We start from the raw sequence: 132697 nt of genomic DNA, 5'->3' as shown, positions 1-132697 counted from the left end.
TTGCAGCCACACCAATGTCAAACTAGAAGAACAATTAGAACTAATTGGGACAATCACACAACTATGTGAAGCCCCAACACAACCACGAATGAGGTGAATGACTTACTAACTGAGATAGCACTGCCACAACCTCACACTCTTAACTTGCAAACACTGCCACTACTCCAAGAAACTCATAAAGAAGCCTTTATAAGCATTGAATAAAAACTAACGGATGATCACAAGTGCATGGTTGAAAAAATTGGATCATTGGAAAAAAGCATGTCTAATAGCTTGATAATATTGTTTAGAGAGGGAATCGTAGCATGGAAGAGGGGAAAAAAAAAGAGAAAAAAAAGGTGGGAAAAAACTCTCTCATGCACTAGCAAGTGGGATCAGCACTACTAGAAGTTTGTCGACACATGGGGCTGTTTTTGGCGATGGGTTTTGTGGGGTTAGGCTTCGAAGGGTTCTATTTTTGTCTATATGGTTGGTTTTGTGAACTAATGAAGGGTAGAGGTGGATATGAGAAGGGCAACGACGAGAATGTGTTTTTTCGGCGATGGATAAGTATAATAGGGATTTAGGTTGGATGCTTTTATACCATGTTGGGATTTTGATTAAAATGAATGGCCTAACTTGAAGATAGGTATACACCTCTATTTGTAATACAAATCAAATACATTCTAATGACAATAATATGCTTACTAATCTCGCTAACTAACGTACTAATACACTTAATAATAATACTAAAAGACATAAATAACCTCTAACAAAGAGTATTTATGTTAATGATTTCATTGTGTTAAATAATATTCCCTGTTCATTTACCATTATTATCATGATTATTTTTCAACATTTGGGAGGGTATATGTGTGATTTTTGGTGTAAGCCCAAGAAGGGGGAGGAGGTGAATCAGAGATTTTAAAAATTCTAGGTCAACTGTTTAACAATAGTATTTCACAACCTAGGGACTGTCTTGACAAGTATTAATTTAGCAGATATATGAACAATTAAATAATTTGCACAAGTACTACAGTTCAAGTATTTCCTAATCAAACACAAATTATTACTCAAATATTCAAGCAGTAATATCAACAGGTAAAGTAAGGAAGCAAATGCAGGAAAGTAAAAAGTATAAGGAAAGAGTGACACAGGGTTTTTATCGAGTTTCAGCGAACAGTGCCTACGTCCCCGCCTCAAACTCACCAACAAGAGGATTCACTAAATGCTCACTTAACGGGCAGAGCGACACCGTTTACACTACTCTTTACATGGCGGAGTCTCCTCGGTTCACTTACCGGGCAGAACCAAACCTACACCTTACATGACGGTGCTTCCTAGCTCACCTAACCGGGCTAGAGCCAAACTGGTGCACCTTATAGGTTAGTGCCATCCTCTTCCGACCACACGTCGGGAATACAAAGATGAAAGTTTTTGTGAACAAATCAAGTGTTTCTACAACAAGAAAATGATGTACAACAACAAGCACTATACACTCTAGTATGATGGGAGATTAAGCTCAATAGAGATTTTGTAGTTTGTATGACAACTCTAAAAAATGTATATATATATATATATATATATATATGTGTGTGTGTGTGTGTGTGTGTGTGTGTGTGAGTATGATTTTGATTCAAGATATAATGTTCACTAAAAGTATTATCAAAAGATCTTTAAAAACCCAAGAAATATCTCAAAAAATATCATTCAAATATGAGGTGAAAAAGATATTAGGGTTTAGTTTGCCAAAATATTTTTCCAACAAAAGCACAATGGAAGGCTTTGAATCTTGGAATGAGTATGCAAAGATTCACAAGCTAAAGAGAGTCTTCCCAAGAAATATTTATGAATTAAATATTAAGGAAGAACTCAAACTTACTCTCTAAAAATCGATTTTCAATAAAGCAAGAATGAGTGAGAGTTTAAGCTTTGAAATGAATGTGTAATGCTCACAAAAATGTGTACTCAATCTAGCTTCAAGTTTGTTGACCTTATAGGTCACACCACGTGTTGATAATGATAAATACTCTGGTATTTGATGGCTATCAAGTGTATATGCAGGTTTTTATTAGCAGATCAAGAAATGACACTTGAAGCAAAGCATGAAGACCCTGAAGACTATTTTCATGTTGTAATTCATTTTAATTCAATGAGGGTCTATAATAGTAATTAGGAGAAAATGTTTGTAATAACTATCTGCATATCATGCATATAGGATATATGGTAAGCTCAGTAAGACCTTAGTGAGACCTTTGGTCCCAACACTTATGCACAAACAAGTCCCCATTATCATTCACAATCAAGGGATCAAAATTGATATAAACTGGACTTAATTGAAAATTTTGTGAGAGGTCGGGAGACTGAATCTGTGGTGTTCAATTCACCTCGGGTGCCCAAACCGCTGGGAAGTTAGTGGGTTGACTTGGTTTTGGATGACCGAACCAAAAATGAGCGTATCATCTCCGGGCGAATGAACTCTTAAAAGGGAACTTTTCACTAACTCGGGCAATCGAAGATTTTAGTTCAAAATAAGCCCCGAGCGACCAAACACTTGAGTTTGGTTAGCCAAACCCAAACCATAGACAGAAAGTTTCTGACTTTTGTTCAGCCAACCGAGCTTGAACTCGGGCACCCAAATCTTAAAAGATGACTTTTTTAGTTGAGTCTATTCTAGCGACCGAACCATAGTTTAGCCACTCGAAACCTCTCGAGTTACTTAATATTTTACCGTGGTTAAAAGGGTTAAACATGGTTAATTCGCTAAATTGATTTAAAACAAATCTAATAATGTCCTACATGTCCTAAACGGTCATAATTTGGCCTTGATCTATATATATGAGCTCATTTGTGAGGATTAGTAACAGATTATAAAAAATCATTAGCGCAAATCCTCTTTATTTTTAAAATCCTATTTGGCACAAATATTCTCATTTCTTCATTCCCTTGAAACATTTTAGCATTGTGAGAGTTCCTTTTGATTGTGCTAGTGCTTATTAGAAATTGCTAATACTCTCATTGCTTTGGTTGATTGTTGATATTGATTTTAAGGGAGTTTAGTTAAGTTTATCCCATAGATTTGAATATAATAAATCTTGTGTTGGGATAAACTCATAAGCTTAAGGATTCTTGCATTGTTATTGTAATATTCCTAGAGTTATATTTTGTTGTGCAAATATTTTTCACAAGCTATAATTTTTTCAAACTACTCTTGTGCTTATTTCATTGAAGTAAAATATTTTGAGTTAGTTTGAATATTTAATTAGCATCTTTGAAACCTTGATTCGTTATTGAGATTTGATATAACTTGCTTCAAAGACACAGTTTGATTAAAGCACTCTTGAACATTCTTGTGATTATATCTTGTTGAGTGTTGCTTGCATAAAAATACACATCACTAAGCTTACATAAACTATACTACTAATGTGCATGTGATTGATTACATTTGGTACATATCTGTTTTACTGAGAAACATAATCATTGTATCGGTTATACTGTGAAAAATATTGTTGTGTTCTAGGCGTGGCTTAAGGGGACAGTAATCCAGTCCAGTAAGGATTGTTTGTAATGGTTGAGGTCAGCTCTGTGCTAATTGAACTGGTTGTTTAGGTGCCAATCCACCCATTAAGTGAGCCTTATAGTGGCAATCCTTGTGCTTGTTAGCAAAGGCGGGGACGTAGGCAGTTTTCCAAACCTCGATAATATTTCTGGGTGTCATCTTTATTTACAGCTTTCTTGTGCATGCTTGGTTAATTTAATTGTGTAATTTAATTTCTGTTGTATATTTGAATTGAATTAATTTATCTGCACTAGATTGACCTTAGGGTTGTGTAATACTGCTGTTAGGGGATTGACCTAGGGCATCAATTTTGAAAATACCAATTCACCCCCTCTCTTGGAATTACGGTAAAGCTAACAATTGGTATTAGAGCCACGTTGCATAGACTTAATAGTTAATTTGTAAAAGATCTAGGATGACTCATAGCACCGTGACCCCTTTCCCTGAGGGACCCTCTTCCACACGACCTTTGGTTTTCAATGGTGTTAATTACACTTTCTAGAAACAGAGGATGCGCATCTACTTTCAAAATATAGATTGGAAGGTGTGGAGGATTGTATTTAAGGGAAATTATGTTCCTATGAAAATAGAGGGTGAGACTAGAGTTCCTGAAACTGAGGAAGAATATAATGATGATAATATGAAAATTGTTAATATAAGTGCCACAGCTATGAATAATTTGTATTGTGATCTTGATGTGAATGTAATGACATGTACTACTGAAAAAAAATCTGGGATAAGTTAGAAGTCACATATGAAGGCACTAGGGATGTAAAATATAGTAGGATAGATATGCTAACCAGTGAATATGAGGCTTTTAGGATGAATGTAGGTGAGTCCATTTAGAGTATGTACACTAGATTCACACACATTATAAACTCACTGCATACGTTAGGTAAGACCTATCCTATCCTACATATGAGATGATTAGGAAGATCCTTAGAGGCTTGCCTCCTGTTTGGGAAGCTAAGGCTATGACCATTTCTAAGGGTAGAGACCTTAAGACCATGACATTAGATGAATTGATAGGTTCACTGATCACCTATGAACTAGCTATAAATGACATACTTAATGAACATAATAGGGTGAAGAAGATGACTGCATTGAAAACTTCCATTAATACATCTAGTGAATGCAACGAACTTGATTTTGAGGATGACATGACCATGCTAACTAGAAAATTCTTCAGGAAGAATAGAAATCCATACAAAAGATATAGGGAGTCTGCATCTGATAAGGGAGAGTCAGGTAAAAGAAAAGAAAAGTCAAATGCTCCTACATGCTATAACTGCAACAAAGTTGGGCATATCAAACCAGATTGTCCATTACTGAAAAAGGATACTAAGAAAAAGAGGAAAGCCATGAAAGTAGGCACTTCATGGGATAAACTAAGTAGCAATGACTTAGACTCGAACCGAAGCAACTCAGAGGTTGCTAATCTGTGCTTGATGGCACATGATGATGAGGTATTGTCTTCTTGCTCTTTATCTTCATATTATTCTTCTGATGATTGTGAATCTGATAGCATGCCTACTTTTAGAGAATTGTAATTTGAATATATTTGCGTGTCTAAACTGTTGAATAAAATGATCAAAGAAAATTATGATTTGAAAAAGAAATGCGAAAATTGGTCAAAATTGTTTAGAATTGCAAAAGCCTCTCATATTTTGATTTTGAAAGAAAAAGATTTGACTATTGCTGAGCTTGAGAGAAAATTGGAGGATAGCTCCAAAATTATTTTTAAATTCACCGAGGGCCAACGCAATTTTGAAAAACTACTTGGAGCCCAAAGAAATTCTCTTAGTAAAGAGGGTCTTAGATTTAATGACATTGAGAATGTTAGACGACCTAATATTTACTTGGGACATTTCACACGTGAATCAAAATCTCAAATCTCACCTAAAGACCCTAAGTGTAGAATGAAATGTTTTAAATGCAAACAAATCAGTCACATTCAATTTGATTGCCCACTTAGAAATAGACATGTAAAAATTAGAAAGGTGTGGGTAGTTAAGGGTTATCTAGTCATTAACCCCCGTGGACCCAATAGAATTTGGGGACTAGAATCAGTTACTTAGTCTATCTTGCAGGTATGTTTGAGATCATCCTCCTCCAAGGACAGGTGGTACCAGGATAGCGGGTGCTCACATCACATGACTGGTGACAAGGCAAAATTTGCTTCAATCACTCCCAAAGATGGTGGGTATGTGATGTTTGGCATCATTGGCGTAGGTAAGGTCGGTAAGGATCATTCTCTAGTTATTGATGATGTTCTATTAGTTGATGGCTTGAAGCATAATTTGTTGAGCATTAGTCAATTGTGTGATAACGGATATAAGGTTTCATTTGAAAATGATAAATGTATAGTTGAGAATAAATCAAATCATAAAACTCTTTTCACTAGCTGATTGACATGAAAATGTATATACTACTACTTTTGAAAATTTAGCTTCACAACAAGTAACTTGTTTTTCTGCATTAAATGAAGCTAGTTGGTTATGACATAGGCACTTAGGACACCCTAGCTGGACTTATTGTCAAAACTAGTAAGAAAAGATTTAGTAAAAGGCTTGCCTAAAACACTATTTGTGAAAGATAAAATTTGTGATGCATGTCAAATGGGTAAGCAAACAAAATCTAGCTTTAAGAAAAAGAAATTTATATCTACCACTAGACCACTTGAAATGCTTCACTTGGATTTGTTTGGTCCTAATTCTGTGCAAAGTCTTGGTGGAAAATCATATGCTTTTGTCATTGTTGATGACTATTTTAGGTTCACTTGGGTGTTATTTCTCTCACATAAAAATGAATCATGTGAACAGTTTATTAAGGTTTGTAGAAAAATTCAAAACGAAAAAGGCTATAAGATAACTCTCATAAGAAGTGATAGAGACACTGAATTTAAAAATGAAGGCATAGAAGATTATTGTGACCTAGAGGGTATATCACACAACTTTTCTGCACCTAGGACCCCTCAACAAAATGGTGCGATAGAAAGAAAGAATAGGTCATTGCAAGAAATGGGTAAGGCTATGTTGAATGAGCATAAACTAACTAAATATTTTTTGGTCGAGGCCATAAATACTGCATATTATGTCATGAATAGGGTGTTGATTAGACCTTCACTAAATAAAACCCCTTATGAATTGTGGAACAACCATAATTCTAATATTTCCTATTTTCATGTTTTTGGTTGTAAATGCTCTGTGCTTAGGGATAATGAGCATCTAGGTAAATTTGACTCTAAATCTAATGAAGGCATTTTCCTAGGTTATTCTCTTAATAGTAAAGCTTATAGAGTTTTCAATAAAAGAACATTAACCGTCATTGAATCTATTCGTGTTGTATTTGATGAATCAAATCCGTTTTCTAAGAAAAATGATGAAGATGACATTGACATTAGAAAATGCTTAGACAAGCTATCTATTGAAAACAATGCAAGTGAGAATTCAGAAATTAATGATAAATCATCTTAAGATAATAGCAATGGGAATGAAGTTCAGGAGTTGCCTAGAGATTGGAAATTTATTAGGAACCATCCTCTAGATCAAATTATAAGTGAACCTTCTCGTGGTGTAGCCACAGATCCTCTTTAAAAAACCTAGTGAGTCATTATGCCTTCTTGTCCCTAGAAGAACCTAAAAATATTAAAGAAGCACCAGAAGATGAGTCTTGGGGGATGTCCATGCAAGAAGAACTAAATCAATTTGAAAGAAGCAAAGTTTGGACCCTAGTTCCTAGGCCTAATGATCATATAATTATTGGAACTAAATGGGTATATAGAAATAAGAAAGATGAGAATGAGGTAACAACTAGAAATAAGGCTAGACTAGTTGCCTAAGGTTGTAATTAGGAGGAGGGAATAGATTTTGATGAAACATATGCTCCTATTGCTAGGATAGAAGGCATTCGTATGCTACTTGCTTATGTCGCTTTTAAAAATTTTAAATTGTTTCAAATGGATGTTAAAAGTGTTTTTCTTAATTGCTATATTAATGAAGAAGTGTATCTAAAACAACCACCTGATTTTGAAAATCATAAATGTACAAATCATGTATATCGGTTGTCTAAAGCATTGTATGGATTGAACAAGCCCCTAGAGCTTGGTATGAGAGGCTTAGTGGGTTTCTACTAGAAAATGGGTTTGCCCGTGACAAGATTGGCACTACACTTTTCATCAAATCCAAAAAATCATTCAAATTTATGTTGATGATATCTTTTTGGGAGCCACTAATAATGAGTTGTGTAATGAATTTTCCAAATGCATGTAAAGTGAATTTGAAATGAGCATGATGGGTGAGCTTAGTTTCTTTTTAGGGCTGCAAATTAAACAAGCTAAATATGGAACTTTTATATGCCAATGTAAATATGTTAGGAATCTGTTAAAGAAATTTAATATGGGAGATAGTAAAATTCTTGGTACTCCTATGAGTTCTTCCATCAAACTTGATAAAGATGAGCAATGAATCCCTGTTGATGTGAAATTTTATTGTGGCATGATTGGGAGTTTTCTATATCTAACAGCTAGTAGGCTTGATATTATGTTTAGTGTGTTCATGTGTGTTAGGTTTCAGGCCGCTCCTAAGGAATCTCATCTATTGGCAGTAAAACGAATCCTTAGGTATCTAGTTGGAACCATAGAGATAGGATTATGGTATCCTAAGCATACAACCTTTGAGATTGTTAGTTATACTGATGCTGACTTTGCTAGTAGTAAGGTTGATAGGAAGAGTGCTAGCGACACTTGTCACTATTTAGGACAATCTCTCGTTTCTTAATTTTCTAAGAAACAAAACTCAGTTGCCTTATCCACAGCCGAAGCAGAATATAACGCAACTGGAAGTTGTTGTGCTCAAACTCTTTATATGAAATAACAACTTATGGATTTTGGGTTGCACTAGGATACAATACCGATTAAATGTGATAATACTAATGCAATCAACATTTCAAGGAATCCTATCTCATATTCATGAGCTAAACACATTGAGATTAGACATCATTTCCTTCGTGATCATGTGCAGAAAAGGGATGTAGCACTTGAGTTTGTGTGCACAAATGAACAATGGGCTGACATTTTCATTAAACCACTTTTAGAAGATAGGTTGATACAAATTAGACGTGAATTAGGTCTCATGCATAGTAGAGATGCTTCCTAGACATTTGATAGAGTGCATCAACTTAGGGCAAGCTTTACAACAAATCTCAAGTCTAACAATTGATATAACTATTGGTATCTTTCATTATTTTAGACTTTATGAATTTATTTGTGTTTTGTAACGCATAATTCTCATATCTACTACATGATGATGATTGTGTTTACGTTTTACGTCTTGATCATACTGGAACTGTTTGGGTTAAGTAGTTGTGGATAAACTGTTAGATCTTAAAACTCAAAACATGTCATTTTTATACAAGAATTTTTGGGAAATGTCTTATTTTCAAACGACATGCTGCCGATTTTATTTTTTTAAAAAAAAATTCCCAAATTTCTTTTGTGTGCTAATGGTTTATATCTATGCCTAAGGCTATTAACTTCATAGCCCATTTTGCTGCTGCCAAAAGGGGGAGATGCATAAGAGGGCAAAAATTGGGTTGTACTTAAACTTAAACGATAGATTATCTGCATTAAATTGGGTTGCACTCAAACTTAAACAATAAATTATCTGCATTGATAAATTTTTACATTATGCATAGTGATAGGGGGAGCCTTCTAAGGCTATACCCACTTTTTACATAGTGTATTTGTCATCGTCAAAAAGGGAGAGAATGTTGACCTTATAGGTCACACCCGGTTTTGATAATGATAAATACTTTGGCATTTGATGACTATCAAATGTATATATAGGTTTTTATTAGCAGATCAAGAAATGACATTTGAAGCAAGCATGAAGACCCTGAAGACTACTTTCATGTTGTAATTCATATTAATTCAATGAGGGTCTGTAATAGTAATTAGGAGAAAATTTCTGTAATAATTATCTGCATATGATGCAAATATGATATATGGTAAGCTCAGTGAGACCTTAGTGAGACCTTAGGTCCCAACACTTATGCACAAACAAGTCCCCATTATCATTCACAATCAGGGGATCAAAATTGAAATAAACTGGACTTAATTGAAAATTTTGTGAGAGGTCGGGCGACCGGACCTGTGGTGTTCAATACACCTCGGGCGTTCGTACCATTGGGAAGTCAGCGGGCTGACCTGGATTCGGGTGACTGAACCAGAAATGAGTGTATCGTCTCTAGGCAACCGAACCCTTAAAAGGGAACTTTTCACCAACTCGGGCCACCAAAGATTTTAGTTCAAAATAGGCTCTGAGTGGCCGAACACTTGAGTTTGGTTAATTGAACTTAGCTTCGAGCACCTAAACTGCGGACAAAATGTTTCTAACTTTTGTTCAGCCTGCCGAGCTTAAACTCGGGCACCCGAATCTTAAAAGATGGCTTTTTTAGCTGAGTCTATTCAGACGACCGAACCATAGTTCAACCACCTGAAACCTCTCGGGTTACTTAATATTTTACCATGGTTAAATAAAAGGGTTAAATAGGGTTAATTTCTCTAAATTGATTTAAAACAAATCTAATAATGCCCTACATGTCCTAAACGGTCATAATTTGGCCTTGGTCTATATATATGAGCTCATTTGTGAGGATTAGCAATAAATTAGTAAAAATCATTAGCAAAAATCCTCTCTATTTTCAAAATCCTATTTTGCACAAATACTCTCATTTCTTCACTCCCTTGATATATTTTAGCATTGTGAAAGTTCCTTTGATTGTGCCAGTGCTTATTAGAAATTTCTAATACTCTCATTGCTTTGGTTATTTATAGATATTGATTTTAAGGGAGTTTAGTTTAGTTTATCCCACAGATTTGAATGTAATAAATCTTTTGTTAGGATAAACTCATAAGCTCAAGGATTCTTGCATTGTTATTGCAATATTCCTAGAGCTATATTTTGTTGTGCAAATGTTTTTCACAAGCTATAATTTTTTCAAACTACTTTTATGCTTATTTCATTGAAAGAAAATATTTCGAGTTAGTTTGAATATTTGATTAGCATCTTTGAAACCTTGATTCGTTATTGAGATTTGATATAACTTGCTTCAAAGATATAGCTTGATTAGAACACTCTTGAACATTCTTGTGATCATATCTTGTTGAGTGTTACTTGCACAAAAATACACATCACTGAGCTACATAAACTATATTGCTAATGTGCATGTGATTGATTACATTCGGTACATACCTGCTTTACTGAGAAACATAATCACTGTACCGGTTATATTGTGGAAAATACTATTATATTCTAGGCGTGGCCTGAGGGGGCAGTAATCCAGCCCGTAAGGATTGTTTATAAAGGTTGAAGTCAACCTTGTGCTAATTGACCTAGTTGTTTAGGTGCCACTCCACTCGTTAAGTGAGCCTTACAGTGGTAATCCTTGTTGCTTGTTAGCCGAGGCGGGGACGTAGACAGTTTGCCGAATCTTGATAACATTTCTGGGTGTCATCTTTATTTACAGCTTTCTTGTGCGTGCTTGGTTAATTTAATTGTGCAATTTCATTTCCATTGTATATTTGAATTGAGTTAAGTTATCTGCACTAGATTGACCTTAGGATTGTGTAATACTACTGTTAGGGGATTGACCTAGGACATTGATTTTGAAAATACCAATTCACTCCCCTTCTTGGAATTACGGTAAAGCTAACAAAGTTGCAATCAATATGTAAATGAAGAAATTGAGTATAGTACTCTCTTTCTAAAAGAATATGCAAACAAATATGTGAAAGAGAGTGGGATAAATGCTTGTGTGTGAGTGTATAGCAACAATAGCACAAAAAAAAGTCTGAGAGAATTTATTTGCTAATCAAAGTGCTAATCCAGCTTTGGAATGGAGTATATATAGACTCCACAAAAATTATAACCATAAGGGACATAGTGGGAATTTTATAAATGTTTAATGACAAAAATAATCGTGTTTAGTGTTAGAAAAATTTGGCAACCCAAGAGGATCGGTTGACTAACGAAGGCGTCGGTCGTCTGACCACACGAAAATTTAAGCTATTCAAAGAAGGTCGGTCGACTAACCAAAGCGTCGGTCGGTTGACCCATGTTAATTTCAAATTTTCAGTGAGGCTCGGTCGGCTGGGCAAGGTGTGGGTCGGCTAAGCTAAAGGCGATTTCCAAGACTTCGTGAGTTCAGTCAACTGGGGCTTAATTCAGTATATGTTGGTCAGTCAACTGGGCATTAAAAGATTACTAATAGTATATGGCCGTCGACTAGGCATTTCAAGAATAAATCGAGTCGGTTGACTGAGACAAGATAAAATTATAATTTTGCCCTTAAGGCAAGGTCGGTCGACTAAGCTGATTTGAACTTGGAACGTTTAGTCGATTGAGCCAAGTGAAAACCTATGATATTTCCTCAAAAATTTGCCCCTATATGTATGAATATTTTATTTTAGTTGGGGAGTTTTTTATGAAAGGTTTTGGTGCCTAAGGTCAGTCTATGGTCTTTTTTGAGCTGTCATTCCCATCATGCATGAATGCATTAGTACAAACCCAAAATTAAATGCAATTACAATGCTACATAGAAAATGTCTTTATTATCTTTTTGATCTCCTAATTGGCATGCCTTATGCTAGTTTGAAGTGAACTTTTAGCTCCTCATGACTTTGATCACACCTTGACTCTACGGGCCTTCTAATAGGAAATCTGTTCATGCACTAAATGCATAAGTGAGATATTTTGGATTTGTCATAATCAAAATGGGATATGACTCATAAAGTCAACAATCTCCCCTTTTTGATGATGACAAATATAAGAGCAAAAGTGGATACAACCTTAAATGGCTCCTACTAAGAAAATGCATAAATTAAAATTCTGGAATAGTTCAAGCATATTCATGATAAAAGAAATTTTAAAAACAGTTGCATTTGAGTTTGGCATTGAAGCTTATTGAGGTCCAGATACCAATTTTTCTATAATAGTTCTCCCCTTTTTGGCATCAGAAAAAGGGCTAAGGTAAAACATATATGCATTTAGATCAACCTTAAGTGGAGAGACAATCATGCAATACCTTAGATATTTATCAGCATGCATTTAATAATTCTGAAACAACCTTGCAGATGGCACTCCATGCAAGCAAGCAAGCAAGCAATTCAGTATAGTCCAAGGCAGTCCATGCAATAAGTACAATATATCCAATATCCATAACAGAGTATAAAGATGTAGTTCATTATGGATGGCAATTTTGTTCCTCACAAGACATAAAATATATGAATATAAATGAATGTGAGGAAGCTAAATTTTTAGAATCGTAGTATTCTAATGGTGAAGTTGCTCCCCCTCAGTTTATGCATTCTATCATATCTCTAGGCAACTTCTCTACTGTGCATTAGGCCTAATTCATGTATGATTTGGATATACCTATCCTCCTGAAGTGGTTTTGTGAAAATATCGGCCCATTGTTCATTAGTGCACACGAATTCAAGTGCCACATCCCCTTTTTGCACATGGTCACGAATAGAATGATGTTTAATTTCTATGTGCTTAGTTTGTGAATGTGATATGAGGTTCTTTGAGATATTTATTGCACTAGTGTTATTGAATTTCAGAGGAACTATGTCATAGTGCAATCCATAGTCCATGAGTTGTTGCTTCATATAAAGCGTTTGAGCACAACAACTCCTAGCCGCTATGTATTCAACCTCGGCTGTGGAAAGTGCAACTGAGTTCTATTTCTTGGAGAACTAAAAAACCGGAGATTGTCCTAAATAATGACAAGTGCCGCTTGTACTCTTTCGATCTACTTTACTACCAGCAAAGTCAGCATCTAAATAATTGAAAATCTCAAAAGAGGCATTCTTAGGATACCATAACCCTAGTTCAATAGTCCCAATAAGGTATCTAAGTATCCTCTTAACTACTAATAAGTGAGACTCTTTAGGTGCAACCTGAAATCTCGCACGTGCATACGCTAAACATAATATCAATCCTACTCATAGTAAGGTATAACAAGCTACCAATCATGCCACGGTACAACTTAACATCTACCGGTATACCTTGCTTATCTTTGTCTAATTTTGTGGAAGAGCTCATAGGTGTTCCTAGAATTTTACCATCTTTCATATAAAATTTCTTGAGCAAGTCTCTAACATATTTTGATTGGCATATAAAAGTTCTATGTTTGGCCTATTTTATCTGCAATCCTAGGAAGAAGTTAAGTTCACCCATCATACTCATTTTGAATTCATTTTGCATGCATTTGGCAAACTCATTGCATAACTCAGCATTTGCCGCTCCAAAAATGATGTCATCTACTTATATATGTACTAGGAGCATATCATCATTTTTAGCCTTTATAAATAGTGTTATGTCAATCTTCCCTCTAGAAAACCCATTGTCCAATAGAAAATCACTAAGCCTCTCATACCAAGTCCTAAGAGCTTGCTTTAATCCATACAAGGCTTTAGACAAACGATAGACATGATTGGGGAATTTATGGTTTTCGAATACTGTAGGTTGTTCCATATAAACCTCCTCATTGATGGTGTCATTTAAAAATGCACTTTTAATATCCATTTGATGTTCTTAAAAGCCACATACACTAATAACATACGAATGACTTCCATCCTAGCCACGGGAGCATATGTTTCTTCAAAGTCTATACCTTCCTTCTGGTTATACTATTGGGCTACTAGTCTACCTTTGTTTCTAATTACTATTCCATTTTCATCCTTTTTATTCTTGTAGACCCATTTGATTCCAATAATAGTGTGATCATAAGGTCTAGGAACCAATATCCAGACTTTATTACTCTCAAATTGATTAAGCTCTTCCTGCATGGACATCACACATGACTCATCCTCAATTACCTCATTCACATTCTTGGGCTCCTTCTAAGACAAGAATGCAAAGTGACTACACAAGTTTCGAAGGGATGATTGGGTAGCTACACCTCGTGAAGGTTCACCTATGATTTGATCTTGGTGGTTTTTCACAAATTTTCACTCTCTAGGTAGTTCATGCATCTCACCCTCTACTTGGTTATCCTTAGAAGGAGGTCCTTTAATTTCTATGCTCTCATATTTATTATGTTCAATTGATGATTTTTCTAATCCCTTTATTTTTTTAATATCATCCTCATCAGAATTTTTAGAGAAGGGATTGGACTCATCAAACACTACATGGATGGATTCTATCACAATCAATGTTCTCTTATTATACACCCTGTAGACTTTACTATCTAAAGCATAACCTAAAAAGATTCCCTCATCAGATTTTGAATCAAATTTTCCTAGATTCTCATTATCCCTTAGAACAAAACATTTACAGCCAAAAACGTGGAAGTAGGAAATATTAGGTCTATGGCCATTCCACAATTTGTAAGGGGTTTTGTTGAGAGTGGGCCTGATCAAAACTCTATTCATTACGTAGCAAGCAGTGCTCACGGCTTTGGCCCAAAAATATTTGGGTAATTTATGTTCATTAAGCATTGTTCTACCCATCTCCTATAAGGATCTACTCTTTCTCTCAACAACTCCGTTTTGTTGGGGAGTCCTAAGTGCTGAGAAGTTATGGGAAATACCATGATAATCACAAAATTCTATTTTTAAATTCTCCTCCTCTATCACTCCGGATATGTGAAATTTTATGCCCTTTATCATTTTGAATTTTTCTACATAATCTAGCAAGATTTTCACATGCTTCATTTTGTGTGTAAGGAATAACACCCATGTGAATCTAGAATAGTCATCAACAATTACAAAAGCATACGATTTTCCTCCTAGACTTTGAATTTGATTAGGACCAAATAAATCTAGATGCAGTAATTGGAGTGGCCTAGTAGTGGAGATGATTTTCTTTTTCTTAAAGCTAGATTTAGTTTGCTTACCCAGTTGACATGCATCACAAATTTTATCTTTCACAAATTGTGTCGTTGGTAAGCCTTTGACTGATCCATGCTAGCATGCCCTAGTCTCCTACGCCAAAGCCAACTAGCCTCATTTATACCGGAAAAACATTTCACATGTTGAGAAGCTAAATGACCAAAGCTAGTAGTATACACATTTTCATATCGTTCAGTAGTAAATAGCACTTTATTTTCGAATATGTTTTCTACTAGACATTTATCATGCTCAAAGGATACCCTATATCCCCTATCCCATAATTGACTTATGCTCAACAGATTATGTTTCAAACCATCTATGAGTAGAACATTATCTATAACAAGAGAAGGTTCCTTACCTATCTTACATACTCCGATGATCTTGCCCTTTGCATTGTCCCCGAAGGTCACAAGTCCTCCATCTTTGGGTGTAATGGAAGCGACCTTGGCCTTATCACCCATCATGTGTCGTGAGCAACCACTATCCATGTACCATTTGTCCTTAGAGGAGGACGATCTCAAGCACACCTGCAACAAACATTTAAGTGACTACTGTTGGTACCCAATTTCTCTTAGGTCCATAGGGGTTAGTGTCTAAATCTCCCTTAACTCTCCAGACCTTCTTAATTTTAATATCTTTGTTCAATGAACAATCAAATTGTATATGGCCTTTTCTTTTACATTTGAAACACGTTGTAAGCCTATAGGAGTTTTTAGATGGAACATGCAATTTTGATTCACATACAAAATATCTCAAATAAATATTTTTTTGTCTCTTGTTTTCTATTTCATTAAAATTGAGGCCTTCTTTATCAAGTGAACTTATCTGGGCCCCAAGGAGTTTTCAAAGTTATTTTGGCCCTTCGTGAATTTGTAAATGATTTTGGAGTTATCCTCCAATTTTCTTTCAAGACTAGCAATTTTCAAATCTTTTTCTTTTTGTAAAGTAGAATGAAATGTTTTTCCCATTTCAACAAGGATTGACAAATTCTTGCATTTTATTTTCAAATCATCATTTTTTAAGTCATTTTATCATACAATTTATAAAAAAAATATATATTCAAGTTGCATTTCTTTATATGTGGGCATGTTATCAACATCAGAATCATCACTAGAGTAATAAGACGATAAAGAGAATGAAGAATATATCTCATGGTCACTATAAGCCATTAAACATAATTTTATGACTTCAATGTTGTTGGTTTCTATGTCTGACTTGTTCGTGCAACATCTATCCCAAGACGTGTTGATCTTCATTGCCCTTTTTTTTTTTTCGAGTCCTTTTTCAGTAGTGGGCAATCTGGTTGAATATATCCGGTTTCATTAAAATTGTAACAAATGAGAGGATATATTTTTTTCTTTCTTATGCTTGACTCTCCTTTTTCAGATTTTGAGCTCTGGAACTTTCTGGATGGTTTCCCGTTTTTCTTAAAGAACCTGCTAAACTTCTTGGTCAGTAGTGCCATATCCTCTTCTAATTCCTCATCACTATCTCCACTAAAGCTACTGGTAGATGCTTTTAGAGCAGTTACCTTCTTTTCTTTGTTGTGCTCACTAAACCTCTCATTTACTGCCATTTCATATGTGATGAGCGATCCAATAAGCTCATCCAGCGTCATTGCCTTTAGGTTATCTCCCTTCAGCTATGACAGTGGCTTTTGCCTCCCAAATTTGAGGTAGACCCCTAAGCATTTTCCTAATAATTTCATATGTTGGGTAAGTCTTACCAAGTGCATGCAGAGAGTTGGTGATATGTGTGAACTAAGTGTACATGCTTTGTATGGATTAACTAGAGTTCATCTTAAATGCCTCGTATTCACTAGTTAACATGTCAATGCGACTATCCTTAACGTCTCTAGTGCCTTCATACGTAACCTTTAGTTTATCCCATATTTCTTTCATAGATGTACATGCCATAACCCTATTAAATTAATTAACATTTAGAGCACAGTATAAGGCATCCATTACAGTAGCATTTACATTAACTCCCTTTATATCATCATTAGTATATTCTTCTTCCTTTTTTGGTTCTCTCCTACCCATTACAGTTTTCATTGGGATAAAATCTCCTTTGGAGACAACTCTCCAGACCTTCCAATCAATATTTTGAAGAAAAATGTGCATCCTTTGTTTCTAGAAGGTGTAGTTACCACCAATAAAAATTGGCAGATATATGGAAGACTGTCCCTCAGCAAAAGCGGTTATACCAGTATGAGCCATTGCGATCTTTTACAAAAACATTTAAGTCTATGCAACGAGACTCTAATACCGAATGTAATTTTTGGTGTAATCCCAAGAGGGGGGAGGGGGTGAATTGGAGATTTTAAAAATTCTAGGTCAAATGTTCTACAACAGTATATCACAACCTAGGGACTATTTAGACAAGTATTAATTCAGTAAATCTATGAACAATTAAATAATTTGGACGAGTACTACAGTTCCAGTATTTCCCAATCAAACACAAATTAATACTCAAATATTCAAGCAACAATATCAACAGGTAAAGTAAGCAAGCAAATGCAGGAAAGTAAAAAGTATAAGGAAAGAGTGACACATGGTTTTTATCAAGTTTCAGCCAACAATGCCTATGTCCCCGCCTCAAACTCACCAACAAGAGGGTTCACTAAATGCTCACTTAGCGGGCGGAGTGACGCCATTTACACTACTCCTTACGAGGCAGAGTATCCTCGGTTCACTTACCAGGAAAAACCAAACCTACACCTTACATGATGGTGCTTCCTAGCTCACCTAACTAGGCTAGAGCCAAACTGGTGCACCTTATAGGTTAGTGCCTTCCTCTTCTGACCACACATTGGGAATACAAAGATGAAATTTTTTTTGTACAAATGAAGTGCTTCTACAACAAGCAAATGATGTACAACAAGAAGCACTATACACTCTAGTATGATGGGAGATTAAGTTCAATAAAGATTTTGTAGTTTGTATGACAACTCTCAAAAATGTACATATATATATATATGTGTGTGTGTGTGTGTGTGTGTGTGTGTGTGTGTGTGTGTGTGAGAGAGAGAGAGAGAGAGAGAGAGAGAGAGAGAGTATGATCTTTGATTCAAGAAATAATGTTCACTAAAAGTATTATCAAAATATATTTAATAACCTAAACAATATTTCAAAAAATATCTTTCAAATATGAGGTGAAAGAGATATTAGGGTTTAGTTTGCCATAATATTTTTCTGACAAAAGCACAATGCAAGCCTTCGAATCTTGCAATGAGCATGCAAAGATTCACAAGCTAAAGAGAGTCTTCCCAAGTGAATGAAATATTAAGGAAGAACTTAAGCTTACTCTCTAAAAATCGATTTTCAAAAATGCAAGAATAAGTGAGAGTTTAAGCTTTAAAATGAATGTGTAATGCTCACAAAAATGTGTACTCAATCTAGCTTCAAGTTGCAATCAATATGCAAATGTAGAAGATGAGTATATTGCTCTCTTTCTAAAAGAATATGCAGACAAATATGTGAAAGAGAGTGAGATAAATGCTTGTATGTGAGTGTATAGCAAGAATAGCACACAAAATTTTTGAGAGAATTTCTTTGCTAATCAAAAGTGCTAATCCAACTTTGGAATGGAGTATATATAAACTCCCTAAAATTTATAACCGTTAGGGACATGGTGGGAATTTTAGAAATGTTTAATGACATAAATAATCATGTTTAGCGCTGGAAAAATTTGGGAACCCGAGAGGGTTGATCGACTGACGAAGGCGTCAGTCGGCTGACCACACGAAAATTTAAGCTATTCAAAGAAAGTCGGTCGGCTGACCCGTGTTAATTTCAAATTTTCAATGAGGCTTGGTCGACTGGGCAAGGCGTTGGTCGGCTGAGCTAAAGGCAATTTGCAAGCCTTTGTGAGTCCGGTCTACTGAGACTTCATTCAGTTCATTTTGGTCGGTCAACTGAGCATTAAAAGATTGCTAACAGTATATGGCCGGTTGATTGGGCATTTCAAGAATAAATCGAGTCGGTTGACTGAGGCAAGATAAAATTATAATTTTGCCCTTAAGGCAAGGTCGGTCGACTGAGTTGATTTGAACTTGGAACATTCTGTCGACTGAGCTAAGTGAAAACCTAAGATACATCCTTAAAAATTTACCCCTATATGTATGAGTATTTTATTTTAGTTGGGAAATTTTTCATGAAAGGTTTTGGGACCTAAGGTTAGTCTATGGTCTTTGTTGAGCTGTCATTCCTATCATGCATGAATGCATTTTAATGACCCCAAAAATTTTATGCATGGAAATGTAAAAAATAAAATTAAAAAATTTAAATTAAATTAAATTAAAAATTTAAAAATAAATTAATTATTTTTTAATTTTAAATAATATAATAATAATAATGATAATATAATATTATAATAATATATATTATATATATTAGGTAATGGAATTCAATCTTGAGATTAAAATCTCAGGATTGAAATTGCAGAGAAGTCGTTGCCCCCCTCCCTGTTGCGCATCTTCTGTCCTCGTTTCCTCTCTCCAACTTTTCTTAATTTCTTCTCCAATATTTGACTGATCGGAAAATGGAAAGTACCGTTGGGTTCCTATCTTCGCCACCGACATTCCTATTGGAGCAAATTTGTCGTGGGAGCGACATAGGCATATTTCCTAGGGTAAGGTAAATCCTCACTTTTACCTCAAATTTTCTTAAATCTTAAGCCCAATTGATGAATGTAAACTATAAGGGGATTCATGGGGAGATTCTTTACAATCTAACCAAAGCAGATTTTCGAGTTGGAGCTCTGGGGCACCAACCTTAAATCGGGGTAGGTTTACTAATTTAGGCTTTTATAGGCTATTTAGGGTATTTAGAACCATAGGGGATTTTAGGGAAAGCTACTATGGGGATTGTGATGAATAATTTCGTAAAATTTGAATTTCAGGGTTTCAGGGGTTTTGAACGTCGTGGGGCATAGGTCGGGGTTTTATCGGGTTTTTCAAGAATTAGGTAAGGGGATTAACTTAAGTCAGTAATTTTATGGAATTTGAATCAATTTAATTGTTATGTTTATAAATATAGTTTGATTTGAGAATTTAGAAGTTATTTTTGAAAGCCCCCGTTCGGATTAATTCATTTTACAAATTAGGATTTCTGATATGTAATTTTGTATAAAACGAACGGTGGATAGTTGAATATATATATATATATATATATATATATATGAGTGCGTTTAAATGTGAAATTGTGTGGCAGATGATCTGAATGGGTTGGAAATTATAAAGTACTGAATTGTTTGAGAAATACTAGAAATGCTTGCGAAAATACTAGTATTGTTTGTGAAATGCAAGAGTTTGAAATAACGACCAGTGGCCGGGTATTGTTTGATTGGCCGGAGGCCAAGTTTTTGGAATAACCGGAAATATATGTGAATTGATGTTTTAAATGGTGGTTTCTATTATCTAAATTGTATGATATGCTTTAGGAACCTTGGGGACCAGTGTATTGTGAGCATGGTACTGTTGCTAGTGATTTGTTATGTGGTCATGTGCGCCCACACTTGTGCTGAGAGGTGTAGGGTGGCCTTATCCTATTTGCCTACGTGAGGTGAATTTCCCCCCCTGGGTAAGGGCAATCAGACCAGCAGCTGGAGCTGCATATACCTGCAAAGTATGCTAGCAGAGAGTACGGATAACTGTTGTCTAGGTGGATCCTCCAGGACATTAGTCCAGCCTTCGGGCCACACAACCGTTGCCATGGGGGAAGTAAATGATGTGTTTGTCATAGGGAGTGTCTTATATGCATATCTGTTAATTTATGTGTATACGAATAAGTAATAAGATAATTTCGAGGGCTTGCTGTGAAATGTGAGTGCCCTAGTAGCAGTAATGGTATTAGAGCAGAGGGAAGCTACTTGCATGGGCGGGTAATCTTCCCTATCCTTGGCTAATAATGTGTGAGAGTGTTAAATAAGAATGATTTTCATAAATGTGTTTATCTACTTAGTGAACTAGTTATTTTCTGTACATTAAAGGCATGCTAGCCACACACTGACATTAACTTAGTCTTTACCTTACTGAACTGTACCTCACCCCTCCTTTACAAACTGTATTTTTAGGAAATCCTTAAGATTGGGTTTAGCAGGCTAAAGGAGTCGGGCTAGTGGTGTAAATTTATGTAAGTGGTGTGTATGGACAGAGATTTTATTTTTGTATAGTTTTATGGTATGTAATTGTGTGAAAATGGACTTATTTGTGTATAAAGATAGTTAGAACTCTGGTAATGTAATTAGGATTTTATATTTTATTTCCTCTATGTATATGTATTTTATATATGATAAATAAGGTATCAAGTACACAGACGTTACTAAAGTGGCACTCCGGGCCCACGTGGCGGGTCAAGGGCGTTACAGGTGGTATCAGAGCCTAAGTTTGCTAGGTTCTGTAGACTTTGAGGATTGATAATTACCAAAGTATAGGTTGAGATAAGATAGGGATAGGAGTGGATATGTTAAGATGGGTTTTGGTCTAGAAGCTTGGAGGCAGAAATCTTTTAACAGACTTTTGTCATTTTCTAAATCAGTCGCGAGTTTTAGAAAACCATGGTAAATCCATCGATGGTTTCGTTTTTGGGTTGAGGGACTGAAACTCATAAAATTTAGGTTGGAATGTTAGGATGAGTGGGTATGTGTTTGAGGTTAATGTTAGGATGGAGATTTTTACCTCGATGGTTTTGTGATAGAATTGAAATACGAATTATTAAATTAGAACTTGTATATTATATCAATTCCATTATTCCATATTTGCATTAATTATGTCAAATGTGAAATTTCTAAGTCAAGTTATATCCTATTTACGGGATGGATTCCAGGGGAAAAGATATTATGATTGAAGTGGATACCTCTAGTGAGGATGATGCTGATGCTTCTGCAGTGTTGCGAAATATAGTGCGACAGGCTAGAAAGGAGAACATGAGGGACTCTAGAGAGCAAGATCAGCCACCAGTTGAGCGGGGCTACACATTTTAATAGTTCACTCGAACGAATCTGCTGGAATTTGCAGGAAAATCAAACCTTATCACAGCTGAAGATTGGGTTCAAGAAATAGAGGAACTATTGGGGGTGCTGGAGTGCACAGAAGAGCAGAAGGTGAAGTATGCCACTTACAAACTAGTGGGGGAAGTAAAGAGATGGGGGCGATTAGCGAAACTAATAAAGGAGCAGTCCCTAGGGCCAGCAACTATCACTTGGAGCCGGTTCAGGGAAGTTTTTTTCGATAGGTATTTCCCCGCTGTCACCCGTGCAGCTAAGGTAGAGGAATTCCTGCAGCTGACTCAGGGGCCCATGACTGTGCAGTAGTATGTGACCAAGTTTGTGGATTTATCCTATTTTGCTCCATATATGGTTCCAAACGAGCCACTGAAGGCCCGCATGTTTGAGAGTGGACTAAGATAGGGAATACGTGCACAGGTGGTGGCGTTGTTGACTCAGAGTTTTTCTGAGCTGGTGGATCGAGCCATGGAAATTGAGGCCAATATTTAGGAGGAGGAGAGGACAGCGAGTCAGAAGAAGAGGTGCTTACCTCAGGGGTTTTAGACCAGCACTAGCCAGGGCTTATGGAAGCGACCTGGTAATTCCTCGAGCTAGTGACAAGAGATGGGGTACCGAGGCCATCAGGGGGTCCCCAGCATGCTATCTGTTTCAGATGCCATCAGAGGCATTGAGGTGAGTGTAGGGGAGGACCAGTCATCTGGTACCAATGTGGAGCACTAGCCAGGGCTTATGGAAGCGGCCTGGTAATTCCTCGAGCTAGTGACAAGAGATGGGGTACCGAGGCCATCAGGGGGTCCCCAACATCCTATCTGTTTCAGATGCCATCAGAGGCATTGAGGTGAGTGTAGGGGAGGACCAGTCATCTGGTACCAATGTGGAGAGGCAGGACATCAGATTGCGAGATTGCCGCGTGGTGTTGAACTACGCGCCGCCGTAGCCACAATATTGGGGAGGTAACCAGGCACCCCAAGGTGGTCACCAGCGAGGTATAGCTCAGGAGCGAGTATATTCCTTTACACCAGGTGATGTAGAGAACGCTGATGATGTGGTGACAGGTACTATTTCCATACTGTCAGATAGTGCTATTGTGTTATTTGATTCAAATGCAACCCACTCGTTGGTGTCTCGGAGATTTGTTAAACTATGTGGATTAGAAGCTCAATTGTTAGAGACTGAGTTAGTAGTGGGCACACCGACAGGGTCAGTGTTAATTTGTAGCAAGGTGATCAAGGATCATCTAGTAGAGATTTAGGGGAGAGTGCTGCCTGCTAGCTTGATAGTCCTTGATATGCATGGTTTTGACATTATTCTGGGCATGGACTGGCTAGCATCTAGCTACATGAGTATTGACTGTCATAGAAAGTAGAAAGGAGGTGGTATTCAGACCTCCTAGGGAGCAGGAGTTTGTATTTGTTAGGTTGTATGTGCGTTCAGCACCACAAATCCTTTCTGCTATCCAGGTGAAGAGGTTACTTTCGGGGGGATGTTAGGGTTACCTTGCAATCGTGAAGGAAGCCCCGAAGGAGGAGCTCAAGTTGGAAGATATCCTAGTGATAAGGGAGTTCTCTGATGTTTTTCCAGAGGATTTATCGAGGTTGCCTCCTGATCGTGAGGTGGAGTTTGCAATTGATATGATCCCAAGGACAGCACCAATCTCTAAAGCCCCTTATAGAATGGCTCCAGCTGAACTAAAGGAGCTAAAGTAACAACTACAGGAGCTTCTAGATAGACAGTTTAGTGTATCGGCCTAGAGTGCACCGGTGTTGTTTGTGAAGAAAAAGGATGGGTCGATGAGGATGTGCATCAACTACCGGGAGATTGATAAAGTAATAGTGAAGAACAAGTATCCATTACCCTGAATTGACGACCTGTTTGATCAGCTTCAGGGTAATATCAGGTGAAGGTTAGATCAGATGATGTATCGAAGACTACTTTTCGAACTCGGTACGACCATTAAGAGTTCTTGGTTATGCCATTCAGGTTGAAGAATGCTCCAATAGTATTCATGGATCTAATGAACAGGGAATTCCATGAGTTCTCATATCAGTTTGTTATTATGTTCATAGATGATATCCTGGTCTACTCGAGGAGCCCTAAGGAGCATGAAGCTTATATGAGACTAGTACTTCAGGTGTTCAGGGAAAAGAAGTTATTTGCTAAACTTAAGAAATGTGAATTCTAGCTAAAGCATGTTGCATTTCTAGGTCATGTGGTATCTAAGGAAGGGATTTCAGTGGATCTGAGCAAAGTAGAGGTTGTAGTTGACTAGGCAAGGCCGAAGAATGTGCAGGAAGTGAGAAGTTTCCTATGTCTAGCCGGATACTTCCGCCGGTTTATTAGGGGGTTCTCCAGATTATTAGGGTCTTTAACATGACTCATGAGGAAGAATGTGAAGTTTGACTGGACCAACGAATGTGAGCAGAGCTTCCAAGGGTTGAAGTAGGGTCTAGTCACTACCCCAGTGTTGACGCTTCCATTAGGTGAGGGTGAATTTGTAATTTACAGTTATGCATTGTAGAAGGGACTTGGTTATGTTCTAATGCAATAGGGTAAAGTCATTGCGTATGCATCTCGCTAGTTGAAAGAGTACAAAAAGAACTATCCTATGCACGACTTGGAGCTAGTAGTAGTTGTGTTTTCATTAAAGATCTGGTGGCACTACCTTTATGAATATAAGGCAGCGCAGATGGCTCGAGTTGATAAAGGATTACGACTACACTATTAACTATCACCCAAGGAAGTCGAACATGGTAGCCGATGCGTTGATTTGGAAATCTGGGGGTAAATCAGCCTTAGCAGTTATGGCTTCGCATGAAATCATGATGGACCTAAAGAGGTTGGGTGTAGAGTTGGTAGAAGGGAATCATTAAGCATTAATTTCTAGTCTGGTGGTTCAACCGACTCTACGGAAGAGAATCAAGACAGCTCAGTTGAAAGATGCAAAGTTGATGGGGATTGTAGAGAAGATATAGGATGCGCAGCACACAGACTTTAATGTTGCTGGGGATGAAGTTCTCAGATTTCACACTCGATTGTGTGTTCCAGATGACACAGAGATAAAGAGGACGATTCTGGGGGAAGCTCACCACTCTCTTTATATTATTCACTCGGGTAGTACAAAGATGTATAGAGACTTACGGGAATCGTTCTGGTGGAGTAACATGAAGAGGGATATTGCTAGATTTGTAGGACAATACCTAACATGTCAGCAAGTGAAGGCAGAACACCAGGGGCTAATTGGACCACTTCAACCATAGGACATCACTACGTGGAAGTGGGAGCACATCTCCACAGACTTTGTATCGGAATTACCTTTAGCGGTGCATGGGCAGAATGCCATATGGGTAGTTATTAACAGACTGGCAAAAACTGCCCATTTTATTATGGTTAGAACCAGTTACTCCATGGAAAAGCTGGCAGAAATCTATGTTCAGGAAATAGTCAGAATGCATGGCGTGCCCGTGTCCATTGTTTCAGATCAGGATTTGTGGTTCACCTCCCAATTCTGGAAGATTCTACAGGGAGCGTTGGGTTCTCAACTCACTTTAGTACTACATTTCACCCACAAACGGATAGATAGTCTGAAAGAACCATTCAGATTCGTGAGGATATGCTGAGGACATGTGTGTTAGTTTTTGGGGGCAGTTGGTTTTGATATCTACCGTTGGTTGAGTTTACATACAAAAATAGTCACTAGGCCAGCATTGGAATGGCACCATATGAGGCTTTGTATGGTTGTCAGTGCCGATCTCCATTGTACTGGGATGAAGCAGGCTAGTGGAAAATTTTGGGGCCAGAACTTGTTCATCAAGCCTCTGCAAAAGTTGAGCTTATCAGGGAAAGGATTAAAGCATCCCAAAGTCGGCAGAAGAGTTTTGCGGATACTCGTCAATGGGAGTTGGAAATTGAGATAGGTGATATGTTGACCTTATAGGTCACACCCGGTTTTGATAATGACAAATACTTAGGTATTTGATGGTTTTCAAGTGTTTGTGCAGGCTTAGATGAGCATCTCAAGGAATGACACTTGAAGCAACAAGAAGACCTTGAAGACTTCTATTTTGTAATTGTAAATTCAATGTTTGTAATATGGGTCTGTAATAGTAACCTAGGTTGTGGTTTGTATTTATTTTACCAACACATCATGCATATTGGATATATGGTAAGCTCAAAATGATCATAGGGGCTGAATGACTTTAGGGTTCGGTCAACCGACGCCGGATTTTTGGGACTATCTCAAAACGGCCTGAGTAAATACCCTAGTATGACTATAGGTCCCAACACTCACACACATATCATATAATATATATGAGTGTTAAATCTATGCTGAAATTGAATATTTCTAAGCAACTTGAGTGAGCTCGGGCGACCGAACCATTGGAGTACAAAACTCCTCGGGCACCCGAAATGTGGTCGAGTCAACAGTTGACCAGGGATCTCGGGCAACTGAACTTTAATGTGCTTATCTTCCTCAGGCGCCTGAACACCTCGAAAGGGACAGTTCACCAACTCGGGCGACCGACCATTTAAGTTCAAAAAGGCCCCTAGGCGGTTGAACACATGCGTTTAGGCCAACAAACATTGGATCGGGCACTCAAAGTCATGAACAAATGCTACTGACTTTAATTCAGGCTGCTGAAGCACTATCTGGGTGACCAAACTGCGTTGAACACCTTTTGTTACTAAGTCAGGTCGGGCGACCGAACCAAGGTTTAGCCACCTGAAGCTCGCCCGGTTAGAATTAGTTTAACCACAAGTAAACAGGGTTATTTCGATCTAATTGCATTTTAATCATTTGAGACTTTTTTAATTATTCTCATCATATCCCAAACGGTTATATTTTTACCCCTGACTATAAATATGACTTCATTTGCAAGATTAGCAAGAGATTAGCACATAGATTACCCAAAATATCCTCTCTTTTTAAAATACATCTTTTGGCCAAATACTCTCAAATCTCTATTCCTTTGATATATTCTGATTTTGTGTGAACATTTCTAGAGTTCTTAAGATTGCTATAGCTTGCTAGAAACTCCCATTTGAGTGATTGATTGTTATATTTATTTTGGGGAGTTTTAGCTTAGGTTTATCCCACAAATTTGCTCATTATAAATCTTGTGTGGGGATAAAAAAAGTAAGCTTAGGATATTTGCATCTTTGTTAAAAGTGTCCAATAGCTTGATATTTGGTGTGCAAAAATTCTTTCAAACAAGCAAACATTTTCAAACTAGTTTTGTGCATATTACTTTGAAGGAAACTTTCTTAAACTAGTTTGATTATCTGATTTGTATACTTGAAATATTGATGTGCTATTGAAATACCTTGGTAGATTCCAAGATATTGCTTGTGTTGAACACCGTTGAGCATCTTACTAATTATATTGTGATTGGGTGTTGATTACACAAAACTAGCATCATTGAGCTTGCACTATATCCATGTTATTGATGTGTATGTTAACGTGCGTATTTGGGTACATATCTTCTTTACATGAAAGCACTATTTCTGTACCATTTATTTGAGCGAATACTGTTGCATTTCCAGGCGTGGCCTTCGGGGGTGGTAATCCAGCCTAGTAAGGAATGTGTAGGTTGAGGTCAGCCCTGTGCTAATTGACCTGTTGTTTAGGTGCCACTCCACCCGTTTAAGTGAGCAATTATAGTGGCAATCCTTGTGCTTGTTAGCCAAGGCGGGGACATAGGCAATTGGCCGAACCTCGATAACATTTCTGTGTGTCACCTTTATTTTATTGCTTTCTAGTGCATGTGTGTATGATTAAATAGCTTTATTTACTTTCCAGTATGTAGTTACATTACTTGCATTAGAATGACCTTAGGCTTGCGTAATACTGTTGATTAGTGGATTGACCAAGGAGATAAAATCTTTAAAAATACCAAGTCCCCCCCCCCCCCCCCGCCCCTTTTGGGATTGCATCAAAGCTAACAATTGGTATCAGAGCCTTTTTGCCTAAACTTAAACATTATTTTGTAAAAGATCAAAATGGCTCTTGTTGGTGTATCCTAGTCATGTAAGGGTAGGTTCTCTGCAAATCCTCCAATACTTTCTGGTGAAAATTTTTCTGATTGGAAACTTAGAATGACTGTCTTTATAAAATCATTGAATTGGAGGACTGGAAGAATAATTACTCAAGGGGATATCGTACCTATGAAAAGTGTCAATAATATTGAAATCCCCATATCATAAATTGAGCTGAATAATAAATATATGAGTTTAATTCGAATAAATTTTGATGCCATGAATGTTCTATTTTATGATGTAGATACTAATATCTTTCGTGAAGTAAGGGCATGTCAAAACTCTAAAGCAATATAGGAGGAACTTGAAAAGAGATATGGAGCATCTAAGCATGAAAGATCTATAGCTCCATGTGACTTCAGCTAAAAAAGCCATGAAGGAGGTAAATCGTTCTTCATAGCTCTAATCGACGATAAGGCAAACTCGTCTCCTTCTATGTTATTAGATAACCCTAGCAATGATTCAGGTGATGATTTGAATGATGTGATTCAGAATCATGTGATCGTAGTGATAGTGAAAGCATGCTTACTTATGAAGAACTGCAAATTGAATATGTTAGAATTCATAAGTCACTTGTTAAAGCTAACAAAAGATATACTGCTTTAAAGAACAAGTATGAGGCATGTGAAAAAGAATGTGAATCAAAAGTTCTTGTTGAAAGGGAAAATGTTTTTAAAATCAAAGAGTTAGTAAACAAGAATGAAAAATTGGAAAAAGAATTGAATGCAGTAAGATCCCAACTTACAATTAAAAATGAAAAGGATCTTCATATCCATGATCTTGAAAATAAAGCAAACAAATTGACTAAAGAGATAATTAAATTACAAAGTGTTTGCAAAGACATGAAAGATTCAAAAATGCAAGATCTAGAAAAGAAAGTAGAAGATCAGTCTAAGATCATCCATACATCCACTAGAGGTAAAGAAAATTTTGACAAACTCTTAGGTTCACAAAGGATGACCTTAGACAAAGAAGGCATAGGTTTTAATGGAATTGAAAATAAAAAAAGAAAGAACCTATATATGGGGTACTTTGTAAAAGAATCGAAACACTATGCTAGTACCTCCTTTAGTCCATACACTCACACCACATGCATCTTATGTAAAAAGAAGGGGCACACAAAATTTGATTGCCCATTTAAAAGAAAAGGTGTGAAACCCGAACAAGTCTGGAGAGTCAACGTACCACCTAGTCCTAACCTATCGAGAAAAAAAGGTAGAAAAATGATATCGGTTGTTAAGAAAGAAAACCCCTTGAAATTCAAGGAAGACTTTGCTCAAACAAGAATTACATGAGCACATAATTCTTCCTTAGCATTTAGGATTAGCCACAGGGGGAGTGTTGACTAAAGGCTTAGGAAGTGGTTTGGGCTAAAAATGTAAAATCTTAGTATTTGTCCACTATTTAAAATGTTACATACTAAGTATTTTGAAAAATCAGGCCAATTCGGAAATTCAAGCAAAATAACCAATCTGAAATTAATGCATATACATTCATTGGTTAAAATGTGAAATTATTGGTTGTTTTGAATAAAAATCTACTTCCAAATGGACATGGCATGTTTGCCTTGTATTTAAATTTCAAATTGCTTAACTCACGCTTAAATATGAATATCTTAAGTTAAGCATACATTGTCCATCACACTATTGATCATAAATTCCAAATATTTCTGGTGCTTATTAAAAGACATTTTTTTCTTGATCAAAACTTGAGGCATCCACTAGGGGATTCAAGTTTCACTGTTAAATCAAAAATTTCCTTCAATCTTAAATTATAATTCCTCTAATTTTGGTGTATGTCCTCCATAGGAAATCTTTACCATACCATGATCACATTCGGTAAAGTTTTCATCCTATTCCATGGTTCGTGTCCTTGCTCTAAATTGTGATCATTTCTAAAGGATACATACCACCATCCAAAGAGCTGTATTCAGAAATTCATACTCTCCTAAACACTCTTTGCGCATACTTGGACATCATTACTAAGCATGAAAACTTTTTTGAAAATGTCCACTCATAATGAATACTCTTCTAAACTTAATAGAAATTTAACTGTTAAGAGTATTTATTCCTTACCTCACCTCATAAGCTCTCAAAACGTTAACTCATATCCTTTAAAGCTTCATATCCTTAGAAATAAGTTAAATGACTAATATGATGGCCATAGCTTTCAACATATATGAAAATGCAATAACTAAGAAACCTATGTATGAATGTTAAGAAATAAAAACCATTTGAACTTTGACCTCCATCATATATTGAAATTTATAAGTAAAGAGGCATACATTGGCTTATGACCCTAAAGAAGTTTTGCATGTGAATCTTTGGCCCTCTAAGCCTAAGCATGTTTTGCCAAGATTAAATCACGAAAAATCTAAACATTTGGCTAAGTTATTAGGAAATGAAAAGGCATAAAATGATTAAGTGCATAACTCAGGGGGAGCATTTATCTTTTATGACTATTTATATTAAATGCTCTCATGATCATAGCTTATATGCCTTAATGAATTACAGCACTAAACTCATAACTATCCACTGATATTTATTGTTCATATCATATCTTGATGGATAGTGATTTGTAATTATCTAGTATTGTGAGTTGTTATTGAATATATTGTTTGATAATACTGGATTGAATGGAACGCCATCTGCAAGGTTGTTGCAGAAACTTTTTTACTTGCATGCTAGTATGGAACGCGAACTACATTGCTGATGCAGTATGTTGTGTATGCATGCTAGTAGCAGATATAGGTTCTCGTGTGCCCTGAACTTAATTATAAATTGCTTAATTGAACCTATCAGGCACAAGTTTTATGAGAAAATGTCCTATTTACAGACGGCATGCTGCCAAAATTTTGATAGGAATTTTCCCAAAATAAAACTTTGTGCTAAAGATGATTATGAAAAAATTAATATTAAACATTTTTAAAAGGATGAGTGAAACCAAATAGATAATTAAACTTCATCCTAGCATAATCATCAACCATTTAGAAAGGCTAAAATCCATCCCTATAGGAAGCACATAAATGACTTATATGCATTACTTTCATCTATTGAAATATTGAGGCTCTTCAGAAATCCCTGAATATTGAATCTTGCTCTTAAAGTTTTGTGTTTTGATATGGAATGTTCGTAGGTAATGAACTCTATTACATGCCTTAATATACACTTTTATGATGCATCTATGGTCTATAGCGACAACTATACTGATAGGGGCAAATAGATTGATTAATATTCAGCATAGTTGATTTTAAAGTGTCAAAATGAATAGCTTATACTACTAAGCATGATGAAATTAATCCTTGATTAGTATAAGTAATTAAAGAATCTAAGCAGGTACTCAAATTGATAGGGGGAGCATCTAGAAATAAATTCCGTGGCATATGCTTAACTGAAATGATGTTGGTGAAAATATTACGTTGATATATATTTCTTTGCCACATGTTGATTGTGTTTGCCATGTGATCATTGCTTTAAATTGTTTGATATCTTTAGGATCTATATGATTGTTCTTTTCTGGTTATATTCCTGTATGTGCTTAACTGACATACCAAAAAATTGTTGTTTGCTTGTTTCAAAATTATAGTCTCATTTTCAGCAAGCACCCCAGCACAATTTTGCAAACATCATAAGGGGGATACATATTTATATGTATATACATATATATTTATTGTAATACTTTATGGAAAGAACTAATTTCAAAACTAAAACATTCTCTCTTGCCTCATTATTAGTACATACATATATGGTTTTCAAGTCGTATAACTGGTTCGGTAACTTCACATGAAAATGCATGCGAACAAGTTAGACTGGTTTATGCTCAAACCTTCTATTTGGTATCATATTCCTTGTGTTTTAAACTCAAATCGTTCACGGGTCTTATGATATGCTTCAATTGTCATGGTTTGTGCATATTTATGGTTTAATTTAGTTTTCATGTCATTTAAATTTTTAAATCACCAGTTATATTGTTTTTGTGCATAATTGCTATATTTCATACTTTGTCATTATTTGTATATTGTATGATTATATCATCTTCTTGGATACTGAAAGTAATAATTCTTGACCATACGGAATTGTTTGAGTTGCCTAGTTGTTGATAAACTTTTAGGTCTTAAATCCTCCAAACAGGTCATTTTTATGCAGGAATTTTTGGGAAATGCCTAATTTTCAAATGCCATGTTGCCAGAATATTTAAAAATTCCCAAACTTCTCTTGTATACAAATGATTCTCACTCATGACCCTTTTTGCTGTTGCCAAAAGGGGGAGATGGATACGAGAGGGCAAAAATTGGGTTGAGTTGAAGTTGAACTTAAATGAAAAATTATTTAAAGTTTTACATAATACACATTGTTAGGGGGAGCCTTTTAAGGCTATACCAATTTTTGCATTAGGTATTTGTCATCATCAAAAAAGGGGAAAATGTTGACCTTGTCACACCCGGTTTTGATAATGACAAATATTTAGGTATTTGATGGGTTTCAAGTGTTTGTGCAGGCTTAGATGAGCATCTCAAGGAATGACACTTGAAGGAACAAGAAGACCCTGAAGACTTGTATTTTGTAATTGAAAATTCAATGTCTGTAATATGGGTCTGTAATAGTAACCTAGGTTGTGGTTTGTATTTATCATACCTACACATCATGCATATTGGATATATGGTAAGCTCAAAATGACATAGGGGCTGAATGACTTTAGGGTTCGGTCGACCGACGCCAGATTTTTGGGACTATCTGAAAACGGCCTCAGTAAATACCCTAGTATGACTATAGGTCCCAACACTCACACACATATCATATAATATATATGAGTGTTAAATCTATGCTGAAATTGAATATTTCTAAGCAACTTGAGAGAGCTCGGGCGACCGAACCCTTGGAATAGAAAACTTCTCGGGCGCCCGAAATGTGGTCGAGTCAACAGTTGACTAGGGATCTCAGGCGACCGAACTTTAATGTGCTTACCCTCCTCAAGCGCCCGAACACCTCGAAAAGGACAGTTCACCAACTCGGGCTACCGACCGTTTTAATTCAAAAAGGCCCCTGGGCGACGAAACATTGGACTGGGCACTCAAAGTCATGAACAAATGCTACTGACTTTAATTCGGGCTGCTGAAGCACTATCCAGGCGACCGAACTGCGTTGAACACCTTTTGTTACTCAGTCAGGTTGGGCGACAAAACCAAGGTTCAGCCACCCGAACCTCGCTCGATTAAAATTAGTTTAACCGCAGGTAAACAGGGTTATTTCGATCTAATTGTATTTTAATCATTTGGGACTTTTTTAATTATTCTCACCATATCCCAAACGATTATATTTTTACCCCTGACTATAAATATGATTTCATTTGCAAGATTAGCAAGAGATTAGCACATAGATTACCCAAAATATCCTCTTTTTTAAAAATACATCTTTTGGCCAAATACTCTCAAATCTCTATTCCTTTGATATATTTTGAGTTTGTGTGAACATTTCTAGAGTGCTTAAGATTGCTATAGCTTGCTAGAAACTCCCATTTGAGTGATTGATTGTTATATTTATTTTGGGGAGTTTTAGCTTAGGTTTATCCCAAAGATTTGCTCATTATAAATCTTGTGTGGGGATAAACCAAGTAAGCTTAGGATATTTGCATCTTTGTTGCAAGTGTCCAATAGCTTGATTTTTGGTGTGCAAAAATTCTTTCAAACAAGCAAACATTTTCAAACTAGTTTTGTGCATATTACTTTGAAGGAAACTTTCTTAAACTAGTTTGATTATCTGATTCGTATACTTGGAATATTGATGTGCTATTGAAATAACTTGTTTAGATTCCAAGATATTGCTTGTGTTGAACACCGTTGAGCATCTTACTAATTATATTGTGATTGGGTGTTGATTACACAAAACTAGCATCACTGAGCTTACCCTATATCCATGTTATTGATGTGTATGTGAACATGCGTATTTGGGTACATATTTACTTTACGTGAAAGCACTATTTCTATACCATTTATTTGAGCGAATACTGTTGCATTTCCAAGCGTGGCCTGAGGGGGTGGTAATCCAGCCCGGTAAGGATTATGTAGGTTGAGGTCAGCTCTATGTTAATTGACCTAGTTGTAAAGGTTGAGGTCAGTCCTGTGCTAATTGACTTGGTCTTTTAGGTGCCGCTCCACCCGTTTAAGTGAGCAATTATAGTGGGAATCCTTGTGCTTGTTAGCCAAGGCTAGGACGTAGGAAATTGGCCAAACCTCGATAACATTTCCGCATGTCACCTTTATTTTATTGCTTTCTAGTGCATGTGTGTATAATTAAGTAGCTTTATTTACTTTCTAGTATATAGTTACATTACTTACACTAGATTGACCTTAGACTTGTGTAATCTATTGATTAGTGGATTGACCTAGGTGATAAAATCTTTAAAAATACCAATTCACCCCCGCTCTTATTATTGCACCAAAGCTAACATGATATGAAATTCTTGAGGATTGCTCCAATGAAGGGGGTGATGCGGTATGGAAAGAGGGGCAAGTTGAGCCCTAGATACACTGGGCAGTTTAAGATTTTGGAGAGGATTGGTTCAGCAACGTACAAGATAGCACTACCCCTAGCACTATCTAGGATACATGACGTGTTCCATGTGTCCATGTTGAGGAGGTACGTTCCAAACTCCTTAAATGTGATCATTTATGAGTCATTAGAGATCGGGGATGCTTTGGCATATGAGGAGGTACCAGTTCAGATCCTGGATCAGAAAATACAGGAACTGCGTACTAAGGATATACCATTAGTGAAGGTACTGTGGCGTAATCATACAGTTGAGGAAGCTTCCTGGAACGAAACTGCAAAGCTCTGTCATCTGCAATACTGAATTCCTCCCACTGACCATTCTGCACTCTATCCATCACCTCTTCTAATTTTGGGTTTTCTTTCTGAGCAGCTTTAATCCTCTCCTATAAAGTAGGCTGCACCACTAAACTAGCAATGTGAGCTTGAGAACCAATCTCCACTAATTCAATGCCGAGTCTCTCCAGATCCATCATGACCGGATACTAGATCTCCATAGCCGCCAATACTGATTCCCCAGATTTCCTGCTCAACGCATCAGCTACCACGTTTGCCTTCCCTAGGTGATAACTAATGGTACAATTGAACTCTTTAATTAGCTCAAACCACCTTCTCTGCCTCATATTCAGTTCCTTTTGAGTGAAAAAGCACTTCAAACTCTTGTGATCAGAAAATATCTCACACCGCTCATCATATAGGTAATGCTTCCAAATCTTCAATGCGAATACAACTGCAGCCAAATCAAGATCATGAGTAGGGTAGTTCTTTTCATATTCTTTCAACTACCTGGATGCATACGCCACTACCCTGTCATGCTGCATCAATACATAGCCAAGTCCCTTCAAGGAAGCATCACTGTAAATTTCATAACCCTCACCCCCTGACGGGATGACAAATACTGGTGCTGTGACTAATCTTTGCTTCAGTTCTTGAAAACTTTGCTCACAGCTGTTGTTCCGCTCAAATCTGACATTCTTCCTCGTCAGTCGTGTCAAAGGCCCTGACAAAGCTGAGAATCCTTCAACGAAACGGCGGTAATACCCAGCTAGCCCCAAGAAACTCTTGATCTCTTGGACATTACTCGGTTTAGCCCAATTCACTACGGCCTCAACCTTACTAGGATCCACAGAAATACCGTCTCCAGATACAACATGCCCCAAGAACACGACCTTCTCAAACTAGAATTCACATTTACTGAACTTGGCATACAACTTATTTTCCCGAAGTGTCTGTAGAACCTGCCTCAAGTGCGTCTCGTGCTCCTCATGGCTCCTCGAATAGACCAATACATCATCAATAAAAACAACAACGAACTAGTGTAGGTATTGATGGAAGACTCTGTTCATTAAGTCCATAAATACTGCAGGAGCATTCGTCAAACTAAACGACATAATATGAAATTCGTAGCGCCTATACCTAGTCCTGAAGGTTGTTTTCGAGACATCTTCGCTTTCACTTTTACCCAATGATAACCAGATCTGAGTTCAATCTTCGAATACACCCATGTACCCTGGAGCTGGTCAAACAAATCGTTGATACAAGGTAGAGGATACTTGTTCTTGATTGTCACTTTATTAATCTCCCTATAGTCTATACTCATTCTCATAGACCTGTCTTTCTTCTTTACAAATAAAACTAGAGCTCCCCACGGAGATACACTAGGTAGTATGAAGCCCTTATCAAGCAGATCTTGCAACTGATCCTTCAATTATGTCAATTCTTCTAGTGCCATTCGATATGGTACTTTGGAAATCGGTACTGTACCTAAAAGTAGATCAATAGAGAAATCTACCTCATGATCGGGTGGCAAGCCTGTTAACTCATATGGGAAAACATCTATAAACTCCTTTACTACAGGCGTGCTAGCAAATTTCATTTCATTCTCTGACACCTCCTTTACAACTGCCACAAACCCCTGACAACCACTCACCAGTAGTCTCCTAACTTGGATAGTTGAAACTAGCTAAGGCGAGGATTGCACCTGCGACCCTACAAACGTAAATTCCACTTTCCTCGGAGGTCTGAATATCACTTCTTGTACTCAGCAATCTATGCTGGAAAAATTAGCTGCTAGTCAATCCATGCCAAATATAACATCGAATCCGTGCATATCCAGCACTATTAAATCAGTAGACAAAGTCTTCCATTGGATATCAATTGGACAACCTTGGAGCACCATACTACACCTCACTGCTGACCTAGTCGGTGTAGATACCAACAGTTCAATGTCTAACAATTGTGTTTCTATCCCACATAGTCTAGTGCACCCCAAAGACACAAACGAATGTGTGGCTCCTGAATCAAACAATGTAATAACTTTAAAAGAAAGCATACTAACCATACCTGTCACCACGTCACCTGTCGTCTCAGCCTCACCCGGCATTAAAATAAACACCCTAGCTGGAGCCGTATTTCTCTGCTGGCCCCCACATGGTGCCTGATATCCTCCCCGGTATGGTCTAGGAGTAGGAGGTTCATATGGTGGTGCAGGGCAGTCTTGCACCATGTGCCCCAGTCTAACGCAGCGATAGCATACCACCCCACCTGCTCGATATTCTCCCCAGTGCCTCCTACCACACATCTGACAGACTGAAGGACCCTACCCTACTTGCACCTGGTGTGCTCCCATCTCTTGCCTCCACCCTCTGCCATGATTACCTCTCCTCCACTGATTCTGTCTAGGACCCTGCTAGTAGCCCATAGATGCATATCTCTTCCTCTGTCCCTGCTCCTCTGCATCCAACCACTCACCAACCTCTGCCAAAGCTACCCTATCGACTAATTCAGCAAAGTCCTAGATCCGCAGCACCACCATCTACTTGAATATACTCCGTCTCATGCCTCTCTCAAATTGCCTTGCCTTCTTTACTTCATCAGGAACAATATACAGGGCAAAACTAGGGAGCTAGATGAAACACGCTGCATACTGCTGGATGAATAGCTATCCCTGCTTCAGACTCAAGAACTCTTCTACTTTAACCTCTCTGACAGTAGATGGAAAATATCTATCGAAGAACAATTCTTTGAACCGATCCCAAGTCATGGCTATCGGCGTAGTCCTCTGCTGCTCCAAAAGCCTCACAACAGTCCACCATCTCTCGACCTCTCCTGTCAGTCTATAGGTGGCAAAAAGGACCCTCTGTTCCTTAGTACACTGCAATACAGCCAAGACTTTTTCGGTCTCCTGCATCTAGTTATCAGTGGCTGCATAATTGAATCCTCCAAAAAAGGCTGGAGGGTTCATCTTCGTGAACTTCTCAATAGTGCACCCATGGCCAACCGAAGGACCACCCTGCTCCCTTGAGCTCCTAGCCTGCTAAGCCATGCTATGTAATACCGCATCATAGTCGGTCCCAGTTGCACTTGATGGCCATGCTCCATCACTGCCACTCGCATGGGCACTATTTCCTCTTGGATCCATCCTGAAAACAACAAACGCAACTTAGAAATTCTATACTTATGATTTAACTGCCTAACCTAGCCTCTTATCTCGACACTCTCAACTTATTTCTAATCTCCAGTCCTACATTCTAGGAACACAACCCGACAATAGCTTACTATAGTTTTCCTGAAATCGTCACCCCAAGAAAAACACAGAAACTACCACGGAAGTCCTGTCTCTAGACAGCAGAATAAAACCTTAAATCATTTCCTATACTCTGGTATAGTTTTCGCTGCATTCTAAAGTCTACAAAACCTAGTAACCTAACCTAGGCTCTAATACCAAACTGTAACAACCTGCTTAATTTTCACATTTTTTTTTCATAATATAATACAATATCACAAAACTCAGCAGATCATAATCCACCTGGACCTGTGAGTACTAGGAATACATCAGAACATATAACGGAAGCCTAAATAGTAGGAAACATACCATCATATACATCTCATTATACCATACATCACAATACCAGAGTTACTACAATCACTGTATTTATATACACATAATACACAACCCAAAAGATATCTTAGGGTCATCCCACAAAATGCATCTGACCCTATCAAACCACTTACCCTTCTTGAAGGGCTGATAAATAGTATTAGATCAGCGAAACTTTACCCGCTCTCTTATTAGGGGCTTCTAAAATGTTTATGAAATTCGGGGTTAGACACCTCTTAGTAAGGGAAATAAACTAACACTAGCATGTGGCAACATGAGTACTTCTATGGTATACATATAATCATAAACATAACTAGTAAAACTGTATATATATCATTTCCGGGAAAAACATATATAATCGAAACATGGCTGAACATAATGGTTTCCATAGCATAATTCATCTCATATAAATAATAATACAAAAAAAACATCCCTTGTAGGTTAGCTGGCTGTTGTCATGTATTACCCCCACATGATTAGGTTGTGTGGCCCAAAGGCGGGACCTGACAATGGTTGGCCGACCACTGCTAAGTCAAAAGTACAATCTATAAGTCCGATGGGTCTGCCATACCTGGTCCATACACCAAAGGCGCTCACACACTTCTTAAAACCACATCGACCATCCAATCCCACACCACTCTGTACAGCGGCGTTAACACAGATATCATAATCATAATTACCATGGACACATAGCAGCGCTACTGTGCAAGTGCTAGCCTAGACCAAGCCAACTAGGTTCTGATATCATATAGCATATACTAAAATTGTGATACATGGATATTTCATAGGATTAATTATCAAATCAATCATATCATTTTGCATATATACGTATATCATGAAAATCCTTGGCTCATACGCCGGTATTTCACATCTTACGATATCTCGGCCCATACGCTGGCAAACTCATATCCATAGCTCAGCTCGTACATTGGCAAATCACATCCATAGCTCGGCCCATACGCCGACAAATCATATACATAGCTCAGCCTGTACGCTAGCAAATCATATCCATAGCTCGGCCTGTATGCCGACAAATCATATACGTAGCTCAACCCATACGCTGGCAAAATATATCAAAATCCTAGCCCATACGCCGATTTTCCACTATAAAAATTCTTATCTTTATCATATTCTCAGAAAAACAGTATTTCATATTAATTTCAACTCATGCCACACAAAATAGGTTTTTCATATATTCAACATACCATCATTTTCAACAGTATTTCCCAAATAAATATATTTATTTTCCTAAAGTCAAATGCTATAATAATATACGTATTATAAAATACTAGCTTAGTTTATTCCCTTACTTGAGCCTTGAAAAGCCCATAAAACAAACATCCCCGCACCTGCAGGGTTCCCCATTCAACACCCTAAAAATGACATTTCCCATAACTAAAGTTCAGCATTTATACGCATACTACGCTTTCTACAACTGTTAGAAAGCCAAATACTAAGTAGAAAGCTTTACCCTAGATTTGGGATGATTTCCAACTCAACCCCTCCAACGATCCAGTCCAACAGATTTGAAGAGAACTCTCCCAATAGTGTCGTGGTGGCTTCTGATCGTCGAATCGACGTAAATCCGGCCCAGAAATTAAGAAAGAAGAGAGGGAAACCGAAGGGACAGGAGAGAGAGAGGTTCCTGTGCAAAAATGGACTGAAAATTTGCGTTTAACACTATTTATACAATGACCTTCGTCGTCAAGCCACGTCATCTCGTTTCTTTTCCAATTCTTATTTCCTTCCCCTCTATTATTATTTAAAATATCATAATTCTTCGGGTCATTACAAGAGCCCTGCTGGCTAAATGATTTCCATATACCCCTTCATGGATTTCCCTTAGTATGTACTCTCCTTCTTTATTACTCAAAAACCAAAGATATGGCAGTGTTAGAGATCGTCTATATAGCTCTTAGTTTATAAGTGTGTACCTTGTCGCCTTCCTCCTCACCTTTAGAGACTCCTTCTTGTCCTCGGGTAGGGATCCATCGCGGAGGTATTGCACCAGAGGCGCCCTTCAGTCCCCTTCTTTGATTTCAGAGTCCAGCAAGTTGACACTGCCCTCCTCATATGAGGGTTTTTTGACTCACTCTATATAAATAGCATCTCTCCATTCCGAGCTGGTGGTGGAGGCAAATTTCCCGAGCGCATCAGCTTTGATGTTCTCGGCTCTTGGCACACATTCTATATCAAACTGAATGAATGCCTTATCATATTCTTGGGCCTTGGCTAGATACTTCTTCATTTTATAATCCTTAGCCTCAAATTCTCCTTTCACCTGCTCTACCACCAACTGAGAGTCACTTGATACCTTAATCTACGCTACCCTTAGTGCTTATACCAGGCGTAGTCCTGCTAACAAAGCTTCATACTCCGCATCATTGTTCATCACCAAGAACTCAAATTTTAATGTGTAAAGAGTCTCTGTACCATCCAGTGCTGTGAGGATAAACCCCGCTCCTCCTCTAGCAGCATTAGAGGACCCGTCAACGTGTAGTGTCCATATGTCTGACTTTCCTGCTATCTCGGGGGGTCTTTTGGCTGTGAAGTTAGCTAGTACCTGAGTCTTGACAGTAGGCCTTGGTAGGTATTGTATGTCGAACTCGCCCAATTCGATGGACCACTTTATCATCCTCCTCGAACTTTCTGGCCCCTGAAGAATCTTGGGACGACCTGCTTATTTTTCACATTTTTTTTTTATAAAATCAATATCACAAATCTCAGCTCAGCAGATCATAGCTCACCTGGACCCATGGGTACCAGGGATATATCAGAATATATAACAGAAGCCTAAGCAACAGGAAACATACAATCATATACATCTCATTACACCATACATCACAATACCAGAGTTACTACAATCATTGTATACATATATATACAACACTCAACCCAAAAAAGATGTCTTAGGGTCATTTTCACAAAATACATCCGACCCTATCAAAATACTTACCCTTCTGGAAGGGCAAATCTACCGTACTAGATCAGCAGGGCTTTACCTGCTCTCCTATTAAGGGCTCGTGAAAAGTTTATAAAATTTTGGGGTGAGACACCTTTTAGTAGGGGAAATAAACCAATACTAGTATGTGGCAACATGAGTATTCCGTGTTATACATATACCATATAGAACATGTTCAGTAACCGTTTTGTTAAATCTAGGAAAACATATATATCATTAAAATATGGCAGAACATACTGCATTTTCATAAACATCTTTCATCTCATATAATAATAATACAAAAACATTCTTGGAAGGTTAGCTGACTGTTGTCATGTATTACTCCCACATGACTAGGTTGTGTGGCCCGAAGGCGGGACCTGACAATGGTTGGCCAACCACTGCCAAGTCAAAAGTACAGTCTGTAAGTCTGATGGGTCTGCCTGACCTAGTCCGTACACCAGGGGCGATCACACACTTCTTAAAAAAACCACATCAACCATCCAATCGCACTCCACTCCGTACAACAGCGTTAACACAAATATCATGATCACGAAGACCATGGACACATAGCAACGGTATCGTGCAAGTGCTAGCCTAGACCAAGCCAATCAGGTTCTAATATCACATAACATTTAATGAAACTGTGATACATGAATATTTAATATCATTAATTATCATATCATTTTGCATATATACGTATATCATGAAAATCATCGGCCCGTACGCTGGTATTACACATTTTATCATAGCTCAGCCCGTACGCTTGCAAATCATAGACAACCCATACGCTGGAAAATCACATCCATAGATCGGCCCGTACGATGGCAAATCACATGCATAGCACGACCCGTACGCTGGCAAAATATATCCATAGCTCAGCCCGTACGCTAGCAAATCATACACATAGCACGGCCCGTACGCCGGCAAAATATATAAAAATCTCAACCCGTGCGCCGATTTTCCATTATAAAAATCCGTATCATAATCACATTCCTAGAAAACAATATTCCATAAAAATTTCTACTCATGCCACACTAACAGGTTTTTTCGCATATTCAACGTACCATCATTTTCAACAGCATTTTTCAAAATATATAAATCATATATAAATATATTTATTTTCTGAAATCGAATGCTATAACAATATACATGTTTTCATAAAATACTACCTTAGTTTACCCCATTACCTGATTCTTGAAAAGCCCCTAAGAAAATCTGTCCCGCACCCATAGGGTTCCCAACTTAACACCCTGGAAACAACATTCCTCAGAACTAAAGTTTAGTATTTCTATGCGTATAACACTTTTTACAACTGTCAAAAATCCAAATATTGAGTAGAAAATCTTACCCTAGATTTGGGATGGTTTCCACCTTAGCCCCACCGACGACCCGCTCCGGCAGACTTGTAGAGAACTTTCCCAGGAGCGTATGGCGGCTTCAGATCGTCGAACCGGGAGAAATCCAACCCAAAATTGAGGAGAAGGTGGAGAAATCGAAGGGTAAGAGAGAGAGAGAGCTTATGTGCAGGAAATTTTGGCCAAAAATGAATTTTAGGCCTATTTAAACTGTGGCCTTCATCGACGAGCCACGTCATCTCGTCAACGAGGTCAATACAAAATTCGTTAATGAACTCTCCCCTTCGTCGATGAAATTCAGAAACCCCAAAATCATCCCCGCGGTATATCCTCATTGATGAGCCACGTCACCTCATCAATGAGTCCTGTAGAAAATTCATCGATGAACTCCAACCCTCATCGACAAGCTCCTATTATACCCTCGTCAACGAGTCCCTAGTATTCGTTGAGGAGGAGTTGAAAAATTCCTCGAAATTTATCCTTTCCAAAATGCAATATCGCATTTGTCGACGAAGTCGACTGCCTCCTTTTATTTTCGGTTTCCATTTCCCTTTCTTTTATTATTAAAATACCATTATTCTTTGGGTCGTTACATATCTGCCTCAGTGGTAAGTTCGTCAGCACAATTACTTGTGGGCCTGAAAGTAGGGCCTTAGCTTTCGTGCGACATAGATGATGGAGAAAGCTGCCTTTTCAGTCGTATTGTAATTCTTTTATGCTCCACTCAGCACCTTGCTAGTGTAGTATATGGGTCTATGCTACCTGCCTTCTTCTCAGACTAGGACCGAGCTAACCGCATTTGCCGTCGAAACTATATATAAGTAGAGGTCTTCTCCCATTTTTGCCTTTGTCAATAGAGGTAGGGAGCTGAGGTATTGTTTGAGTTGTTCGAAGGCTTTATTCTACTCCTCCCCCCATTCAAATCCTCCTTTCTTCCTTAGTACCTTGAAGAAGGGTAGGCCTTTGTCCCCTGAGTAGGAGACAAACCTGCTGAGGGAGGTTATCCTTCCTGTCAAGATTTGGATCTTCTTTTTCGTCCACGGGGCCTCCATTTCTAGTAGCGCCTTTATTTTGTCCGGGTTGGCTTCTAAATCTCTGTGCATCACCATAAACCCAAGAAACTTTCCTGCCAAAACACCAAACACGCACTTTGAAGGGTTTAGTTTCATTTCGTACCTACGCAACAGTTCAAACGTCTACTTCAGATCTTTGCAGTGCCCCCCTGCTTTTAAACTTTTCACTAGCATGTTGTCTACGTATGCCTCCATCGTTTTTCTGAATTGGTCTTTAAATATCCTGTTCACCAATCTCTGATACGTGGCCCCTGCATTTTTTAGTTCAAAGAGCATTACTCGGTAACAATATAGTCCTCTCTCGGTGATAAATGATGTTTTCTCTTCATTGGCTTGATGCATTGGGATTTGATTGTATCCCGAGTAGGCATCCATGAACCTGAGGAGTTCATGCCCGAAGGTCGAATCTACCAGCTGATCAATTCAGGGAAGGGGAAAGCTATCCTTCGGACATGCCTTATTTAGGTCTGTGAAATCTATGCAGGTGCGCCATTTTTCATTTGGCTTCTTTACTAGGACCACGTTGCTTAGCCACTTTGAATAGTTAACCTCTCTGACAGACTTGGCTTGCACTAGCTTCATCACTTCTTCATCAATTACCTGGATTCGCTTCATCGCGAAACTCCTTTTCTTCTATTTCACAGGTTGGTGATCGGGGCCAACTTGCAACCTGTGCTTTAAGATTGCCAGGTCAATACCCGACATATCTTTAGCTGACCAAGCGAACACGTCTACGAATTCGCCCAGCAGCTCGCTTAGTTCTGCTCTTAAGGTGTCAGGTAGGCGACTCCCGATCTGCACGCATCTCTCCTAATTGCCTTTTAGGGGTATGTGTGTGATGTCTTCATCTACTGTGCTGATTTGAGAGTATTCCCCCCTTACTTCTAGGTCTTATACAGTTAAGATCTCTCTTGCTCCCGTCTTCCCTTTTAGTGCCATTACCTAGCAATTCTGGGTTGCTGCTTGATCTCCCTTGACCACCCTTATCCCGTGCGGAGTAGGGAATTTCATTTTCAGGTGGTACGTTGATGTTACGGCTCATACCGCATTAAGCAAGGGGCGGCCTAGTATGATGTTGTAAACTGATGGCCGGTCGACCACGAGGAATTCCGTCCGTGAAGTAACTTGTTGTGGGGTCATCCCCATTGTTACCGGTAGTGTGACTATTTCCATTGGATAAACTACGTCCCCACTGAACCCGACCAGGGGGGTTGAGATTGGTTCGATTTGTTCCTTGCTGATCTTCATTCCTTTGAGCACCGACTAGAACATGACGTTGGCTGAGCTCCCATTATCTATCAATACACGTCTTACTTTGTAATTTGCCACCAGCAGGGAGAGTACTAGTGCGTCATCGTGTGGTTGCTGTACTTCTTCTTCGTCTCCATTGTCAAAGATGATTGTAACGCCCCAAACCCTTAAACCTGGGTCCGGCGCGTTATACCTGATAAAATCATTGATAATCCATAATCCATAATATATGCAGCGGAAAACATAACTATAGTCTCCATATAACATAATACCAGAGTTTACTAATTCTAACTACCAACCATAATAAATTAATCATCCACCAGTATTCAAATATATACATGTCTCCAAAACATTATCCACTAATACCAGTATGTTTCACAACTATCCTTTCATAACTGAGTTAAAATATAAAATATACATATCAGAATTAACATAAAAATATACCCTTTTTCTTATATCTTCCAAAAATGTTATAAAATCTTGAGCTCTCAAAGCTCGATCCTGAGAAATCCTGAAAAAAATGAATTCATATTCGGGTGAGACACATCTCAATAAGGGAAGAAATAATATATTAAACTCAGCGTGTGACTATCATGAGATTATACATATCATTTTATAATATTTGCAAATTATTAACATAATACTGAAAGTCATTTTCTGGTCCTAAACAAACACATGCAAATGTTTAACCCACGAGATTACCCGAGGATAAGGGTAATTACCCGGCCATACAAGTAGCACCCTTCTGCTCTGATACATTTAGCAACCCGAAGGTCACAATTTAAGCATACCAGGGCACTCACCTTACTCAGTAAGCCCTCAAGTGTTAGATTGATCTCGTACTCACGCATTCAACAATAGTTTACCAGCAAAGGCCCTAAGGATTAGGAATTCTACCCGCCCATACAAGTAGGTTCCCTCTGCTCTAGTGCATTATGTAGCTACTGCCACATCTGAAGCTACTAGTGCACTCGCCTTACTCAGCAAGCCCTCAGGCGAAAGGTATGCCTCGCCTAATCGTAACATGTTCTACGTACATACATAATTCTATTATCATAATACATCATTCTTTCTGTCATTATACATTCATGCATATTCATTCCTGTTCATAACTTAACTTTGCATTTCGTTTCACTTTAAGTGACTCTTTCCCATTTACATCATTTATCTTTGTCATTTTATTTCATTGCCATTTCATCGTCATTTTATTGCATAACATTTCATTTCATTACTTCGTACTACAGCTGGTCTTTAGCCATCATTAGTTAGTCTACGTAGAAACGTGCTAAATCTACTAACACAGCTCCTTTTAGCTGTCATCAGTTAGTCTACACAAAAGTGTGCTAGATCTGCTAACATGGTTCTCTTTCAGCTGTCTTACATTTACATGGTTGCATTTAACATACACAGGCAACATTGTCCATATCATATTTTATTTTCATTGCTTTACTTACATAACCTGCATCTCATACATTTAACATATATGTGCACAGAATCTCATGCCACACAATTTAGCAATAAAAATTCATACACTGCCTGTAAAATAAGCCAACCAACATTTAGTGTTTATATACTGAAAATACCTTTCATTTCTTACTTAATTATCCTGAAAATATTTTTCGACTTTCATCAGTTCATTTTCGCATATACATATCTAATAAACAACCCTAAATTTGAAAGAAATATAATTTAAACAGTTGGCATTTTATCCATACCGAAACATATACACATACATATAACACAATTTATTTTTCCATTAAATTCATAAAAATTCTGATTTAATATATATTTTTCCCCTTACCTGATTTCTTGAACTATGCAAACAGGGACTCCGAAAAATACCTGCGGCGCTCACCCGAACCCTGAATAAAAAAATTCCTAACTCCAATAAATTATTCTTGAATAAAATATTATTTAAATATTTCCTAGTGTCATCATTCCTAAATAAATAAATATATCCTTAAATTTAGCCAAATTGCCAAATTTCTCAAATCCCACTCTCGCTTTGGAGTAGGGCCTAGAAAACCCCAATTGAAAAATTACCTACGTCAAAATGATGACAACGACGATTAGGACCCCGTGGTGGTGCCTGATCGTCGATTAAATAGCAGATTTAACCAGAAATTGAGAAATTAGGGAAAAATTACCTTTCCCTAGGAGGAGTGCCTAAGCCGTTTCCACGACAAATCTGCTCCAGTAGAAATATCGGTGGCGGAGTTAGGAACCCAACGACACTTTCCATTTTCCGATCGGCGCTCATTAAGCTAACGAAACTAAGGAGAGAGAGGAGGACGGAGGAGTGAAAGGGAGACTATGAGAGAAGCTGAGAGAAGAAGCAGAAAGCTTCTACATTCGCAGGAAGCCTCTGCTTCCTTCTTTTGTTTTGTTTCCATTTTTTTTTTTTTTTTTAAACTTACTTTTAACTTAACCAATATATATGTATTAAAAGTTTAACTTTACTTAACATATATATATATATAACTTATACTTTAACCTTTATATATATATATATCTTTATTCCATTTTTTTACTATTTATTTATTTAATTTAATAACATTTAATTAATTAATTAATTAATTAATAATTTTTTTTATACTATTTATTTTTATTTGTTTATTTAATACATTAATTTAATAGTGTTTAACCAACTAATTAATTAATTAATTAAATTAAAAAAAAAATTTCTCGGGTTATTACAATGATAACATCATCTTGTTTGTTCCTTTTTCTACTTGGTTCCCCTCTCTCCATTGAGAGTACCTATTTAACATATCTTTTGCAAGCACCTCCGCTATCTCCGCCACTAGTGGATCCTCCAAAGATTACCGCGATTTCCCCTATGTCATGTTTTTCCTTCTCGTCCCCGTTGGGCCTCTTCTACTCGCGAGGTTCCCCTTGCCAATCTTTCTTCTTTATGAATCCCGACAGGTATCCCCTTTTGATCAAGGCTTCAATCTCATTTTTTAGCTGAATACATTCTTATCTATCGTGCCCATGATCCTTATGGAATTGACAGAACTTGGACATGTTCCATTTATATGAAGGGGTTCGCATAGGTTCGGGCCACGAGACATAGTCTTTCTTCCTTATATGCATCAGCACATCAAACCGTGGTGCGTTTAGAGGTGTGTAGGTGGAGAATTATCGGTGCAAACTGCAAGCGCACAATATCATAGTTTTATAATATAATGATGTGCAGAGTATTATCCTCAGGGATTGATGTCTTAATTTTACCAAGTACTGAATTTATAATAACCTTGATTTTATTAAGAAAAATTAATAATTTTAGACTATGAAATTTAAACAAAGCTATTTTAAATAAACTATTCAAGAGAATTTACAACTGGATGCCGCGTATCAAATTACTAATGATGAAAACTTCTAAGAAACCAATTTCACCTAGTTTCTCACTATGCTTTACTCATCTAGCCAATTCTAATTTGTATTTTCTGTTTGTTAACAAATCTCCAATTTTTCCAAAAGCCTCTTTCGATAGTCAATCAGAACCTATTCTTGTTTATTATTTAATATACAATTATGCAAATTAATAACGCAAGAAAATAGTAAGACCCTTGATTTTTAATGCTACGTAGGTTCATACAAGTCTTTCAATCTCTATATTTACCTACGCTGAATTATCCAAGATAATCCCCCCTTTCGGTAGTAAATCACAAGACTAATATCATTTAATTAATGGCCTATTAATTAAAAGCATTAAGCGTGGAATAACTCAAATAAACATTTATAAAAACTACTTCAGATTAGCATCAATGAGTAAATATAGTTTAAAACTGGGCTACATCGTTTTCCTAGAATACAAAAATTTAGTTCATTCTGAAAATTGAATTCAACATAACAAATTTCACCATATTTTCTTCTATTTGGAGTGTTCGGGAAAAATCAACACTCATAGTACTACCGTCGTGCATCGCGAACACCCTAAACACCACAGTTATTCACCGCCTTTTGCTCCGAAAAGATATTAATTTTTTATACGCCGCCAACCACCTTCCTTGCTGCTGTGTTGTTGAACTTCATTTGCGTAGTCGCTAGAAGAAAACCTCAAGAAAAACTTTCTCCTTTAATCTCCCATGAGAAGCTCCTATAAAGAAATTCCTCCAATGAGAAATCTCCTCCCCCGGCCTCCTCTGCGTCTCTGCATGCAACCTTCTATTAGAATTTCAAATCCTTTTTTTTTTATTGTCTCTTGTGGCCTCCTCATGAAACCCCTCTGTTCCTGCAAAAAATAAATTCCCAGCACACCACCTTCTGCCCCCCTCTTTCAACCTTCTACCCGGCTCCCCAATTAGAAAACATAAAAAAATATCTCCAAATTTTTCTAAAACCCCCTTCTTTCCTTTCTTTCCTTTTCTTTCCTTTCTTTTCTTTCTTTCCTTTATTTTGTTCCTCACCCAGCGTGCTACTCTAAGATGACCTGGCTACATGGCCGGGTCATATCACACTTTTTTTATTTTTTTATTTTTTTTTCTTTTCTTTTTTCAAAGGCACGCGGTCTGCCCTCCACCTTCAAGCCCAATTTCGACCCTTTTATAGCTCGTAATTCTCAAAACTCAAAACACTAAAGTTGTATAACTCTTTCTCAACTTTCCCAGAATTTTGAATTGTCTCAATCGGAGCTCAGACGAGAAAGTTACACCCAGATTATGGAGAATTATTGAAATAGTCTATAAAACAGCGTATGGTAACTTCACGTCTGATTTCGACCTTGATGCAGCTAGTATTTCGCAAAATGAAAAATACGAAAATTGTAGAATGTTTTCTTATCTTTCTAATTCATCCTAAATCATCTGAATCAAAGGTCGAATGAGAGAGTTTCGCACAGATTACAAAATATCGTGGGTTTTTAGCTTCCAATAGTTGCTGTGCAATAAAAAATACCAAAATTCCATAAATTACTCAATAAAACCCTAATTTTATAAATAGAACACAATGTTAGAATATTGAGAGTAATTAGGCATTTAAATGAAAAATATAATTCGTAACACATGAATTAAAGCACCTAATTATGCAAGCACGTAATCACACCCCCCAACTACACTTTTGCAAGTCTCTAGCAAATAACGTGGATGCAATTCAGGATGGTGTCATATCAATTTCAGTGAATGAATGTACATGCAACACAACCATACCCTTTCACATACAGGAATATCACCAAATTACACACAAACTCATTCATACCCAATTCACGCAACTCTGAAATAAGTCACTCATGTAAGTTTCATCATTATATAGCCATTAAGCACATTATACTCACATAATATTAACCAGCAATCACAATTGAGAGTTAATGTAGTTATATAAACTCGAGTATAAATAGGTGAAATCTCGAAACATATGTAATGTGTATGACTCGTTACACCTAAGAGATCTGTGGTCACCTACAGAACTATCGCTTTAACTCGACCTAACTGTAATACCCTAAAAAACACTCAAAAATGATGGTTTCACTCGTCGTATGTGAGGAAGAGTGTCATGATCAAACATCCTACATTTTGCAAGGAAATAAAGCTAAATGTACGGAGTGGACTAGTTTGAAAAGGATCTAGCCTATTTACAAGGTGTCAGGTCCTTCACCCTAGCATCTTCTCACCTATTCGCCATATCCAACCAAGACCACCCTAGATCAACTTATTCACAAACCAGGCGTGAATACATCCGAGGCATTAGGCGGATGAAAAGTCTTCATATATGGAGAACATGTGTCGTGTTCCTGACTTTTGTTGTAGTTGTGTGGAGTAGGTATTAATCTCTTACCTCTTCTTGGGTATTTTTATTTCTCTTTTTCTTTCTTCTGCTCATTTTTCAATTTCTTTCTTTTCATGGTCAATTAAGACAATCATAACACTTCTTTTATTGTTTTCATACCACCTATGTGCATTAAGCTCGAACAAGAGTCCTTGAAATAAGTCTATTTCTAAAGGTGGCTCAGCCTTCACATCTTGAGTAAGCTACAAGATCTAGGTTTCTATCTCCCCACTAGATATCACCCCTAGGCTAGCAAGTCAAAAACCAAGACTAGTGTATAAAGAATATCTAGAAAAAATAGGAAAAGTTGAGTTTCATGATCTCTAAGTTGATGTCAAAAACTCAAAAGAACGATAAATGGCTCAACAGTACCTCACAAGGTGTCAAAGGCACCACGGGCGTTCTCTAGTGTTCACAAGGAACCCTCAGTGCTACAAGTCACGTGAATGTGTATTTTTTTTTTTAGCTTCAAAAGATACCATGTAGATACAAGAGTTTATATAGCCAGATTAACACAATTGAACTACCAATCAACCGTAAATGAGTTATAGTTCCTAGTTTAGCCATATAAAGAAAAACAACACATAAATAACCCCAGTGTGTACTCCTAGGTTACATGCAAGTATGTGAAGAGCATAAGTAGTGTCACTCATGGCCTAATCATCCATATTCACATTTTTTTTTTCAATGTTATTCAAAGATGAGGAAGATTGAAGAAAAGAAAGAAACTTCCCTGGCTTCGTGGTGAATCCGTCGAGGAATTAAATTTTCAGCTCTATACTCATGCCAAATAAACCTACATAAAAATCTAAATTATTCAAAAGTGCATAGATAAATAAATAAAGTAATAAAGATAAAAGAAATAAACAAAAGAAAAACTCTTTGGGTTACCTCCCGTAAGTGCTTGTTTTAACGTCTCCAGCCAGCTGTTTCAATCTTCATCAACCAGGATCTCCAAGAGGAATAAATGCACAGTTCCTCTCCATTTTTTCTCCATTATAGTGCTTCAATCTCTAACCATTTGCTCTGAGTTTGTTCCATGTCTTGTCCTTCAAGTCTATTACTCCAAAAGGGAAAACTTTGTCAATTGTATAAGGACTTATCCATCTTGACCTTAACTTACCTTGGAAGAGTTTTAATCGTGAGTTGAAGAGTAGAACCTGTTGTCCTGGAGCAAACTCATGCCTAAGAATCTGTTTTTCACGCCACTTCTTCGTATGCTCTTTGTAGATTTTTGCATTTTCATACGCATCACCTGAGAATGCATAGCGAAGATGCTTAGGGAATTGTTTCAACTCTGGAGATATAGGTTGCTGCATCTTTTCTTTAGAGATTGTAGAATTCGTTTTTGCTACCATAGGTTCTAGCCTCCCCACACGCTACTGTGTTGTAATTTGCTGCAAGGGTCGTTCTAGGTGATCAGTTGGTACATCTTTTTGAAAGGCTCTTTCTACACCTTGCTGAATGACATCTACTCGAAAACAAGTGCTCGGATCTTCTGGGAATCTCAAGTCTTGGTAGATGTTGAACATAACCTCTTCCTTGTCCACTCTCAATGTTAACTCACCCTTTTGAACATCAATTAAAGCCCTTCCAGTGGCCAAGAATGGTCGACCAAGAATTAGTGGAACTTCTTAGTCTTCCTCCATATCTAACATCACAAAATCAATAGGAAAAATAAATTTATCCACCTTTACCATTATGTCTTCTATGATTCCATGTGGATACTTGATGGATCGGTCTGCTAGTTGCCAATAAATGGTTGTTTGTTTCATCTCTCCATGTCCCAATTTCCTGTAAATAGAGAGTGGCATAAGATTAATGATAGTACCAAGATCACATAAAACTTTATCAAAAAATGAGTTTCCAATAGTGCAAGGCAAAGTAAAACTCCCTGGATCTTTTCATTTTTTAGGCAATTTCTTTTGGAGAATAGCACTACACTCCTCGGTAAGCTTCACTGTTTCGAACTCCTCCAACCTTCTTTTCTTAGAAACGATGTCCTTTAAGAATTTGACATAGTTTGGCATTTGTTCCAAGGCATCTGTAAAAGGAATATTTATGTGATTTTTCTTTAAAATATCCAAAAACTTAGAAAATTCTTATCTAATTTTTGCTTTTGAAAACGTTGAGGATAAGGAAGTCAAGTAGAGAGAATATGAGGATTGCCTAGAAATGAAATTGCCGGTGACATGCCAGTCTCTGTTGGTGTGTCATCCACCATCTCATCTTTTTTCACTTTATTCTTGCCTTGGCCATTATTTTTCAACTGTAGGTGTGGACATGATTTCCTTTGATGGCGACTTCTCAATTTCTCTCCCACTCCTAAGTGTGATGGCCTTGCATTGTTCCTTTGGGTTCACCTCTATGTTGCTAGGAAAAGTTCCTCTTTGTTGGGAATTTATGGTCGTGGCCAGTTGCCTAATTTGCATTTCAAGATTTTTCATGGTAGCTCCCATATTGTTGCAATGAGTCTCGATGTTGTCCAACCGTGAATCAGTATTTTTAAACCTTGCTTTTTTCTCGTCAACAAATGATATCATGACATCCTCAAGTGACGTCTTCTTCTCACCTTGATGACTATCAAGTCTTGGAGAAGGTTGCAACATATTCCTTGTATTTCCATAAGACAACTTCTCATGATTTCAAAGCCCTGGATGGTAATATTGTGGCAAAGGATCACCATGATAATTGTAGTTCCGATTGTTGATGTATCGAACCTATTCTTGACTCGCTCCATTGCTCGGATCTGTCTTATTTGTAGTTGCCACATATTCTGCACTTTGTGGCATCCTCTGGGTTGTCAAAGCTGAAATCTGATGGGATAGAGAAGCGACTTAAGCTGAAAGTGCAGCAAATGACTCCAATTCATGAACTCCAGCAACTTTCTTAGCCATAGTTCTTTCAATTGGCCACTGATAGTTATTTGAGGCCATTTCTTCCAAAAGAGCAGTAGCACCCTCAGGTGTCTTTGACATCAAAGTTCCCCCAGTTGCAGCATCAACTAAAGTCAGTGTTTGCTCATTTAACGCATTATAGAACATCTGAATTTGCAACCAATTCAGCAATCCATGTTGTGGGCAGCGTCGAATCAAATCCCTATACCTTTCCCATGCTTCATAGAGTGATTCAAAATCATGTTGCTTGAATTGACCAATCTCACTCCTGAGTTGGGCTATTTTTGCAAGTGGAAATAATTTAGCTAGAAATTTTTCTTCCATGTCCTGCCAACTAGTGATACTCTTTGGTTGTAGATATTGTAGCCAACCTCTTACTTTGTCCCTCAAAGAAAAAGGGAACAGTCTTAGTCTAATGGTGTCTTCAGTAACACCATTGATCTTCACAATATCACAAATCTCTAGAAACATTGCCAGATGATATTGAGATCATCAAGTGGTGATTCACTGAATTGGGTCTGCTGCACCATGCTGATTAATGCGGGTTTGAGCTCAAAATTGTTGGCATTAATGGGCTAGCGTCTGATACCCGAATAATTGTCATTCATAACTGGCCGTACGTAATCCTTCAAGGTGCGTGGCTGTGCATTATCTTATCCGTTCTCCATGGCTAGTACCCTATTTTTCCTTAGTACTGTAAGCGTTCTTTCAATCTCCGGATCAAAAGGAATAATGACACGTGTTCCAGCATTGCGCATCCAACATAAAAAATACACCAGAAATACATAAAAATAATAAAATAAAAAGAAATAAATAAAAATATAAGAATAAAATTCAAAATTAAAACCAAGATTACTTTGTATAGATATTGGCAAAAATAAGAAAAACTTAATCCCCGGCAACAGCGCCAAAAACTTGATCAGTGCAAACTGCAAGTGCACAATATTGTAATTTTAAAATATAATGATGTGTAGAGTATCGTCCTCAGGGATTGATGTCTTAATGTTACCAAGTACCGAATTTATAATAACCTTAATTTTATTTAGAAAAATTAATAATTTTAGACTGCGAAATTTAAACAAAGCTACTTTAAATAAACTATTCAAGAGAATTTAAAACTGGATGCCGCGTATCAAATTACTGATGGTGAAACCTTTTAGGAAACTAATTCACCTAGTTTCTCACTATGTTTTACTCATCTAGCCAATTTGAATTCGTATTTTCTGTTTGTTAACAAATCTCCAATTTTTCCAAAAGTCTCTTTCGATAATCAATCAGAACCTATTCTTGTTTATTATTTAACATATGATTATGCAAAATAATAACGCAAGAACGCAATAAGACCCTCGATTTTTAATGCTACGTAGGTTCATACAAGTCTTTCGATCTCTATATTTACCTATGCTGAATTATCCAAGATCTATCCTATAATCCCCCAATTCGGTAGCAAATCACAAGACTAATATCATTTAATTAATGAACAGTTAATTAAAAGCATTAGGTGCAAAATAACTCAAACAAAAATTAATGAAAACTACTTCAGATTAGCATCAACGAGTAAACATAGTTTAATACCGAGCTACATTGTTTTCCTAGAATACAAAAATTTAGTTCATTCTGAAAATTAAATTCAACATAACAGATTTCACCATATTTTCTTCTATTTGGAGTGTACGAGAAAAATCAACACTCGTAGTACCACCGTCGCGCGTCGCAAACACCCCAAACACCGTAGTTATTCGCCGCCTTTCGCTCTGAAAAGATATTAATTTTCTATACGCCGCCAGCCACCTTCCTTGCTGCTGTGTTGTTGAACTTCATTTGCACAGTCGCTAGAAGAAAACCTCGAGAAAAATTTTCTCCTTTAATCTCCCACGAGAAGCTCCTCTAAAGAAATTCCTCCAATGAGAAATCTCCTCCCTCGACCTCCTCTGCGTCTCTACGTGCAACCTTCTATTAGAATTTCAAATCCTTTTCTTTTTCTTGTCTCTTGTGGCCTCCTCATGAAACCCCTCCGTTCCTTCAAAAAATAAATTCCCAGCGCACCACCTTCTGCGTCCCTCTTTCAAACTTCTACCCGGCTCCCTAATAAGAAAACCTAAAAAAATATCTCCTTACTTTTTTTAAAACCCCCTTCTTTCCTTTCTTTCCTTTTCTTTCCTTTATTTTGTTCCTCACCTAGTGCTCTAAGATGACCCGACTGCATGGCTGGGTCACATCACACTTTTTTTATTTTTTTTATTTTCTTTTCTTTTTTCAAAGGCACACGGTCTGCCCTCCACCTTCAAGCCCGATTTTGACCCTCTACAGCCCGTAATTCTCAAAGCTCAAAACACGAAAGTTGTATAACTCTTTCTCAACTTTTCCTAGAATTTTGAATCGTCTCGATTAGAGCTCGAATGAGAAAGTTATACCCAGATTACGGAGAATTGTTGAAATAGTCCATAAAACAGTGTATGGTAACTTCACATCTGCTTTCAAACTTGATGTAGCCAGTATTTCGCAAAACGCAAAACACGAAAATGGTAAAGAGTTTTCTTATCTTTCTACAACATCCTGAATTATCTAAATTAGAGGTCGGATGAGAGAGTTACGCACAAATTACAAAGTACCATTGGTTTTTAGCTTCCAATAGTTGCCCTGCAATAAAAAATACCAAAATTTCATAAATTACTCAATAAAACCCAAAATTTATAAATAGAACACAATTTTAGAATATTTAGAGTAATTAGACATTTAAATAAAAATATATAATTCGTAATGCATGAATTAAAACACCTAATTTAAGCGCGTAATCAGAGAACTTACTAGACTGCCCTCTCATCTTAGAGTTGGTGAGCAGCGTACTGGTCTTTTGTCTTTTTTTGGATCTAGAGGGTTCTCCCGTCTCCTAACTATTACCTTTCCTTTTCAGTTCGATGCGATTTCCCCTAGTGTCCATCATTTCTTCCAAGTTGATGTATTTCTGCACTCGGGCCATCAATTCTCTCATATTAGCTGGCGGCTTCTTCCTCATAGAGTACAAGTAATTTTTGGGCTGAAGGGCTGTGGTCAGAGCTGCCAAAGCCACCCCATGTCTAGGTTGCGAATCTCTAGGGTCGCGTTGTTGAATCGATGCATGAACTTCTTTAGCGTTTCCCTCTCTCCTTGGACCATGCTCATTAGATGGGCTAATGTTTTGACGATTCTCCAACTACTGAGGAAGTGGCCGGTGAACAATTGTTCTATCTCTGAGAAGGAACCAATCGATCCAGGTCGTAGGGTCCGGTACTAATCCTTGACACTACCTTTAAGGGTTGATGCAAAAGCTCGGCATATGATGGCATCCAGAGCGCCTTGCAACTGCATCAACACCTTGAAGGTGTCCAAATGGTCGATTGGATCAGAGAGACCCTCGTACCTTTCAAAAGTGGGCATCTTGAATTTGCTCGGTAGTGGAACCTCCATCACTTCTTTGGTGAACGGTGGCTTCGAGGATCTTAGAGATGCTTTCCCATAGAAGGGGTTGGTCTTGCCTTTTTTCATCATTTTCTCTATTTGGTCTATTTTCTTGATCCTTTCTTCCAGCTCCATGGATCTTTGTTGGTTGACAACTACGCTATTTGTGTCTTCTACCTTCTTGGTGGGGTAGGTTTTATCCTCGTTCTCCTTTGGCTTATCAACTTTCTTTGTTGTGTCGGGGCTCACCTGGTGTTGATGGGGGATATGCCATTCCTAACTCTTCTGGTATAAGAGCAGGTTGAACATATCCTCCATTTGCTTTTATAAAGCAAGGAATTCTTCCCTGGTGACCCCCAATGGTTGTGCGGGTGTGGAGTGAATGGGTTGGGGCGACTCCTTTCTGGCAGCAGGATTAGAGCTAGAATTGCATGTGGTTGGCATTGTTTGAATGTCGAAGGTCGAGAGCAAGGTGATCACCTCTTAGAAGCAAGTTCCCATAGACAATGCCAATTGTTGCGGGATAAAATCAGCGGGACTGCTCTTTCGACGTCCGTTGACCTAAAAAGGGAAAAGAAGAAAGGCTTGGAGGACCCGGGGCATACTCCGAAGGATCGCTCCAATGCCTAAGTAAGGGAAATGCTTTAGAGAGGGTAAATGCAATAGTAAGAATGGGTGTTCAATGACTTACCTTGACCTCTTCCCCGCGTCCCTTCTTATAGTGGCTAGGGTTGACTCGGGAGTTGATTTGTCTTTATGGTGCGGGGGCGTGAATCACTCTCGGATCATAAAGTGCCTGCGTGTATTACTCTGTCCATTTAAGGTGCCGGTGTGGATCTTTCCTCCTCTTTATTGGATGGGAGTTGATTGCTTCTGCCAGTAGGTCTGACTTGGGGGGTGATGACTAGGTGTTGACTTCCTCTTATAAACTGATATATTTTAGGGCACATTAGTTACAATTAGTTATAAAAAAAATTATTTAATAACCATGAAAGAAATAATAAAGTGGAACTTGTAATGAATGCATAAAAAGGAATAGACTAGGAATAACCATTTTCAAATTTTACAATGAAAATGTTTGCGCCCGTATTAGATGAAATTATAAGGAATATACACACAATATCTATTCCTTATCTTTTTTCTAATTTTCTCTTTGATTTTTCATCTTATTCAAATGGCTATTTCACAAACCAAACATATTCTTAAAATTGACTTGGGATCAGTTATTGAACCAAACAGATTCTTAAAGTTAACTTGGGATCGGTAAATAACCCTAATATCAATTATATAAGATCTCTCAAACAAATTAGCCAAAGGTCAATGCTAACTAAATTGGCCCCTATGTCACTATCTCTTTGATTGCTCAATCTATCTTCTTTTCGCTCTCTTCTCCCTCCTTACCTCTTTCAATTGGAGCTTCTTCACCCTCCCTGTTTTTTTACTCTTCTATCACCCTCTATGTTCTATAGTACAATACATTCCTTCTTTTAATGTAACTCACACATAGAAGGGAGGGATAAAGTCCCAGCCTATTCTTTCCAATAAAAACCTGCCGGTCCCTTAAGAAAAGTATTTTGCACCGAAATTAGTAGAACATTATGTTATAGATTGTAGATTAATATTGATAATTTAAAAAATAAATATATTTATTTGATATATTAATAAGTTTATTTATTTATTTATAACGGGTCTCTATTAGCTTGGTGAAAAGCTTTAGGTTTGGGTGTTCCCCGTCACTCTGTTATCCTCTTGCTCTCTCGCCATCTGGGAGAGATTTGCTTTCCTCCATGGCGTCCTCTTCTGCCAATTTATGGGTATTGCTCGGTCTGGGTCTTGCTGGGATCATCTTCATGACCAGAAAACTCAAGAAGGTTGTCAAAGAAGACTTTGGCGCTTTCATCGAGAAGTTCCAGCTGCATCCTCCTCCTCAGCCTGCTCCACCCAAAGCTCCTCACCCTCTCACCGGTCTTTCTTTCGCCGTATCTGACTTGTAAGCAACTGATTCTGCATTAAACTTCTCGTTGGTTGCCCAGAAAATCCAGGAAAAGTAACGACACCGAAGTAGAAGAGAAGCAGGCAATTTGAGTCTTCGGCTTTTTGTTGTTTTGATTAAGAAGCAATAGTAAAATCACCACTGAGATACTATACTTCATTGCTTTTAACGTTACCTAGAAAATAGATAATTGGAAAAGGAAGGAAAAAAAATTCTGGGTTTTAAAAGAGAATGAAAATTTGGCCCTCTGTTTTGGTTTCGGCACAACGATTATTAACCTAGCTCAACTAAGATTACTAGTTGTGATTTGTCCTAGTTTGTTATTCGGGACGGAGTATGAACTTTTATTTTCCTTTTTCTTTTCCTGCATGTTCTCCACAACCTCATGGAACTTTAGTGCGTTTCAAGTATGTTTCTGCTTTCCATTTCAATGATTATCTTTGTATTGCTGATTGGAATTGAGTTTTGCCTTTCCCTATCAATGGTTAAGTATGTGTTGCGAATTTAGATCAAGTCTTTTTAGCTGAAATACTCGTGTTGTTGAAGTTATATGGTTTAACAGGTCTTTGCTTGTTGCAATGACAAACCCAATATCTACAATGTGTTGGGGTTGTTGCGTGAACGTTGAGTGGTCCTTAGTGGGGTAGAATGTGCAATGAACATGTTAAAGATAATTTTTGTTTTTGTTTTCAGGGTTGTTTTTAACCAGTGTTTAACGAGCTTGTACTGCTCTAGATGCTTTTCCAAAAGTAGATGGTTCTTTTTCATTTTCATTTTTAAATCTCAATTTTCTGTTTATTTTTGTATTAGTTCACTGCAATCAAAAACAGTTTTAGTGTTTTCCAATTTTCTTCGCTCACTGCACACAAGCTGTGTTTTGGATTTAATAAAAGACAGAAGTACAAAGAGAGGAGGACAATATGTCTGCAAAAAAACAACCAAAATCAATTACATTAAAGCTATCCAATCTCTTTGAAGTCCGGCAGCAATAACCCTAAAAAACCCAAAGGAATGAGCCTAAAGAGAAGTGAAAAAAAACTATTCTAACTCACAAAAAATTGAGAGAGTTTGAGCAAGCCTTGAAATCTCTCAAATTTTGAAGGGTCCACCGGACTGAAGATTGGACATATTCCATGAGTTTTTCCCTTCCTACTCTCAAAGCTCCAATACCTCACTAGCAAGAAATCACCCACAGCCCAAGGTGCCACCTCACCCAGATAAGAAAAAAGAGCACTATAGAGATAGTTCACCCCTTGGCAGTGAAGAAAATATGTGTATTTGTTTCATAGGACTCATGGCACATCATTAAAAGAATGAGAGCATTTTAGGGTATTCTAATCTCTAAAAGTGTTTTAGGGTATTCTAATCCCTAAAATTTCTTGCATGTAAATCCTGTTGAGAGTCAGTTTTGGATTTGGATTATGTTCATTTCAAACAGCATCCTTTGCTGCCTCGAGGATTTTATTGCTTAAATCTCTGACCTCTTAACACTCAGACACTTCTTTTCACACTGAAGTTATCATGTCTGACACTTACCTGGCCAGGGACATGAAACCAATACATGGAATATGGAAGAATCTCCCAAAATGATACGCACCTGCACTTGATACATGTATTTGTGTCTCAGAAACATTGCATTTTAGTTGTTACAGATGTGATGAATTCTTTTGTTACTTATGGGCTTTTGAATCTATTATTGTTAAGTTCTTTTGCATCTTGCTCTCTTGTGTCATGACTCATTAATGTGCTTAGGCATGTACAAACTTAATTTCTTATGAGATTTGATTAATGCAACAGTTGAGACGAGGTTGATTTTAACTTGCTTAGTTGTTTTTCATGTGTTTCTTTTATTTATGAATTGATGGATTTTGATGGTTTAGGTTTGATTTGATCATTGAACTTAAAATGCATGGTGTTTGATGAAGAATTCCTTTTTGTTGATCATTGTGACTCGGGACACCATAGGAAGTACCATTGAATCATTGATGTATATTTATATTTAAAACTGCTATTTTTCTTTTATTAACGTTCTATCTAGTCTTGAGATTGAAGTTTTTGTTTCATGATTCCTAGATTTGATATTGATGGATTTGTCACTGGGTTTGGTAATCTGGACTGGGCAAGGACACACGAAGCAGCTAGTTGTACAGCTTCTGTTGTTTCGGCTCTCATTGAAGGAGGTGCTATGTGTGTTGGAAAAACTGTTGTGGATGAAATGGCATATAGGTGTGTACTTGAATCCTAAGCTATTTAATTGTTATAATTTCATGTACTATATAATCTTTGGATTTTCATGATTTACGAATAATAGGTGCATAACTAATTCAAAAGATCACTTGTGGGCATTTGCTTTGCGGCATCTTTCAATAATCTTGGAATGTGATGTCTATGGCATCACATTCCTATGTATGTTTTCAGGCTGAGTCTAATATCACATTCCTAAGGAATTAAGGATTCCCAAAAAACATGGAATCCCATTCCCATGGGAATCATTTTTTTCTTTGACTAAATTGCCCCCACTTTGCGGCTGGTTGGACATTAATGCCCTCATAATGTAGTATTATTACATGTTATAATTATATTTATAATAATGAGTTATTATAACAACAAAAAATAAATCAAGAAAAAAATAGAAGAAATAATAATATTGTTATGCTTTAATATTGTAATATAATAATTGAATTTTTGAAATCATATTGCCCTCAATTGGATTACCATATGTTGAATTTTTTATCTATGATGGTTGGAATTTTTAGGACATGGATTTAATTTATTAGGTATTCATAATAGGTTTTTGTGCTGAAAATATGATCATTCTTCACATATTTCTAATATATAGGTTAAGGGTATCAATGGTTATGGTTTTGAGATGCATGCAAGGATTCCCATGTTGAATCAGATAATGACATGGGCATCCTCTGCATATTCTTGGAAATCTTATAATGCAAACCAAACAAAAATGTTCCCACCCATTCTCAGGAATGAGATTTTGGGAATATCATTTTTGATTCCGGCGATGCCCCCTTATTAACTTATATTGATATATCTCACTTGCTCGACAGGTTGTTGTGATTTGGCATTTCTTATTAATTGTTTTCGGTACATTTTATTTTCAGTATCATTGGAGAAAATAAATATTATGGTGCACCTACCAATCCTGCAGCCCATGCACGGATACCGGGAGGATCCTCAAGTGGAGCAGCTGTGGCTGTAGCTGCTAATCTTGTTGACTTCTCTTTGGGTGAGCTTCTATTGTCCTCAGTTGTATTCTTTTTAGTGCTGAGTTGCTTTACAGTGTTTGCACAGCTATGTTCATTAGAATCATTCCTGTGATTTTATCGATCTTCAACCGCACCTTTATATTATAGTGAACTTATTTTGTTTTGACTGTAATAGTTGGAGTAAGTTTAGGCATCTTGTGAAGTGGTGCATTAATATGATTTGCTAGTTATGTACTTGAGTCTTCATCACTACATTGCACTTGGGATTGATACAATGCCCAAACATTAAATGTAAAAGTCATTTAATTGCATGTGGGTTGATTACTTCTTTAAACATATTATATATTGAATAGGAACATCTGATGATGTGGTAAAAGATGTAGAATCAAATTTGCCTGCATTCTAGAAGTTCAGGGTACAGTCAAGGTGATCTTTTCCCCTAAGTTGTTTCTACCTTGGTAAAGTAGAAGCAGAAAAGATGCATTATAATGTTAAGATTCTGCTGCAAGGATAACTAAATTATTTTGAGTGGAATAAGGATGATGCTTTACTATTGAATGTATCAGTTAAGGTGGTTTGGGAGGATGGGTCAGTTAGAGGTGAAAGCAAACTGGGGCAATGCTTCTGATGATGAAAACAATTATATTACTGAGTTTCCATGTGATGCTGGTTTGTTACTGGATGAATTCCGTGAAGAATTTGAGTATGATTCAAATTCATTGTTGTATTGGGTTTATCTCCAACTATGTTAGTAGATCTGAAGGTTGTCCAATCTTTGGAGATGAGCAGTTGAGCAAAGAAATTCAGGTGAACAATGATAAAAAGGATGGTACCCTTGCATCTACTGTGAAGGAAGTTAGTAGAAAAGATGCAGAAGCTCAAAAACTTATGGAGAAGATGGGGATATGGTTGTTTGATCCTGGAGGCAATGAGGTTTTGCTGGTATATGATTAAATGCAATCAAAAGTCAACTTGAATTAGCCAATTTAAAGTGTTCAATTGTTATGATGAGAAGGTGTTGAGAAAGTTCCCCCCCCCCCCCCCAACCCAACAAAATATTTAGCTGGGTTATCTTTTTTTTAAAAACATTTATATTTCTATTTTCTTTTTTGTTTATTTTGGTTTTTTGTGTGAGGACTTATTGTCCTCCCGATTCTTTCTCTTTCTTCCCTGTTAATAAATTTCTTTTGTTATAAAACAAACAATTAAAATAATCATATTTATGCCTATCCTTTTCTCTAAGAAATAGATAGTGTGAAAAACCTGAAAAAAAACTAAGAAAAAATGGTTATAAAAACTAATAAAAAACTAAATATGAAATTTGAGAAGTCCCTGAACTTCCAACTCACCTGCAGGCTGCAGCCAACCAGAATTAACTGTTGAATCTCCCAACTTCAGTGGCAGAACGAGAGCAGCCCAAATATTTGGAGAGGCGAAGCACACAGAACCAGCCTCTCTCTCAAAACTCTTCAACAGATGGCATAGAGTTGTGTTTTCTGCACTCTTTGGAGACAGAATGCTGTCTAAGTGGGAAATAAAACCTTTTGTGGAATGGTACTCCACAGAGGCCAGCCAAGTGTTGTGTTTTTTGCTTGTAGAATGCTGTCTAAGAGGGCAAATGAAGCCTTTTTTTGCAAGGAAAAGGCATCAAAACCTTTCGTTTTTTTGGATTTTTTTGGGGAGGTAAGCCTATCAGCTATAACTGATGTGAATCAATTGAATTAATCAATTTGCATCAATCCAATTGATTTGCATACAAATCAAGCGGTATCAGTCACATTCCTGATTATTCTATAGTTGTAATTCAATTCATTGGCTGAATCATACAATTCAAATCTGAATTGTATGATTTTAACTACAGTGCAGAAATCACCCAATATTTCCATATGCACTGTTACATATATGCTGTATGTTGTGGATGTGTGATAAGTTTAGGCAATGGCTTGGTTTAATCCTCAAAAGTGATACAGAGATATTGAGATACAAGTTCTGTAAATTTTTAAATGTATTGGATCAGGAAGTAATTGGGTTGATAGATTGAGGCTAAAAAAGGAGGTAAAGATTTTTGTTCAAGTTTGTCTTCATTGATTTGTGGACACGGATTCAAATGGCCCGCTTTGGTTGCAAACATATTTGGTGACTAAATGAAAATTAAGTAAAGATTAACCAAGCCATTGGTTCCCTTACTATTTTTGGTTTAGAAAATGGAGTCGCCACTTCATTTGAGTTTTTGCAAAGGTAAGACGGAGGAAAACCTTTTAAAATAGATTTTGGTCCAAGAGTACCATTTGAATATGGAAGGTAGACCTTTAATCTTTCTTTGAATAAGGTTTAAAAGCCTATCACCCTAAAACACCCATTCTAAGAATGGTAACCGTACTTACCTCATGTGAATGTGTGTATCTCCCATTTCGAAGTTCATTTTTTTTTTAAGAAAGATATTGAAAAATAGGGAAAAAAAAAAAATCAGGTTACAGCAGTTGCTGGTCGACTGCCTACAGAAAGCCAATTGACCGCCTGCGGCAACTTTCCCTTCCTTGTTTGGTTTTGCAAAAAGAACTTCTGGCCCTTAATCCCTTTTGAAAAGGCTTTTATGGAGTTTGTACAGAGGACTTGACCCCATGGAAACTCTACTTCTTTATGCCCTTTCAAAAATCACAAACATTTAGACAACAATAAAAAGTAAAATGAAGGAAAGAGAAGAAAAGAAGTTATGTTTTTTAAAGTTATGACGTTTTTTTAAAGTTATGAATGAGCCTACACACACAGATTGCCTACATATCTTCCATGGAGGAATCAAAACATCTGTAATACATAAAAATATTTTCAAAACTTTCATTGTCCAATAAGGACTTTGTAAAACAGCGATTTAAAATCAAGTTTAAGTTTAAGAAAGCTCATTTTTCCACCCTCAAGCCACTTTATAGGTGATTACTTTCCAAAGCCCCTTCCCCTTTTCTAACACTTTAAGGATGCATGGACACTTTATTCTCCTCTCCTTACCCCTACTTGGACATGCCCCTAATTTTCTCCCAAATGGTCTATTTATAGACCTTTCATGGGATGGAGGGAACACCATTTGAATTTCAAAAATTCAAATTCAAACTGCCAACCACCAACCATCAACTACCAACTGCCCTGTTCGTTGCTTGACATGTGGCAACTCCTAGGACGCTTGGTATACCCATATCCATTAGCCAATCACTTGTAAACAACTCAAAATTTCAAATTTTCCCTGGGCCGATTGACCGCTTTTGGGTAGCACCAAACTGAAGAAGGCAAAAAAAGCCAATTGACCACCTTATGCTGCAGTCTTTTTGTTTGTGTTTTTGACATAATTTTCATATACTCAGCTTGGCCCCTTTATTTTATTGGGTAAAAAATGACTATCGATATTATTCAAACTGAACTTATGAATTTTCTTAGACAAATGTGTGGAACTAGTGCTTTAAAATGTGAGTTAGGTGTTTTCTCAAGCACTCGAGCAAGGCAAGGAAGCCCCAAGGTGAGGCACCTTCACTAAGACTTAGGTGAGGCACCTTCACTAAGGCTTAGGTGAGGTACCTTTGTTGGCCTTATAAGGCTTAACATCCTGTTTTGATGCTAATAAACAAGTGAAACTTAACATTTTTGATTGAGTAATGATATTTCAGGATTTAAGAATGAGAATACAAAGTAAAATGATCACAAAGATGAGTCAAAGTATGGATGCAAAGATGATATCTATTAAAGCTTGAAGATCATGAGAGTGTGGATGTTAAAAGAGAATGTGCTAAAAGCTTAAAGCTTGAAGACAAGAGAGCCAAAGAAAAGCAAAGCAAGAGAGCCAAAGAAAAGCAAAGCGAGAGAGCTCAAAAGACAAGTATGAAGACTCAAGCGCCAAGAATGTCTAACGTCCTAGAAGTCTTTATGTAAGTGCTTCATATTTTAAATATCTTTTGAAATATTTTTGAAGCTCATTAGGATGCATCATAGACTTATAGACCAATTTTGTTAAACCCTTGAAAATGTTTTTGACAAAGCACATTTAAGTCTTTCAAATAACAAAAGGTTTAAAAATAAAAAATGAAAGTTTTTCATAAAATGGACTGGTCAGCCGATTGACCAGAACACACTAAGATTGGCCAGCCGGCTGACAAACACCAAGAATGAATAAACCTGCTCAGTCGACTAATAGTTTGAACTGAGATTAGTTAGTCGACTGACAAGCCCAACCGACTGATCATTTTGAACGTGGTTGAGCCAACCGACTGACAAATTAATGGAACTTATTTCTGACAGACAGAAAGGCCTCAATCACCTGTCCAGTCGACTGACTTTATGAAATTAACTACCCAGTCGCCCATCCAGCCGACTGACTCCACGAGAATTTGAATTTTAAACTTCAACGGGAAAATTTTAAAAATTAGTTTTTCAAATGTGAATGTTATAAAAACTTGGTGGACACTCCAAGTAACTTGGGGAACAAGGAAACTAATTATAAAAAGTCTATAAATACTACCTTAATCCCAAGGAATTATCAACCAAGCAATCACACAACATTATTGTATTCAAACTCTCAATCTCTCTCAAAGTTCTCTATTGCTCATACTCTTGCTGGGAGAATTCATCTGAATTGCTTTTAAATCACAAGCCTACGGTTCTAATACTGAATTTTCTCAATCACTAAAGAACCCTTAGTGATCTCTTTACTTGAGCTTCAATTCTATTTCATCTTGATATTTAAATTCTTGAAGTACATAGTGCCGAATTTGTACTAATCTGCTCTGTTTTGAGAGTGTTCTTGTATGCAGTGTTTACTTCATATTTTTTGTAGTTCTTGGACGATTCGAGGTGTTCAGATTGTTGACCAAGCGTGGGGTATCGCTTGGAGAGGTGCAGCTCTAGCCTAATTGAAAGAGTGACCGAGTGAGGGGTATCACTTGGAGAGGCGGGCTCTAGCTTATTGAAGGAGTGTGTAACGGTTTTGTTCCGCTCAGAAAGGAACTGGTTTAGTGAATCCTTTGGTGGTTTGCCAAAGGCGAGGACGTAGGCTGGGGATAAGCCAAACCTCGTAAAAACCCGGTGTCACTCTCTTTCCTTTACTCTCTTTATTTTCAGCATACATAAACTATGTGGATGATTTAATTTCTTAATCATAAATACTACGTAATTTGGAAATTAAGTAAACTTAAGTTTAATTTTGATTTGGGATTGTAGAAATCGAAAGGGAGTACGTTGGTTGATCAATACTTTGCGGAAACCTCAAAGGGAGTACGTTGATTGGTTAACACCCAAAGACAAATTAACCAAGAGTTTATTTAAATTCTGAGTTGATGGGAATTTGAGTTGTGGCTTGCATTGAAGAATCAATTTCATTCTTTACAGGGCTTGCATAAAATTTCATATACAAAAGCTGAAAGCTGAATATTAAGTTTTGTGGATTGAACACTTTGATTGTTGAATGGTTGGTTGATTGTTTAAGTTTTATTTACTTGTGTTGTATTGGTTACTTTGTTGATATATGGTTGTGGATTGAATATTGTTTTAAGTATTTGTTGTATTAGATAAATCAACAAGAAGTCAAGAATATAGTAAAAGAATTAAAAGAGGTTAAGGATTCTTGAAAAGAATTAAAAGAAATTTTTTAAACCCAATTCACCCTCCCTCTTGGGACTACACCTTAGTTTTCAACCTTCATTAAGGTGCCACCTAGGTAAATGACTTGTGTAAGGAATCTAAGGATTGATCTTGTGAGATGACTCTAGGGATTGAGGTGTGTGCCTCGCTAAATTTTCACAGCTTGTATTAAAATAACCTTGAATAAGATATCCAAAGCTATTGGAAGATGGCTTTTTTTGTCAAATGAATTTGCAAAACAAAAAGAAGAAGGCTCATTTAAAGAACTGTTTATTCATTGAAGGGGTGTTAATGTTGGAGTGACAATGGTAAAATTCATTCAATTTTAGTTTTGCTCTATGAAATCATGACCCTAGCTGCCTCTTTGTTGCATTTTATAGTGGCTTTATTTTGTAAAATTTGTCCACAAACAATAAAGAAAGTCCAGTGTATTCCTCATGCTTACCATGTTTCATTTTTCTATTCCTGTTCCATATACTATTCCAACTCATTCTAGGTAACATTGTCTCAAGCGATGAATTGAACAATCCATTAATTGGTTAGAAAATAATTTTTATTTATAGATGTGTTTTGAACAAGGACAAAATGAATTTAGGTGTCACTTGCCTTAAGGGATATGCCAGCACATGGAGGAATGTTAACCAAATAGGAATCATGATAGGCTCGCCAAGGCTTGGGTCCTCAACTACCAAAAATATAATTTATAAAACCTAACTAATCCCAAGTTCTGTAGAAAGTGAGAAAGTCGGGTATCGATCCACAGGGACTAAAAGTGTAGTTATCAACCGTTTTCAATCTAGTTTACTATAGCTTTATGTAAAATAAAGTAAAAAGAAGAGATTTTGATATGTTTTTCTAACAATCTATTGAAAGCATGTAAATTTTACTTTAACTCTACTCCTACAAAGCAGTATCCAGTTCATGAATCCGACTTAGACTGTTGTGTGTGTAAACTACACTCGGTCAGCTATACGTATTAGGCTAAACGGTGAAAGAAGCCGTTCGAGGGAATAGGGTAGCAAGGGTGCACCAATCGTCCGGAGCACGATCGTGAACCAGAGTATACCCTATCTCAGCGATCACAAAAACCTCTTTGGTGTCCATAACCTACTACGTATATCTTATTGAGTCGATAGTAGTGCTATCCTATCCTTAAGACTTCATCACCATCCAAACATTAAAGGTGCATGAAAGTAAAAACATGGTATTGAAATCAAAGCAAGTAAAGTGCAAGGTATTTAAATGAAAACATATAAAGGAAAGCAAGTAAGAGATGGCTTCAATTGCAAACTTAATAGTCTGTCACTAACAATCAAGCATACAACTAAGAACCAAGATAGGAATTTAAATGAAAAGCATGTAAATCTAATCTACTGTGGCTCTCAATGACGGTTTAGGTTTGTCACTAACCCAAAAGAGGCCATAGAGGAACCCTAAGAACATATTCGGAGCTAATATTTATACCCATTAGGGCGTACAAGGTTTGAATTTCAAAATAGGAAAGTTTGCAGCAAATCTTGCGCAGAAGATCATCACTGTCGACCAAGTCGCGCCCATGCTTTCCCTTGGTCCCACCTTGGTTGAGGCTCGCGGGAAATCAGGAATTTGAACTTCAACATCGTCGACTTAGTCACGCCAATGGGTGTTGATGGTCGAGCTGCTAGTTGAGACTTGCAGTATCTCAATCTTTAGTTCAGCTCAGGAACTCGACTTGGTCGCCCCTCAAGGTCTCCCTGGTCGAGCAGTTGGTTGAGATTCTTAGTTTCTCCGACTCAGTAGGCTTTAGTATCTTGACCTGGTCGCCCCTGAGGATCACTTGGTCGATCACTTGTTCGAACCTTGCTGCATTTCTTCTTCAGTCTGAACCTTTGAGTCTACATCTTGTGACTTGGTCGCTCCTTGTGTTGTTGGTTGCACCACATGGTCGAATAGAGTCTTTTCTCCTCTGATGTGTGTTGAGGCTCTAGGAGCTTGGCTGAGCATCTGATTTAGGCTTTGTGCATTCCAATTACTCTCTTGGCTTCTCGTAATGCTTAACTCCTCGGTTTTAACCTATATTTCCTAAAACACAAATAAACCTTGCATAATTCCGAACTATGTTAACAAAGGGCATTTACAAGATAAAGGAAGACAAGGTAATTGGGGGCCTAAAATAGTGCATTTTAGGGACTCATCAAATCATTTGGAGAGATTGGTGTCAAGGTGGGACAAAATGAAACAGGTGATGGTTCAGAAATTTGTTCCCATTAATCATGGTTGGGAAATGTCTTCTTGATTGTTCTCATTCAACTTGAGAAGGAAGTGGAAACCTGTACGTGCAAATTCGTCATGAAATGGCAGCTTGAAGAGAGATTGCAACATTTTATTGTCCATGTCATTGGTGTATTGTGCTATGGTATCTAGATGAAACTGAACAACTATCTCTATTAAGTCCATTTATCAAGATGCTCATATGCCAAGAGTGTTGGGAAGATTTATGAAGTAGTTGGAGGAGGTTTATGGATTGCCTTGAGCCTAAACCATTGACAGCTCTTGAGCAGTTTAATCTTATTGAACTAAAGGGTGACAATGGCTGTTTTCTAAGAGCAAGCACTTTTTTTAATGGTGGAGGAAGGGCGACTTTATCATGAGATTTATTTGCATCCCAATGATTTTTTGTAATTTATTTTCTTCTATTTTATTAAAAATCATCATTGGTGCTAGATGTTATTATTCGCTTTATCATCACATCACAAATAATGATCTATAATATATACTACTATCTATAATAAGCTTATTTTTTGTTCGGTAAACATTATATAATTATAACCGTACATCGAATGTAAGAAAAGGGAAAAAAAAAAGAAAAAAGAAAAATTGATAGATTGTTGACTTCGGAAAGGGAATGGTGAGGTTCAAGCTCCACTCAATTACAAGGTTTGTTGACAATATAATGACTGTTGTAAATCGTAAAATCGAGCAAATAGAAATGCATGAAATAAGAACAAAAAGGAGAACTAGTCTGTTGAGGCGTGCAATTCACTGCCCCTACCCCATAGGGTAGATTTTGCCCCTCTGAATTGAAGCTGAAGGCTCTTGGTGACCATGTTGATGATATGACAACCCTTGACGATGATAGTGTGCACTCACTAGCCAAGGAGTCGGGAACAAATTTGGCATTGGTTATCCCAGGAAAACAAACTTAGGCAAACAAAGAAATGCAGTAGGACGAAGGTCATAGTCTAGATTTATATTGTTTTTTCCTGGAGCGTTCTTATGTGCTGGAGGGGGGGGGTGATGTTGCTAGTTGCAAATTGCGGAAAGATGGACTGACTAAGCAGCCTTTATCATTTAGAAAACTTTAAGATGTTTTAATTTTTAAAATTTAAATTAAATTATTATTATTTTTTTGGGTTTTTAAGGGTGTTTTCAATTTGGAAACTTGATTTTGGGGTTTGCTTATTTATGTTGGTGTAATCAATTTTACATTCAGTTTTGCAATTGGAATGAAAACTGAGAATTAGGGACACTAGCAATTTGGTTTTCGGACGTGTTGGCTGTCATTATGTCCTTTACTGTGTGGTCTCTCTCTGCTCACATCTCTCTCAGAAAGATTTTTCCAAACGTGTTGTTAGTGGTTACTTTAGTTATTTAGTATTATTGCTGTGTGTTATTGTTGTGTTAATAAGTGTGAGTTAGTGTGTTAGTAAGGTATTATGGTCGTTGTTATGTACACGACATATGATAAATAGAGGGAGAGTCCTATCATTATTAGTAGGTCTCCAATTTACAAAATACTCCCAACGTGGTATCAAAGCATGTTTCTAAGCCTAAAACCTAAGTTCCACATCCAACTTTAAATGAAGCTTAAAACCCTAAATCCTTTGCACACCTACCACCACTGTGGGCCATAAAACCAGTCATTGGAAGACAGCATTTGCTGGAAACTCCTGGATGTCAACATGAAAACCCCTTTAGATCTTGCTAAACCAACACCATAAACACCCACAGACACTGTCGATCTACCAACCTGTGAAATCCCATGACTTGAACTGTCATCATGCGCCAGCCAAAGGATGGCAGTGTCGAACCCAGATGCTGTGGCGCTCAACAACCATGTTTTTGGTTGATCCTATGTATTAATGAGTTTTTCTTGAAGGATTTTTGTCCAAAGATCTCACCTTAAACTTGTTTATCTGCAGCATGCCAACACTCCAAGAATGATTGTGGGGAGGCTGTTTGTCAGTGTTTATTGAGTTCATTGGAACCTGAACCGTGGTTGTATGTGTTGAGATGGAGTCCATGAATCCCAATAGTTTCTTGTTTGTTTTGTGTTTGTGATTTGCCCTTGGGTCGAGGTTTTGTGTGTTGGGATTGAGTCCATGAATCCCAAGAGTGTGTTTCCTTCATCAGTCACTTGGTTAGCCAAGTAAGCACATGCTATATTTCAGAGGAGTATTTAAGGTTCCATGTAAGGCATGCCATGTAAGGCATCCCAACATGCATCTCATCACATTGCACCTTTTGCCTAGAAAGGTAATCCTACAACCTCTTTGTCATCTAGTTTGTCTCCCAGTAGTCCTTGGGTCATTGCTTCTGCTGCTAGTAACCCTGTGGCAGGGGTAACCAACTTTTTTTTTTTTCTACCTTGTATATTTTGAAAACTTACCTCGAGTTTCCTAAGATTTTGATCTTCTTATTGCTGTGAGGAAAGGTAAATGCACATGTACCAATATCCAATCTCTAATTTCATTTGTTATGATTTTTTGTGATCCTTATATTTCTATTTTGTAGTGCATAATACTTGGTCATTTACTATGCAACTAAGTCTGTCTCTGAATCCTTATCCGTTTTGGGTAAAGGACTCCAATGGTTGAAGCGATGTGTGCATTGCGGGATAATGACACTTAGGAATTGGTAATTCTTCATGCTGGTAGGTCTATGATTGGTTGTCGCTGGTGTATACTCTAAGGCCAATCCTGATGGTTCTGTGGTTCTTTTGAAGGCTTGCCTTGTAGCTAAGGATATACTTAGGCCATGGTTTGGATTATTCTAACTCATTCTCTTTGATTGTCTCAGTTTATTTGTTCATCTTCTTAGCCATGACATGGCTAACCTCTGCATGTATGTATAGAATGCTTTCCTACATGGTGATCTTTAGGAGGAGATTTGTATAGAGTAACATGGGTTGCTAAAGGATTACTTAGGCATGGGTTTGTTCAACATGGTTTGGTTTGTTAGTGCCATAGTAGTTGAGTTTGGTCTTCAATGGTTCACAGTAAATCACTTTGCAATCTATTGCCATATTGCATCTAGTATGATTTTGCTCATTTTGTATGTGGATAACGTTGTGATTACTGGTGATGATGATCAAGGTATCTAGAGGCTGAAGCATTTTCTATAGACCAAGTTTCAAACCAAATATTTGGTGGTGTTGAAATACTTCTTGGGTATGGAAGTACCCAGATCTTGTATGACATTTCATTATAGAGAAAATGAGATTGGGATGTTGGTTTCCAAACTTGTCTACACCCATGGATCCTAACAGAAAATTAGTGCTAGATGTGGGTGATTTGTTGGTTGACCTTGGACGATACCAGATGCTTGTTGGGGAAAGTTGAACCATCTCATAGTCACTTGACCATATGTATCTTTCACGACAAATATTCTGAGCTAGTTTCTCAATTCTCCAGGAACCACTGGGGTGCAGTCATTATATACACCAATGACAGAAATATTGTGTATGTCTTGTAACTGTAAAATAACAGTTGTATGAAACAAATTTAGTTAAGAAAAATGAAATTTATAAACTAGTCAAGTATATTTAATTAGACAAATAAAATAATTTTAACATAAATGGTCAAATAAAATGTTGTTTCTAATATGTAAGTTTAATTTTTTATATAATTTCATAAGCTCTTTTTAATATTCTTTAGTTTCAATAAAAAAATAAGATAGATTAAGAGAGAAATTTCACTTTGCATTTAAATCTCATATTTGAATTTCAAGGAAATTTCATCCTATAGTTAAAATTCTGTCCAGTTCCATTGAAATTTCAAGACCTTGATAAATTTTGGATGTTTCGTTGAAATCTCAATGGAGATTTTGTATGATGGAAGACTGTGATTTCAATTTTCTGGTTGATGGAAAGCAGAAATTTGGATGATTTTGTGGAAATTTAAGGCTATGAGTATATTTGGAAGAGATTCCTATGTTTCAGGATGAAGTGATTAGTTTAGATGAAAACATTCAAGCAATTAGGGAGCAAGGGAATGATATCGAAGGGTTTGGTATATTACCAACGCCCATATTTCCTAAGATGGAGGCTAATGAAAGAGATAATGAGGTTGTAGATCTTGTAGATCAGATGGGCTTGAGATTGACTGCTTTTTGAGCTCATGAAATTAGGTTGGGCTGTTGTAAGAATAAGAAGAAAAGGGTCAAATTGAGTTGGATAATTTGAAGTGGTCCATAGATTACTATCAGAAGGGCTTCAAGAATGGCTTCTCGGATAAGCTGTCTTAGTTCTTTGGTTTGCTCCTGTTTTTAGTTTTTAGTCGTGAGAACTTCTTGCCCCATTTTAGCATGTTTTTTTTTTTTTTTTTATCTTAATAACATTTTTGCTATAAAAATTTATACCATTCCCTTTATAGTATTATAGTTTTTAAATAATAAAAGAATGTATATTAAGAAAGGTTGAGAAGAAATATGACCAATTATATTATATTACATTCTCCCATTGTATGTTTTTGTTTATAGTTGTGAAAAGATACCATTATCCGTATTGCTATATTAATATAAACAGAGTTTGTTTCTATTTTATTTTTGCAAGCAGTTAGCTATCATTTGTTCGTGATGTAGTACTTGTGATAAGACAATATTTTCCCTTTGGCCATTGGATTACTCAAAACCGGTTGCGTAGGGCTTTGACTGTGCCCTTGTTGCCAAATTCATGTTTAAGCTCACCATGTCTTTATTGCCAAATTCATGTTTAAGCTTCTCCTGGATTGTTATTAATAATTAATTTGTGTTTAATGTAGTGTAATGAATATTGAAAGCTCAATTTGGCCCACAAACTAATGATAAAAAATTCCCCCTCAATATTCATTTACTTGGAGGCCAAAGTAACTCCAAAAATTAAGGCTTTTATTTGGTTGGTTATGCTTAATAAAATCAATACCGATAACTTGCTTTAGATCAGGACACTTTTGAATGCTTTATGTCCAGACGTTTGTGTTCTTTGCTATTGGAATACTGAAACAGCATCTCATCTTTTCTGACTTTGTGATTTTGCTCGGAGGATCTGGAATTAGTTATTTGGTGTTTTGGGAGAAAATTGGGCTTGTCCGGACTCTGTGGAGGAACTGTTGACTACTTCATTTGAGGATTTTGGAAGGATGGAAATGTGGCATTTTTGCAGTGTTGTGGGGGTTATGGTTGGAGCATAATGCACGGATCTTTTCAGTGAAAAAATTGAATTGGCATCTGGTTTGGGAAAAGATTCACTGCTTGGCCTCTTTTGTGGTTTGTTAAGTTTTTTTATTATGAGGTTGTTAGCTTTCTTGAAGTTCAGCGAGTTTGGAGGAATCTTTTGAATTGATTTTTCCTCCTTTGTTGTTTTTAGTTTTTTCCTTCTGATTTGTTCTAGAATTTTGACGAGAGATGTCTCATTCGCCTCTTTGAAAATTCTGCTCCTATTAAAGATCTCTTCTTTTGCTATCCATTTTTTATTTTTTATTTTATCAGTAAAAGGAACTCTATTAACTGGGCATCAAGGGGGTGCCGACCCAGAGTACAAGCAGTCAACCACCCTGCAGGGTGTAACAGAATCAAGAATTACATTATGGTAAATTTATTAAGTCATTCACAATTTTCATGGCACCCAGAGTACAAGCAGTCAACCACCCTGCAGGGTGTCACAGAAATCAAGAATTACATTATGGTCAATTTATGAAGTCATTCACAAATTTCATTTCCAGTTCTTTAGGAATCTTGATGAAAAGAGAGGTTGATGAGCTTATTACTTTGCTGAGTGTTTTGGATTCTTTTGTTCTCGAAATAAGGAGTGATTCGGGGGTTAGATTAGGGGATTCATTAGTCTCCTTTTCTTAAAAGTCTTTGTCCCTTCATTTATTGAGATCTTCAACCCCTTGTTCTTTTCCTTTGAATAATGTCATTTGGAAGTAGTTTGCTTTTTAAGATCAGGGATTTCATTTGGACTTCAACTCTTGAGAGATGACTTGTTACAGGTAAGGAGACCCTATATAAGGCTATGAGCCCACGTATTTGCATGACGCACCTGGGTTCTAATGAGACTAATGTATATTTCTTTCTATGTTGTTGATTGGTGATACAAATTTGGCCCATCTTTTTTTTTTCTGATTTTGGTGAAAAAGGGCTATTTTTGCAAAATTTGGATGAATTCTTGTTGTTGTGGTTTTGGGAAGAGCTAAAAAGGGATGGCTTTATAGGCCTACGTGGCGGTGGTGCATGCTATTTTTTGAACTTTGCGGACCAAGAGAAATGCAAGGATTTGCAATGGCGAACTACTTCTTTCCACTTGTTGTGGGATAGATTTGTCTGACTTCTTAAGGTACTATTTTTTTGGGAATTTTGTTGTCTGACCTCCAGAGGGACCGGAGAGCAGCACTTTTTGTCTCATTTGATGAAAAACCTTTATCTTATAAAAAAATTAAGTTGCCTCAATGCGTGTTCTTCAACTTGGTAGCCACATATTAAAAAAAGGCCTTGTTAGCTCACTTAAATGATTCTTAATATGATTAATTAAAAAGCAGACAAGCATGTTATTGTGCGAGTTCGTAACTAGAATTGAGAATAACTAATAAACTGGGGAGATTCATGCTTCATATTGAAATTGGATTGCACTCCTCTGTATAGGAGTTTTTTGGGATATTTTAAGCGTCATATTTATGCAAGGTTTGGTTGGGCATATAGTGCATCTAGTTGAGCTTATTTCTTCAATATGCTGTAATTTTGTAACTGCTTGTATATTTTTGGTTGGTGTTGAAATATGTTTTAAATCTAGAGTGACCTTGCATGAGGAGATATTTAGAACATGTATATAAAATTATCAGTCTTTGACAGGTGTTGATACTGTTGGTGGCGTGAGAGTTCCTGCTGCATTTTGTGGTGTTATTGGATTCCGGCCCTCACATGGGGCTGTTTCTCACATGGGTATCATTCCTGTGTCCACGAGCCTCGACACAGTTGGTATGTGTGGGCCTTTCTTTTCATTTAAAATTTTGCTCAAGGCATGGATACATGATCAGTTGCAATTATATGACTCCAAATACATCTTGAGAAGTACTTTTTTACTTGTTTTGTTCTTGATCAATTTGAGGAGATAGTATTGATGCTTCTTGTAATTTATTCTTTTTAAAATCTTTATATGATGTGAAGTGCTCATCATTTATTGCAAGTCTGCAGTTAATTTAGTAGGATGAGGACTACTGAATGCATTTTGGCTCTCGAATTTTTTGGCTAATTCATATTGTAATTTTGTGAAAACATTTAATTATTTCTATTTTGAGATCATTTGTGGTTCCATTGCTATTTCTATACGTGAAAAATAAACAGAAAATGTTACTTTCAGGAGCCACAGTCAATTTGGTCTGATTAATTTAAGTGGGGAATGTTTTGAATTAGCTCTTTGCTTGCCCATTTTTGTTTAATTAACTTTCCACTTCAAAATTTGGTGGATTTTGGGCTCGTTTACTGTGGTCTAGAGTCTGATTTTATGCTGTAATAGCAGATGCTTCGCATTGGGGGCAATTTGGTGGTGCTATGCATGACTTTAAATCGTGGTAGCGGGTAGTGTAACGTAACGGTAATGGGTGTCACGGGAAGCGGGAGTAGCGAATGTTACATGACGGGAAGCGGGAGTAGCAAAGGTTACATAATGGGAAGCGAGTGTAATAGCCGTGAATTTTTTTCAAGCACGCACAACCTTGTGCATATTAGTGTATTTGCATGTTTTAAGCTTTTAACCCTTCTTAGAAAGAGTTTTACTGTATTTTGGATCCTTTAGTTCGACTAAGTAAGTTGTTTGGTAAGGGCAAGAAATTAACATTTGTTTTGAACCACCATTGATAGAAAAATTACGTATGTGCATATTTATACTTTTTCATTGCTCTTATGTGTGATAAATTCTTTTTTGTGCTAAATTAATCAATAAAGCCAAATACATCATACACGTCATTAATCTATTAGACATGTAAGATATATGAATAATAAAAATATACAATAAAAGTTGAAAAATATAGAACATAAATATCAAATTGCTGATGCAATCAAAATAAAATATTTTCCTAACAAGTTAGTATTTTCAAATTGTTAATTAATGCATCTCTTATGAGTATTTAGAAAATAGTAAACTTTAAATCATTATCATCCTCGTTATATTCTTTTGCTCCTCTGACCACTTAGTAGATTGAGAATGATTTATGAAGAAAGGGGGGGGGGGGGGGGGGTTGGGGGGAACAAAAGTAAGAAGAAAAAGTAAAAAATAAATGATTTTGTTTTGGCGTAACAGTACTGTAGCAGTTACGTAATGGCTGTTGCAGCCTTTATGTAATGGTCCGTAATGGCTGCTACGATAGTGATTTTTCTTCCCACCGATTTCGTGGTGTGTAACAGTATTAGGAGCCCAAGAAATTGTTACGTAACGCCATTATGTAACGGTTGTGGCCGTTATTTGAAACCATGGTGCTATGTATATGGCTGGTAGAAGAAAAAGAGATAAAGGGTGAAGGCTTCTGCCTTATGGTTGTAAGTATATCACTTCATTTTCTCTAGGATTTGGTTATACAAACTAGTTCTCAATTTGTTAATGCGACAAAGCAGCATAGTGTACTATGGATGTATAAAATTTACGGGAAAGGCGGGAGCATAGTCTTATGTGTTTTTCAATTTTCACTGAAGAAAGTTTAATTGCTCCAGGGGAAATGATATTGTAGAAATCATTCGGTTATCCCATAAAAAAAGACTAACTGGACCTTTTAAGGTTTGATTATATCCCACAACTGGTCTTTGGTCAGAAAGCAGAATAATTTAAGGCTTTGCTCATCCAGGAACAAATTGAAATGGCTTGAAATGATGATTCAAGATGGCTGTTCACTGCCAATAGTTTATATTGCGGACTTTTTTGGAGAAGTTGAGTTCTGTTTGAGTAATACTATTTCTTATTTTTTCATAGTGCTTTTATGGTTGTAGGCGTATTATGGATGTGATTTTTGTAGCTAATGCGGTGGTGGAGAATATTTGCCAGAGAAAGGGTAAGGTTTATTTTAAACAGAGCTTTGAAAAAGCTTATGGTTGGGTCTATTAGAGTTTTTAGATAGAACTTGGTAGGAAGGGTTTTGGTTCTTGGTGGAGGAATTAGATTAGGCATCTACTAACCTTGCTGCTATTGTTGAGGAAGAACCCAAAAGTCTTGATTTTCAGCTTTGAGGGGTGCTTGTTAGAGCGATCCTTAAGTCTCTTATTTATTTATTTTTGTAGCAAATGTTTTGAGTAGGTTGGTTGATAGGGCTGTTGCTAAAGGGTATTTGCAAGGTATTACTGTGGGTAGTGGAGAAGTAACTGCCTCTCATTTGCAGTTTGTTGATGATTGCATTTTCTTCCTAGTTGATCATAGGGATTTTTCGTAATACTTTTTTGATCAAAGTAGATATTTCATTAAAGAAGAGACAATGTACAAAATGGAGAATAAGAAATCCTTCTAATGCTAAAATATTAAAAAAAGAAAAAAACTACAGCTGAAATATTACAGCCTACCAATCTCACTGAATATTGAAGAAACACACTAGTCACAGTGTTGTCTATCCAGTGCCTAACCCAATAAGCTTCTGTCTATCCCTTGTTCTGCCATCAACTGATCCAACAATAAACCCTTATAAGACACACAAGCTCTGCATATCATCATTAGACTGATACAAGCTTTTCTTGTGTTTGTCCTCATTGCAATGGCTGCCTGAGTTTCTCCATCAAGTTGCAGGCATTGGAGATGATGAGTAAATACATGCACTCCTTTTTGTGTGTTGTTCGAGATGGGTTTCTGGTCAACGGGCAGTCAACAAAATTTGAATTTCCTGGGCGTTACCCTCCTGAAGCCAATCTGTTTACTTGTTTCAGAGAAGTTGGGTCGTGTCTCTCGGTAGGCCCACTTACTCCCGGCCCTATTTTTTTTTTTCAATTTTGGGCTACCAACCTATTGGGCCTCCTCCCCTCAGCCTCCTATCAAGCCCAAAGGCTTCACCCCTTTTTCTTCATGTGTTGGCCCGACCAGTGTCATGGTGTCTCAGTCATGGTTCTGAAAACTGGACTGGTGACCAACCCGGTAAAGCTACTAGGTTGGTTTGATCTGTCAAACCGGTGGTTGAATCTGTGATAATAATAATAACAATAATAATAACAACAACAAGCAGACTAATATTAAATAATAGTAATAGAAGATTCAATTCAAATAATATTTAACTGTATAACATTTTGACTAGTTCATAAGATATTTAGAAAGAGCACGAGGGACTTCAATTCGAATTAATTTTCTTTAAGTTGTATTTGAGAACACGGGTTTAAATAATACATGGATTTAGACAAAAGTAAATACAATTTTATTTTTTATTTTGTTCAAATCGACATAAATTTAAAAATAAATTTCCAAATACAAGATTAAAATAAAATAATTTATAATTTGATGAATTATATATGTGTGTGTGTGTGTGTGTATTTATGCAGGCATGCATGGATGAGGGGGTATATTGACATGGATTTCAGATAAAATACACTTGTATGGATTGTGGGGCATGGGATTTTGGAACGCATACGTGTGTACTAATGCTGTTATTTAATAGTAATGTAATTATAATAACAAGGAGACTAATATTAAATAATAGTGATAGAAGATTCAATTCAAATAAAATTTAATTGTATAACATTTTGACTAGTTCATAAGATATTTAAAAAGAGCACGAGGGACTTCAATTCGATTTAATTTTCTTTAAGTTGTATTTGAGAACACGGGTTTAAATAATACATGGATTTAAACAAAAGTAAATACAATTTTATTTTTTATTTTGTTCAAATCGCCATAGGTTTAAAATTAAATTTCCAAATACAAGATTAAAATAAAATAATTTATAATTTGATGAATTATATGTGTGTGTGTGTGTGTGTCTATTTATGCATGCATGCATGGATGAGGGGGTATATTGACATGGATTTCGGATAAAATACACTTGTATGGATTGTGGGGCATGGGATTTTGGAACACATACGTGTGTACTAATGCTGTTATTTAATAGTAATGTAATTATATGTATTACCTTTAGACATATTCTTCACGTGTTAGCCTTTGGTCCTGTGTTTCAAACCATTATTTTTTCACTCCACCTAGGTTTGTTTCCCCAAATAGTCTCCAGCTACACCACGTCTATTTAAAGCTGTACAATCTGATCAATAAATTTTATATGGCCCTAGTTCTAACACCTTTATTAGAATATATACATATATATTATTTTTTTTTGATAATATATACATAATACATTGTTATGTATGTTTTAAACTTTGTCTTGACTGCTATGCAAGTCTTTTGTTCATCACATCTACCAAGTCCCAATAATACTAATTTATTATTAGTACTTAATATATTGTCTAATTATTTTTTTTCTTGAATATTGTGCAGATCTTATTTCCCCCCATCTTCTACTAAAGCTTTTTTTGTAGTCTATGCTTCTCTCAGAGTCTTAAGCGGCCAAACTAGAGCATGCGGTCTCCTTCCCCCCTCCCCCCCTCTACCTCACACACACATTAATCCATGAGTTGCAATGTTGCAGTCACCAGAGTCCAGTCTTATCACAGAACTAGTTGTGCTAGGAAGTGAATCAAAATTTGCCAAATATGATGAGATGCTGCTAAGTGTCAACTTTGCAAACTTGCTGCTTCTCTCTCTCTCTCTCTGCTTTATTTATTTTATTTATTTATTTATTTTTTCCCTCATCTAAGTATCCAAAAAAATCAAATCTGGGGAAAAATGAAGAACACCTTAGTACCCTTGTTCTATCAGGTTTTTCTGGGTTTGGCCGGGCTTTGACTTTGTTCTAAATGAGATAAGAACTGGCCTGTAGGGAACTGGGTCAAGGTTTAACTGGTTTGACTGGCCAGTTTATCTGTTTATTTATTTAGATATTGAAGACAAATGGTGCCAATTCCTTTGCTGGTAAGTGTCAACCTCAGTGTGGAGAAGATCGTGGGATCAATTCTATGCAACAAATCTCCTTTTGATTCATTTATGAGGGGCCAGGTCAACCTGGGGAACTCATCGCATCTGATAAAGTTAAGCTGGGTTGTCTGAGTGACTGAATCTAGCTGGGTTGACGCTGGTTCTTTAAATTTCTGGTTTTAAGCCATTACTGGACCAGTAAAGGGATTGGTTCCGGTCCAACCGGGTCGGACCAGTCGATCCAGTCCAGGTTTAAAAGCCATGGTCTTGGTTTACCTTTGGCATCCCTGCCCCTCAGCAAGTCCAACCTTAGGCTGCGATTTTTTGCCTTGGCCGACGATCACCCAAAGGTGGAGCCTCCAATGTCGGGGTTTTTGGCAGATAAGCTGGCGATCATCCCTATTGAGTAGCCCCAGCTTCAAGTTGCAGGTTTTGGACTGGGTTCTCAGCAAAATGAACCTGGTGAGCAAGGTGATTGGGGTTTCTTTTGAAGGCTTTGATGGGAGAGCTTTGTGTCTCTTTGAGGAAATTAAGAAAAAGGGAAGAGATAGAGGGAAATTTGTTGAGAAAAAGCCACAAGGAAGCAACCTGAAGAAAGGCATGAGCAGGGAGTTGAGGAGGCTGTAATGTCCATATAACTATGACAAATTAGAAAGAGTTACAGAAATGGGAGTGACTGTTAGCAGCGGGACTGTTGGGAACTTATGCTGAAGAAAATAATCTCTTGGAACGTGGACGGGCTAAATGATAAAAACCAAAAGAGCTCTTATAAGGTTTTTTTTTCAATGATTGGAAAAGGATGTTATCTGTTTTCAGGAAACTAAACTGCTGGTTTATGAATAGCTTATGGGGGTTTAAAAAGCTACAAATGAATTGCATTAAATGCTGCAGGCACAGCAGGAGGTGTTCTCATCATGTGGAATGATTTGACTGTGGAATTGTTAGATCATTCCATCAATTACTTCTTGGTGTTTTGCCTGTTCCAGGCTTTGGATGACATTTTTTTGTGCATTTTCAGGGGGGGGTCTATGGTCCAAGTGAAGGTTCTTCCAGGCCTCTCTTATGGAATGAGCTTATGGATTCAAGATAAAAGGGAGGCCCCTTGGGTTATTGGGGAGACTTCAATTTGGTTTTATATCCTCACGAAAGGTGTGGGAGATCCTCTGACTCTTCCAGCATGCAGGAGTTTCATGACTTCGTGAATGATTTTGCCCTCATTGACCTTCACCTCATTAGAGGCTCTTTTATGTGGTCAAATTCAAGAGTCTCCCTCACACTCAAGGATTGACAGATTGCTCTTTTCCTTTGATTGAGAGGGACATTTTCTGAAAGCTACACAATCCTTACTCCCTTGGCCCATTTAAGCTCACTTTCCCATATTACTTGACAAGGGAGGAATCAGGTGGGAGCCAGCCCCCTTCCGTTTTGAGAACATGTGGCTTAATCACGAAGGTTTTGCTGATCTAGCTAATAATTGGTGGTATGACATGCAGGTTGAAGGGAAGGCCAATTTTGTGGCCGCCTCAAAATTAAAAATGCTGAAAGAGAAACTGAAGTGTTAAAACAAAAATATATTTGGCAATATCACTCTGAAGGAAGAATGAGACCCTGAATGACATAAAGGAGTTGGATGACCAGGAGTTTGGAGGGAGCCTGAATGCTGAGAATAGATCCAAAAGAGTTTCTCTAAAAAAACTCCTAGCCGAAGTCATCACTTCGGAGGAAATAGCAAGGAGAAAAAAATTTAGGGCCCTTTGATTGAAGGCAGGGACAGGAACACTAGTTTTTTCCACTGAGCTGGTGATGCGCTTCATAGATACAATTTGTTGACAAAAGTTGTAATTGAGGGTGAGATCCTTGTGGAGGAGGAAAATATGAAAAGGGAATTTGCAATTTCTGCATAAATCTGTACACTGAGTGGGAATCTTGAAGACCAACTGTAAGTGGTACCTCTTTCGAAAGGCTGAATTTCTCCATGGCTTGGTGGCTCGAGAGACTTTTTGAGGAAGAGGAAATTGTAATAGCTCTCAAGAGCTGCAATCGCGACAAAGCCCGAGGACTTGATGGCTTTTGCATGCATTCTTCCAAAGGAACTAGGACATGCTCAGACAAGACATCATTGGAGTCTTCAAAGGCTTCCACAGTTTAGGCAGATTTGTGTCTAGCATTAATTTAACTTTTGTCTCCTTGATCCCTAAAAGAGTGAGGGCTTTAAGCATCAAAGATTTTTGTCTTGTTAGCCTTGTTGGTAGATTGTATAAGCTTCTCTCTAGCAGCAGGCTCAAATTGGCAATTTCAGAAGTTGTTGGGAAGCACCACCATGCTTTTGTTGGAGGCAGACTGATCATGGATGCTGCCCTTATTGCGAATGGTGTTGTGCTCAAATCAGGCTATGCTTGCTTATTTTTTTTTTTCCATTTTGTCTATTTTTTTTTTGCTGGTTGTTTGCTTGAATACACTTGTTATGTTATGTTTCTCCTTTTAACTCTTCATTTTGTTTAACTCATAATTTGTTTCTTTCAGGATGGTTCGCTAGAGATCCAAATACATTGCACCGTGTTGGCCATGTGCTACTGCAGCTTCCATTTGCAGTTCAACGTACTCCTAAGCATTTTATTGTTGCTGACGATTGTTTTCAAGTACTAAAGATTTCCGTTGATAGGGTTGCTCAGGTGGTGATTAAATCTGTCGAGATGCTATTTGGGAGTACGTTATGCTTTCTATTTGCTCAAGTTGTTCAAAATTCTCTCTTTTCAACAATTTTTTTTGAATTTTTTTTTTTGCTTTCCTATTGTGACAATCTCTGTCTAATTTTTCAATACCTCTTCCATAGGACAAGTTTTGAAACACGAAAATCTCGAACGTTATCTGATCAATAAAGTTCCAAGCTTGAAAGCATTTCATGACAAGAAAACAAATGGTGAATTGAAGAGTTCTTCACTAAAATTGCTTGCAAATGCTGCACGGTTTCTTCACTGGTGAGTTTTCTAAGTTGTTGGAGAATCATCACATGACAAACCTGAGGATTTTCTTTAATTGATGTAGATCTCTTACTACTTATTTCTGCTTGTGTTTTTCTTTCTGTTTCTCTTTTTTCTGTTCTTTGTTTAGTAGATGATTTTTTTGTGGGTTTTAGAAATCATGCAGCCGTAGGTTATGGGGCTCAGTTCTCTCTTTTCTTCTCTTTATTTTGGTCCACCTTTTTTTTGGGGGGGGGGGGGGGGGGGGTTGTGGGGCATTATTTTCTAAAAGCAGTCATCACACTTAATGCCAAGGGCTCTTGGAGCCTATGCATGTTGGCATGCACTTGAGCAAAATGAAGCAAATAAATATTTGAGAAAAGTTGAGTCTATAATAGTTTATATTGAAAGTGTTTAAAATATAATAGGAAAGGAACTAGTGAATGGTAATAGAAATTTTTGAGTACCCAAAGCAAAAGGAAGGTTGTGCTCAAGAAAGAGGAAACACATTACAAGAGAAAAAAATCAGCGAAGTTACTGGTTACAATCTTACTTTTCTTATATTATACTATTTATCCCTTTTTTTGAAAAGAAAGAGAGATTGATTTGAGCAAAGGAGGCTAAAATCAGCGAGAGATGCTTTTTTGTGCCTACAGCTCCCAAGCTAGTTGCTTGCTTCTTGTGCCATGTGTATGTCAATGTGTGTTGCCTTGTTATGAGCCGAGCTTGTTTAGGGCCTTATGCTTGCCTGTGACCACTTGTCTCATGTGTTTGGGATGATTTTCATCATGTAAATACTAGTGTAAGGTTATTTTTTAGAGAGAGCTTTTCCCTAGGCAAAAAAAGGGAGTATGATTCCTCGATCATATTGATGTTTCCTAGTGTCACAGTGAGAATAGTATAGAAAGCTCTTTAGGGGAGGGTGAGTGTTCATCAGTTTGTAAAACTCACTAGCTATTGTAAACATGTTTAGCCTACTTGCCTCCCTTGCTGGGTTCACATTGTTAATGAAGGTGTTGATTAATGAATCATGTTGCTTCAATGTTAACTACTTGCATGCCATTACTTTCATAAATTGCTTACTGCTTTTGCTTATACTTCTTTGAATGACTATGAAAGTGTTCTGTTGGTGAATCGTGGTAAACGCTATGTTGGCCAAGAGTGCTTTAGCTAGTGCCGCACAGTCCTTCACAAAGGTGTGAAACATTTGGCCAGTGACACCTGGTATCAGAGCTTGGTTCATTGCTATGTGAATTCAGTTGCCTATGTTATAGGATTGGTAAAGCTTTGGTAAATGACCATGCTGACCAATGCCTAGAGAATTTATGTGCTAGAAGCACAAGCTGAGACAGCAACCAACAATGTGGTCGAAGAGATGACTTGACTTACTGAATGTGTTGTTGATTTGGATGGATTACAAATACATCAACAAAGTTCGATGGTGGAAATGTTAGAGGACTTTCATCATGCTATAGAGTAGGGGTGTACAAAAATTACTAAAAAATCGAAAACCGGACCGAAACACATCTAGGTTCGGTCTTTCGGTTTGCGGTTTTGGTTTGAAAAATAAAAAAAGTTCAGTTTCGGTAATTTTTGTACATCCCTTGTTGTACTTAATAAGCACAGCAACATCCACAAACTATATATCACACCACAATTCAATAGATGTTGCTGAAGATGTCGCCATTACTATTCTCAGCTTTCTTCATTCTCTCCCTACTTTGTTCCCTTGCTTCGACCTTGGACTCACGCTCTTCTACATAGTGGATCTGGGAAATGTTCTAAGCGCGGAGGGAATGTACCCGACTGGGCAGACAATGGATAATAAAGATTATGCGGCGGTGGTTTTGAAGGTGGTGGGTGGGAAGAGTGTAATATTGTTGTGCAACAAGGACAAGGCAGGCGATGTGCAACTTTACGAGATTGATATCTGTGTCGACCATGCCTTGTCGAGGGATGCCTACGCCGATTGATCGAAGCCTATTTCGGCGTTTTTAAGTCTCTTTGCCCCGACAACTTTCGGTTGACCAAGGCTGCCATTGTCTCTTCTGATTCCCCCGACCATGCTGAGTTATGAAGTTGGAATACTTCCTTTTTCAATCCCAGGAAAGTCACAAGCACTGCTGCTCACTTGCTCAAAATGCCTCACTTTTCTCATCCCACATCAGTTGCACATGTGAAGAGAATTAGTTTCCCTTCTTATAGATACCAACTTCACCCCTCCCTCCTCTTTAGCCTTCAATTTTATAAGGTAGGTCCATGTCTTCGGTATGGGCTGCGGCCTACAAGCCCATGCAGGCTAAAGGCTGAGTTTGTTATAATTTAAATTTAAAATTTTAAAAAATCGAAGTTTAACCAAACCAAACCAAAAAATCGGCGGTTCACAGTTTGGTATTGGTTTGTGAAATTTTAAAACCAAAATTTTGGTTCGTTGTTCGGTTTTGTTAATAATCGAAAACCAAATTAAATCTGATTACAGCCCTACTATAGAGACCTTGCAAGCTCCGATAGTAGGATCTAATGAATGTGATGGTTCTTGCTATGGAAAACTCTAGCATTATAAGGTTAGCAAGACCAAGGTACCAACAAGGCATATGGGCGTGCCCATGATGCCAAGGAGTTGGAGAATTTCTTGTTTGATATGGAGCAGTACTTTCATGCTTTGAGGACAGACTTGGAACAAGTGAAAGTGGATATTGTGACTATGTACTCGGTTGGTGACGCTAAATTGTGGTGGCATACCAAGTACGGTGAAATTGAGAATGGATGTTGTGTAGTTGATTGTTGGGAAGACTTGAAGAGAGAACTCAAGGCTCAATTCTTCCCTGAGAATGTTGAGTACAATGCTAGAAGAAAGCTAAGAGACCTCAAGCATATTGGTTCAATCAGGGAATATGTGAAATAATTTTTTGCTTTGATGTTGGATATATGGGACATATTGGAGAAGGATAAGCTGCTCTATTTTCTTGAGGGGTTGAAATCGCAGGCAAGAACCGAACTTCATTGACAAAGAGTTCAAGACTTGTCTATTGCACAAGCTGCCGTGGAATGCTTGACTGACTACGCTGGAGATAATTCCACTTTGTCCAAAGAGAGTGGCATTGATGGAAATAGTGGAAAGTCTTTCAAGAAGGGCAAACCAAAAAGTGGGGGAGCTGATAGCAAGGCATCAAATTTAAAGGAAGCTTCATTGTCTCTAGGGTCCAACACACCGAATGGAAAGGATAAAATTTCATGCTACTTATGTTGAGGTCCTCACAGAGTTACGTCCTCTCAAGTCATCACTCAATGCCTCACAAGCTTCCATCGCGGAGGGGACATTGGAGAATGATGAGGAAGAGGGGGATACCTCGAGGATGGGTGCAATGCGGCTAGTGAACGCATTGGAGAAGTAGGAAAAAGCACCGAAAGTTACACAGACGAAAGGATATTGATATTTGTGGACTTGAGGATTAACGGGAAGAGTACCTGTGCTATGCTAGATATATTGGAGCTACCCAAAACTTTGTTTCACAAGAAGAAGCAAGAAGACTCAACTTATCATTGGAGAAGGATTCAGGATGCATGAAAGCGGTGAATTCTGTAGGCCAACCTACTCTAGGAGTACCCAAGCAAGTCATTGTGAAGCTTGGGCAATGAGTTGGACATGCGAATTTCATAGCTGTGCCATTGGATGACTTCCAAGTCATTTTGGTAATGAAATTCTTAAGGGAGACTAAGGCAGTGCCGATGCCTTTTGCTAGGTCTCCGTGTTTGATGGGAGACCACCCTTGCATAGTGCAAGCCATTGCAAAGAAGAGAGACAATGAAAAGTTCCTTTCAGCCATGCAACTCAAGAAGGGATTAAGAAGGGTTGAGTAGACATATCTAGCCATGGTGGTGGTAGATGAAGAAGTAGGCCACGATTTCGATGGAAATTTTGATGGTCTCAATTTACGGAAATTTCGATGGAAATTTCAATTTTGATTTCGATTTAAAGAAATTACAGAAATTTATAGTAAATGATGGAAATTTACAATAAAACTTTAGGAAATATTAGACTAGATGATTATGCTTAATATGGTATCAAAATACATTAAAAAAAAAATGCATATATGACAAGTTTTTAATGTGTAGGATATTAAACTGCATATCGCGAAACAAACTATGAACTGAAGAACATTCAAATGGTTATAAAGTTTTGAAGCTATTCCTTTAATGATTTAAGGCAACAAATTATCATTTAAACAACTACATTTTCAATAAAAATTATACATTTAATGATCTAATACCACATGGACTTTCTTGGTGGCTCAAAGTCATCTCTCCTATCCCTATCATTAGGATTTCAAGATGACATATATTGTTTACAATAATCACTCCATGTCATATAATTTCCAAAATATTGAGTATAGGTGTACATGTGTTGTTCATACTCTTCCATCGTCATCTGGTTCATGGTAGTTTCTACTCGGCCAGAAGATTTTTGTGTACTAGGATGTCTTCTTGCAGGTTCTACTTGTTGTGTATGTCCATAGGATTGTTTTGCATTTGCATACTGGTCATACCCATATTCTTGGCCTGTTTGTCCATACCCATAGGCATGTGGTTGCCAATTTCCATATTGTTGTGCCTGCTCATTTGCATATGAAAACGGTTGGCCATATGTAGATTGTGAGGAGCAATTCTGTGTAGATTCATAACCAGTATAACTATTAGAGTCATGCTCTGTTCCTATACTCATAGATTCCATACTAAGGGAAAAGATATCCTCTTCTATTTGATGCATCTTCCCCTTTCCCTTTCTACAACTGTACTATCTATCAACTGGACGTGTTTCTCTTTGTGGACCCTCATCTCCTAGTTGGGAAGGACATGTATATTCCACTTCTGGTCTATAAACTTGCCATCCTTCATTTCCTCTATAGTCCCCACCATCACCACCTTGCCCACTGCTACTGTCGGGGTTAGATCTGTCATCACTAGCATCATTGTCGTCATTATCATCATCAACACCAGAGGGCATAGTGGATGAAGTTCCATATCTAGACCCAAGATTCATTTGTGAATCATCACTACTAGATATTACTTCTTCTACCATCACCTGATTAACATCAATGCCAAAGTCATCTCGTGCATGCTTGGCCCTTTGTGGATGGGGACTTCCGTCTCGTTCATCAAGATGGAATGGCCTAATCCACTGAAAAAGTGGATACTCATCCTCATCACCCAATTCAACTGATATGTCAAGAAGGTCCAGGGGATCTTGTTCAACCACTTTGTCCATTTGGCTTCCATATCTCTTATTCGAAGCTTCATGTTGTAATAACAAAAAGCAAGCTGCTAAAGTCCGGCGTAGGCTAGTCTATTTCTTTGCTTTGTGTGAATTAGTGCAAATGTGCTCCAATTTCGTTCACAAGTTGATGAAATGCGATTTGAACCAAAATACGCAATGCTAGCTTTCTTAGGATTGGAGCACTTGATCCATACATCATCCACCAATCAGCTGTGCAAGATATTTAAGAACACAAGTTAGTACTTAGTAGATTGTACTTGAAGTTTGTAACTTTGTATTGTACATTTATATATAAATACTTACCTGGTGCCATGGTTGCCCTAGCTGCTTTAGCAACTGCTTCTCCAATGCTTCTTTTAGCATCTCTAAATAGAATAATCTAAAAAAAAATTGTTATTGAATAATTAAACATGGATTAAGACTTATTTTAGTTAAATTTATTTTAAAAATATACCTCATTTCCAATTTGATCTAGACCCGAGGAATGTGGCTCAAGGGTGTTAAAAACTTTGTGAACTACATCAAGAAAATAAGGATCTTCCCCAACACCTTCTTTGTATTGACATTTTGGATTTAAAAAATAAGCTGTCAATCAAATAAAGTAAAATATAAATTTGTAATAAGTATTTTGATATATGAATTTCTTGAAATTTATAAATATTTTATACCTGCTGCATGAAGAGGATGTTCAAGGATTCTTTCCCTCCAGTCATTGATTACTTTGAGAACCCATCTTGCACTTCTTGCACCTACTTCAATGGCCTCTTCATCACCCTTATTGCTTCAAACACAACTGCTAATGTTGGCCACACTTCACTATCGACTATATGCAATACTCGATATATAGGCTCATAAATGTTACAAACTTTTGCCACTATCCCAAAATTGATGGTTAAGAACTGTGCTTTCAATATCTCTACCCATTTTTGTTCGACTAAGAGCATGCTCAGTCCGTTCATCAGATGTGAATAGAGATTTTAAACCTACTTTTTTTTTTGTAGGCTATCAAGGGCAATGTAGTTTGTAGCAAATCGTGTGGCCGTTGGACGCACAATATCCCCTTGACAGTGCTCCCTCATTTTAGCAAGCAACCATCCATGATTATATATAAAATTAGTGATCTGTCCCTGCAAGATCACTATGCTTATTGCCTCTCTTTTTCCAATTTCTTAAAAAATGAGATCAATACAATGGGTGGTGCAAGGAGTCCAATACAAGTTGAATTTTTTCATTAATTTTAGACATGCTTTCTTGTAGGTATTGCCATTATTGGTCACCACTTGGACAACATGTTGCTTTCGTACCTCTTGCACAACATGTTTTAATAAGGAATATATGTATTCATGGTCTTTTATTTTGTCAGAATCATCTACCGACTTTAGAAAAATTGTGCTTCCTTTCGAGTAAACCATGAAATTTATGATGGATAATTTTGTGGGGTTTGTCCATCCATCACACATTACAGTGCAGTCATACGTGACCCACTTTTTCTTCACTTCTTCTACATGGCCTTCCATTTCTTTTACCTCTAAATCAAGGTATTTTGTTTTGATTTCATAGGGTGTCAGTGGATCGATTCCTATTCCAGCTAATTGGCAACCCCATACCATGTTTTTAAAATGAGGTGATTTTGCCTCCTCAGGTAGAACATTATCATATATAAAAACTTTGAAATCAACCTATTCATTTCTTCTTTTATTTTACTTCCTTTGAATAAAATTTTCAAGTTTTTTTGTTTTGCCGCATCTGACTTGTAATATTGAGAAGGCTTTGAAATATATGGTTCTGTTTCTGGCTCTCTCATACTTTGAGATAGCATCATCGAAGGTTACCTTCCACTACTATTAGCCCCTGAACTGTCTCCTAGTTGGCTACCTGCAAACCTACGAGATTGGTTTCTTTCCCATTCCGTCTGTTTTGAAGCATAGAATGCTTGATGATATGCAGACCTTTCATAGGAAGAAATGTCAGGCGGGTATGCAATATCGTCAGCATCATCATCTTCATCAATTTGTTGTGGTTGCATCAAGTTCTCATGCAATTCATTTTTTATTTGATCCATTCTTTCTATTTTTTTGGCCTTAGCTGTTGTTTTTCTTTTTAAAACAATTCTCATTTCCTACTTAACTTCTGGAGGTACTTTTATATTATGCTGCGAGTCATAATTTGCGAAGTACATTTTTAATCTTGTTGCACTACCACTCTTCATTTGTATTCCGCAGTATTTGCAAATAAATCCATTCTTTACATTGGGCATCGGGTACCCATGTTACTATGCTGGATTTTGTTTTCTTCCTTCAGACATTTTTGTAGATAATTTTACTTTCCTACAAGGTAACAATGAATCAAAAATTAGGTGTTAAATTAGTCAACAATTTTAAAAGAAAATTATTTGAGATGTTTTATTATCAATATAAAATTAATAAATAAGACAAAAATTAAAATATTAATTTAAATTTACAAAATTTAATGATAATGTACAAAATTACTAATAAATTATGGAAATTAAATTAGTCAAATAAATGAAATAATTTAAACTATATTAAGCTAATAAGTACTTTATGTTATTTAATTACTAGGCTATAATGATTAGGTGTTAAATTACTGTAAATTTGTAAAAAAAAAAAATTATTTGGATGTTACTCTACAATTTTAAAATAAAAATATTTAGATGCTAAATAAAGATAAATTAATAACTACGAGAAAAATTAAATTATTAAATTAAAATTACAAAATTAAAAAAATTATAATTAAGTAATAAATTTTTAAAATGTATATATATAATAAATGAAATAATTTATTAATTTATACTATAATAAGATAATAATAGTAAATTATTCTAATTTTATTTAGTTACTAAACTTACTAGTTATTAACTTATTATTTACTATACTAACTTATTATTTACTATACTAGCAAAGTAGTATGATTAACTGATTAAGAGGTAAATGGGAGAGGAGGGCATTGTCGTAAATATATTGGGGGCAAGGAAGATTTTGAGTAAATAAAAAAACTTAAAACATTTTATTTAAAACATAAACCCCAAATTGCCTTTAGTTTTCAGCCCTTTTATTTTGTGGAGCTGGCTGCTGCTCGTGGAAGGAGGGGCGACACTGGACTCTCGTCTCTCTTCTCTCGGTTTCTTGCTCGCAGCTCTGCGAGAGCCTCAGCCGAAAGGAAGATTGCAGGCTTGCAGCGATGGGAGTTCTTGCTGCTGGCTGCGACTGCAAGTGTGCAACAACGATGGAGGTGGAGGGTGAAGCGGTGAAGCTGAAGGCTAGAGGCAGTGGCTCAAAGGGTCAGAGCAGGAGGGGACCCGAAGGCTAGGGCTTTTCGGAGTTCGAACTTCGAAGGTGGAGGCAGGAGGCAGCAGAAAAATTGGAATCTAGTGGTTTTTTTTTTTTGAAGTATTACTTCTTGTTATTACTTAAATAGTTAAATCATGATAAATAAATACTAAGTTAATGACTTACTATTACTAAATAGTAAATACTAACTAGAGATGGTAGATATGTAGAATTAGATTTAGTTACTTGATACATACTAAATAAATAGTTAAATATTATTATAGTTTTGGATTTTTTTTTTAAACATAAAATGATATTTGATAAAAAAAAAATAGTTTAGATCTACTTCACTACTAGGTGGTAGTGACTACTTATGGTATTTCTTGGCTTGCTTAAATAAAACTAAGATCTTCAAATAATTAGATCTACAAATAAGATCTATAAACAAAAATAAGATCTTTAAATAATTATATTTACTAGACTACTTTTGATTTTTCTTAGTGTGTGTAAATAAAAACAAGACTAGATCTTCAAATAATTAATGTTATAATTCTTTAGCTTGGTAGCTTTGCTTAAATAAAAAGGAAAAGAAAAAAACCATAACTGAGGTCCCCAACTCCCCAAGTCCCAAACAATCTTTAAAGTTCAGCTTAAATAATAATAGAAAAGAGAAAAAAAAGCCAAATTGGGAGAGCCGAGCTGCTGGAGAGAGGATTCAAGATTTTAAGATCAAGTCCTTATCAATTCGCAAAATTTCTTCCTTGATGAAATTTCAAGTTAGTAGCTTGAATTCTAACTGGAATCAACAAAAATTCTTCCCAAAACAAGAAGAAATTGGCTGGAACTTGCAAAAAAACGTAGGGAAACCAAAGGATGTGTTTCCCCTTAAAGTTTGAACACCAAATCGAAGGTAAATTCTCTATCTTGGATGCCTAGGGTTTGTAGATCAAGGCTAGACGACTTCTGGGAGAGGGAGAACGAACCTAAAATCAAGAGAAATGGGAAAGAAATGGGACAAAAGAAGTGTCGGCAGTGTTAGGGTGCATTACAGTCTGTTATGGGTCATTATGGAACTATAACATCCATTACGATCCGTTATGGCTGTGGATTTCATCCTCACTGTGTTAGTGGTCCGTATCGGTTTCAGTGGCTTGACTTTCAGTTACATAACAGTGGTTACTCTGCGCAGCAGCCATTATTAAAAGTTTAAAACCATGCATGCCAGCCAAAAAATTGATTTTTGGATCGACAGTACAAAATCTTTTCTAAGTCTCTGTCTGTCTGTCTGCCTCTGAATTCCTTCCCTAGCCCATAGTTCACCTTTAATTGATCCAGCTGCTGCCCATCCCTTCCTGGCATTGCAGCTGCCCGACCTCAATGTAATTTTGTCAACCTACCATTAAGCAGCAACTCCTGTATTGATCCCAATCTTTACTCACCTTTTCATTTTTCCCCAGAAGAGAACTTTTCTTTTAAGTACCAATTTTGGTTTTGAAAGAAAAATGAGGAAAAGAGAAAGCAGAAGCTACATACTTTCAGGGAAAGAATCTGCCTCTCAACTGGGTTGAATTAGCTATTGATTAATAACAGCAGGGATTATTTGCCAAATTGTTCTTTGTGATGGCATTTTTTTTTTTTTAAATAAGAAGTTTAATAGGGTTAAGTGGGCTGGCTCTCAAAAAAGAGGTATGACTAATATGATCTCTGGCCTCACTTTAACCTTGTTCTATTCTCTCTTTTTCTTCTTCCTCTTCTCTCTAACCTAAGTAGCAGCTTCGATTTTGATAGTTTCCAATTTCAGAGTGCCATCTATAAGTACTTATGCATTATCTTATTTCAACAGAAAACTAGTTTTGGAGATTTTCCAGCTGTTGTGCTCTTCATGGTTGCATGAAGCAATCAACCTTTAGTATGAATTTAAGGAAACCTAGGCATTAGTTCTGGAGTTTTCTTCTCCTCCTTTTTGTGGATAATTTTGTATAAAATTTTTTTCAGGCTTATTCTTTTAATGGTAGAAAATTCATGTCATTATGGTTTGCAGTAGTTAGGGCTAACTTTAATCAAATGTGAAGTTACAGGGTGTCAGTTAGCTGGTCCATGTGCACTCATGTCTTTGATTCCTTTACTGTTAAATAAGTATTTGTACTGTTAAAAAGGAAAAGAAAAATGAAAATTAACTTGTGGCTGCTCTTAACTTAATGTTTTGGAGTGCATATCCCTGGTTTCTTCTCCCCCCTTCCCTTCCCCCCTCCCCTCTCTCTTTTCCCCTTTTTCTGGTGCTCTTGAATTAAGCAGTCGTGCTTACTGCATGTTTTTCTGTCAATGATGAGTACTACTTTGGACACATGAATCTTTTTCTTTTCATGTAGGTGCATTTGTGGTCGTTATGGTATCTGTAATTTGTTTATACCTATCTTGATGCAGGCATGAATTCAAACATTCTCATGGAGAATGGATTAACACAGTGAAGCCTATTTTGGATCCTGTTATTTCAGCACAAATACATGAGACACTTGAGACAGAAAATGAGGAGATTGAAGTCTGCAAATCAATTAAGAATGAAATGCGTGTTGCTCTCAGTTCTCTTTTAAAGGTAGTAACTTTTTTAAATGTATGATTTGGGAATTTTCCTGATAAATTATTATTTATACAACATATTTAGTTTATTTCTTATAATTATTAGGCTTATCCATCTTGCCTATGTCAATTCCATACCCTGCATAATAGAAAGGTAACAACATTCACTCTGTAGTCATTGGCAAATGCCAAGTCTTCAAGAAGATGTTGGCTATTGCAATGTCCTCACGAAGATGTTGGATGTTTGACATTAATGCCAAAAAAATTATTGATATTAGCTTATGGGAGATCTTGAGGGAAATATTGACATCATGACAAGTATATAAACTCAGATTGTACATGCCTTCTCTCAGGTATACTATACTGTTGTTCTCATTTAGGCAACTAGTAAAAATTGCCTTTGTTATAATATTTTAATGCAGTTTTCTTTGGTTCGGCCCAAAATTACATGTAGATCTTAATCATTTCGAAGTCTTTCATGGTTGCAAATATGACAGTCATTTAAATAGTTTCAGAACTTGGTCCAGCAAGGGAAAGTGCAAGACTGCTGTTTGTTACAGTATCAGTTTTCCTGAACCAAATTTATCATCCACATATGTATATGTGCCACTTACGCTATATATTTTATGAGAATAAGCTTGTGCATGTGCTTTAACGTAGTTCATGCTGTTCTTATTGGTAGAATTGCCTCATTTTGTGTATCTGGCTGCTGTTTGATTGCACTTTGTTGTTTTTGATGTTTTGTTCAGGATGATGGAATTTTGCTGATCCCTACAATTGCTGATCCTCCTCCAAAAGTTGGCAGTAAGGAGCCTTCATCAGAAGAGTTCCAAAACCGGGCATTTAGCCTGTTGAGCATTGCTAGCATGTCAGGCTGCTGTCAGGTAAATCCCTCTCTCTCTAATAGGTTAAAATGTAGTCTTTTGCTAATTTCTAGATCCTTATTTTCTTTGAAGATTCCTTAGGTCTACAACATTGCAATATTCGGTTTGTTCTGGTCATGTAGTGATAAGTTCATGTTAATTTAGTATTTTTTCATATTGTGTTTCTACCATATTTTAGGTCACACTTCCGTTGGGATTTCATGACAAGTGTCCTGTTTCTGTATCACTCATAGCAAGGCATGGAGGTGATCGATTTTTATTAGACACAGTGCAGACAATGTATGCATCTCTAGTGGAGCAGGCTGAAATAGCTGTGAAGTCCAAATTGCCCAGTAATGCTTTCAGCCAGGACCAATCTGCCGAGATTGCCAAAGAAAGGGTTGATTTAAATGTTTCTTGTTTCCTATGTTTAATAGATATTGTTGATGCAACTTTTTGATGTGACCATATTTAGCATACTTCTCTTTTCGATTGGTAGCTGACACATACTAGCACTTTTGGATTGATCTTCATAGAACAATCTTAAGAACTCCGTAATCTTTGATGATGATTCCATAGAAATTGCAAGAGGGTTTACCAGCTTTGTTAGCTTTGTGTTTCATTTCACATTGGTAATTAGTAACTGCTAATATTTCTCACATTTGTTTGTGAAACAAGTAAATGCATACCAAGGTGCTTCAATTCTTTTATTTTTTTTTATCATCAAATAAATAATTCATTAAGTACAGGAATGAAGGCGATGCTATCCATTTACAAGTGAGGAAAAAATATTTATTTATTTGGATAGAATAAGAAAAGAGATACGAATCAAAAAGAGATGGATCAACAATGTGACTCTGTAAAGAAATCAAAAGTTAAATGTGTCTAGCATGTACTGCCACCCATTCACCAGCTTGAAAGAGTAGTAAGCCATTTATCCTTGAGGATTGTGGAAAAAGTAGATGTTTCTTCAAAAGCTGTACCATTTCTTTCCTTCCACGTAATCCAGGAAATAGTGAGAGGGATCAAGGACAGGGATTTTTTCCTTTCTCTATTTGTAGAAATGCCCTTCTAGGCCCAGATTTCCTTTTCGTCAGATTCAGCAGTGACCCAGCGTTTTTACCAAGGTTTTAAATTTCTATTTTGAATAAAATTTTTAGGCTTAAAAAGTTGTCATCTTCAGTTTTAATTTTGATTTTAGAAAATGATGGAAATTAGTAAAGCATGTAAAAATTTTGTTTTTTGTTTTTTGTATTTTTTTTTTATGGAACTTCATAAAGTGTTAATAGATATAATGAACTAAAATATTGTAATATAATAAACTAAAACTGTTGATTCAGGCTTGTCTTGCTAGCATTCCATTTTATTTCCTGTTTGTTTTTAAGATCCCAATTGGGATTGCTGGTAGGCTTGAGAGGATTATGAGAGTTTTTGTGGCCTGGTGGGGGGAGTCATAGGGACCATACAGTGGGTTGGAATGAGGTTTGTGGATCTAAAAAGGAGGGGGTTTAGGTCTTGGTAAGTTGGTGTCTGAAAACACTGCTCTTCTGGCTAAATGGCTATGACACTTTCCTCTAGAAGAATTGTCCCCCTGGCATAAATTAATAAGAAGTTTGGAACAGATAAGAACAGGTGGGATACCAATGCTAATTTAATATGCTCTTTGGGGAGTCTGTGGAGGTCCATTTCTCAGATCTATCCTTCTTTCACCCCTCACACTAAACTTGAAGTGGGGAGTGGTTCTCATATTTGTTTTTGGAAAACTTTTGGCTTGGAAATGCACCATTTTCCACTTCTTTCCCTTGTCTCTTTCATCTAAAGTTCGAAGCAAAATAAAACCATTTCTTTTTTTGTTGGTGACTTGAGCAATCCTTTGGTTTCCTGGAATCTTCATTTTACAAGACTTCTCAACAATGGGGAGATGGTGGAATTGTCATCTTTGTTATCTTTATTGAGTGGGAGTAATCTTTCTTTGGAGATGGACGTTCATTCTTGGTCTTTGGACCAGTAAGGAGTGTTTTCTTGCAAATATTTTTTTTTGAATTTTTGATTCATTCCAATTTTTTTTCTTGCTATACTCTACCATCTGGAAGGCTAAGCTTCTCCCTATAAAGGCTTTTACTTGCTTGGTTGTGCTTAATAAGATAAATAATAATAACTTGTTGCAAATTAGGAGACCTTGAAGGCTCTCTCTCTCTCTCTCTCTCTCTCTCTCTCTCAATGTATGTGTGCTCTGTTACAGGAACTTTGAGACAGCTTCTCACCTTCTTTTGCAATGTGAATTTTCTTGGTATATATGGAATACGTTTTTTGGCGTTATGGGAGAAAGCTGGGTTTGTCCTCCCTCAGTGGAAGACTTTTTAGAAATTTCCTTCGTAGACATTGGTCGTAGAAAGGACAGGGCAACTTTATGGAAGTGTGGCATTTTCTCAGCATTATGGGGTTTATGGATAGAACATAATACTCGAATATTTTTGGGAAAAAATTAAGTACTTGGCCTTTTCGTGGGGTGTCGGTTATGGATTTTTTATAGGGCAAGCTTTCAGGAGTTTCAAAGAGATTGGAGGAACACGCTGACTTGATAATCTCTTTTTTTTCTTGGGTATTTTTTAATCTTTTTTTGTTTAGTCTCGGAGTGTCTTAGTTTGTCTTTGGAGATATCTCATTCTCCCTCTTGTAAATTCTTTATCTATTATTGATATCTTCCTTTGTTATAGAAAATGGTGAAATATCTATAATTCAATATTCATAATTGTTAGATTACTGCTTTACCTAAAAGCTTAAGCTGTTTGGTTGTGGACCAACAATGTATTACCAAGCCTTAACACTCTACTGCACGTGCAACTCGATTGTATGCTGAGAGATAAACACATGATAAACAACACCATTTCAGCGAATAAGATAATTCTTAACAAACAAACATTAACTGCAGACAACAAGACTAGAACCTAGGACCTCCTGGCAACCTAGCTCTAATACCATGTTTAGGTTACTGCATTACCTAAAAGCTTAAGCTGTTAGGTTGTGGGTCAAAAATGTATATCAAGTCTTAACAATAATAAACTTATTCAATTAATCTAAATGAAATTCCTAAATCAGGTAAATATCAGTTATTCTGCAAATACATCGTATTTGACACAAAAGGTTGAATAAAATGTTGGAGGTAAAACGTGCTATGGGTTTACACTTAAGACTCGCACTTGCAACTACAATTTGCCTCTTAATTTATGAAGATACCAACTTGCCAGCCACAGCCACACAGATGCAGTAGTGGACTTTCTATCAGAAGGTGAGCCTGCCCAATTCGCATTTTGTATCCTTGAGCATGTGCATGACCATGACCCTAATACATGAGACCTCTCATAGGTTATGTGATTGGGTCTAGGTAATTTCGTGTCCACAAACATTTCCTTGGTGGGGAAGTGGTTATGTCACTTTGCTTAAGAACTTAATTCTCTTTGGCAGAAGGTAATTCATAGTACATTTGACTTCTATAAATGGGAGTTCATATCTCTTACTTGAGTCCTTGAACATTTGTGTTTGATTTGTCATTATATCTTTTCTAATGACCAATTTATGGGGGAGAATTTGTTTTTGTTTTTGTTTTTTTTTAAAGGATCATTGGCTTGGGGAGGTGCCTTTGGATTTTTTGTATTGCTCTTCTTTTTGTGATTACTTACCCTTCATCAGTCCTCCTTTTGTAAGAAGGATGGACATTCTTCGGATTTTCATTTTGTGATGAACCTCAATGAGAGAGACTAGCGAGCTTGCCCTTTGATTAATGTTCTTGATTCTTTTCATGTCCATTTAAGAAGTGATAAAAGTGTTTGGAGCTTAAATTCTTTTGAGGGGTTGCAAGTCTTTCTTATTCAATTCATTATTCTAATGTTATTCCTTTTCCCCTTTCTTATTTTATTCGGAAAACTAACAGCAACAATAACAAAACCAAGCCTTAGTCCCACTAGGTGGGGTCGGCTATATGAATCCTTTTCCGCCAATTTATGCGATTATGGATCATTTCTTTTGATAGATTCAAGGATATTAAATCCTTACTCACTATCTCCTCCCGAGTTATTTTAGGTCTACCCCTACCCCTTCTATTGCCCCCCCACAGTAACTAAGTCACTCTTCCTCACAGGTGCACTATGTGGCCTACGTTGCAAGTGTCCATACCATCTAAGTCGTCCCTCCCTTATCTTATCTTCTATAGGAGCTACACCTAACTTACCACGAATATGTTCATTCCTTAATTTATCTTTCAATGTTATACCACTCATCCATTTAAGCATTCTCATCTTGACAACTTTTACTTTTTGGATATTATGTTTCTTCGTCACCCAACATTCCAATCCATATTGCATTGCTGGTCTTATAGCTGTTCTATAAAACTTCCCTTTCAATTTTAAGGGTATTCTATGATCACAGTGCACACTTGAAGCACTTCTCCATTTTACCCAACCTGCTTTAATCTATGCATTACATCATCTTCAATTTCTCCTTCAGCATGCATGATAGATCCAAGGTATCGAAATCTACAAGTTCTATTTATTTCTTCATCATCAAGTTTAACTTTGTCTCCAATATTCCTCCTATCATTACTAAAATTACATTTCATATATTCTGTCTTATTTTTACTTATCCTAAAGCTTCTAGATTCCAAAGTTTCTCTCCATAATTCTAACTTAGCCTCTATTCCGTCCCTAGTTTCATGGTGATTGTGCTAATGCACTTTATGGTGATTGTGCTATGTATTTGGTTGGAGAGAAATGCCAGAGTTTTTAAGGGTGTGGCTACTTCCTTTGGAGCAGGGTTGTGTTCATTGTGTTGCTGTGATGTTTAGAGAATGGCTTCTTTTGACTTGTATCTTTGGAAGATTTACAGTTGGTTTGATTGGCTTTGCTTCATTGAGTTTGTCTTATAATTGTTTTCTTTTCATTTCTTTTTATTTTAATAGTTGTTTTGTTGGGGATGTGACTCATATTCAGAGTGGATCACATGTATCGGAGAAAGTTACGTGAAGTGAGGGACAATTGCATAAGAAGAGGTTTCAGGCAATACGCAGGAGGACCTTGGCTCAGCACAAAACTGTTGATGGTTTGGTCAAACCGTCGACAGTTTCCGTTGGCACAGTTCACGTATTTTGAATTCGGGGGCTTGTAGATTGGGCTTATCTGGGGGTTTTACCTCCGGGGGATCACTATAGATGTAGTTTAGTTTTACTATTCTATAGGTATTAGATGGTTATATAAACATCATTATGTAACTCTAGAAAGGTTGAAGCTTGGTGTAAGCTTCAAGTAAACTTCAAAGTTGTAAGCTTTGACATTGATCATAGTGAAAACCCAAGTGCTGCTCCCCTGGACGTAGGCTATTGCCGAACCACGTAAATCTTGTGTGTTCTAGTTGTGTTTTTGCTTTTTCTTATTATTCTTTGATTACTTCTTGAGCATAGTTCATTATCGACTGTTTACATTAGTGGTTGTTGGTTTGTTCGTGATTGATTGTGTGCTTCCGCTGCACGTGTTCAAGTTGAACGGTAACTAAAATTCTAGTTGAACAAGAATTAAAGTTGAACTTGAACTAGAATTCAACTTGAACAGCGAACTAAAATGAACAAGTGGTATCAGAGCTATTGGTTCTACAATGGCTGGGGTCTCTTCGATTAAGTTCGATGTGAACAAGTTCGACAGAACTGGTAATTTGGGGCTTTGGTAACGAAGGGTGAAAGATCTACTAGTGCAAGAAGGGATGGTGAAGGCGTTATACAAAAAGAAGCCGGACGACATGAACAATGCAAGTTGGAAGGAGCTTGAAGCAAAGGCAGTTTCCATGATCAATTTATGTCTGGCCAATGACGTGTTGTATCACATCATGGATGAGGATTCTTTGACATCAGTTTGGCGAAAACTGGAAAGCCGGTATATATCTAAGGGTTCTACAAAATATGCGAATGTAGTTGAAGAAGGGGACTCAGGGAGCAGTGATGGTGAGGTGCTTACTGTTTCATCAGGTTCCGAATGCCTCATGGGTTCTTGGATCTTAGACTTAGGATGTTTTACATGATGCGCAACAAAGCCTGGTTCACCACTTATACATTGGTGGGTTATGGTTCCGTTCTGATGGAAAAAGGTGCGGTTTGCAGAGTTATCGAAATGGGGAATATCAAGATCAAGATGTATGATGGTGTGGTGAGGATGTTATGTGGGGTAAGACATATACCCGATCTACGGAAGAGCGTGATATCATTGGGTGCTTTGGATTGTGACAAGTATAGTTACAAGTCCAAAGATAGGACGATGATGTGTGTAATGTAACTACATACAAAACAGTGGGTATTCGTAACTACATTGGTGTGGATGTTTGAGGACCGGTGAGGGCAGCATCATGGGTTGGACATGGGTATTTTGCGAGGTTATCACGAAAGGTTTGGGGATATCTCATGTGGCACAAGTTGGAGATATTTGCTAGGTGCAACTTGTGGCTGAGGTGGAGTATTAAACCGCAAGAGAGTTCCTCAGGTCAGATATTGTTGCTGAGTACGCTGCTATTTAAAAAGTTTTGTGAGTAAGACATGGTGTATGCAGGGCTTGTAAGGGACTTCTTGGTGAAGTCAGCGAGTATGGCGTGTTTCTCAGTTAATCGATCGCCAAAGGAATCACTAGATGAGAGAGTTGTAGGAGAGGCTTGGATTGGTTATGTGGTTGACTTTGGAGGTCCAGCTCTACACATTTCTAGTGAGGTGGGATCTAGGCTTGGTGTTATGTTCGGACAATGCATCTTTCTGGTATATAAGAAAGATGAGTTCAAGCTGGGTGATCCAATGGCAAATAGGGTGGCGTCTGATGGAGACATCACTTTCGGTGTTAAAAGTCATGGGACAGCGTACTCAAGTAAAAGAAGAGAAACGAGTGCCAGAATGCTGCAGTAGTAGCAATGAGCATGTTGTGCAAGTGGAGTTGGAGACTTGGGGCAGAAGTGCAGGGAGTTCTAACTCAAGAGACTTGCAATATCACATGATAAACTGGAGCAGAAAGGAGACTGTGATGCTGGTGGAGTTCCATACTCAGGGTAGAGATGACGTTGGTCATGATGCTGGGAGTCCAAATTTGGGAGACCAGCAGGATCACAATGGGCCCATAGGTGCTATCAGGCCACCACCCAAGTGTGATCTGATGTCTTATGCAACCATTACTACCAGGAAGAATCCTACTACTTTTCAGGAGGTAGTGCACTGCCAGGAGAAGGGTAGGTGGACAGGTGCCATGGTGGAGGAGATGGAGGTATTGTATAAGAATCAGACAGGGGGATTGGTGGAGCTCACAAAGGGGGAGAGGGAGATAGGCTGTAGGTGGGTAGGTATTCTGTTGTTTTATATGAGTGAAATGCTGATTGCTGGAAAGGTTTTGACTGAGGTAAATCACTCGGGGACTTTGTTGAGAATGAAAGTTGACATGAAGGTGTTGAGTGCTGCCAAACGGTTGGAGATTCACATGGTTACAGGGAGATTGAGATTATCTCAGGGTGACTTTGTAACTGCAGGGAGATTGCTGTTATCTCAAGGCAGCTGTATGGACAAAACTACATGGAGATTGTGGTTATCTTTGGGTGGATTTGGGGATCAGGTGTTGGTGAGGTTTAGCATGGTTGATGTTAAACCTATAACTGGTAGACCGTTGGAAAATATAAGTAAATAGTCCACCACTCAGTACTCGAAGACGAATGGTGATGTTCGGTTCGTGTCAAAGGTTTCCTACGCTACTAGCTGGGTACTTTGGCGGGCAACAGAGGGTTCCGTTAGTTGTGAGGTTCGTAGTTGGAGACTACACAGGGGGCTTGGATGACAAGAGGCTTGCAACGAGGCACGTTGTGGGAAGGCCTAATTGTTGGAAGTTCGAGGTACAGTCTCAGGGTGTGTTGGTTACAACTGGATTAGAGTTCTTGGCAGAGATTGAGGTTGCCAAGGTTGTATTGTGGTTCGAAGGATTGTTCAAGGAGCTGGGTGTTCAGTTAGTTGGAGTTCCTATTATCACAATCAAGTTCAAGTCTTCAGGTGTTAGAGGGGAGGGGGTTCCCGATCTATAGGCCCAAGGTGGAGCAGTGGTTATGCTTTCAGATTTCTAAGGTGTTGAATATTCACCAAGGTGGAGATTGTTGTGGATGTTACTCATATTCAGAGCGGATCACATGTACCAAAGAAAGCTACCTAAAGCGAGGGACAATTGCATGAGAAGAGGTTTCAGGAAATATGTAGAAGGACCTTGGCTCAGCACAAAACCGTCGACGGTTTCCGTCGGCGCAGTTCACGTATTTTGAATTTGGGGGCTTGTAGATTGGGCTTATCTGGGGGTTTTACCTTTGGGGGATCACTATAGACTCTTCTATAAGTATTAGGTAGTTATATAAATATCATTATGTTATTCTAGAAAGGTTGAAGCTTACACCAAGCTTCAAGTAAGCTTCAAAGTTGTAAGCTTTGACATTGATCATAGTGAAAACCCAAGTGCTACTCCCATGGATGTAGGCTACTGCCGAACCACATAAATCTTGTGTGTTCTAGTTGTGTTTTTGCTTCTTTTTAATATTATTTGATTGCTTCTTGAGCATAGTTCATTATCAATTGTTTGCATTAGTGGTTGTTGGTTTGTTTGTGATTGGTTGTGTGCTTACACTGCATGTGTTCAAGTTGAATGGGAACTTGAATTCTAGTTGAACTAGAATTCAAGTTGAACTTGAACTAGAATTCAACTTAAATGGGGAACTAGAATCAACAAGTTTGTAGAGAGAAAATATCTTGTTCTCTTTGTTTCTCTTTTCTATTTCATTGTACTCTTTCTCTTCTTTATCTAATACAATTCTTTGTTTATCAAAATAAATACAAAAAATCTCTTCTAGGTGCACCCGTAAGATATCTTGTGGTGCAGATAAAAATTCCAAATGATTATTTGAGAAGATTCAAGGAATTGTCTTACAACATTGGGCACAAAGGAGTATCTAGCCCACTAACTATAAGATAATTCAACTTGCCAACAAGTGACAGGATCATCTTGGATTGTTTGTTAGGGTACATGGCCGTATCAACATTCTTGGATCTTTACGGCCATGTCTCATCCAACAAATCAAGCATATATTTTCTCTTTGAGATCATAGTCCAATAAAATCTGGATACCTTTATCTTTGAAAGTACTTTTATGGTCCTAGATCCTAGTCTCGAACTTGGCTAGTAAAAATTGCTTCAAAAGTTATGTGCCTTGATTATCACCCCTTGTGATGACAATATCCTCCATAGAAAAATTAGAAGTATCATGCAACGTCGAATGATCCAACACACATTTTTTCAGAATGTTAAAATCAAGCCCTAAAGCTTTGAATCGACCAAACTACGTCTTGGGATATTGTTTTAGAGCTACTTTAGGCCATACAAAGACTTCCTAGTTGAAAAACCAAGCCTAACTTCCCCCAAGCAACCATAGACCTAGGAGGTTGCTCCATGTAAACCTCTCCTTGAAGATCACTATGGAGAAAACAATTCTTGACATTCAATTGATGTAAAGGCCAATGAGTTGTAGTAGCTAAAAGATAAGAAGTCAAGTAGGAGTCAATTTGCCACATAAGAGAATGTGTTTAGGTAATCCAATCCAATACACCTGAGTGTAGCGTGTAGTATTCAAGTGAGCAATTGAACCATTTGGATTGACTTTTAGAGTAAGCACCCAACAACAACCAACTATAGACTTTCTAGCCAAAAGTTACACAAGTTCCCAAGTACTATTGGCCCTCAAGACATGCATATATTCATCCATGGCAGCAGTCAACCCACGGTCAGATAAAGATTTTGTCACAAACTTGGGAATAGAGATGATTGACAAGAAGTAACAGAACTAGGAAAGTGAAAGATTGAAAGAATTATATAACAAAAAATTGGAGATTAAGATATTGTGTACGTCTTCATTTTTCTTTGGAAATAGTAATGAAAAGGTCAATGTTGTGGGACTTGGATCTATTAGCAAGGAGAGCATATGCAGAGCACTAGAATCTAAAGGGGCCTCACCTACTTTGCATCAATGTTGGGGATGTACTTGAAAGTTAGGATGAACAATTCAGTGAGAATGAGTCAATGGAGTTTCTATGGAGCTCAAAGGGTTTGAATGGTTGAGTAGACTCAAAGAAGGTAACTTTGGTGGAGACAAAGAAATGATTCAATTTATTTACCCCAAGAGACAGCCAATGAGCAAAAGGCATACAACCGAATATATGGGGTGGTAATGAGAACAAAAGGTGCTTAGAAAATAAGGTGGAGTTTGGTATTTTTCCTTCAAGGACATATGTAATGATCCCACCTATTGGATGTGTACTACGGGATCTTGGGCTTATAAGGATGGCTTGGGCTTCAACTATGAGAGACACCTTTTATAGGACAAAACTATGAGGCTAGTGAGCCAAAGTGAACAATACCTCACCAGAGTTGGACCAAGGCTATTACACTTGGTATTGGAGCCATCTTGCAGGTATTGTCATGTGGGTGGATCCTACATAGAGGTGTGAGCTACTGTGACGCATCAGATGTGTAGTAGGGAGATCTTGGGCTTATAGGGATTTTATGGGCTCCAACACTGAGAGGCGCCTTTTATAGGATTAAATCGTGAGGCTAGTAGACTATAACAGACAATACCTTTCCGAAGTTGGGCCGAGACCATTACGACCAAGGTCTTAAATTTTGATTTCGACTCAAATTTTGAAGCTCCAAAAGTATAGAAATTTCAACGGAAATTTCGATTTCAATGTCAATTTCAATTTCGATTTGAAACAATAAAGGAAATTAGTAATAAAACATGGAATTTTTTTTGAAGCTTTAGAAATGGTTAACAAACATAATAATATAAATTTTAGGACTAATATATTACAAATTAAATACATCTATGTTTTGTATGAGGTGGAAAAGTTATAAAATAGTATTTGTATCAAATATATTTGTAAGATAGTGTACATTAGACATTCAGTTAATACAAATGAAGTTCATAAATCATTTAAATATTATTTATTATACAAATAATGATAATTTAGGCATGAATGGTTAAATAAAATGTTACTATAAGTTATGTTTTCATATAATTTCAAAAGCGCTTGTAATAATCTTTTGTTCCAACAAAATAAATAAAATAAATTAAGATAGAAATTTCACTTCACTCCTAAATTTCTCATTTGAATTTTGATGAAATTTCATCGTATAGTTAAAATTTTGGCAAGTTTCGCTAAAATTTCGAGATTTCGATAAATTTCAGATGATTCATTGAGATTTCGATAGAAATTTTGCAAGACGAAAATCGAATGCCATTTCGATTTCAAGGGTGACGCAAATTGGAAAATTCGACAATTTCATGGAAATTTAAGATCATGATTATGACATAGGGTGGGATTTGATTAGTAGGAGACATGTAGTTTCAGCGATATGGATACATTCATTTGGTATAACAAGGTATGCTGATTTCCAGAATAGCTTATTTTTTCATTGAGCAACTCCATTTTGTTTTGGGGTGTGAGCGTAGGAGGATTGGTGAATCATTCCTGAGGTAGTCAGTTTTGTCGTAAAAGAAGCCCTGAGGTTCTCGTTCTTCTGTCTTGTGGGGACTTTGGTTGGAATAGAATGCTTGAATATTTCTAGAAAGTTGTCATCTTTAGATTTACTTTGGATAGGGTGTAGTATTTGGAATCTATTTGGCATATAGTTTAGATTATTTCAAGGGCTGTTGCTTTGAGGATGTCGATTGTGATTGGGTGGTATTATTGAGGTGATCTTGATTTTTTTTTTCTCATTATGTTTTAGGACTCTGTCCTCCTATTTTGTAACTTTTTCTCCTTGCTGTCTCTAATGTGGTATTATTGAGGTGATCTTGATTTTTTTTTCTCACTATGTTTTAGGACTCTGTCCTCCTATTTTGTAACTTTTTCTCCTTGCTGTCTCTGATGAAGTTTCTTAGTCTATAATAAAAATGTCAAATTGAGTTATAATCTTAGAACAAACAGCATAGAAGATATTAAGTCCATAACAATTTTCATTACTAAAGCCAAGTCATCCTTGAATGATCATCAACAAAGGTAACAAAATATCATAACCCCAATTTAGATGAGACTCAACTGTCATGTGACTACATGAGGATTGATTGACTCGAGAACAAAGAGGGATGCAATGATGCTTTCTTAACCGACAAGGCTAATATTGTAAACTAGATAGAGGACTCAAACTAGGAACCTACTTCTTTAACTCGCTTATTGAGGATGACCATCGCGACAATGAATATGGAGATGCTTGAGTATAGCTGTGTAAGTAGTAGATAAGGATAGTGAATAAAGTAGTAGAGCCCCAAAATTTATGTCATTTGCTAGTCTCCCTCCCTATATTCAAATCTTGAAGAAAAATAGAATTAGGAAAAAGGTGATTGAACATTTAAAATATTTTGTCACATCACCGATAGGCATAAGATTATAGGGAGATTGAAATAGAATGAGTAGAAATTGCAGGCCCTATCCCTCTAACTATTATTGTACGACTATTTGCTAGTGTAACTTGGGTAAGGTGTCAAAACAATGACTAGGTATATGTGTCGTATGGTTAGTGGTAGTAGAATCTATGGTTGAATGTCTAAAAAAGGGAAATTGGATGACAAATAGGTGAGAGGGAGATCCTTTTTTTTTTTTTTTAATTAGTACTATTGTGGCTGATTCCATAGAAGGATGATTGATAAAAGAGTTGATTTAGGTTTTGTGGAAAGGCTTAAGGTAGAGGTAGGCTATGAGGATTTCACCATATAGCATCTTCAGTTCGTAGATGATACTATCTGTTTTCTTTGGAGAATTTTGCTTGCTTCTTTAATTTGATGATCTTCTGCGTCCCTATCTCTGTTCATTGCAGGTGTTTGAAAATGTGTCAGGGTTGAAAATAAACTTTTGTATGATTAGTTTGGTGGGTCTAGGTATTAATGTGGATCCTTTTGCTAGGCTAGCAGTTTGTCTATATTGAATTGGCCTATTACCTGGTTGGGTGGGTAGTCCTTCCACAAACTTGTTTTGGGGCCCAATTTTTTGTGGGAGTGGCTAGGGGATTGGATGGGTGGAAATAAGAGTTCTTCACTTTAGGAGGTTGCATTACTCAAATTCATGCTTGCCTATCATCCATCCCTTTCTTACCTTTTTATAATTCCTGTGAGAGTGGCATAGAGGCTGGAGAAGTTGAATGTTTTTTTATGGTTTGAGTGCTGATGAGCGGGGTAGAAACCATCTTGTATGTTGGGCGACTATGAGTGGATCAAAAAGGGAGGGAGGCTTGGGTCTAGGTAATTTGGCATCTAAACATATCTCATTGATAGGGAAGGACCGAAGTACTTATGGTGCATTCCTTTAGAATCTAATTCTCTTTGGCACTAGGTAATTCGTAGTAAATTTGCTTTGCTACAAAATGCGTGTGATGCTAAAGTGGGAGTTAATATTATTCTTTGAGTCATTGGAAGTTTGTGTCTCAGATATATCATTTTTCTTTGCCTATGAGTAAGGATGCTTGGGTCCAGGGAATTGACATCTAAAAACGTCTCATTGGTAAGGAAGTACTTATGGTGCATTCCTTTGGCCTAATTCTCTTTGCCACAAGGTAATTAGTAAATCTGGTTTGCTACAAAATGTGTGTGATGCTAAAGTGGGAGTTAATATTATTCTTTGAGTTTTTGGAAGTTTGTGCCTCAGATCTATCATTATTTATTTGCCTAATGTGTAGTATAAAGTCATTGGAAGTTTGTGTCTCAGATATATCATTTTTCTTTGCCTATGAGTAAGGAGGCTTGGGTCCAGGGAATTTGACATCTAAAAACGTCTCATTGGTAAGGAAGTACTTATGGTGCATTCCTTTGACCTAATTCTCTTTGCCACAAGGTAATTAGTAAATCTGGTTTGCTACAAAATGTGTGTGATGCTAAAGTGGGAGTTAATATTATTCTTTGAGTTTTTGGAAGTTTGTGTCTCAGATCTATCATTATTTATTTGCCTAATATGTAGTATAAAGTTGGTAATGGGGAGAGAACTCGTTTTTAGGATGATTTTTGGGTGGGGGAGGTGCCTTTGGCTTATGTGTATCCTTGTTTCTTTCGGTTATCAAATCTTCATGAAATTATAATTTCTACTTTTCTCCTTTTGCTAGAAGATTAGCATTCTTGGGATTTCCACTTTGGGAGAAATTTTAATAGGAGAGGGATTAATGAGTTAGCATTGTTGACCTTCTTGCTTAATCCTTGCATCTGGCAAATAGTTTCTTTCATTATGTTTCTCTAGATGACTTACAATAGTGGGATTGCTTGGATTTGCTTCATTATTTCGTTGAGGTGTTTTTGGTTTTTTGTGTTTCATCATCTAGTAGTTGTTTTTATTTTTGTGAAGGGAGGACTTCATGTTCTCCTTGTTTTATTTATTATTATTATTATTATTATTATTATTATTATTTATTTATTTATTTATTTATTTTTGTTGTATCTTCTTTTCTCTTATTCAATTTTCATTTTCTCATGTAAGAAAAATAAAAAGAAAAAGAGGTCATAGGTTCACCTTTTTGGGCCAAAGATGCAGTAGGAACAGATGTCTGTGTCGACAATAAGTACGCTTGAGTGGTGTACCTCTACCACATGCATCTTTACCATCACAATTTCTCGAACCACCCTGAGAAGAGCCTCTGATCACTGACAAGCAAACCACTAGGAACACCCGGAGTGATGAAGGCACATCTCTTAGTACTAGGTTCTGAGTGCTTGAACTGAGAGGAGTTGAAGGATGTATACTGGAGGAGGCATGAAGCACATGATAGTAAACACCTAGAAGGTTGCCCTATTGAGAATCTTGGACTAGATTGTCTTAAACTTGGGTTTCAAACCTGCTAAGATTTGAAGAATTTTCACATTTTCCTCTATTTTTGCATCTCATGATTCTCTGTATTGAGTTCCTCATGAGACATGAATGCGCTTAATCTTAGCAAAATACTCCATAATACTCCTATCCTCCTGTTGAAAGTACTCTAAGGAGAGATCATACATGCAAGTTATGTTCCTGGAACACAAGATTTTTAGATAATTCTAGATATCCTTACAAATATCAAGGTGCTTGCACATCTGCACAATCTGAGATTCTATGAATGTCCCAATTCCTGAACCCATACCTCCTGCTTGTCATTAGACTCATAATTGGGTCCAAACTGGAAGAGATGTTAGGACTTGCCTAAACCTGTCAAATAAATTTTGATTGTGCTACTAGAACCTTAGAAATTAGAGGAGTTTGACAATATCCAACGGTGGAAGAAGCATGGTAGTGAAATGGCACATGCTCATTTACTGTGGGCATGGATGCATTGTGAGACACAAGTGTTGCCAATGTATGGCCAAACTAGAAAAGAAACTTCAAAAGAGAGGGGAAAGAAGATTCAGGAATAAAAAAAGAGGAAAACAAAATGAATAAAATCAAATTATAATTTAGCATATTCAGGAATTAATAAAATTTTAAAGCCAACTGCCTCGCCCCCTTCTATGGTTTTTGAAATTGTCTACTTCATGAACACTTGTCAAGCACATTATGTGCCAAGTACAAATATCCAGTGCACATAGGCCTCTGTAAGTAATTATTTCTATTCAACTTCTCCTTTGTGGTCTATTGTAGTGACATAAGAACTAGACTCTTAGTACTTATGGACACCATCCCAAGTAGAGACAACAAATAAACAGAAATAAAAAACTAACAGCACCAACTGCTCCTCAGTCATGAGCATGTACTCCCAGATATCATTCTTTTCCAAGAGATTAAATTGGAATTGGTAGATGGATGGGGGGTTGTTAGAAGTATTTGGGGTTACCATTGTAGGGATTGGGAATTTTCGCCCTCACGTGTTGCCTTAGGTGTTCCTTCTGAGTCAACTAAACACCGTGATTGATGAGTGGGCAGGTGGGTTAGACATACCTCTCGCCCAATGGGAAGTAATGAGGCTAGTCTCTCCTCCATCCCCCTAGGCTGAGGAGGGGCAACAACCTTGTCAAGGTGTAGGCTAAGCCAACTCAAAGTTAAGCGATTTATACCAAGCTAGAACCTACACTTGAATAGGAAAAACTGGAGATTTCTTCTTTTTAGAATTCCAGATCAAGGTTAGATCCCGTCCCTTATTACTAACTTATTTCAAAATATATATTTAGAGGACCTCTATAAACTGGTGTTGGATGTGTTAGATTGGAATCTTATAATAGTTGGTCATGAGTTCAAGTCCAAGGAAACAACCACTCTTCATAAAAGCTGGGGTAAGGTTGCATACATTATGACAACCCCCCTCCTATTGTCACAAACCTACAAGCCTTGTGGCGTAGGGACGCCTTTTACCATTAATCAATGTTAAAGGGGTTAGATTGGAATCTTGTAACAATTGATCAAAAGAGTTGGTTAGAGAGACCGTTTGATGAAGAGGATGAGGGGGGTGGTTTTTGGGATGGAAAGGGATAAGGCCCCAGGCTTGAATGGTTTTAACATTGCCTTCTTTCAAGATTGTTGGGAGGTTGTTAAGGGCGATTGTTGAAGGTTTTTACTGAGTTATTTGGAAATGGGATTTTGAGCAAGAGCATCAACTCCTTGTTTATAACCTTGGTGCCAAAAAAATCCAGCTCTATCAAGGTTGAGGATTTTAGAACTATCAGTCTTGTCTCTAGTGTGTATAAGATTATCACAAAAGTTTTAGCTAATAGATTGAGTGTGGTGCTTGTTGATACTATTTATAGCGCCCAAAGTGCGTTTTGGGGTGGGGGGCAAATAGTGGATGATATTCTAGTGGCTAATTAGAGGATACTCATAGGAATTAGAAGAGGGGGCTTGTTTTTAAATTAGATTTTGAGAAAGCACACGGTAGAGTGAGTTGGAGCTTCTTGGATAGTCTTCGTGAGAAAGGGTCTTGGTGAGCATTAGTGTTGTTGAATTAGAAATTGTTTATCTAATATGTGGTTCTTGATGATTGTGAATGGTGAACCCAAATCCTGATTTAGTTCTTCGGGTGGCATTAGACAAGGAGATCCTTTATCCCCCTTTTTGTTTCTCCCTGTAGTTGATATTTTGAGTAGGATGATGGTAAGGCTGTGGAGAGGGGGCTGGTGAGAGGTTTAGAAGTAGGGAGAGAGGGAGTGGTGGTATTTGATCTCTGGTTTTCAGATGATACCATTTTCTTTCTTGATGGTCATAACCCTTTTTTTTGGAGATTTTTTAGGTCCCCAAATTTTGGGGAGGGTGCCTGGTCTTTAAATTAGTATGGAGAAGAGTGGTTTAGCAGCTTTGAATGTGCCCATGGAGTGTGTTAGGGAGTGGGCTACTGAAGTGGGGTGTGGCATTCTAGATTATCCCTTATCTAGGGGTCCCTTTGGGGGGTAATCCCAGAGTAGCAAATTTTTGGAACCCGGTAGTGGAAAAGGTGATGAAGAGATTAGATGGGTGGAAGGGGGTCTTTTCTCTCTTGGGGCAAGAATAACCTTGATGTAGGTTTGTCTTTCTAGCATTCCGCTATATTTCCTGTCTGCTTTAAGATTCCGGTGGGGATTGCTAGCAAGCTTGAGAGAATTATGAGAGACTTTTAGTGGTTTGTGTGGTGGGTCATAGGGACCACTTAGCTAGCTGGGAAAATTTCTAGTTCTAAAAAGGGTTTGGGGGTTGTGGTGGTGGGGGGGGGGGGGGGGGGGGGGGGGTGGTGGGGACTGGGTCTAGGTAAGTTGGTGCTATAAACACTGCTGTTTTAGCTAAATGTTTATCTGCTTCCCTCTAGAAGAATCTTCCCTTTGGCAAATAGTAATAAGAGTAAATTTGGTTGGGTGAGAATAGGTGGGATACCAAGGTTAATTTAAAATGTTCTTTGGGGAGTTTGTGGTGGTCCATTTCTCTAATTTATTCTTCATTCACCCCTCACACTAAACTTAAGGTGGGGAGGGGTTCACATTTATTTCTGGAAAGACCCATGGCGGGGTAATGTTTCTTTTTCCATTTCTTTCGCTCGTCTCTTTTGTTTATTCTTTGGGCAAAATAGAGCCATTTTTACCTTTGTGGGTGATTTGAGTAGTCCTTTGGTTTCCTTGGATCTCCATTTTAGGAGATCTCTCAATGATATGGACTAGGGAGATGATGGACTTCTCATCTTTGCTATCCTTATTGAATGGAAGTGACCCTTCTTTGAGGAGGAATGTTTGTTCTTTGTCTTTGGATTACTTGGATGTATATTTTTGCAAATCATATTTTGATTTCTTGATCTAATCCAATTCTTCATTTCCACTCTATCCAACTATTTGATAACTTGGAAGGCCAATTTACGCTGCGAATTTGCTTGGGAGAGAGCTGGGTATGTCCTTATTCGGGGGAAGACTTGTGAGCCATTTCTTTCACAAGCTTTGGAAGAAGGAAGGAGAAGGCAGTATTATGGAAGTGTGGCATATTTGCAGTTTTATGGGGAATATGGATGGAGTGCAATGCATGGATTTTTTCTGGGAAAAAAATCAAGTTGGGTGCTGGGTTGGGATGAAATTTAGTATTTGGCCTCACTGTGGTGTGTCAGTTTTGGACTTTTCAGAGGGGTTAGTTTTCAGGGGGTACAAATAAATTGGAGGAACATGCTAGTGTGTTGATTTTTTCTATCTTTGTTGTTCTTAGTTGTTTATTTCTGGTTTGTTCCAGATCTTTTTTGGAAGATGCCTCATTCTCCCTCTTGTAAATTCTTTTTCTGTAAATGAAATTTTCATTTTCCATAAATTGCTGAGCACAAAAACTAACTAAACCCAACAATCCCTTGAGCCAATTCTTCTTTATTATTCGCCAACAAGAATCATTTTCTTTTCATTTGTTTTGGGAAAGCTTACACATGAAATATGAATTTTTTTTATTTTTAAAATTAAAATGTATTTATTATTTTGCTTCTTGTTTGTATATGCTTGCCATTTAGAATTGATTTTGGAAATTTGTACCGAATCTTATGATTTGATTCTCAATTCTCTATTCCTAAAATTGAAATTTCAATTCACGATTCGAATCTCAATTTGAAAACTATGGTGTGTTGAACGGTGATGAAATTTTGCAGGTAGGCCTTTCGGTGGTATCTGTTACTGATTATGTGGGAGGTGGTGTGAAAATCTCGAGGAAAGGGTGTTTGAAAAAAGGGGATGACATCTGGGATTGTGATCTACAGTAATGAAAAGGGGATGACTGGAATTTTTGGAAAAGTCCAAAACAGCTCTTCAGGTTTTTTTTTTTTTTTAAGACTGAAATTTTAGGGCAGAGAAGATGGTAGAAGGGGATGAAATCGGGGATTGGGATCTAGAGTAACAAAGTGAGAGAAGGAAGAAGTGGAGGGGGAAAAGGAGTGAAAGGGGAAGATGGGGGAATTGAAATGGAAGTAGGGAGATCGATTTTGTGCTCTGATACCAAATGATGCAGGGCCAGCATCAGGGCTCTGCAGCCATGGGGTGAAATTTGAAGAAAATGAAGAGAAGGGGAAGAGAGGAGTGAGGAGATAAAAGGGGGAAATCTCATGTTCACCTCAAATTCAAATTCAAGAACCACCTCCTGGCTTTCACGGACTATTTGTTGTGAGAAATCCTCCAACACATGAACTTACACATATACCCTTATAAATACATTAAATTACAAACATACCACTAAAATACACAAATATTACAAACAAGCCACCAAATATACATAATTCTATACTAATTTAACTACACAGAGTTACAATCCCTTGAGCCAATGCTGCTTATTTATTCTCCAACAAGGATCTTCCCAAGATCTTGGTTGCCTAAATCAAATTTCCTGTAGAAACAATTTGGCCTCAAATTTTGAAATGCTGGGTTATCAGAGGTAAGAAACAATTTTGGACTCTTTGAAATCCGGCGCTTGGGTGATACAAGAAACCACGTTCCATTGACAGCACCATTGACTTGAATTGAGAATTGGCATCAATGAGCACATCAGGAATGACAAACTCAACAATGAGAATGTTTGAAAGACTTTGGATGTCTTCAAACACATGCATTCCTTGCTTGTAGTGTCTTCAAGTTGGGTTGCTTTGGCAGATTCTTTATCTTGGTTGTTTGGTAGAACAGGTTTCAAAATGATCTTCTTACCATTATAGTGGAGGACATGTGTTTTTGAATCCTTGAGTCATTCCCAAATCATCTGTACAAGGATAACCAAGGAGAACATGGCCAATATTCATGGGAATGACATCACACTAAACATTAGCAATATATTCACCCATTTGGATAGGAACCAAACATATTTCACAAACATTTAGAGTTATGAACCCTAGATATCCATAAGGCTTTGGGTGAGGTTTTGGATGAAGTTCCATGTAAGTGACTTCATTTATAGAAACCAAATTCATAGGGTATTTTCCATCAATGATGATTGGCAACTTTTTCTCACATTTGAGAAAGGTGTGAAAAAGCTTGAATTTGTGGCGAAAGTATGACAAACTGTTCCTTTTTCCACTAGTTTGTCACCGTGTTGCAATTATATATCACCAAAGACCCTTAAACAAGTTGCTAACAATCCTCAATATATTCTTGCAAACCACAAATCTGATTCCAAACTTTCTTTTTAATTCACGTGTGGTCTAGGTCCCTTGCAAAATGTAAAACAAATTCACAGAAAACTGACAAGCACAGCTTTGCAAACTGATTTTTTGCAAACTGATATTTATTGTTGGCAGTCATGGATCCATGCTCCAATGTGTTGATGGTACACTAATTCTTCAAGTTCTAGCCTTATATATATAAAGATACCTCGCTTACAAAATGTCATGTCCAGAACCAAGCTATCATGCTCCAGGAAAAACCCAAATTGTCGAGGCTGGAACAAATTTCTCACGAGTTTGCAACTTGCAGGACAGGGAGGAAATCTTCTGCTGCCACGTGGGACCACACATGTGGTCAGACAGTGATGACATTTTGCAGGTCATTCGGTGGTGTCTATTTCTGATGGTGTGGGAGGTGTCATGAAAATCTTCGAAGGAATGGGTGTTTGAAAAATGGGGACATGACTGGAATTTTAGGAGAAGTTCAGTAATGCTCTTTGGCGTTTTTTTTCTAGGCTGAAATTTCAGGGCAGAGAGGATGGTTGAAGGGGATGAAATCTGGGATTGGGATTTAGGGTAAGAGGAGGAGAAGAAGAAGAAGAAGAAGCAGTCGGAATAGATCAGAGAATAAGAAGAGCAGAGAGGGAGAGAGAAGTTGCAGAACAGAGGAGAGGAGGAAGAGAAGTGGTGGAAAAGAAGAGTGAAAGGGGAAGATGGGTGAGTTGAAATGGAAGAATGGAGATCGATTTTGGGCTATGATACCTAATGATGTAGGGCCAGCATCAAGGGTCTGCAGCCATGGGGAGAAATTAGATGAAATTGAAGAGGAGAAGAGAGGATAGAGGAGATGCAAGGGGGAAATCTCACATTCAATTCAAATTCATATTCAACAACCATCCTCTACATGGATTTCACACACTATTTATTAGAAAGCCTCTAACACATGAAATTACTAACATACCCTTAACATACACAAATATTACAAACAAGCCCCTAAATATACATAATCCTATACCATCTGAACAAACTATTATTTACTAACTAGACCAACAATTCCTAGATCCAATTCTTAATTATTCTCCAACAAAGATCTTCCCGAGGTCTTGCTTCTTGTCCTATATCACTCTCTCATTTACCTATATTTTAACCACCAGCAGAGGGAAGGGCATCAACATGCGTTCCTGGCATATTAATGATTCCATTTTCATATTTCGTTTAAATCCCTGAGTTACTGATATGGACTCAATGATGGCCATGCTGCAGTCTCTATTCCTCATCCCTTTTTTTTTTTTTTGGGGCTGTTCTTCTTCTCCTCCTCTTCCATGTCCTTTTTATTGTTGTTGTTCCTCTCTTTTTTTTAGTTTTTATCATTGTTATTGTGTAGTGTGCTGGTTTGAATTTTATTTACCAGTTATATTTGATGCTCAGCGAACTGAGAAAGCTATCATTTTGTGGTTCAATATTGAGGACTTGTTAAGAGTACATATTCCTAGAGTGAGTTAAACTTGACTTCAAGTATGACAATCACAACCTCAAATTCCCCATTCTTCTTCCTCCTTTTTTTACCTCTCCATTTTTTCCCTCTTATTCATTCTATTGTTTCTCATTGAAAACAACAAGAAGGTGCAGGAAGAAGATTTTAGTGGAATTTGGACTACAACCCCCTTTGTTACTTTTGGTTTAAATTCAGTGGATAGAGAAGGGCTAGATGTTCCATGATTCAATATTCATTTAGCATTTTTGTTGTGCAATGCCTTTTTTGTTTTCTTAAGATGATTTGCTTATGGCGTTCCTGTGTTGAGCAACTTATTTTTCCTATTAATCAAAAATGATCTATTGATAATCTCACTTTCTTTGTTTTCTGTGCATCTTCTCTATAGCTCATCATATTTTGTGTTTATGGATTCTTTGCTTAGGGTAACCAAGCATTCAAAGATAAGCAGTGGCAAAAGGCTATTGGCTTCTACACAGAGGCCATCAAACTTAGTTGCAATAATGCCACATACTACAGCAACAGGGCTGCGGCGTATCTGGAACTAAGGAGGTATTTTTATTTATTTTTATTTTTTGAGTTTCTTCCTCAAATTATGTGCCATCCTTCTGTGGTTGACAAATTTGTTTTTGTTTATCCAGTTTCCTTCAGGCTGAGGCAGATTGTACCAAGGCCATCAATCTTAATAAAAAGGTAATTATTTTTTGAAAATCACATTTGTAATTGTCTATTTGATAGTCTTATGTTTTGGGTGGTGTCAAATTATTCATGCTGCAGCAATGTTCATACAATGGCATAAGATAACCTGTGCCCTGGGGCTACTAGTTATATATTTCCAAACAATGGCACCTTAACTGGTAGCTTAGAGCACTTGCTATATATGCCATTTTATGAACATCAGTGATTAGCCCCTTAACAAAGGGTACTCATTTGGTAAGAAATGTATATCATTCAATGCATTGGGAATCATCACATTTATTGAAACTCACTCCTTTCTATTTTCTAAGCCTGGATGCTTGAGGTTACTAAAGTTATGATTTGACAGGCAACTGACCATGATATTTCTGCATGTGTTACGTAAAGCATACATAATTCAAATTATAATATTTATGTAGATTCTTTAATTGAGAATTGTAGCTCATTAACTGGTATCCACTATCCATCCTATTTATTCATCGAAATGAAGCATGTATCAAGAATTTAAAATGCAAGAAGAGAAGTAAAAGACAGCAGATTCTTAGGTAGGCAATGATGTTAATGTCATCTCATGCTGCACAAAAATGGACAAGCGAATCTCAAAAGGTGCAAGGGCACAATGTATGTTGGCATGTCTAATAGTAGACTATTTATCGTAAAATGGACAGGTTTAGAGAGTTTGAGATGTGTTTTCTATATGGTTTTTGCTGCTTAGTCGAAATGCGGGGTGTAGATGGCAATAGAAATATAAATGCTAAAAAAGTCATTTGATGTCTAATAGTAGACTATTTATCGTAAAATGATGGACAGGTTTAGAGTTTGAGATGTGTTTTCAATATGTTTTTTGCTGCTTAGTCTAAATGCAGGGTGTAGACAGCAATAGAAATGTAATGCTAAAAAAAATCATTTGACATTTTTGAAAAGAATTATAGAATTGAATTTTTAGTGGAAACTCATCTATTTGTTCAATCTATGAAATGTTCTTTTAATTACTTGGATAACTACATGATACTATCAAAGTGCTGTTGCTTTGCTTGGCCTACAATTTGATATTATTGGTTGCCCTGTTTTTTGTGCTTTTTTATCAGTGTCTAGGATTGAGTGCCTGCTGCTGCACCAAAGACAACAGGTGATAGTGATAATGGTAGGGCAACTTAAATCCATTATAGCATATACAGTCCAAGCCCTGTGGTTCAGTTAACTTGATCTGCATCTTGGGCCTCTGCTGCATGGAAAATTGCTGGCCATAATCCTGTCAACATTGGTAGTCAACGTGACTTGATATAGCGTCCTACGGCAGTTGCACTGTCTCCACACATTAGCTTGCACTGTCTCCACACATTAGCTATGCTCTAGATATGGTTACCTTAGATGACTTCTTTTAACACTTTTTTTGTTATTGGAGATGTTGATGTCCAATTCTCATGAGGTGTTCTGTTTTACCAATACTATGTCATGATTCGTCATGTTTGAGATGCTGAATTTAGATATGGATTCTCTTTTAGTAGAAGTTGGCTAGCTACTCAGTCATCCAATCTAAACCCAATCAACCAACCAACCAACCTGCAGAGTTGAATACAGAGTTAATTTTGGTCATATTTTTGCATCAATCTCCTAAATGATGGTTTAATTTCTTTTCTTATTTATTTATTTATTTTTGAAAAAAAATGTGGCCAATCTTACCCCTTGTTGATATTTGAACTGCGTGTGCAATCTCCAATAATCTTTGCCTTCTGTTGTTGTTGTTGGTTTTCTTTTTTCTTTTTCCCCCCTTTTTGGGAAGGGGAAGGGGAGCAACACTGTTCTAGTAGCTATGTTGATGGGGGACATTGCTCCAAATTGGAAATGAGGTTCTTTTTAGGTTTTTTATTTTAATAAATTTCTCCTATTATAGATCAGTTTGGTGTGTTTGGGTTGATTTAGTTTGTTTGGAAATTGTGTTTTCCTCTCCTCTTTTCCTCTCTCTTGGTGGAAGAACATCAGCCCTTAGGGCAACACACAAAAGCAATAGAGGAAGAAAGGGTGGAGATTATTCATTGGGGTATTTTAGTTATGGGAAGGGGTGAGATTGATTGGGTTTGGATTTGGCAAATTATTTTATGTGTAAGATCATATTCATCTATAGCTTTCATGAACAAAAGTTCTGATTATATCCTTATGCCAAGATCATCTAACTGTTGATTAATGCTCGACAATAAGCTTGCTCCAGAGTCTATGGTGCAGCAAGAGTTGTGAATTTGGCAGGGGTTTATCAGTGTTGGCTCAAGTTGATGCAAAACTAGGGAGATTAAAGGAGGAGATGATTATATGTGCGTGTGTGAGGGAGGAGTGAAAAAAGGAGGGAGGCCAGGAAAATTGTATCTGCCGTAGTAACATACAAAATCAATTAGGATTTTGAATCATAATCAACTCCGATTACAACCTTAAAAGGTATGCTCTTTAATCTTTACAGGCACCTGTGACATGAAAAAGAAATCAAATAAAAAACCTGAAATAGGAAGTCATCTAAAACCTTAACCAAATCCCTAATTTGATTCCCTAGAAGGTAAAATTACAAAACACTCTTGAACCTCATAGGTTCAAATCATGGGAACAATCTCTCCAAGCATGGAGGTGAGATTGGGTTCATCTTGCCCTCTCCAGACCTCCCTCCTGGATGGCATGGGAGCCTTGAGCACTTGATGTTACATCAATGAAAATAAAAAAGAAAAAAAAAATAGAATAAATCAATTAACAGATCTTCTTATTGCATGTCATGAACTGTTCCTTTTTCTTAATCTACATGATATTAGGAAAAAAAAAAAAATTTCTAATATTGCTCGAGAACGAGAGAATAAAACGTAGTTTTTTTTCTTCTTTCTTTTCCTTTTCTATTCTCTCCGTAAAATATTTTACGAAACAGAGCCTTAGATATTTGCCCATTTCTACACTCCCCTTGGTTAATCATCATACTTGGGAGTAGTACTGGAGGCATTAATAATAAATATGCATTATAGCTTATGTATTTTATTTATTTTTTATTTTTAAAATTGTTGTGTAGAAGGGTCCTATGGGGCATTGCCATGATAAAAGTTGGGCACTGTCATGTGAGTGGCTGCTTCCTGTCAAGTGCCAACAAATAAGTCAAGGGCTTGTTTGGTTAAGGATTCGTATTGTTGTTTTTGGAAAGAAAAAAGGGATCGTGTATTTTATATACTCAAAAACGCATTTCGAAAATCTGTTTTCAAAGTTGTTTTCAAAAATGGAGACAGTGGAACTGCAGTTGGTTGAGGTTGATCCAAGTAATTAATAATATTTTTTTATTATCATTATTACTATTATTATTAGAAAATGGGTTATACCCCATACCTCCGTCTTCATTGCAACTGAAAATGGTATCGTAAAATATAGGAAATGCTTTAAAATTGTTTCCTGAAAATCGTTTTTTTAGGGTGTTTTCGGATATGTTTGCGAAAAATGTTTTTCAAACACTTGACCAAACTTAAATTTTGTGTAATTTTTCTATCCTGTGTTTCTAGATACTGAAAATTGTTTCGACACCTTGACCAAACAGGCCTGAAAAATCAGGACCATATCTAGCCTACCCCTCCTAAAACCTTTGCTTTAGTGGGATTAGCATTAGGTAACAGTCTTTTTACATGTTATATGCAATACTTAAAGCATTTGGTTCTTTCTATATGAAATAAAATGGTATTATTATAATATCTCAAGTGGGAAGCTAGGTCAGTTCCCTCTTTCGAGGGATCTTTCTGAGAGAAAATGCTGAAGCTGCAAATAGAGTGTGCTTGCACTATATTGCAACAAATTGTCTTGACAGGCTGACAGCTATGGACAAAAAAACTGTGGAGTACGCCAAAGTCCAACCAACCCCACTTGAGAGAGAGAGAGAAGCACCAAGCAATACCAGTTCAACCCTAATGGTGATCAAATCTCATTTTTCTATGGATTTGGTTTCCAATGGATCCTAAACTGGCCTAAACTAATTGGCCTATGCATAGTGTTCCCTTAGCACATCTGAAGTTTCCTGACTCTTGTTATGTGTTATGTAGGTGTTAGCCTAATCTATCAGTAGAAATATCTTCTTGTACACTGTTATTGAACATCATTAGATGTGTAACATTGTTTCTTGTTTTTTATTTCTTCTTTGTTTTAATAATGCAGAATGTGAAGGCGTATTTGCGGAGAGGCACAGCACGAGAGATGCTCGGTTATTATAAGGAGGCAATTGAAGGTGAGGCCACTCCTTACTGTGCTTACTGATTATGTGGACATTGTATTGTGTCCTTTGTGCTGGATGTTTCCTGTTCATATTTTGAGGGAATATACATTTTGAGTGTCTGAAATTGAAGAGTGTTGAGCCTCAAGCAAGTTGAGGACATGGTCATGGCTCCTTATAGAAGTGTCTTGGCTATATTTAGGTTATCTTATTTAATAGCTTATACTTTGAGAACTGGAGAGTCAATTTGTCAATGTTGAGTTGACCTGGGAGTCGTTTTTCTAGTGTGCATTTTGCAAATTCTTTTTGGTTGTGTTTGGCACGAAACAAGAGTTTGGAAGGATTTATTTTGAGGTGTGGAAAATCCTTCTTCCATTGCTATCCTTTCAGTTACCTACCACATCAAATGTGGGAAAAGTTATTTCTTACTCATTTTTTCTTCAGTTCCCCTTTCTCGTCTTCTTGCCAAGCACAGCTTTTTTGTGCTAGTATCTAGAATTGTTGGAATAATCTCTCTCTCTCTCTCTCGTTCTCCAGATTTCAGATATGCACTTGTTCTTGAGCCGACCAATAAAAGAGCAGCCCAGTCTGCTGACAGGTTAAAGAAGTTGTTTCCATAAGTGAAGTGAAAACTTGAAGAGAACTCAAGCCTTAGCATGGGGACATCTTTTTGCAACTACCAGTAAATCTCTGTATGGAACTGTCATGGGGGATGGCCATTGATGCATATATTGACAGCCCTGACGAAGAAATTTTGAGGTGTGGTCAGAAAAGTTGTTCCTGCCTAATCTGGTTACCTGGATGCCATACTCTATTTGTTCGTATGGCCTGATTTTGTCTCAAAAGCATTTTATTGTCGGATTGTAACTCTTCATTGAGCTGAGGACTTTATTGGTCAAGCTTTATTAATCTTATCTTATCATTCTTTTTTTTTTCTTTCTGTAAATGACTTAAATTATTTAGTCCCTTCGGCAGCTGTCATTGTGTTGACTGGAATTTTTTTGTCCCGTCACTTGGTGTAGAATAAACTGTGAATGTGAGGTATTATTTCTGCTGAATATATGAGGTCAAACAAATCATGATATTCAATTGATGTGGCAGTGGGAGGGACTTTGATTGGCCTTTTTATTTTTGGGTTCTGTTTGGATGTTTTCAGCTGTAAAAGTCATGAACTAATTCTTATTATTTGAACAGTTAGTAGTCTTTTTTCAGTTGCAGTGTACTGTGAGTTATTGTTTGAAGTATTTGGATGTGTACTAGGAGAGCATAAGCATGACACATGAGAGTGGCTAATGAACCTGGTATTTTGGTTGAGTGCGCTGTGCTTGCTGGCACATTTAGGGTTGCAATCAGGGAGTGTTAAAACTTTTCTAATTGTGGACCAGGACCACTGAAAGTTGAAAGATAATCTCATTAATGAGACCGATGTCATCTTAATAGATTTCATTTGGTCAAAAGATTTCTGATCACCAATGTGCTTTTGCTCAAATTTTGTATGATCTCGGATGATGTTTACTTGGCGTTGCACTATTCGAGCAACAGAAGAAGCAAAAACAAGGCTTTCAGAAGCTTGAAAGATAAGAGAGAGAATGGCCTTTCTGAGCTTAAAAGATTTGAGTGAGCAAGGCCTTTCGAAGCAACCGCGAGGAAAATGGATATTGGATTCAGTCGCTTGAAACTAGAATCACTTGATGCTTCGAATTCATTCGATGCACCCAGTTTGTTCGTAAGAAATAAAATGGTCATGTGCGAACTAATGCGGCCAGCTGCGCATTCAAAATAAGTTCCTCTTCCCCTTAATTATGTGCGTTATTAGGTATGTGGCATTTGGATTTCTTATTATGCTTGTTTGGAGACCTCAGATTTTTTAACATTGAAAGAACGAAGAAACTCTAACCTTCGTTTATGATTTATTGGCAGTAGTACCAAAAGCAAAGATAAGTTGGTTGTCGAAAAATACCAAATGTTAAAATTTTCTTTGATAATACGCATCTCTGTATATCGAGCTTTCTCATTAGATCGAGCTCCATGGAAAACACAAACTTATCTTTTTGTTAATCATTAAAAAAATTGTTTAAAAGAGTCGCCATCCCTTTATTTGTGAGCGCACAGGTCAAATTTCACAAGTCAGCCAAATTCTCAAGGAGATTGAATCAAATGATTTTTCATACAGAAAATTGAATTCCTTATTTTTAAATAAAAAAATTAAATATTTGTGATTACAAGAACACTTTGTGACTGGCATATTCATCGGCTAGTCATTCAGCTATGGTTTAGAATTGGATTGTTTTGGGTGCTGTTGTTTATGTTTCTATTTTTCATTCTTGTTTTTTTTATTTAAAATTATCATATGGAACAATCTCATGTTTCAACTTTCAGAATTTGAAAAAATGTTCTCAAATGTTGTAAATGTTTATTTATTATTATTATTATTATTATTATTATTATTATTATTATTATTATTATTATTATTATGCAAATGAAAACAAACCAATGCAGCACAATTCTAAGCAATGGGTACATGAATTTCTAAGTAGCTGAAAAATAAGGTTATGTTTGGTTTGCAAAATGCCTATTCTAAAAAATAGATTAGTTTTATTAGGTTAGTTACAATTAGTTATATAAGAAATTATATTTTTACTATAAAGTAAATAACGATGTGAAACATTTTATGAGTCCATAATAAGGGATACACAAGAAATAACTATTTCCAAGTTTCATAATGAGGATGTGTATTTCTTTCTTATTATACGTTGAATGAAATAATTAGGAATTATAAGGAATAAGTAATCATTTGATTTCCAAAATTGAAATTATATTTAATCTTAAATAGCTATTTAGTCGAATCAAATAAATCAATTCCAACTGGGGTTCAATTCTAGGTAGATATACTTATGGAGCCAACGGTACCTGTGGATGGTGAGAATTTACTCTGTGAGTCAGCTAGGACCATGGATGGTGAGAGTTCGCTCTGTGAGCCAGCGGGGATCGTGGATGGTGAGAGTTTTCTGTGAGCTAGCGGGGACCGTGGATGGTAATGAAGATGTGTCCCAGGAGTCGGGTTAACCGAACGTCCAACTGATGCACGGAAGCTGTATCCACATTTTGGACTTTACCTGATCAGCAAGACTTAGGGGGAAGACGCTGATCCGTAGATTTGGTGCCGCACCAGGGGGTTCGAAGGGCTTGTTGGTGACTGGAATTCCTATGTAATAAAAAAAAAAAAATACACGCACATTGGTATTTGTTTGGCACTCCAAACGAAATGATCATTCAGAGCAAGAGGTTTTCCAATCAAAATTTTATATATATATATATATATATATATATATATATATATATATAACTTGAAGTTAATTTTAGTAAGCTAATTTACATTGCGTTAACATTTTTCTTGCAAGGGAATTGCTTCATATTTTTAATAAGAGGGATCAATATTTTCCTGCGAATAAGTTCGGAATACATGAAAAATAAAATAAAAAATAGAGCCACACAGTAAGTTTATGTTCCAATCAATGAAGCAGGCCCTATATATGTTTGTCATTTGCCATATGTACTTGTTTTGTGCGATGAACCTACTTCTTCCAATTTCACATGTTAATATTTGTTGATGCAAAATTGACCCAAGTCCCACTTGAATCCTTAAATCATTAGTCATTTAGTATCTACCCGCTATATCTGCAACCATAAAGGAGAAGAAGAGCTTGGGAGACCTATGTGGCCTCTAAAAGCTTTCTTCAATAGTTGAGTCAATGTTGATGATAATAGTTAATATCACTTGTAGTTTGGATAGGAGAATATTTACTTTTCCTTTTCCCTAACCTCTTTTTTATTTGTTTATTTCAAAAGAGTTTAATACTCAATTTAAAAGGGAATTACTTTTGACATTATAAAGAGGTTACACCTGGGGAGGTTGTTCCTTCAAAATAGATTACGGAAGGTTACCTCTTCATAATGGAGAAGTTACCCTTTCATAGTGGGTTGCATTTAGGAGTTTCAGAGTGCCTATGAGACACCAAGTCAATGACTATTTCTCTCCTTATCAATAGCTAGAATTAGGTGTTAGTACTTTTTTCTCCCTCTCATTCTAGTTCATGCCATACTAGGCTCATGCCCATACCCAACTATCATAGGTTAAAGGCTCCACACCATGTGAAGGGTCGGATAACACTAGTTGTAGCCTACAAGTTCATCTAATAAACCAAAAGTAAACCGCAAATTTACCAAGTGAAAAAGTCACAAGCATTGAGTATTAATTAAGCAAAAGTATTAAGCTATCTCGAGAATATACATGAGTCAATTGTGAACTATAAAGCAAGTCAATTCTCATTATCACATTTACATACTCAATGCGTGTTTAGCAAAGAAATAAAATATGAACATGTCGATAATATCTAGTGAATTTTACAAGATTGATGAACATTCACTCATTTATAAAGAGCTTCCTATGCTATTTATCACTCTAACATAGGGGGAAAATCAATGTGACTAAGGAGTTATACTCCCTTTTCACTAAAGCATTAATCTACACAAGGAATATAACCTAGATACACACCCAACATGCACAAGACAAGTGGCTATAATCAATTATAATGCCCTAAACAAGTTTGTTGTGAAATATTCACCCTTAACTATGTAATAGGCATCCTTGTAAATTTTGACGCTAAGTACTCAACTTTGTCCACAAATGGTTGCACGTCTTTTGCTATCATCTAGTTGATTTCTTCATCTTTGAGGCCCTTCTACTTCACTAAGAACTTGTCCTGTTAATGCCTTAATGATGTGAACTTTCCATCTACAATGATCTCTTCAGCTTCTCATCTATTAGTTTATAAGGTCTTTAGTGTGTTCTTGTTGATTGGTTTCAGTTGGATCTGTAGTATTGAGGATGAATGGCCCGAGGAAGTTGATACGAAACATAAGGGGTACCTTCATCCAAGTTAAAGGATCAACCTTGTAAGAGGATTTTTGAACTTTGACCAAAATGGTAGCTAGTCCTTCATATTTGTGAAGTAATCTCCTATCTCAGCTCTATAGTAACTTGATCTATTCTAATGGAGCTTAACAGGAACCAAGTCACCCATATTGTAGCACAATGGTATTTTCCCTTGATGTGCCAGCTTCTTCATCTATTGGAAGATTTTTCTAGGTAAGCTTAGGAAATCTCCGCATCCTATCTCCATTTTTTTTTTTTTCTAAATATGTACACTTTTAGATTATTTCCCCTAAACGACTTGTCCATTTCATGAGGTAATAGTGGTTGTTGTCCTATAACAAGTTCATAAGGAATCTTGTTGGTTGTTAAGCTCATTTGAGCACTTAAATAGAATCGAGCGACATCAAGTAGATATACCAAATTCTTTTAGTTGGCATTGATGAAATGGCACAAGTACTCTTTTAGTATCATGTTGAATCTCTGTCTTACTATTAGTCTTATGATGATAGGTCAAATATCAAGCTGTGAAATAAGGATTTTAAAATTTTATGACTAGAAGTTTCCTATGAATCTTATGTCACGGGTTAGTAATAATGTATTGGGGAACAACACTTAATGGTATGCTTGAAGAAAAATTGTGATGTCTCCTTTATCAAGCAGTACTATGGTTCTTGTATAAAGTACTACACTTCAAAAAACTTATGATGTATAACCACAAGTATAGATACCATGTCCTTAAGTCAAGGCATGTTGGTAATGAATTCAAGTGTGACATTCCCTCATAGTCTTATTGGTACTTGAAGAGGTTCTAACAACCTAATCCCTATTGGAAAACAAATATGACTATACTCAACCACCTCATCTCATGTGCAATTAGTAATACTTGTTGGTATGGTCAGGTACCCAAGAGGGGGGGGGGTGAATTAGGTGATACTAAAATTCATCCTTTTTAAAAAATAATGTTCAAAGCTCAACTTGATTTCTTGATAAATGAATCAAAATAAAATATTCAATGGAATATTTAATCTCAACTAAATATTGAGTTGCTTGATCAAGAAAACTTAATACAATCACAATATTATTTACCCAATTATTAAGATGGTTGGTTAAGAGTGATTTAATATGAAATATACATTCAAAGTATAATCTACTTGATGATTAAGATGGTTAAAAAAATGCATAGTATGATGATCACAATCACAATCCAATCATTAAGTTGATTGATCAAGGATGTTTGATATGCAATTCATAACCACAACCCAAGCACTAAATTGATCGATTAAGGATGTTCAATATGAAGTGCACAATCAAAGTATAAAGTGAAGAATGATAAAAGTGACACAAATATTTTATAGTGGTTTGGTATTTTAACCTACATCCTCTCCTAAATCAATAAGTTTGAGCTTTTCACTAATGCCCTTGATATTATGATTTTAGGACAACAACCCTATGTTGTTGGACTCCTACCAACAACCCACATGTCCCTTAGCACCAGGGACAACAAAAAATTGTTACCCTAACAAGACTTAATCTCGTTTTGATAATGACAAACCAAGGCATCTAATTGTGCCATTAAGCGTGTATAAATATATTACTGTATTAAAGCACAATGAAAGATGCCAAATGGAAAGCCATGAAGCATACACAACAGTTATATATGACTGTTAACATGAAACTTGCATGAAGAAAAGGCTTAAGGACATGAAGACCTAAATAGTTTGTTATATGTATCATAAGATAGGATTCATGTAAGTACATCTCACTTGATTATTGTGACGAAGCTTTTAGGTGGCCTAGTTGGACCTAAGGTATTTTAAATTCTTGGAAATTTATTTACAAGTCCAAAAGTTATTTTAGAAGCTTAAAATAATTTTTGGAATGAAAAACATAAAGGAATTCATACTTCAAGATGTTTGGGCGACTAAGGCACAGTGCTCAGTCTACTGACCGAAGCATAGTCTGAACACAAGTATGACATCAGGGAGTTCGGGTGACCAAACCTCAGGTTCAGTCGACCAAATGACTACTGCCATTGTTAAGTTCTAGAAACAGTTTGTTTAGGTGACCGAACCTCAGTGTTCCGTCGACTAAATGTGTTTGGCTGACCAAACTTAGAGTTCAGTCGACCAAATGGCTACCGTTGCTTTAGAAATTCTTAATTTAAATTGGTTCGGGCGACCAAACATTCAGTTCAATCGACTGAAGCTTTGCAATAAGTTTCGTAAAAGGCAGAAAATATTTTTAATTCTCAAATATTAAGTTACTAAAACACACACAACGACTATAATTCAAATCTACATATAAATAGCTAACCCTAAACGTGTTTTAGACAAGAGATTACACTGATTATTGAATATCAATTGTAATCAGCGCCGTTCTTACTGAAAGCTTTCATGTGTTTATCCTTTCAAGTTTATTGCTTTTAAGAACCTAGAAAACCTTAGCTAAACTCTTCGAGATTCATTGCAATCTTCTTATGAGAGTGTATTAGAGTTTTTATTGTGTACGTATCTACTCTATTAAGAGAGTTTCTATTTATACAACTCTTCTATTACTACTTATTTGTATTTTGACGGTTCTAGTATTGAATCGTTGAATAAGCGAAAATGGATTTTCTCTTGAGAGGTTTCTCCACCTATTGAAGAAGAAAGGTGACTCTGCCTAGTGAAGGAGTGAGGCTACTCTGCCTAAGCAAAGGAGAGAGGTAACTCCACCTAAGTAAAGGAGAGAGGTGACTCCACCTATTCAAGGAGGGTGTTGACTTTTTGAGTTTGATCCCCGTTTTGATGCTGATAAAGCGTCTATATATCATGTGTGCATTTAGAGTGTGAACAGGTCTATATCTTAACATGCACACGAGGTAAAGGGAAAATGGAAGCCAGAAGGACCTCAAGATCATACATTCTGGCATATTCCATAAAATTTGAAGAGCAAGACAGAAGAAGGCATATATTTTAAATTGTACTACATTTTGTTTTATTATTTGGTCTGTAATAATGCATGGCATGCATGATGTGAATGGATAGCTCAAAACGATCGTAGATAGACCCTAGGGACCAACACACTTCATAGAAAACCTTTTTCTTACCAATTAAATTCATACAAAAAGGTTTAAATT

The 132697-nt window shown here is 37.0% G+C and overlaps 1 protein-coding gene and 1 non-coding gene across 2 annotated transcripts; both read left to right on the top strand.

Moving 5' to 3' along the window:
- The first annotated feature begins 54355 nt into the window (after positions 1–54355).
- LOC131147085 (small nucleolar RNA R71) lies at positions 54356–54462 on the top strand. Its single transcript, XR_009134610.1, has one exon. It is a non-coding gene; the product is annotated as a small nucleolar RNA R71 (small nucleolar RNA).
- A 4835-nt stretch (positions 54463–59297) lies between these two features.
- Positions 59298–125851, top strand: LOC131146370 (translocon at the outer membrane of chloroplasts 64). The gene is made up of 13 exons (XM_058095951.1): positions 59298–59614; positions 61691–61843; positions 62734–62858; positions 77542–77667; positions 85199–85381; positions 85509–85653; positions 96622–96790; positions 97524–97658; positions 97837–98037; positions 120156–120283; positions 120373–120424; positions 124589–124658; positions 125181–125851. The coding sequence occupies exons 1-13, from the start codon at positions 59412–59414 to the stop codon at positions 125261–125263; spliced, it is 1773 nt and encodes a 590-aa protein (XP_057951934.1). The 5' UTR covers positions 59298–59411; the 3' UTR covers positions 125264–125851.
- Positions 125852–132697: the final 6846 nt, after the last annotated feature.

This window comes from Malania oleifera, chromosome 13 (genome assembly GCF_029873635.1).
Source record: "Malania oleifera isolate guangnan ecotype guangnan chromosome 13, ASM2987363v1, whole genome shotgun sequence".
In the NCBI taxonomy this organism is placed as follows: Eukaryota; Viridiplantae; Streptophyta; class Magnoliopsida; order Santalales; family Ximeniaceae; genus Malania; species Malania oleifera.
The sequence above is the reverse complement of the archived record's forward strand: the minus strand, read 5'-3'. Positions and strand labels throughout refer to the sequence as shown.

Bases quoted from the DNA above. Each gene is read 5' to 3' on its own strand.
- LOC131146370 (XM_058095951.1), top strand. From the start codon at position 59,412: ATGGCGTCCTCTTCTGCCAATTTATGGGTATTGCTCGGTCTGGGTCTT. The intron at 61,844-62,733 runs GTGTGTACTTGA...TTTTATTTTCAG, and splicing joins GTGGATGAAATGGCATATAG to TATCATTGGAGAAAATAAAT. The intron at 77,668-85,198 runs GTATGTGTGGGC...TGTTTCTTTCAG, and splicing joins CACGAGCCTCGACACAGTTG to GATGGTTCGCTAGAGATCCA.